Source organism: Miscanthus floridulus, chromosome 13 (assembly GCF_019320115.1).
Source record: "Miscanthus floridulus cultivar M001 chromosome 13, ASM1932011v1, whole genome shotgun sequence".
Lineage (NCBI taxonomy): Eukaryota > Viridiplantae > Streptophyta > Magnoliopsida > Poales > Poaceae > Miscanthus > Miscanthus floridulus.
This window is the reverse complement of record NC_089592.1, coordinates 35,184,660-35,318,009: the sequence shown is the minus strand read 5'-3', so window position 1 is coordinate 35,318,009 and position 133,350 is coordinate 35,184,660. Positions and strand designations below refer to the sequence as shown.

The 133,350-nt window shown below is 44.2% G+C and overlaps 3 protein-coding genes and 2 pseudogenes across 4 annotated transcripts; 3 read left to right on the top strand and 2 right to left on the bottom strand.

Annotated features, from left to right (window-relative positions):
* Positions 1-47,404: 47,404 nt before the first annotated feature.
* On the bottom strand, positions 47,405-48,160 carry LOC136499728 (B3 domain-containing transcription factor NGA1-like). Its single transcript, XM_066495278.1, has one exon. It carries the CDS (start codon positions 48,158-48,160, stop codon positions 47,405-47,407), a length of 756 nt encoding a protein of 251 aa, XP_066351375.1.
* Positions 48,161-51,208: 3,048 nt separating this feature from the next.
* LOC136499727 (bifunctional dethiobiotin synthetase/7,8-diamino-pelargonic acid aminotransferase, mitochondrial-like) lies at positions 51,209-84,354 on the top strand (annotated as a pseudogene).
* A 226-nt stretch (positions 84,355-84,580) lies between these two features.
* On the top strand, positions 84,581-85,114 carry LOC136499726 (uncharacterized). The gene has a single exon (XM_066495277.1). It carries the CDS (start codon positions 84,581-84,583, stop codon positions 85,112-85,114), a length of 534 nt encoding a protein of 177 aa, XP_066351374.1.
* A 19,360-nt stretch (positions 85,115-104,474) lies between these two features.
* LOC136500589 (4-coumarate--CoA ligase 1-like) lies at positions 104,475-109,986 on the bottom strand. Of its 2 annotated transcripts, none has more exons than XM_066495974.1 (5): positions 108,825-109,986; positions 106,903-107,101; positions 105,159-105,372; positions 104,926-105,031; positions 104,475-104,759 (listed from the first exon to the last, which is right to left on the bottom strand). In XM_066495974.1, exons 1-5 carry the CDS (start codon positions 109,884-109,886, stop codon positions 104,637-104,639), a joined length of 1,704 nt encoding a protein of 567 aa, XP_066352071.1. In that variant the 5' UTR covers positions 109,887-109,986; the 3' UTR covers positions 104,475-104,636. The 2 variants fall into 2 exon arrangements, with proteins under 2 accessions (XP_066352071.1, XP_066352072.1); XM_066495975.1 differs by having other exon boundaries at positions 106,966-107,101.
* A 1,644-nt stretch (positions 109,987-111,630) lies between these two features.
* LOC136499725 (bifunctional dethiobiotin synthetase/7,8-diamino-pelargonic acid aminotransferase, mitochondrial-like) lies at positions 111,631-127,569 on the top strand (annotated as a pseudogene).
* The last annotated feature ends 5,781 nt before the right edge of the window (positions 127,570-133,350 follow it).

Sequence of the window (133,350 nt, the reverse complement as noted above, 5' to 3'; positions counted from 1 at the left end):
TTCTCACATGGCACAAATTGGGTTGCATAGGAACACGCACCATGCAAAGGAGGGATAGCAGCAAAGGTGGTCACAAGGTTAGGAGTCAACAAGGGGTGGTCCAAAGTAAAGTCATGGCACATGAGAAACATAAATTAACTAATGAAGACAACTAAGTGTGAGACCCTGGCGTAAATTTTCCATGCATGCCTTGCGTTTACCAAGGAGATTACTAGATAAAAGATTACATGAGATTTGGTCTTGTTGAGCTGTGACATGAGATCAAGACTGGTAAAAATTTTGAGACTTGAGAGAGTTGGAGATTAAACAAGTGAGATTCGAGGGATAGAACCAATACACTACTCAGAGATTCAGTTGATAAAGCAATGAAATGATTTGTAAGGAAAAGGTTCTAAGGTTCAGGCAGTGAGAGGTTAGCATTGCACCAGATCATCTGTAAGATAAAGGGCAGCGATGTCCGACAGGGATTTTTGGGTAAGGTCTTAACACATAGGAGCAAGACATCCACGACATATGCAAGCATTTAAGGGAACCAAGCTTGGGCTTACCGGTCAAGAAAAGGCATGGATATAGGTCTTTGTAGCACAACATTCAAGGGCTAGCAACCACATATACAGGCTCAAGCTCTTAAGCAAAGGGAATCTACTTGGAGACAACCATGAGATTAACATAACTTGAGTGCCATTCTAGGATAAGGCTCTTCGGCACTCGTATGCTTACCGAGGACAAAAAGGGTGACAACTATGGTACCACCTAGATCACAACACATTCACACATACATCATGGTAATACCTAGAAAAGCAAGCAACCACATGTCTAAAGAACTAATGTGAACATAACTTGAAAGGAAGAACCTGACATTATATTTGAAAGAAAAGCATGTGCAGGCTTCTAACAAGGTATCACTACCAGTTTTAGTTTTTAAAAGGGTGAAGTTTTTGCTAACTACTAACTTGTCATCTATTTCCTTTGGAAACAAACATACAAGGCAAAGCTAATTACACACTATCTTCAAGCACATCTATTCAAGCGGCATGGAACAAGGCATTTTGCCTAGCTTCACATAGGGAAGATAGTAACATCGCATTGATCACAAGTTACTTATTATTAGAACAAAGGTGAGGGGAGCATATTTATGCACAAGCACAATCATAATGCATGACTGTCCTATTCGTCCTCACAAAATTGCCTGCCTAAGGTGGCAATCACGTTCTATTTTGGTGGCATAACACTTACTCGCTCGACATATAGCTAGTCGTCAGCAACATTCAATCTACGCATTCGTGGTTAGCGTACCTGCAGAAGAATTTTATTTCAGCCCAACCCCACAATTATATATATGCAGAAATGAAAATCTGGTCTCTAGGTTTCATTCTAAATACTTTCATATATATATATATAGAATATATATATACTTCTATATCAAAGCTATCCATATGTAAATACGTCTATACATACATATAAATATACATATACAGCCGCATCAAAACTAACCCACAATTAAATACTTCCATATATTTATGAGATATATATATACTTTAGTATCAAAACTACCTCTCCCCTTTGACCGTACGCTCACATCTTGCGATCATGCCACTCACCAACTTACCTGGGCGTAGAGGTATATTGATCCATACATTACCATTCAAGCGAATGACATCCATATAATAGCACGCCATATGGACAATGAAATAAAAATTACAATTAAGTAAATCCCCCATAGTTAGTATCAGTTTACTTAGCCACCTAGTAGTCCTTAATTGGGCTTAACAAGAGGTTGTCGCTAGCATAGTTTTGCAAATTAGTTTTGACAAAATTTGCCTGTAGCTAAGGTTTTAGTCCAAATAGGCTTTTAAAATCAAAACTTTGTTTTTAAAACTACGTACATGATAATATTATGCTTAATCTTGCTCTGATGGCAGTTGTGATAGAACCATCCAATTTATACAAGATCAAGTATGGCTGTCCCCGTTTAACATGTTGACGCGCACATACTTTCACTTATATAAACCCGGTAGTCCACCGAGTGTTAGGAAGAACCTCGGTAAATCCACATCACAACCAAGATCGCATGATTAAGCAAACACACATCATATACACAGAGTTGTAGCGGAAATAATGTTTACAATGAGTTCACAAATAATAATACAAGTTTGGGTTTTAAAACTGATTAGTAAAAACAAAATAGCTTTCAACTTATTACAATAATATAAGTTCCAAAAACATTGCTAGCATACGTGATATCCTCTAACAAAAGCATATAGATAAGAACACTATAGAGTCGCCGAGCACACCGGTGGTTAGCCACCATCTTCAGTAGGCCGAGAACTTCACCTACAACATGGTGGGATAAACCCTGAGTACAAAAAGGTACTCAGCTAGACTTACTCATCATAAACCAAAAATAAAGTGACACCAAGAATCATGCAAGGCTATATAAGTGGAGCTAGCTTGACACCATTTTGCATAGAAAGCCTAATTAAGCTATGCATTTTATAATTCGGTCATCAAGTTAATTATAGCTATTCATCTCTAGATTAGCAACTAACATGTGCCAAACATGTGGCATATCATTTAGTAGCATAACAATAGTAGCCATAGCCATTTATTATATCATCCTCAGAACCATTCCACTTGCATTTACTCACTACGATAGAAGGAAGCTCAGTCAAGTTTGTCACTATCCGGGAGAGACGATGATTCAAATCGATTTCAACCAGCTGGGAATTTATTCCTAACACAAACCTAGACATACCTGAGCTAAGGTAGTCTTAGGTCACCTTTGGTACAACTCAGGTCCAATTCACGGGTTCGATCAGCGCCGCACAATCAGGGACAACCAGCTGCTAGGACGTTCAGGCCTGGCCTACCCTTGGGCTCATGTCTGGCTCCCCACACATCCTTACTACCATCTAGAGTGTGCACTTTGATAGGATGAGGCTTGGCCTGAGTTGAGCTACTCAGCTTCACGGTCGGAACGAGTTATCCAGCCAGCTAAGTGAGAGGCATGCGTTCAAAATGATCGAGGACCAACAACGATGTGGTCCTTAATCAGCGCAGATGGAATCACATGAGTCAACCTACACATAGACTCCGTCCGTCCTCGATTTACAACATCCCATGGTTCTTTTACATGATAGCAAATATAGCCAATCGTGGTTCAGTGTCCACCTATCTCTCATAGGTGATAGGAAATCACCCGACTTCTACCGAGCTAAGCATATATTCGATCCTAGACCTATACAGAGTTCAAGGTATATGTCTAGACAAGGAAATTATCTATAACTTTGTTATTTACACCGAGAGTTGATTCAAAGGTTGACAAGGTTGAAAGACACTAACAAGCAGATCTGCACAAACTAGGATAGAAAACTGACATGAATTTCATAAATGCATAACTGGAGTTCTAATCATCCAACAAATACGATTCTTAACTTTATGGAAATCTTATTAAGTTACCTATAAGTTTCTTATTATTATCTTAAGATGATTCTATAGCTAACAAGGTTAAACAATACCAAGAAGGCATCTCTGTCCAGATTTGGATAGAAAACTGTCATTCCACTTTGAACAACTATAACTAGAGTTCTAGATCACCAAAAGGGGTGTTCTCTAACATTTTGGAAATCTTAGGAAAAGCACTACAGCTCTACTATTATCACTAAGACATAATTCCATGCTTAAATAAGTTAAACAATAAAATCATTCAGATCTATTCAGAGGACATGCAAAAGCTGACATCAAACTTGTAAAATCTATAACTCCTATACCAGTAGGCATAAAATGATGAAATTTTAGGACATGAAATATAAGGAAATTATCTACAACTTTGGTATTGACTGCATTTACATAAAACATCATTTCATCCACGAAGTTATCATCACAATAGAAAATGCACATGCAGCCATTTCTGAATATAACAATTTGATATTTCACTTGTTTTGCTAACAAAGAGCATACACACATGAGCCATTCAAGAACTTCAACCACCACTAACATACTTAGCAACACTTTATCGAACACCAAGCACTCAAAGCATCACCAAATACAATTACAAGATTTATCTACAATTATGCTTTTATTAATACTTTCTCCTAATAAACATATATATTATTTTAGTGATATATGAGAACAACTAGGTTGTGTCTAAGGCTTTTATGAGTGGTAGATGTTATCAAAACCTGGCTACTACACAAATTTCACATGCTCAAGTTTTATAATTTAATTATTACAAAAAAGAAATATTGCTAATGCAAGAAAACATGTGAGAGCAAGATAAATCTAAAGATCAACATTTTCCATAAACATAGAGCCATGTTAGGGTTTCTCAGGCCACAATATCACCATGCAAAGGCAAAGGAACCACATTTCACATTTTTTGCTTATAGAAATTATCTATAAACCATTTAAAACCATTTATCAAGCATTAATCAAGTTAAATCAATAACTCAACCATACTGCATCTAATGAACATGAAATTATTGAGCACAACACACATATATCATCACTAGCCTACCATTAAAATTTCACATCATTGGAGCACCATAACTTTAGATATGAATTTATTCCTAGAAAACCCTAATTTACAAAGATAAATATGTGCAGTAAAAGTTTTCTAGTAAAACATATGATATTATGACTCTAGTGCATAGATATACTCTCAAGGATTCCAAAAAGTCTTCATTTGATATTTTATGTTTTTTCTATGATTTATTATGATTTTCCAAAGTTTCAGCTAAAGTAAAAGTAATAAAGGAGAAACAAATTTGCATCGGAGAGCCTGAACTTTCCTCAAATACTGATTCTAGCAAAATGGTCCTAGCCACTATTCACATGAGTCATAGACTTTGCATATAGGCCCTTCCCTTTCTTCAAATTCTTGCGCGAGGTCCCCGACGCGAGTTGGAGCAGAGGAGGTCGACGACGGCTCAATTTTTTAGCGAGGTGGTCGACCTCCGGCCGAGAGCGGCGGTGGCGGAGTGCTAGGGGGTCCGCACGCACTAACAGGCGCTCACGGCTTGCCTCGTGGTGGATAGAGGTGGCTAGGCCACTGCAGTAGCGGCCCGATGGCCAGCGAGGATGGGCTCGGGGTAGGCCGGCCTTGGCTAGCAGGGGCTGGCAGTGGCGGGGAGCATCCAGGGGCCTGAGCACACCCACGAGGCTGCCTGGCTCAGCCTGAGGTGGGCCAGGTCAGCCTGGCCGAGTGGCACTAGGGGTATGGCTCCAGCGGTGGTGGCCACTCGGTGATGGAGCTTCTCAACGAGCGTGTGTGCGAGGTAGAGAATGATGAGGCAAAGGCGATGGTGGTGGTGTAGGGCTATGAGGTGCTCGAGGGTGGAGGAACGACGATGGCCATGGAGCTTAGCCTGGTCGCCCATGGTGAGCGTGAGAGGGAGCGCTGAGAGAGGCAAGGTAGAGTGAGAGTGAGTGAGAGAGAGTGCCTGGGAGTAGGGAGTGTCTTGGGGCAGATCGGCATCTCTCCATCGCGAGTAAAAGGTAGGGGCATGCGGCAGCCATGGTGGGGGCATGGCTGATGCATGGAGGACGCGTGGACATTACGTCTAACACCTGGTGGGCGTGGTTGTGGACAAGTTCAAGCTCTTATTTTGGCATATTCCATGTGGATTCGGACCTAGACGCCTATAGCAAAATTGTAGCCCACATGATGATCTACAAAACTCATTAAGGGTGCCTAGCAATTAGAGCTCTCCATTAGCGGTTAATTAAGCCCCAAGTTGATAGTGTTAATGATTTAATAATGGTTAAGCTTTCCTCTGTTTGAGCTCGAATTACTTGGTCAAAACTTGGTCAAATTTGATCCAACTTCTTCGTATACCTTCTTCATGGAATTATCTCTGACTCTTATTTTTGGCTCAACTCAAGTTGCTTAACATATTGTGGAGAACGTGGGTTGCCAATCATCATTGCCACTGAAATTCCAGACAGTCGATTCTTGGACCCTAAAAATAGCATTGGGTTTAGTTTTGAGGCCTCAGTTTGACTAATTTAGGGTCCAAACTAGCTCTTGACCTTTAAACAAAGTTTGTTCCCCAGAGGCCAAACTACAACTTTCATTTATGGTCAAACACCAAAATAAGTACAGAACTTATAGTTCTACTCTGGTCAAAATAGCATCTTAAATATGGTTAAATCATCCTTTTTGATCCATTGAAGCATTTTCTAGGCATTTGCTCAACATGAACCTGTCATAGCTTTTGTTGTAGAGTCCAATTAGAGTCATTTGGGCAAGGCAGCAAGGTTTGCTAGACATCCCATGTCCCCATTCACTGGATGAAGCAATTCAAGAAAGATTATAACTTATCATTTCATGTGACTTCTTGGCTCCAAACTTCATGAAACTTATCTAATAGTCAATGTAGATGGAAATAGATGTGAGGAACATGAAAAGGGGCACCTTACACATTATTCAAGCCTACATTTGAAAAGGTTCAACATGTAAGCAAGGTGTACTGTCCAAGTTCAAGTTGGGACTCAATTTCATAGATTTGACCTTAACACCTTCATCACCTTTTCAGAGATAAGGAACTAAAGCTCCTGATTACCTCTTGACCTATCTTGTTTGTGCTTGAACCCACTTCCTAGCAAGTGGCTAACACCTAGAGTGTTACATGGGGGTTCATTTACCCATAAAACCATGGTGGAAGGAGAAGCTCTCCTAGACCGCATTCTAAAGAACACTCCTCCATTAGAACCCCTTCATGTAGAACCCAAGTCAAGCTACGAGGAAGTCTCTTCGATGGAAACTGAACCCATAACATCCTTAGTGAGACCCGAATCCAAACTAGAAGATCTGAAGGAAGGTTTCCAACCTTCGGACCTTCTGTATTTCAAGCATGAGCTTTTTGAAGAATTCAAAAACACCTCGAACTACTCATGCCAAAAGAAGCCACCAGTTACAATCACTCCTCTTGAACCTTTAGACAAAGAATCCCTTAGAGAGTCTATCAAGGAGTTGACCGCTATCATGAGCTATGTATGGGTGGACGAGGGAGAGCGTTCTTCTAAAGAAATTCAGATACACACCCCCTCTTCAACCATTCATTATAAAATTCGAGGAACTTGGGTGGATGTGCTTTACAACCCATCTGTTGGAGCAAACCTAATGTCTACAACCTTCGCATCTGCTTATCTAGGTGAAAAATCCATGGCTCTAATAGTTAAGTCCCTTAGGACTAGTCTAAGAACTAGCCTAAAAGGGCTTGGGATTCTCCATGATACAACTTTACATCATAGGGATATAGAAGTGGCCCTTGATTTCCATGTCTTTGAAATCCAGGATTTCGACATCATGATAGGGCATCCCTTAGAAAAACTTATCGTGGAGCCTCCTTCATCAGGGGCATTGGAAGTCAAGTTGGGGAGATACACATTTACCATTCCTATCACTCAAGCTAAAAACTCAGTGGCAAAATCTCTCTCCCATCTTGACCTGCCCAAGGATGTCATGTCGGTTTTACCCTTTGATTCCCCCGAGTCGTCCTTAGAAAAAGATGCAAAACTTCATAGAAGAAGAGGACGACTTAGGAGAAACCATAGATCTTCCTCAAGAGGAAGCACTGGCACTACCTCCGGTTGACCTAAAACCCCTACCTACTAGTTTACGCTATGCTTTCCTAAATGGTGACAAAGAAACTCCTGTAATCATTAGTGATAAGCTTTCTGATGAGGAGACATCCAAACTCATCAGCATCTTAGAAAAACAAAGGTCGGTGTTGTCATTTCTTAGCGCAATCACCAAGTGTGGAGGTTTTAAGTCCATCCTCAGCAATGATGCTAGAAAAGTCTGTTGGTATTTCTTAACACCATCGCTAAGATTGACCTAAACTTAGTGATGCCGTTAAGAAACACCAACTACAATAGTTCTTAACGATTACAGAAATATTTGCAAGCGCACGGATCTATCATTGTAGCATTACACCCGGAAGTATTTAGGGTATCGTTATTTATATTTTCCCAAAGGAGGGAAAGGTACAAGAGTCTAGCATGAGCATGAACAAGATTACATACTTGCATAGTGGACCAATAGTTCATGATAGGGGTAAAAATGTTATTTTAAACATAGTGGACACACATCTGGGCCAACCTCAAGGGTAAAAGGAAAACAAATACTAAAAGAATGTTACTACATGGAGCCAACATGTTCTAGTATAGCCATGCAAAGAGCAATTAATGATTATACAAGTTATATGATTAGAGTTAGAACTAAGTTTAAGATAGACAGGGAGATCTCCGGGCACTAGTCTGCCGGCAAGCCATAAAGACTTTAAGACTCCTACATAGTACTCGGACGTCGAGGATTACAAAGGATGGATAGGGCTATCACCACCTACCGCCTACCCCTCAATTGTGGGGCACCATCATATCCGAAGGTTCCCGTGCACCCGCGCACCACGCCCGTGTACAAAGAAACTACCCATATCCCCCTAGGACTCCGACCCTACGGATGGACAAGCAAGAATATGGGCAAACCCAAAGGAACGATGAACCATCACCTCAACCCTAGCTCTACTTCTACTCATACAAACCATATGAATGATTGAGCATGAAGTTGCACATGTTAAGGTCATAACACACAAACTATATGCTAGTTCATATATCATGATTATAACAAGACAACTATACTCTAGTTCATATGCACTACTATATTGAAGATATGAGAGCATGACTATGGAAGAACTCTTCATAGTATTATTCATACCAAGATGTCACTCTTCTTCCAAGGAGCCAAGCCCTCCTTGATAGCTTTGCTAGCTCCAAATACTACTACTAAAACTAAGAGAGTACAAGTAGAGAGAGGTGAGGTGTGTAGCTCCAAATGGTGTGTCTTGAGAATGAGCTCCATGCCTTCTTATATAGTGAAGTGAAGATGGTTTGGTGTGGAAAAAAATAGGAAACACCCAGGAACCGCTTTAGCATGGTGGCATGCAACCGCCAAAGCGAGGTAGGGCCAAGGCATGCTAGGGGTGGTGTAGCCGTACCCTGGCCTAGCTCGCTCACCATCGCCTTGCTCTGGTGGGCTACTGGGTAGGCCTGGGTCACATCCTCGGTGGTGTTCTGCCCAAATAAGTTGTGTAGGTGGGCTTCTTTATTCATTTCTCTTGCGCATTTCTTCATTACGCTTCTTGAATTGCGCCTTTTGTTTGGTTTTCCACTTGTATTTGAATGTGTCCTGCAAAACATGTTTTCTCCAATACAAGTGGAACTACATCAATAGTATATGCATGTGTCAAAAGTATGTTTATTTCTCCTATTTTGAACTTTAATTGGTTGTCAGATTTGATCGATAGTGACCGCCAACAAATCCTCCAAGCTTAACCTTTGCTCGTCCTGACCAAATAGCTACGTACTTGGTTGTCGATCAGGAGTTGCTTCTATGCTGAATATATTTCATAAGTGTCATGCCTATAACAAAGTATTCTTCCATAATTCAAATAAGTTGGCATTTTTATCCACTCTTTTTCTTGATCCCTGTGGGACGTATAGCTTTTCCAAGTTTTCGGGCGGTTGCAAGATAGAACGGTTATAATAGAATCATCAATCATTTGTTCCTTGATTAACCATCTATCTAGAGGTTTTATGAGTTTTGTAAAACAAAAGTAAGTTCCTCAAATGATTCTCTTGACCGCTTAATGTGTATGAATCCTCACCAAAGGCATTGAAATTTTTGCCTTCTATTTCATATCCTACCACTAAGGCTTTTGAGTGGAGTTTTGGGTAGGTATGAAATTTTGTGGCATACTTGCATCACATATTTTGCTAAGTCAAAAACCAGACCTCAAGGATATGCAAGTCATACACTTAGATCAAGACATGCAAGTGTGTGGAATTTTCATAATGTTCCTAATTCTAAATATTTTTGGTACTCCTTGAATCGTGACTTTCTCTTTTTGGATGAATGCCTTTATTTGAAATTATGGGCTATCTTTATTTCTTTCTTTTCTTTTCTTCATGCTCTTTAGCATGAACATTTTTTTCTCTCATGCCTTTTGGCATGGACATTTTTTTTCTTTTTTTAGCATAGCCCATACTATTCTTTTTGGCATATGAAAATTTTTGAGAGAGAGACACATGATAAACGAATGGAGTAATTATTTGGTGGACAGAAAAAGCATGTTTTTGCGTAACTCTTAGTGTAAGAGTCAGCAGTTTATTTGTGGGTGTACGTGTGTCTTGATCATGGGTGCATGACGATAATCTCAACAAGGGTCACAAAAATTTGACAAAGCACAATGCAATAACAAGTAGCATATGACAAGGGTTTTGAATTTGAATCATGTCATATGGCTTTGGTAGGTATTCATAATCATTGAGGAACTTCTGATTTTAGCATTTTTGAAAGTAAAATCTCCGGATGTCAAATTTCTCTTAGAACAAAATCATAGTAAATTCTATTTGTACCATAACATAACTCGCAACAACCTAGAAAAGGAACATGCATTTGCAACCCACAAGTTTTCTAGTTTTTGGATGAGATATTTTTAGCCAACAAACTTAAATCTTGGGGAATACTAAGTTACAACCTAGGTAAAGATGAATTACAAATAGAGCAACTATTCATCATTTGAACTTAGGAGAAACAAAACATTCTTAGAACACATATGAGAGTGAAATAAATATTTTTGGTGTTTTTATCATGTTTTATTTTTTTGGTATTTTTGAATTTTTAGATTTTTTCCTAAATGCTAATAATTAAATAAATGCATAAACTAAAATGTGAAAATTAAAAAGATACAAGGGTACCTCTACGGGGGTCCTCCCCCAAGCTAGCTCTAGGCCTAGGGTCCAAGATGGCTTGGTTGGTGACGACTCCATGGTACATTATTTATTTTAAATTTTTATTTTGTTTAACTCAACCATGTCTATACTCAGTAGTTCTAGTTCAATGATTCAAATTAAGTATTTGATCAAGGTAGGTTAGTTAACCTAAGCATCATGCTTAAATTAAGAAGCTTATGAAGATACGATCGATCACTAACCATACTTCAAACCAAAACATAGTTTGTATAAAACATGGAAGAGAATTTTATTCTAGATATATGAAAGGTGAACTGATTGTTTTTATTGTCTATAGTTTTGTTATATAAGAATTCTAAGCAACTTTTTATTAAGCAAAGTATAAAGGATAACTATTGATTTACCTTCGGTAAGGACTTATTGTTTTTAAGTCCAATGAGCAAGACTCTTCGCCTTCATTTCTTGGTTGATTTGGAGAAGTAGGTTGTACCTTTTTTGGTCTCTACACCATTTTGTTTGATTTGGGTGGTGTGGAGGTGGACTTTGGAGCTTCTTCTTCTTGTTTCCACACCTTCTTATCCTTCTTGGGTGGTGTGGGAACAACCTTCGGAGTTTCTTTCTTTTTCATCGGGTTGTTCTTTTTCTGCTCTGGCCTCTTTTTATTTTATTTATTTTTCTTGACAAGGCTGTCCACCAGTTGAGGTTGTATCTCACTTCCTTTATGCCTTGTGAATTTGGCCCATACTTGATTCTAATCATGGAGCATTGCCCCTGCTGGTGCCGAATATCAAACTTCTCTTCCTTGCCATTGATGTTGAATTGAATTTCTCTAGCTCCAACATCAATTTGAGCTCTTGCAGTGCTAAGGAAAGGTCACCCAAGAATGAGGGGTGATTCTTTCATAGTTTCCATGTCTAACACCACAAAATCAACTGGGATGAAGTATCCCTAGATTTACACCGGGATATCTTTAGCAATCCTAGCTGGATAGCGGACCATGGAGTTAGCCAGCTAGAGCATTATCGGTGTAGGTGTGAGGTGGGTGAAGTTCAGCTTGTCAAACATGACCTTAGGCATCATGCTTACGCTTGCCCCAAGGTCACACAAGGCATGATCAAACTGCTGGGTGCCGTGTGATAGTGGGGCACCCAGGGTCTTTCTTCTTTTCTAGCAAACGATTGAGTATAGCTACACTACACTCTTCCATTAGCTTAACAACTTATGTGGATGACAATGGTCACTTATTGTTGATGATATCTTTGATGTACTTCGTGTAGGAAGGTACATGTAAGACATCCATTATGGGGACGCTCACATGTATCTTTTCTATCATCTCGATGAAATGAGCGAATTGCTCGTCCATGGCTTGCTTTCTTTTTCTTGTCAGAAATGGCAAACAACATGTATCAATGAAGTCTTGTGGTGCCATTTTCTCATCTTCTTCTTGGTCTTTTTGTGTTTTTGTTGATGGTGAAGGTCCTTCCTCCTATTGCCCTTGTGCTCTTCCTGCTTTACGGTTAGGGTTTGATGGATCACGAGTGGACTTACCACCCCTCGTGGTCACCACATTGACTTTTTCAAGAGAATTCTCGGGTTGCCCCTTGATCTTCCCTTCATTATTAATAGGAATAGCAGCAACAATTTGAGCTAATTTTATTTCTATCATTTTGTTAGAGCTCAATTGATTTTGAACGGAGAAAGATAAACCTTCTATTTTAAAGTTAATATTTTCTAGCATTTTGTCATTATATGTAAGCTTTCAAGAGATATTTTCGTTTTTTACCTGGCCTAATACCAGGTCTTTCAAGGTAGGTTGATTCGAATTGAAATTTGAATTGAAGTTTGAATTACCTCCTTGCGGGTGAGATTGATTGTTCCACCCGTTATTGTTACCTTGTCGGAACCCGTTGTTGATGTATGCTGCGTCTTCATGGGCCTTGGGGCAGTTGTTCCTCGAATGTCCGACCTCACCACAGACTTCACATGTCATTTGTGAGTCTATGGCTTGAACAATGGCATTCATGGCTTCCTTCTCGTGGGCTATTTCATTTAGTCTTGATAGTAACAAATCTATTTTTGCGACAAGCATATCCGTCTCCATCACGGTATGCATACCTTTTTATTGTTTGTGTTCCTCCCCCTAGCTCTGATTGGCCACCATTTTTTTGATGAGTGATGTGGAGTGATGGTCAGGGAGAGAAATGCTCCTCTAGCAGCGGCATCCACATGCCCCTTTGACATGGGCATGAGCCCTTCATAGAAATTCTGGAGCACGAGCCAATTTTCCATCCCATGGTGTGAGCATGCCTAGATTTAATCCTAGAGCCTTTCCCACACCTCAGGGATGGATTGCATTGAAGTCTGCTAGAAGTTTGAAATTTTCCCCCTCAAGGCATTGGTTTTGCCCATGGCGAAAATTTTCACGAGGAACATCGCAGAACATTTGTCCCACATGTTGACAGCTTCCTTTTCCTTGTAGAACCACTATTTTGCCTTCCCCAAGAGGGAGAAAGCAAGCAGACGGAGTCTTACGCTAGCTGGTGTGATGTCTTTGATGACGACGGTGTCGCATAGCTCCAAAAAGTGTTGTAGGTGTGCATTCGCATCCTCGCTAGGTGTTGACGGTCATTAACACCAATTATAAAACCATCAACATAACCTGTATTTATATTTAATTCCATCACCAAACATAGGTATAGGAGTTTAAACTAATGAATTCCATGAGCTTCAGTGATTTCATGACTGCAGGAGGATTTATCCAGAAAATAGCTCCTAGGACCACTATCATACACTCCAAACAAGCAAACCAACGACAACAAGTGATTCAACCCGCGAAAACTATGAAAGACAACTCTAGAAGGTTCCAAAAGACACCACACCGAAGCTTGGGCCAAACAGCCACAAAAGTGGGTTGGCTGGCCTGCCACGGAGCCTGCTCGCCCTCCGCTACCTTGTACTCGTTCCTAAGATCTACACCGTTGATTTTAAGGCGGTTTTAGGTCAGTTTATCCAACGATGATCTAGGGAGTTGACGCGGATCAATGACGTGGTGATTCCTTGCCCCCTACTCCACCTCAGCCTATATATAGCAGCCCTACCACCTCCCTAGATCCATCCTGAAACCCTATTTCATATCATGAGAATCAGAGCCAGCTATCAAGAGAAGATTAGTCATCTATAGGATTTAGTCTTGTAAATAATAGTGAGATAGAGAGTGAGGGAAGAGTTTGGAGGCGGTACCGGCCCATTGGTGCTCTCTCTACAGCTTGTACCTTGGCGGATCCAAGTTCTATTTGAGCTTGCTTTTGAGATTTATCTGGTAATCAACTTCTGATTCAAGTAAGTAATTGTTTATATTGTTCATTAGGATCATGACTCTCTTTTGAGTGTTTTATTCTATAGACACTTTAGGTTAAAGTATTAATCGTAAGTATAAGTGTGGTGCTTAGACTTAGATTAATCATGGATGCACCCTGCATTCCGGATGGTGGTAGATCATGTGTGTGACATCAGTTCTATATAGCCTATACTATATAGCTTCGTTGATCCTTTGTAGTCCACCTACCGTCTATAGGCGCAAGTAGGATGTGGTTACGAAGGAAAGCATCCTTTGCTGGTGTCTTTCCCTAGTAATATCCCTAGTTGAATAGTAGAATACATAGCTTACCCAAGTCAGAACTATAGAACCTTAGTTTTCCTCTCTACGCTCCTATTTATCTCAACCTTGTTACTACCCCTAGTTAAGTTAGATCGTAGTTAGTCTCACACGTTTCCCTATGGATATGATACTTGGAATACTTCTAGGTGAAAGCTACAGCGGTATCCATACGCTTTGTGGATTTATTTGTGTGTGTTAAATATACCTACACTAGGCAAACCATAGAATTGGTTCACCTGTACCATCATGATGAGGCTAGTGCACAGCTCAAAGTTTCTAGCTCTTGTGTTGACAGCGGGCCCAATGGGCACGTTGGCAATAGCAGGGGTGGAGTAGTCATGGAGTGACTTGGCCATTTTGGTAGTAGTGGATGGTACGGAGGTGACTAGTTCAACTACCAGTGGAGTAGCAAAAAAAGAAGTGGTACGAGACCAACTCTTCCTTAGGAGTCCCTCTGGATTATCGGTGTAGTTGTTCGGTAGATCAAAATCACTCATACACTATCCTGTTTTCATCCACAACAGGAAGAAAACAAGTAGAATTAGCCTGCATAAACTATGGCTACCATTACATGCATGTGCTCATGATCATGTCCTACTAGATTCTTTAACCTATGCCCTCCCCAGCAACGACGCTAGAAATGCTTGTTGGCATTTCTTAGTGCAATCACCAAGTGTGGAGCTTTTAAGTCCATCCTCGGCAATGGCGCTAGAAATGCCTATTGCTATTTCTTAACACCATCGCTAAGATTGAGTTAACCTTAGCAACATCATCAAGAAACACCAACTACGATAGTTCTTAATGATTACAGAAATATCTACAAGCGCATGTATTTATCATTGTAGTATTTCACCTAGAATTATTCAGGGTATTGTTATTTATATTTTCCCAAAGGAGGGCAAGGTATAAGAGTCTCGCGTGAGCATGAACAAGATTACATACTTGCATAGTAGACCAATAGTTCATGACAGGGGTAAAAATGCTATTTTAAGGATAGTGGACACACATCTGAGCCAACCTCAAGGATAAAACAAAAACAAAGAATAAAAGAATGTTACTACATGGAGCCAGCATGTTCTAATATAGTCATGCAAAGAACAGTTAATGATCATACAAGTTATATGATTAGAGTTAGAACTAAGTTTAAGATAGACGGATAGATCCTTGGGCACTGGTCTGCCAGCAAGCCATAGATATTTTAAGACTCCTACACAGTACCCGAACACGAGGGATTACAAAGGACGGATAGGGCTATCATCACCTGCCACCTACCCCTCAACCATGGGGCACCGTCATATCCGAAGGTTCCTATGCACTCGAGCACCACGTCCGTGTACAAAGAAACTACCCATATCCCCCTAGGACTCCGACCCTACCAATCGACAAGCAAGAATATGGGCAAACCCGAAGGAACGATGAACCATCACCTCAACCCTAGCTCTACTTCTACTCATACAAACCATATGAATGATTGAGCATGAAGTTGCACATGTTAAGGTCATAACACACAAACTATATGCTAGTTCATATATCATGATTATAACAAGACAACTATACACTAGTTCATATGCACTACTATATTGAAGATATGAGAGCATGACTGTGGAAGAACTCTTCATAGTATTATTCATACCAAGATGTCACTCTTCTTCCAAGGAGCCAAGCCCTCCTTGATAGCTTTGCTAGCTCCAAATACTACTACTAAAACTAAGAGTGTACAAGTAGAGAGAGGTGAGGTGTGTAGCTCCAAATGGTGTGTCTTGAGAATGAGCTCCACCACTTCTCATATAGTGAAGTGAAGACAGTTTGGCCTGGAAAAAATAGGAAACACCTAGGAATCGCTGTAGCATGGCAGCATGCAACCGCTAGAGCGAGGTAGGGCTGAGGCACGCTGGGGCGGTGTAGCCGCACCCTGGCCTAGCCCGCTCGCCATTGCCTTGCTCTAGTGGGCTGCTAGCTGGGCCTGAGTCACATCCTCGGTGGTGTTCTGCCCAGATAAGTTATGTAGGTGGGCTTCTTTATTCATTTCACTTGCGTATTTCTGCATTACGCTTCTTGAATTGCGCCTTTTGTTTGGTTTTCCACTTGTATTTGAATGTGTGTCCTACAAAACATGTTTTCTCCAATACAAGTGGAACTACATCAATAGTATATGCATATTTGTCAAAAGTATGTTTATTTCTCCTATTTTGGACTTTAATTGGCGATTGGATTTGATCGTTAGTGAGCACCAACAGTCGGTCTTTGGTTATTCTTTGCAATATCTTAAGGGGATTAATCCAACTCTCTGTACCCATCACATTCTGATTGACCCTTAGATTACACCTTCTTGAGAGCCTCAGCGTAAGCTCCATAATGCGATGCGAGAAGTCATGAAGAAGGAAGTCCTCAAACTTCTTCACGCCGGGATAATTTATCTCATACCACATAGCGACTAGGTTAGTCCTATCCAAGTGGTTCCAAAGAAAGGAGGCATGACGGTCATTGAAAACAATAAAAATGAGTTAATTCCCCAACGTACCATCATGGGGTGGAGAATGAGTATTGATTTCTAGAAACTCAACGCGGCAACAAAGAAAGACCACTTCCCACTACCTTTCGTTAATGAAATGTTAGAGAAGTTGGTGAAGCATTATTTCTTCTGTTTCCTCGATGGGTATTCGGGGTATCATTAGATTCCCATCCACCCCGATGATTAGAGCAAGATGACATTTACATGCCCGTATGGAACATACGCTTATCGTAGAATGTCGTTCAGGTTGTGTAACGCACCCGCGTCATTTCAATGGTGCATGATGTCTATTTTCTCAGACATGATAGAAGAAATCATGGAGGTTTTCATGGATGATTTTTCGGTCTATGGCAAAACCTTTGACCACTGTCTAGAAAATCTAGACAAAGTCTTGTAGAGATGCCAAGAAAAGGACCTGGTACTTAACTGGGAAAAGTGCCACTTCATGGTCCGTGAAGGCATCGTTCTTGGGCACCTCATGTCCAAGAGGGGGATTGAGGTAGATAAGGCCAAGATAGAGGTCATTGAGCATCTACCATCCCCTGTGAACGTAAAAGGAATCCATAGCTTCCTAGGTCATGTAGGGTTCTATAGGCGGTTTATCAAGGATTTTTCACAAATCGCTAGACCCCTCACGAACCTGTTAGCTAAGGATGCACCTTTTGAGTTCACATATGAGTGCTTAACTGCTTTCCACACTCTCAAGAAAGCACTCATCTTAGCGCCAATCATCCAGCCACCTGATTGGTTACTGGCGTTCGAGATCATGTGTGATGCTAGTGGCTATGCTGTTGGTGCGGTCCTTGGCCAAACCAAAGATAAGAAGCATCATGCGATCGCATACGCTAGCAAAACGCTACCAGGAGCACAACTTAATTACGCTACCACAGAAAAAGAGCTCTTAGCAGTCATTTTTGCTATCGACAAGTTTAGGTCTTACTTAGTGGGTGCAAAAGTTATCATTTATACTGATCATGGTGCACTTAAATATTTGCTCACTAAGAAAGATGCTAAACCTAGATTAATAAGATGGATTCTCTTACTCCAGGAATTTGACCTAGAAATAAAAGGTAAAAAGGGAGTAGAGAATATTGTTGTTGATCATTTGTCACGTATGCAAGTCACTAACATGCAGGAACTACCAATAAATGACTTCCTATGTGATGACATGCTACTCAAGGTGATGGACTCCAACCCATGGTATGCAAACATCGTAAACTACATGGTTGCAGGCTATGTACCACCGGGTGAAAACAAGTGAAAATTGCAAGTCGAAAGCTGGCGTCACCTTTGGGATGATTCATATCTATATCGTGTGTGTTCGGATGGCCTGCTGAGGAGGTGGGTGCCAACAGCGGAAGGGCTGCAAATCATTCAAAGATGCCATGCAGCACCGTATAGAGGCCATTATGGAGCATTCCGCACACAAGCCAAAATCTAGCAGTGCGGATTCTTCTGGCCAACGATGTATGAGGACACTAAGGAGTTCATCCGAAGGTGTCGGAAGTGCCAATTCCAAGGAAGCATCAACACTTGCAACACAATGCCCCTACACTACAATCTTCAAATAGAAATATTTGATGTGTGGGGCATTGACTTCATGGGACTATTTCAAAAGTTCCAAGGTTGCGAGTACATCCTTGTCGCTGTTGACTACGTATCAAAATGGGTTGAAGCACTACCTTGTCAAGCTGTTGATGCTAGGCATGCAAGGAAGATGTTCCATGAAGTAATCTTCCCTCGCTTTGGAACACCAAGGATGGTGATAAGCGATGGGGGCTCTCACTTCATAGGCAAGAGATTCAGAGCATTCTTGAAAGAGCTTGGAGCTAAGCACAACATTGCCACTTCATACCATCCTCAAACCAGTGGCCAAGCCAAGACCTCAAACAAACAGATCAAAAACATCTTATAGAAAACGGCCATTGAGATGGGGAAAGGTTGGAAGAACAAGCTTCCTGATGCACTCTGGGCATACAAGACAACATACAAAACCCCCATTGACATGTCACCATTCTAACTAGTTTATGGGAAGAGCTGCCACTTGCCTGTTGAGCTTGAGCATCGAGCTCACTAGGCAATCAAAAGCTAGAATATGGATTTCAAGCTAGCTGGTAGAAATAGACAGAAACAAATAGCCAAGCTAGAAGAATGGAGAGAGAAGGCATACCACAGTGCTAGGCTTTATAAAGAAAGAACCAAAAAATGGCATGATCACTGAATCAAGCTCAAGGAATTCAAGCAAGGAGATAGGTCCTGCTTTTCAATTCGAAGGTCAAGCTATTCGGTGAAAGAAAAAATTGAGGAGCAAATGGAAAGGACCATACACCATCATCAACACATCACCACATAGTGTGATTACCATCCAGGATGATGACGCTAACATTTTCAAAGTCAACGGTCAACGTTTGAAAATTTTCCTTGGGCCTTCTCACAATATTGACTTTAACCAAGAACTAGATAGAATAGATTTAATTGCTTTTGATAAATTCATTCACAACTTATGAAAATTTAAAAATAATCATGCTAACATATTCTTTCATTTACTTACATTTTAAAGAAAACATTGCTTTATCTTCCTAAGCAAGCAATCATGGCTAAATGACCTTCATGCCCTCACTAGACAAGCCATGATTCTTGCTCAATCTTGCTTGATACATGCTGATCACATGAATATTCATTCATAATTACAAGATCATGTGACTTTTATTGTGAATATCCTTTTTGATTCATCATGATCATGGGCATCTTTGGCTATCACTAGCTGATCCTACTAAACAAAAATCTAACACCAACATCTCTAGGATCACCATGCATGCACACGCACCTAGACAAAAACCCGAGCTAGGAGGAGGACCTATGGGTGCGGGCGCACCCATGGTGTGGCCGCACCATCCATGGCTCCTCTCGCCTCCAATCTTTGTCCACATCTCATTGATCCTCTGTAAATCATGTCTATGGTGGTGCTTGGTTAGTTTCCTTCACGGTAGAGGCCCAAGCTCCTATATAAACCACCCCAAGATTCTTCCTCTCTTCACACCAAGCTTCAAGCTTTCTTCTCTCCCTCCACATAACACTCAAGTTCTAAGCTCAGCATGGCCAGCCACGCTCTCGCCTTGTACATGGGGTCTTGCTCCACCTACAACCTAGATGGCATCCTGTCGTCCATCGACTTAGTGCCTGAGAGCTCCTATGTGAGGGAAGAAGCTAGGCTCATCACCGAAGCACCGCTCGCCATCATGGCACCACCTAGCTATGCCATGAGTGGTGGTTCAAGCCTCAAGACCACAACATGTTCCAAGGTGCCCTTTGGTGGCACCGAGGAGAAGAAGGCAACGCCAACACATCCAACCACTGGCGCCCTTGGCCTCAAGCAGAAGGCACCTGAAGATAGCGGACCTAGCAAGCGCTCTATTGTAACGCCTTTGAGCAAGTTGGTCTCTCGCGCTAGGTCATCCCTACCTTTCACTAGGCCTAGTCCTTCTTACACTGTGGTAGGTGTACGCAAACCCAAAGGAGGGTATGGAAAGGTGCTCATGCGCAAACCGGCTAAAAAGCCAGTGAACAAGCCGGCTCCGTTAGGGAAGGAGTCAGAATCCTCAGGTGTACCCCCTTAGGATCAAGAGGTTTAGAAAGCCTTCACTAATCAAAAGACCTATAGGGCAATATGAGAGTAGTGATGAGGAGGACACCTTCTAAGGGTCCTTCCATCGCCTCTCTTAGCTCCAAAAATGCTAGCCTGTGAGATCTCCTCTGGGGCCTTAATGATAGCTTAGCCATGAACCTCCTCAAGATTAGAGATCTGGTCGATGACATCAACAGCTTGCGCTTCAAGCTTGACTAGAAGTTAGCCAAGGTGGCTAAGGCAGCAGGAGTGGTTGATGCTCTAGATGAACCTCTCTAGGCCACTCCTACCAAAATAAATTAGGCGCATCTTTATCTTTCAAAGTTTTTCATTCCAATCATTTTGAATCTCAATCTTGTAATGCGACTATCATTTCATAATTGAAAAAGCTTTATTATCAGAAATATTTTTTTGCACTTGTTTTCTTTGTCTTTTGTGTCATAATAAAAATAGGAAAGAAAACAAGTGTGGGGGAGGAACCACACTCACCTCTGACTCAGTTGCACAAAAAGACGATCAAATTCAAATTCGGTTTGTGCAACTTTCTCTCTCACTCCATATTTAATAGAAGCTTTAAAAATAAATAAACTAAAAAGAAATGCTCCATCTCCATGTCTTCCTATGATTAAAAGTTTGCATACTTTTTATTCCTTGCTAATATTCCTAAGAAACTTGTGAACACTTATCAATAGGGAACCCATTTTATCTAAGTAATTGACGGATGAGATGTAGTAGGATGACATGACTCTTGCTTATTTCTTGTAAAGTACTTGGGATTTATTTATAAAACAAAATTCAAATAGTATGTTCCTTGAATGACATTCAAATACCTACCAAGGCCATATATGATCTTACATGACAAAATCTTCCATATATGCCACTTACATTGTGTTGAGTTGGGTCAAGTTTTGTGACCCTTGTTGACAGATGTTTCATGCTCTCAAGATCGAAACTCACGTACACACCACAAATAAATAGCTATTCCTACACTGGTAATACGCTAAAACATGTTTTCTATCACCATCAAAATAAATACTCCATGCTCTAAAATATGATCTCTATAAGCATATTTCTAGAAAGAGACAACAAGGCTATGCAAAAAAAGTATTGAAAAGAAAAAGTGTTGAAAAAGAATGGGGCACATGAAGGTCCCAAAAGTATTCAAAAAATGATGAGCACATGAAGGCTCATAGAAGAATAAAATAGCCATTTCTCAAAACAAAAGCTAGAGAAAGAAATCATATCAAATAGAGGAGTATAATTCCACAAAAAATTCCACACACTTGCACTATTTTGATCTAAGAGTATGACACTTCTCTCTAGTGCAGTCCGGGATTTGACTTTACAACAAATGCAAGGTAAGAGTGCCTCACAAATTTTCATCCCTATCTAAAGCTCCATATAAGCTTATTAGAAGTAGGATGATAAAAAGAGAAGGCAAAATGTCATAATATGCCTTGGTGAGGAACCACTTACAAATTTGAGTGACCCGAGAGAATCATTCAAGGAGCAAAAGCTATCTTTATGTTTTAAAACACATACAAAAACCCAAGTTTCTAAGCAAGGATAGAGTAAGAAGATTTGAATCCAAGCTATTCCATTTTTCAATTACCCAAGATATTTTGGTAGACACTAGAAGTTCATAGGTTCAGGTGAAGCTTGGAATAACCTGTATGTAGATTTTCAAATCAAGGAGATGAACCCACTTAGTCCATTGAACATTACTCGAGGACAAGCAAAGGATTAAGTGTGGGGGAGACACCATATGGCGGTGCTTAACTCATATTTCTACCACCAATATTTAAACAAAATAAAACAAATATGAATACAGAAACTTAGAATTAGGGTTGACAACTCATTTTTTCCACGAGTTTTGGTATATACATGTTTTGTAGGACAACACTTGAAAATACATCAAAATGTGCAACCAGGAAGGTGCATTCAAGCAAAACAACAAGCAAAGCCCACACAAACTTCAGACTTGGGCCAGAACACCAGTGTGAGAGACATCCAGGCCCAGCTAGCAACCCACCAGAGTAAGGCAGTGGCGAGTGGGCTAGCCTAGGGTGCGGTCACACCCATGGTGTGGGCGCACCGCCCCCAGCTCTGCTCGGCCCCACCTTGCTCAGGCGGTGCATTCAATGCTGGGAGAGGTGATTGCATGTGGTGCTTTCCTAAAATACACAAGCAAACTATCATACTCAAGCTATAAAAAGGGGCCCCCTCTTCACATATCAGAGGATCATACACATTAAAGAAGAAGAAGAAGGGTTACACATTCCATTAGCTTCTAGCTAGACTATAGTAGGGAATGAGAGAGGAAAGAGTTAGAGGAATAGAGGAGTAGTGGTGCCCTCTACTTCTTATATTCGGCAAGCCTTGTACATCGGGTGGACAGAGTGCCGGACTTGTTGGCCCCCTCTACACTTGTACCTCTATGTTCATCTTACTACTTGGAGTAAGAAGTTTGTGTTCATCTTTTGGTTTGATCCCTTAAGTAAAAGATATCATTGTTACTACTTACTTGTGGGTTTGTCGTCCGTCCTCATGACTGGTGCTCTAGTAGAGGACTCCTGATAAAGATAGAAGTTCCTAGCCAACGCTAGAGTAGTGACCAATAGCGTAGATGTAGTGTCTAAGCTAAAAGTCACCTTCATTTGCCTCGTATCCTTCGGTGAGGGGTAGGCGGCAGGTGGTGATAGCCCTGTCTATCCTTTGTAATCCCCCATATTTGGATATAGCATAGAGCTACAGACTAGCATCGACTGGCATACCAGTTGCAATCTGGTGCTTAAAGTGAGTCTATAGTAGCAAAGTTATCTTCACTTAAGGTTCCTACTCTTATAAGAACCTCACTACCCAAGTTATCCATCTTCTAATTCTTGTTATGTAAACTAGCCAAGAGACTACTTACACTACTGTTCCTCGTGGAAATACGATACCCTGAATACCACTGGGTGAAGTGCTACAATGGTACTTCTGTGAGCTTGCAGACTTTTCTGCTTATGCTAAGAAGCACCAACAGTACAATCCAATGATGAGTGTGATGATGAGGAACATGATAAAAATGAAAATGATAGTGATGATGATGATGAACCAACTAAGGATGAACTACTTAGCATGTTAGATGATGCTAAGGAACATTTTGACATTAAGAGAAGGGAATGCAAAAGCTTGCATAAGGAACTAAATGCCCTTAAGCTTGCTCTGAAAATTGATGTTCAAATACCTTTTGAAAATGATGAATAATTGCTCTATGATACTTTGCAAAAGCTTGCTATACAACCCTTTACTTCTCAAGTTTTGAGCATACAAAATTAGAATTCATCTTATGTTGACTGCTTTTGTGGGTTGCAAATGCTAGAACCAAGTATAGGCTTTTGTGAGATATGTGTGGCAAAGATTAGATTAATTATTTTTAACTTGTCTAAGGAATAGTTGAGACAACCTAGAGTTTTGTTCTTACAAAAAGATAAAAACCCTCGCTAGAAGTTCCTCAATGGTGAAAAAATTCCTACCAGAGCCAAATACATTTTTCCTGATATGATGAGCCTACACAAAAAGCTGCTTATTTCTTTTGAGCTTTGTCAAGACTTGTTGATCTAAGTAGAGAAACTTGTCATACCCTTTGATCAAGATCACGTATGCTCCAAATATATATATGCTACTTCTACACTGGAAGTATGCAACCACCATTCCATATTTATGCACCCCTTGCTCCATACGAGACATATGTTGATACACCCTCTAGCTATCTATTATTATAAAGAGAGGCATGGGATACTAAAAAAAGAGAGACAAAAGAGCAAAAGCTCTGTAGTTCAAAAAAACAGAGAAGAGAGAGAGAGAAAGGTAGCTATACCCTCTCAAAAAGGAAGCTAGAGGAAGGGAAGTTCTCAAAAGGAGTACCACTTCCACAAAATACCACACACTTGCACATCTTGATCATTTTGTATGACTTGTTGCTCCTTGTGATCCGAGTGTTTAACTTAGCAATAAATTCAATTCAAGTAAGCCTTGCTTTTCACCCCCTACTATGAACTCCACATAAGCCTTAGAGTAGGAAAAAGCCTAAGATCTTTTGGCCTTGGAGAGGATTTAAACACCATTGAGTGATTGAGTGTACCATTTAAGGAACTTAGGCAAGTTTTCCTTTCAAAAATCTTGAAAACCTCCAGGAAGTCTTAGCTAAACCAAAGCAGGGAAGAAAGTTTCTATCTATGCTATGCTAATCTTGCAACTATCTATGTCAAGGTGAAAGCTATAAGCCCCATATGGCTAAGATTGACGGTTAATTTCTAACACTAACGTGCTCAACTCAAGAGATAGTATTGGTTTGTATATGAGTTTTTGCAGGGCATTACATTGAAGCAATTCCTGATCCAACATGCTAAACCCGCATCTTTGCTCGGGATGAGCAAAGGGGTAGCTTGGGGGAGCTTGTTGATGGTCACTAAACAACCAATTGGACCATGAACATTCCACCCAAACCATGGCAAAACAACATCACATGTGCCATATTATGTTTATAATTCACCTAGTTCCACTTGTACTTAGAAAATATATTTGTATGCAGGAAAAATCACAAAATTAGACAAATAAGGAGCATAGGAGACAAGTGGACGTGGCAGGGGTCCAAGGGCCCATAGTGCCATGTTGGCCAATGCCATGGGCGTTGGGCGAGACCACCCTAGCCCCTACCACATCACTAATCCATTGGATGGCCTCCTCACTGCTTCTCCAGCATTGATCCATGGCGGTTTAATCCAAAGGTGCACGTTGAGCTGCCTTGGATCCATGGGCCCACTGTCATACACTTGGAGGACCAAAACCGACATCCAAACCACCTCACCAGCTAGGAAACTGACTTACCTGCCATGCAACTACCATCTAGGAGCCATCTAGCACCGTTGGATGGCAAGGCGGTGGGATGGATGGTTGGCCAACACCCCTTGGCGTCACCCAACGGCCAAGTCGCCCCAATCCACCTCATCTTCGCCTACAAGTACCCCCATGCCCTCTGCACACTATAAAAGGGGCTGTGTTACTCGGTGGAGCTCATCACTCAGCAGCTCTCAAGCATTCCAAGTGTTCCAAGCTCTTAGAAGCTCTCCAAGAGTAGTAGCTTAGAAGTAGTAGCTAGCTACTAGTGATAAGAGTAGAGCGGAGCTCGCCTTAGAGTCTGAAAGAGTCTTCTAGTCTGGTATAGCTCCTTTGCAATCTTTCTTTTAGTATTTACTTTATTTAGTACTTCATTTTGTCAAGTACTTTATTCAGTAATATAGCTTTGCTTGGTTCAAGTCCTGTCTTGCACTTGTTTATCATTAGTGAGCCTAGGTGCTTGTTCTCTGGCATTTGCATCATTACTATCTTAGTGTTTAGTTCGTTCATCGTTAGTACTTGTTCTACCATTTGGTTAGGGTGTTTCAATCTTATTTCATCGGAGCTCGGATCGAAACACCGAGTTTATAGATTAAGCGTATTGTGTTGGTGGTGCTTAAGTCACATTTGTAACCACCAACTATCATATAACAATTGCTAAAATAAGCACCAAGCTTAGACATAGGGTTTTAGAACTAATAGTTTCCACAAGTTTTGGTGTTTGGGCTTTTACAGGAGGGAATTCATGGAATAAATGGAAAATACATTCAAAATGTGCAAAGAAACAAAGCGTAACACCATACTGTGCAATGCAAAAGAGCCCAAGGGGAGAAGGCCCACTTACCAGCAGCATCAGGGCCTAAAAGAGAGGAGAACAAGGACAAACCCAAATCAAATCACTCCTTCTTAGCAAAATCACTACATAGGCCCACTCTAGATTGGCCAATTTGGCCCCAGTTGGTGACAGCCGACCCCAAGGGGTGGCTGATCCCCAACTGGCTTCGTTCGGCCCAAACTTTGGTCAATGGTCTACCACCACCTCTCCAACATTAGTGGAATAGGTATTCACAGAGAAATGGGTCTGGAGAATGCAGTTTGTGTAAGATAGGAAGGAATCAAGGGAATATGCCATGGGACATTCCCTCTCCTCCACCTATAAAAGGGAGGCCACCCCATCATCATTACAAACACCACAATAAGGAAGAAGAGCACTCCTCACTTTAGTAAGAACAACACTTCAAAGGGCTTAGGCCCAAGTAGCTTGCTAGAGTTACAAGGGAGAGATGTGAGGGAGAGTTCGGGGAAGAGCCCAGGCTTGTCAGTGTCTCCCTGCCTTGTACCTCAATGGATACTTATGCCTCAACAGGTTTTCCTACTAAGTGAGTATTCGTGATTCCTTTGGTATAAAGTCTTTAACTAGTTAAGCTATACTCTTACTTGTTTGCGGGTTCATCGTCTATCCCCATGGTGGATGCTCTAGTAGAAGGGATTTGATAGAGATGGATAACCCTTGCATGCACGCTAGAGTAATAGTTGATAGCATAAACATGGTGTCTAGGCTAGAAGCTATCTTCATTTACTTCGTTCCCCACGGTTGAGGGGTAGGCGGCAGGTGGTGATAGCCTTGTTCATCCCTCATACTCCCCCACATATGGGTTCAATGTAGAATGAAGGCCGGTATCGCTTGGTAGACTAGTGTAAGCCGGCGCCCAAAGTGAGCAAGTAGGAGTCATGTTTATTTATCCTTAGACTGTAAAACCATACGAATCCATTTCAACCTCAGCTAATTCTACCCTTGTGTTGTCCTTGGATGAACTAGATAGAAGAGTACCTCCATTCCCTATGGAAAATACGATACCCTGAATACTTCTGGGTGAAGTGCTACAACGGTAATTCTGTGTGCTTGCGGATTATTTCTATATGCGTTAAAAAATACCAACAACCATTTTTGGCGCCGTTGCCAGGGAATGGTTGCCGTATTTTCTTCGAACCTAGTTCATCCTAGTATCTGTATCTTATCTTTTTGTATAAAAAACACAAAAAATACTTTTACCATGAAGCCTAGACCAAATCCAACCCTTTTCGCTTCAAAGGGTGAGTTCCCTAAGCGACCTTCTAAACCAAAGATTTCATCTAGCTGTGAACTCTGCCCTGGCTTGATAGCCATGGTTCGAGCACAACCCTTCTCTGGGTTTGAAAACTACAAATATTCACTAGTTGGTCACTTTCTATACCGACACTAGCCAACACCACAAAATCCCACTTTGTGTAAAGAATGTGTTGGAATAGCTTTCATGTAAGCCATATATCTTAGAATGTTTTGTTCATGGTTACTTTTATCTCTAAACTTTGCTCGAGGACGAGCAAAAGGGGTAAGTGTGGGGGAATTTGTTGGAGGTGCTTAACTCACATTTCTAACCACCAACTATCATATAACAACTGCTAAAATAAACACCAAGCTTAGACATAGGGTTTTAGAACTAACAATTTCCATAAGTTTTGGTCTTTGGTCATTTGTAGGAGGGCATTCATGGAATAAATGAAAAATACATTCAAAATGTGCAAAGAAACATAGCGTAACACGGTATTGTGCAAAGCAAAAGAGCCCAAGGGGAGAAGGCCCAATTACCAATAGAATCAGGGCCTGAAAGAGAGGAGAACAAGGATAAACCCAAATCAAATCACTCCTTCTTAGCGAAAGCACTACATAGGCCCACTCTAGATGCCCAAAGGAAGTCACTCACCGAAGATGGGTCAATTTGGCCCTAGTCGGGGGGTGGCCGACCCTAGGGTGTGGCCGACCCCCCACTAGCTCCATTCGGCCCAAACTTTGGTCAGTGGTCTCCCACCACCTCTTAAATGTCGGTGGAATAGGTATTCATGGAGGAATTGGTCTAGAGAATGGCGGTTTGCCTAAGATAGGAAGGAATCAAGGGAATATGCCATGGGACATTCCCTCTCCTCCACCTATAAAAGGGAGGCCACCCCCTCCTCATTACAGACACCACATCAAGGAAGAAGAGCACTCCTCACTTGAGTTAGAACAACACTTCAAAGGGCTTAAGCCCTAGTAGCTAGCTAGAGTTACAAGGGAGAGATGTGAGGGAGAGTTCGGGGAAGAGCCAAGCTTATCGGTGTCTCCCCGCCTTGTACCTCAATGGATACTTGTGCCTCAACGGGTTTTCCTGCTAAGTGAGTATTCGTGATTCCTTTGGTATAAAGTCTTTGACTAGTTAAGCTATACTCTTACTTGTTTGTAGGTTCGTTGTCCATCCCCATGGTGGATGCTCTAGTAGAAGGGCCCTGATAGAGATGGATAACCCTTACATGCACGCTAGAGTAATAGTTGATAGCGTAGACGTGGTGTCTAGGCTTGAAGCTATCTTCATTTGATTCATTCCCCACTGTTGAGTGATAGGCAGCAGGTGGTGATAGCCTAGTCCATCCCTCAACTCCCCCATGTCTGGGTTTGGCATAGAGCGAAGGCCGGTATCGCTTGGTAGACCAAGTGTAAGCCAGGGCCCGAAGTGAGCAAGTAGGTGTCGTGTTTATCTATCCTTAGTCTGTAAAACCATAGGAATCCATTTCAACCTCTGCTAATTCTACACTTGTGTTGTCCTTGGACAAACTAGCTAGAAGAGTACCTTTGATCCATGTGGAAAATACAATACCCTAAATACTTCTAGGTGAAGTGCTACAACGGTAATTCCGTGCGCTTGTAGATTATTTCTGTATGCATTAAGAAATACCAACATGGTGCTTAGGCTATATCTTGCCTGTAGGTACAGCTAGATCTTCGGATAGATTATGGTAGCGACAGGTGGTGATAGCCCTATCTTTCCTCTATGTTCCACCATGTTGGGTCTAGTTATTAAGACGTAGGGCTCATAGTGCTTTGTGTTCGGTTAAATCCAATGCAAGTACTCCCCTCATACTAAGGATGATCTCGCTATCATTAAGTTACTCTTGTTGCTTTAAGATTACATACTCTACTTCTTACACTCAACTACAATACACTTCTAGTTACCTTTATCTGTGTGATCAAAACCGTTTTATCCTTTTCCGTCCATCATCCATACTACCATCATCACCCCCATGTTGCCAGACATACTTATTTAGTCTACCTAACCATAGTATCCAAACATGTCCTCCCGCCTTCCTTTGGGAAAATATAAATTCAACACTTGGTACTCACCCAGCAAAGTGCTACACGATAGTTCTGTGCACTGGCGGAATCCTCTTTCCTATATACACACGTATGAACCCTCGACTAACATTTCGAGCGCCATTGCTAGGAACATAAACCTAGTAGGACATTAAGAAGTGTCAACAAGCATTTCTGGCGCCGTTGCTGGGGAAAGAAACTGGTGCGTGTTATTAATCTATCATTAGGTTCTGCTATCAAGATCTCTATCTTAGCAACTTTTTTCCATTTTCATTTTCTCTTTTTAGTTACCTTCTTTTCTTCCTAGCACGGTCATGGCCAATAGGACCATCCATGAGTTTTTTGCCCCATTCGGCTGCTAATGTAGCCACTAGTCCTAATGTCATCAATGCAGACACTCACTTTGAGTTTAAGCCTGCATTGATCACGATGGTGCAAACTAGTCCTTTCTATGGAAAAGCCACAAAGATGCTAATGCGCATCTCCAACATTTCTTGGAGATCTGTAGTACTTTTACCATTATGGGAGTGACCCAAGAGGCCATACATCTTTGTCTTTTCCCCTTCTCTTTGTTGGGAAAGCGAAACAATGGTTCTACTCGAACCGCAATGCTGTAGATACAAGGGATAAGTGTTCCAACGCCTTCCTAGTTAAGTTCTTCCCGATGGGTAAGACCAATGCTTTTCGCAACAAAATCTCTAGCTTTCAACAGCAAGATGATGAGTCAATTCCTGAAGACTAGGAACGAATGTAAGAGTATGTCACCACATGGAGGAGCATTCTTTTTGCTTTTGATCTAGGACTTCTACCATGGTTTAGTTCCATTGGATAGAAGCCATTTAGATGCTGCCATTGGAGGAGCATTCTTTTCGCTTAATCTCACAGATGCCAGGGTTGATCGAGAAGATGGTTTCCAATCAAGGATTGAGTGATGAACGACTATAGCCCTGCAAATGAGGTATGCATTCTCTTAAAGAAGCTGACATGCTTGCAACCAAGGTAGATCTGCTCATAAAGATACTAGAAAATTTTGAGAAAATGAGCGCTCAAGAAACTGTACAAGCCATGGACACCCACATGACTTGTGAAGTTTGTGGAGAGGATGGACATTCAAGCAACTTCTTCCTCGAGACCCATGAAGACCTCAACTTTGTCAATAATGACAACAGTTTTTGTCCTCAAAATCAAGGATGTAATTAGCGCTCCAAGAACCAAGGAGGTAATAATTATAACAATTATTCACAATGTCCGAGTAATCAAGGTAATAATTATCCTTTCCTTAAGAATCTTGTCTATAGTCAAGGTAGAATGACTGATAGTATAAATAAGAAACTCCATGCTAATGACAAGATGTTGGAAAATATAAATGCTAAACTAGATTATTTCTCTTCCACTATAAAGAATCAACTTAGATTTAATAAGATGCTAGAAACCCAATTAGCACAACTAGCAGCTGCTATCCCATCTTTTGAGAAAGGAAGAATTCCTAGCAAGCCTAAAGAATTCATAGAGACCACCAACCTTGTCACATCAAGGTATGATTTTGGTTTAGTTGGTTGGGGTGTTCCTATTAAGAAAGGTGATCCTAGAAGTCCTATTATTACTTGCTCTATTGGTTCTCATACTTTTGAAAATGCAATTTGTGATCTTGTATCTAGTGTGAACATAATGTCTAAGGAAACTTATGAGAACTTGTTCTACACTTAATTAGCTCCAACTTCTGTCTATTTGTAACTAGCTGGTCAGTCAGTCTGCCATGTAGAAGGGATAGCCACTGACCTTTTGGTCTGAATTAGAGGTGCTTATGTTCCAGCTGATTTTGTGGTATTAGACATGCTTAATGATAGGGATGCACCCCTCATCCTTGGTTATCCTTTCCTCAATACTGCTAATTCTTGTATATATGTGGCATCTGGATGAATTCAATTCCACTTAGATGGAAGGAAAGAAACATTTGCTTTTGCCTCTAGAAAACCTATCTTTTATGAGAAACAGGAATGGAAGAAGCAACCAAAGAAGAGAAGAACCAGAAAGCCAAAGCCAATTGAGGAGAAGGAAGAGCCTGGCAAGAATAAGCCAAAGCCATGAGGGACATGGCGCGAGAAGAAAGAAGCATCATCTACATCATCATCGCTAGATCCTGTGAACATCCCTGAAGGAAACAAGAGGGAGAATTCTAGTACAAGGAAGAAGAACCCCCGCGCAAGGAAGAATAGCCATGAGCTGGTACTAGAAGGCACGCATTTACTGCATTTCCATTGCATTTAGTATAGGCTGCATTTTCATATTTCCCTTTTCAACTTTGCATTACATGTTAGGTTATCAGTTGCATTGCATGTTTATCTTTTCAATAAAGGTACATATGAAGTACTAGCATTTAGAATAATTTCATAATAATATATCAAAAAATCAATAAAATAAATCTCATAATAAATAGGCTTAGTAATAAATTGTCATAGTAGTAGTAATAAATAAGGAAAGATTCACAAAGAGCCACCCGAGAAGAAGATTCCAACCTCCACAAAAGGCAAGCTTGGGGGAGAACCTCTCCCGCTCAAGAATGAAGTTATTCATACCTTCTCTTTTATCTGCATTAATTCTTTATATTGGAAAAAATGCATGATATATACAATAATAATAGTAGCATAACAATGACAATAGAATATGAATACAACAATGCTATTATAACCACTATAGAGGAGAATCATTAAAGCTGCCTTTAATACTCTTGCTCTGAAAATTGATGTTCAAATACCTTTTGAAAATGATGAATAATTGCTCTGTGATACTTTGCAAAAGCTTGCGATACAACCCTTTACTTCTCAAGTTTTGAGCATACAAAATTAGAATTCATCTTATGTTGACTGCCTTTGTGGGTTGCAAATGCTAGAACCAAGTATAGGCTTTTGTGAGATATGTGTGGCAAAGATTAGATTAATTCTTTTTAACTTGTCTAAGGAATAGTTGAGACAACCTAGAGTTTTGCTCTTACAAAAAGATAAAAACCCTTTCTAGAAGTTCCTCAATGGTGAAAAAATTCCTACCAGAGCCAAATATATTTTTCCCGATATGATGAGCCTACACAAAAAGCTGCTTTTTTGTTTTGAGCTTTGTCAAGACTTGTTGATCTGAGTAGAGAAACTTGTCACACCCTTTGATCAAGATCACATACACTCCAAATATATATGCTACTTCTACACTAGAAGTATGCAACCACCATTCCATATTTATGCACCCCTTGCTCCATAACAGACATATGTTGAAACCCCCTCTAGCTATCTATTATTATAAAGAGAGGCATGGGCTACTGAAAAAAGAGAGATTGAGTGTACCATTTGAGGAACTTAGGCAAGTTTTCCTTTCAAAAATCTTGAAAACCTCCAGGAAGTCTTAGCTAAACCAAAGCAGGGAAGAAAGTTTCTATCTATGCTATGCTAATCTTGCAACTATCTATGTCAAGGTGAAAGCTATAAGCCCCATATGGCTAAGACTGACGGTGAATTTCTAACACTAACGTGCTCAACTCAAGAGATAGTATTGGTTTGTATATGAGTTTTTGCAGGGCGTTACATTGAAGCAATTCCTGATCCAACATGCTAAACCTGCATCTTTGCTCGGGACGAGCAAAGGGGTAGCTTGGGGGAGCTTGTTGATGGTCACTAAACAACCAATTTGACCATGAACATTCCACCCAAACTAAGGTAAAACAACATCATGTGTGCCATATTATGTTTATAATTCACCTAGTTCCACTTGTACATAGAAAAAATATTTGTATGCGGGAAAAATCACAAAATTAGACAAATAAGGAGCATAGGAGACAAGTGGATGTGGCAGGGGGCCAAGGGCCCACAGTGCCATGTCGGCCAATGCCATGGGCGTTGAGCGACACCACCTTAGCCCCTGCCACATCACTGATCCATGGGATGGCCTCCTCACTAGTTCTCCAGCATTGATCCATGGTGGTTTGATCCAAAGGTGCATGTTGAGCTGCCTTGGATCCATGGACCCACTATCATACACTTGGAGGACCAAAATAGACGTCCAAACCACCTCACCAGCTAGGAAACTGACTTACCTGCCATGCAACCGCCATCCAAGAGCCATCTAGCACCGTTGGATGGCAAGGCGGTGAGATGGATGGTCAGCCAACGCCCCTTGGCGTCGCCCAATAGCCAAGTCACCCCAATCTGCCTCATCTTTGCCTACAAGTACCCCCATGCCCTCTGCATGCTATAAAAGGGGCTGTGGTGCTCGGTGGAGATCATCAATCAGTAGCTCTCAAGCATTCCAAGTGTTCCAAGCTTTCAGAAGCTCTCCAAGAGTAGTAGCTTAGAAGTACTAGCTAGCTAGTAGTGATAAGAGTAGAGCGGAGCTCACCTCAGAGTCCGAAAGAGTCTTCTGGTCTGGTATAGCTCCTTTGTAATCTTTCTTTTAGTATTTACTTTATTTAGTACTTTATTTTGTCAAGTACTTTATTCAGTAATATAGCTTTGCTTTATTTAGTGTTTCGATCTTATTTCACCGAAACTCGGATCGAAATAATGAGTTTATGGATTAAGCATAGTGCTTAGGCAATATCTTGCTTGTAGGTACGGCTAGATCCCGGGAGAGATTATGGTAGTAGCTGGTGGTGACAGCCCTGTCTTTCCTCTATGTTCCACCATGTTTGGTCTAGTTATTAAAATGTAGGGCTCATAGTGCTTCTTGTTTAGTTAAATCCAACACAAGTACGACCCTTGTACTAAGGACGATCTCGCTATCACTAAGTTACTCTTGTTGCTTTAAGATTACATACTCAGCTACAATACACTTCTAGTTACCTTTGTCTGTGTGATCAAAACCCTTTTTATCTTTTTCCGTCCATCATCCATACTACCATCATCACCCCCGTGTTGCTAGACATACTTATTTAGTCTACCTAACTGTAGTATCCAAACATGTCCTCCCGTATTCCTTTGGGAAAATATAATTTTGACACTTGGTACTCACCAAGCGAAGCGCTACACGATAGTTCTATGCACTTGTGGAATCCCCTTTCCTATATACACACGTACGAACCGTCGACAAACATTTCTAGCGCCATTGATAGGAACCTAAACCTAGTAGTGACGTTAAGAAGTGTCAACATTTACCAAATTTTATTTGTTTAAGTAATTTCATATGTATAAAATCACAATTAACCTTAATCATTAATGTTGTTAACATTTCATGCAACATAAGAAACACTATAGATGCAACATATGAAACATCACCTATGCAACAATTAAAACTTAAAATGCACAAATGACATGACACTTTGTGATTATACTTGATGATGCTCATGATCAAGTTTTAGTTGCTTTTTAGCATCTGGGATGTTACAAAACTCCAAAAGCCATAGATTCGCCTCCGCGCCTTCGTGTCCCTCTTCACCGCCAAGGGTGAGAGGGAATGATTTTTTATATCTATGGCTGCCTTGCATTAATCCTTTGAATATGCAGGGCTACCTCTCATGTTGCGGTACATCAGCCAACTCCAGTGGAGGTTGGACAACAATCGATTGTGCGTGCTATCGAAGCACATCTCGCTGAGTCATCTTCATCCTTTGAGTCTTATGATAGTCAGGATGTCTAGAATCTTATCTATGAAAGGAGGGAGGCCAAAAACCTGTATTCTAAAGCGATGTGTGAGGTAGGTCGGCTCAAGCTATGTCTCAATGCTGTTAAAACAACCCTCTCTTCATCTGAAGAAGAGACCAATGTTGCTCAGATGAGGGCTGATGAAGCTTATGCTTGGACAACAGGTAAAATTTCTTTGAAGAGTCTTTGCTTTTACATTCGTGACTTTATTCGATAACTATTGATGGTCACTAACAACAATTATAAACCATCAACATAACCTGTATTTATACTTAATTCCATTACCAAAAATAGGTATAGGGGTTTAAACTAATAAATTCCATGAGTTTTGGTGAATCTATGTTTTCAGCAGGGTTTATCCAAAAACCCGTCGAGGGGGACCTATTTGTCAAAGGAAATTATGGAATTCCACCATGTAATAGACGTGGGAAGACTCTAGAAGGCCCCACCTAGAGGCTACCTGACTTGTGGGCCCCCCATGTCAGCCTCCCTTTGTTATGTTGGTTCTCCACCGCCACCTAGGTTGCATCTACGCCGTCCTTTAGGTCAGTTTGATCCAAGGGCTCATGTTAGACGCTCTAGCCTATGTATACCAGCCCCTACACCCCTCCCTGGGTAGATTTGAAAACCCTAATTCATATTCTCCTTGTTAGGATCAGAGCCAGCTATCAAGAGAAGATTAGTTCTCCATAGGATCTAGTCTTATAAATAATAGTGAGATAGAGAGTGAGGGAAGAGTTTAGAGGAGGTGTCGGCCTATCGGTGCTCACTCTATGGCTTGTACCTTGGTGGATTCAAGTTCTATCTGAGCTTGCGCTGAGATTTCTCTGGTAATCAACTTCTGATTCAAGTAAGCATCATGTTTATATTGTTCTTCAGGTTCATGATTCTCTTTTGAGTGCTTTATTCTCTTCCTAGGGGGAGTAGAGTATTAATCATAAGTGTAAGCATGGTGCTTAGACTTAGGTTAATTGTGGATACACCCTGCTTTGCAGAAGGTGGTAGATCACATGAGTGACATAAGTTCTATATAGCCTGTACTATATAGCTTCATTGATCCTTTGTAGCCCACCTCCCATCTACAGGCGCACGTAGGACACAGTTGCAAAGGAAAGCACCCTCTACTAGTGTCTTTTCCTAGTAATGTCCCCAGTTGAATAGTTGAAGACATAAGCTTTCCCAAGTTAGAACTAGAGAACTTTAGTTATCCCTTCTATGCTCCTATTTATCCTAACCTTGTTGCTACCCTTAGTTAAGTTAGACCATAGTTAGTCTCACACGTTTCCCTATGGATACGATACTTGGAATACCTCCAAGTGAAAGCTACAGTAGTATCCGTGCACTTGCAGATTTATCTATATGCGTTAAAATATACCAACAAACTTTCTGGCACCATTGCGGGGGAAATGATTGCTAAATTAACTTCGAGCCTGACTTAACATTTTATCTTTTATTCTTCCTTTTACTTTTTCTTAGCATGGATTCCACTCCTATCTATCAATGTGCTAAACCCATGAGCACAAGCCTAGAGCCACCAAAATCTTCAGAGCCCATCCTAACACCTGGCTATGAGCTACGCCCGTGTTTTATAAAATTGATATGGGATAAATCCTTCTCGGGAGAAGGCGATGAAAACCCATACTCACACCTACAAGAGTTTGAATAGACCTATGCATGCTTGCGTATCGCTGGCATGTCTAACAAAAACTTAAGATGGAAGTTGTTTCTGTTCTATTTGACGGGAAGAGCTAAACAATGGTATAGTCAAACTGTAGGAAGTATGCAAGGAGATTGGGAAATGTTATGTTCTAAATTTTGTTTACGTTTCTTTCCCATCTCTAAAGTGGTTAGCCTTTGGAAAGAGGTTCTAAATTTTAGACAACTAGAAGAAGAATCTCTTGGCACATCATGGGATTGTTTTAATAAACTCGTCATCACTGGCCCAGATCTTGCCATTCAAGACCCTATACTTCTTCAACATTTTTACATGGGTCTTAGCAAGGATTCCATGGAATCCCTTAATGCAGCCTCTAGAGGAGCTTTCCTTCATTTGTCTACTAGTGAAGCAAGATCTATGCTTGATAGAATTAGAGGAAAGACTCCCTGCACTAGCATTCATAATGAACTCCCTGAGAAAGAGAAGAAATCATCTCCCAATTAAGACGAGGAAGTTTTGACAGCCAAATCACAACCACTCCAATCCTAAGATTTAGCTGTCAATCCTAAACCATCAATACCCCAAAATCCTCTAAGGGAAGAAGAAATTCAACCATTTGAAATTTCTTGTGAGGATGACCTTTTTAATGTTGATTTTGGGAAAAGCTTAAACTTCCAATTCCACAAGAGACATTCAAGCGAATATAATTCAAATCCTCTTAAGAAGGGATCTCTTAAAAAGTGTCCTTATTCCCATATAGGACATTGGAAAGAACACAAGGGTGGAATGTCTAGTGAAACCATAGAAGGAGAGCCAAGCTATCTAAAAGCCATTCCTATTCTCTCCCTTTTTATGCCCATATTAGAGTCTCATCTGAACACATCTCTAAACCCATCCTTGACCCCGATGATCCCTCTTATGCTCTTTCTCCTAAAACTCATGATGATCCTAGAAATCCACCAAGACACTAAGCATGGGAGTCATGAAGGCCATAAGGATGACCAAAAAGAGCAACAACAATGGCTGGAATGTATTAAGAACTTGTATGCCGTTGCTAAAGAATGGATGGACAAGGATGAAGCCCTATGGGTATAATCCAAACTTGGCTTAGATCCAAACGGTGAGCTTAAATCAATCTCTTTAATAAATATGACTCATCCAAGTTTGGAGGAGGCCTTAGACAAGATCAACCCAAGAGCCACCAATCCATGGGAAATCTTGAACAATAAAATGTCCAATGAATGTTGTAGGCATGGAATGATGGAGATAATGCTTCTGCCTATAAACATTCATGAAGAAACACCCTTAGAACTTGAAAAGGAAGATTACATCAACGAGTATGGAAGTTATTTCATAAACACCTCATCAAATCCATGCTCGCATGAGAAATCTCCTGAATTAATTGGTATCTCCAACAATGCCACACACGAGATCTTCAACCCCCTCATTCTTCTTGTTCATAAAGACTTTGAAAGGGTGGTTGTAGATGCATATGTTTATCATAAACATTGCAGATCTCATTGTGTGAATCTTGAGATAGGTACACAAAGGTTGATGTTGGAGGGGAAACCACTTCACCAACTTGAGTGCAATTAGAAGGTTTCCCAAGGATGAGCTTTTGTCCTAAACAAGCACTTTCAGGAGATAACATGAGCTTTCACTTTATGCTATAATGCCCTTGTGAAGTGAGCATAGAAACATAATTGTGAAAATATTCCTTCGGGTATTTTTGTCACTAACCATTCCAGGTTTGAAGCTAAAAGAATTAAGGATGATGACTCAAGGTATGTCCAATCAATCATCATGCAACACTGAATCACATCCATCCAAACTTGACTTTACCTTGCAAAATTCAAGCCTGGGGGATGGGCTTCTTTGAAAAATCTTATGCCATGTTACTAATTCATCTTGGTTGTCTCTACCTTTAAATCATGCTTAACATGCTGAACAACAATCATGTTCATTCATCTCCATTTGAATAAATCTCTACAATACTTTCATGCTACCTTTGTTTACTATACTATACATAGGTTTTGAAGTATTTTCATACACCTTTTAAATTAGGCATGGTGCTTAGTTTAAACTATTTTCCTGAATTAAGTTAGACATGGTGTTTAGTTTGATTATTGAACCAAGAGGTGTGTTGATCTTACTTCCAAAGGCTTTTAAAATAAAGCATGGTGCTTAGATTAAAATGCCTTCCTAAATCAAATTAGACATGGTGTCTAAGTTGATTTTTGAGCTGATAGTATGCCTTAGTAGATACTAGATATTTTGTTGGTAAGTCATGAGATGAATTCAAATCAAAGATGAAGCAAGACACAACTCATTCATTATAGATGTAAGAACTACATACCTCATTCAACATGGATGAAAGAACTGTAAGTACCAAAGTTCATTCACTTTGTCTTTTGCTGCAAGTTACCTTTGCCTTGAGCCATGCTTGTATAAAACATGATCTCTATACTAAAGTAATCCCAAAACCATCTTTTCATTAGCATAGAGGGAAATCACAAAATTCTGGACAAACAACCCGTGTTTCAAAATTGTATATTTCTTCGGGTATGTGTTGTCCACTAATCCCATGCTGGCATAAAACAATTAGTGAGGCAAAAGGTCTAACAAGGTGTCAAAAGATCGAAGAGCAGAAAGATGGCATGACAAAAGGATGAGAAAGAAAGGGTGCAATTTAGAAAACAAGAAGATTATGTACAGCTCAAGCTGCAAGACTAGCCGAACAAGGAAAACTTCAAGCAAAAGGGAAGGACCATCACGAGTCATCTACCCTTCGTCATATGGTGACATTACGCTCCAATGACAAAGGTAACATCCTAAGTTAAATGGTCATTATTTAAAAAGTTTTTCCTGATTCTGGTAGGCACATAAATAAGAAATAAAATATGTTTGAGTTACAATTTACCTGATCAGACCTGATTAGCTCAACATGTCTTGTTCTTTAAGATTGTTCCTAGCACAACTTTCTTGATCTCATAGTTTTAACCAAATGAGCTAAAATATTGCACATCCTATCTCTGAAAAATGATAGTCATAATCATATAAAGTTCGATACATTATGTAAAGATAGACAATCCTTCCAAGGGTTAAGAAACTCAACCCTTTTGGACAAATGAACTTAAATGCTACTTGCATGCTCAATCTTCTGATCTTATCACCCATGACTTAATTGAACAAAGCACATAAACATCAACATCATCATATTCAATGTGCCTAAGGTTACAGAGGAATGAATAAAATATTGGTTATGTTGGTGTTTTCCCACCAACAGAGCCCATGCGCTTGATCTCTACCTTGTCTTTATGAGCAGGACACACTTCAAGCAAAGTGTGGGGGAAGACAATCGACTCCCCAATTTCTACAAGTGTTCTGAACCTATCAAACCAAAGTCCAAACTCAAAACCAAGATGGGTTTGGCAAAAAAGGTGACATCACCATTAGATGCACCACCACAAGAATCCTCCTCTTTAGAGCAAACCGAGGTATTTGATCAATGAACTTCACAAGGAGAAGTCCAATTCGAAGGACTTAAAACACCAAACCCTCACCGAAAGAGCTAGCTTGGGGGAGAAGCACTCCCGTGTATCCAGATAAGTATTCCTTTGTCTTTTGTTTTAGTTTTGGTTTCTTTTAATAGTTAAAAGAATGATGAATGAAAAACAAAATAAAAATTTATCTTTGTATTAGTCATTTATAGTAATAATGTGTGATCTAGTAAAATTAAAAACAAAATAAAAAGAGTGTATCTAGGTTGTTTTAATTTGAGAGCTGAATAAAATAAAGACGACTCAGAATAATCTCTTAAATTGAAATGATGAATAGTTGCTATGTTGTAATTCCTTTCAAGTACCTAGTTTTCAGCCTTGAATTCTCCCAAGTTTTGGATGCGACTGATTTGATATAAAGATTTACTCTGAACTTGAAACTCATGGGTAGCGAATGCTTGATCTAAGTCTAGGTAATTGAAGGATATGATATGAGAAGGTTTGAGCTACTGTTTATCTTGTTCCAAGTGACACTAAGTTCTAAAGATTTATCTTTTGAAAAACACAAAAAAGCTACATGATGAGTTCCTATATGACAAAGCTTGAATTCCCACCAGAGCTAGGAAAACTTCCACATATATGCTGCTTGTAATTGCATTGAGTTTCATCAAGCTTTGTTGACCCTTATGAGAGGTTTGTCATGCTCTTAAAATCAAGATCACATACACACCACCAAAATATGCACTACTCCTACACTGGGGGTAGGCGCAAGAACATGCTTTCTATTTAGATCCACCTAAAAATGTTCTACTCTTATATTGGGAGTGAACACCAAAAGCATGCTTGATAGGTTTCCCATCCACCAAATAAATGCTCTAAGTTCTTGTTACTATCTCTCAAAAATTTTGTTGCAGAAAAGAGACATGGGTCTATGCAAAAGTTATTCTAAAAAAAGAAGAAGAAAGAAAAAAAGAAGAGATGAGAAAAAATGGACAAGTGTCTGAGATATTTAAAACAATGGGTACTTAGATGTTCGCCTAAAAAAAGAGAAGAGAAAGATAGATGAATAAGATAGCCCCTGCTCTCTAGCAAATGTTTCCAAGTTTCAAAGGAGAGATATGTTTTCAAGGAGCGTAGTAGAATTAGGTTAGCCACCATATATATCCACTATATATCCACACACATGCACATCTTGATTTGATTGTATGACTCAACTCTCTTTGGATCTGTTGTTTGACTTTACAATATATGCATTGCAAGTATGCTCTAGCTTTCTCCCTACCTATGAACTCCACATAAGCCTTGGTAGTAGGAAGAGAAAAGGCATAACATTTTTATTGCCTTGGTGAGGATCCACAAATACCACATATATTGAGAGACTTGAGAGTGTCATACAATGGAATCTCTAAGTTTTATTTTGAAAACTTATAAAAACTCCAGAATAATGGTAGAACAAAGAACTTGAGACATAGTGCTTGACTTTATCGTTCTATCTTTCAATTGCTAAAGACATAAAAGAAGGTTAGGAAGCCCCATGGTTGAAGGTAATATGGGTAAGTTTGAAAGTCAGATCAGTTTATTCTAATCCGAAAGAGAATTTTTGATTGAACACCTGTGTACTTTTGAGGAGTGAAAACATTATAGCAACTCCTGATCCATTGTAGAGTTTAGCTTTGCTCAGGGACTGGCAAAGGTTAAGCTTGGGGGAACTTGTTGACGGTCACTAATAACAATTATAAACCATCAACATAACATGTATTTATACTTAATTCCATCACCAAACATAGGTATAGGGGTTTAAACTAATAAATTCCATAAGTTTTGGTGAATCTATGTTTTTAGCAGGATTTGTCTAGAAAACCATCAAGGAGGACCTATTCGTCAAAGGAAATTACGGAATTTTGTTGTGTAATCGACGTGGGAAGACTCTAGAAGACTCCAGAACATGAATCATCGAAGCGGAGCCCGTGTCTCTAACATGTGGGGCCAGCCAGCCTCACCTAGAGGCCGCTCGACCTATGGGGCCCCCATGTTAGCCTCTGGTTGTTATGTCGGTTCTCCACCGCCTTCTAGGTTGCATCTACGCTGTCCTTTAAGTCGGTTTGATCCAAGGGCTCATGTTGGACGCTCTGGCCTATATATACTAGCCCCTGCCCTCCTCCATGGGTAGATCCAAAAATCCTAATTCACATTCTCCTCATCAGGATCAGAGCCAACTATCAAGAGAAGATTAGTCCTCTATAGGATCTAGTCTTATAAATAATAGTGAGATAGAGAGCGAGGGAAGAGTTTGGAGGAGGTGTCGGCCTATCGGTGCTCTCTCTATGGCTTGTACCTTGGTGGATTCAAGTTCTATCTGAGCTTGGATTTGAGAATTCTCTGGTAATCAACTTTTGATTCAAGTAAGCATCTTGTTTATATTGTTCTTCAGGTTCATGACTCTCTTTTGAGTGCTTTATTCTCATCCTAGGGGAGTAGAGTATTAATCATAAGTGTAAGCATGATGCTTAGATTTAGGTTAATCGTGGATGCACCCTACATTCTAAAAGGTGGTAGATCGCATGAGTTACATAAGTTCTATATAGCCTATACTATATAGCTTCATTGATCCTTTGTAGTCCATCTCCCATTTGTAGGCACATGTAGGACGCGGTTGCGAAGGAAAGCATCCTTTGCTGGTGTCTTTCCCTAGCAATGTCCCCAGTTGAATAGTAGAAGACATAAGCTTACCCAAGTCAGAACTAGAGAATTTTACTTATCCTCTCTATGCTCCTATTTATCCTAACCTTGTTGCTACCTTTAGTTAAGTTAGAGTGTAGTTAGTCTCACATGTTTCCCTATGGATACGATACTTGGAATACCTTCGGGTGAAAGCTACAGCGGTATCCGTACGCTTGCGGATTTATCTGTGTGCGTTAAAATATACCACATTTTCATTGGATATTATGGAACAATTGTCTGCTTCTCGTCATGAGATCGAGGATGCTCGTCGTCAGGAGATTGACCTGGAGAGTCACCACGAGATCCCAAATGGGCAGCACAAGGCATAGCTGCAGCAGTCAATGACAAGGGAGTTTCTCATGAAGATCACCTATAGGATATCTCGATTCGTGGCAGAGAAGTGGCAACTCATGGGGTCTGCTATGGTGCCGGTGCCACTCTGGCCACAACGCAACAACGTTCAGGGCATGAGCTCCATCACCTAGAACCTAGTTTTCCAGATACTGATCAGCTAAAAGATCAAGAGGACCTAATTGGAGACTTCACTGATGCTGTCGAGGCTATCGCAGTGATCATCCATGCAGATGATGTTGTAAACAATGTTTTCTTAGGACCATAGATTATATCTAGGGTCTCATAAGTAAAGAATCTACTATTTGAATGTCACTTTTGATCCTATCTTTTATTGTTATTTTTTATTCTAAAGGCAAAACTCAAGGTGTCAGCTATATTTTGAGCGATGAGACTCGGCTATAAAGCATAGACCCAAATACTTGGGTATATATAGTACTTTATGTATTTTCCATTGAGGTCTGTGTGATAATAGATCCGTATCATATGGTGTTTGCACATACAAACCAATAGATCTACATCTCGATCCTCCAAGGTACTAAGATCATGGAATCTAAAGAACGACGCAGCACATCGCAAAACTTCACCCTTAGTAGGTGCTCTACCTTCCATCTTGCAACCCTCATAGTCAAGGGATGTGATCTGCTTCTTGACCATGAGAGCTGCAAGATGTACCTCATGGTCAAGGGATGTAATCTACTTCTTGACCGTGAGAGCTGCAAGATGGAATATAAACACCCAATCTTGAAGAATGAGCACCTCACAAACTTGAAGCACACCCAATAGAGTATGGAACCCCTGAACAGGAGAGAACTAGATGATTATAGATCTTCTTTAACACAAGATCTGCAAGAAGATCTACAATCATCAAGGTCAAGCTCCTATTCAATGGTAGCACATCGCCAAGGATGGAGAAGGAGCACCTCACAAAACTTGCACCTGCATCTCAATGAGGGTTCTTTATATTTCATAATCTTGCTACCTCTTAGTGTCGAGGGATGCAGATCTGCATCTCGATGCTAAGGGGCAGCAAGGTTATCGAATCTAATTCACCCAATCTTGAAGGCCTTCTCCAAACACCCTGTGAGGTGCTTTATCTCCATCTTGCTCCTCTCATGGCCTCGAGGCCATGAGAGGTGCAAGGATGAAGACAAAGCACTTCTTGGTGATGAGGAAAGATACAGTAGTTCACGAGCGTGTGGATTCAAGAGTATGTGGATTGAGCCTAAGAGGTGCATCTAGGCCCTGGTTAAATAGGCCAACCATGAAGATGGAGAAGTGCAAGTAATGGTGATGCAACTGTGTTGTTGGTAGTTGGGAAATAACTCACACTGACTTTACCGCCGGAAGACCAAACAGTCATGGAGGGCCAACGGCCATAACACGTATCCTAGTCGGCTCGACTTTTCATATGACAGAGAAAATACCACTGCAGCATCTATTGTTAACTCGTCAGTGGTAGAAGTTTCAACTGTCGGTTTCCTTCCTTAGAAGGCCTCGCTATCGGTCCAACCAGCGATGGAAGTATAACACCGTCGCTTCTATCGCTATGGTAGTGAAAATGGTGACAGTGATAAATCAATTTGTAGTAGTGACACGTGCACATGGGTTATACACATTATGGTTCACAACTTGGAAGCAAGGGTGAAGTGGTTAAAGTGTTAGAAAAAGAAAAGGAGAAGTTTGTTAGGACCAGACCCTAGCTTGGCCAGTGACCGAACCCTAACAGGTAGAGTCCGGTCAGTGCTATGACTGAGGTCGAGGGGCTAAGTTAGGACTAGACCCGATGCTAAGGGTTCAAATGTGCAGCTGAGGGCTCCGTGCTAACGTGTAGAGGACCAAACCCTAACGGTGAGTCCGATCATGTTTGACCAGACCCAGTCCGAGGGGTCTAGGAGCTCTCGGTGTGATTTTGATGCCGACCAGACTCTATGTACATGATGGGACCAGACCCGATGCTGCCTGAGTTCGGTCATGACTTAGTGGGGCGGGCTAGCAAGGCTTGTGAGGATCGAACCCTAAGGGGACCAGACTCAGTCCGGTTATGTTTTCATGCTCTGGATGCTCTCTAGAGTCAAGCGGACTTTGTGGTCGTGAAGCGACCAAACCCTAGGGTCTGGGTGTGATCCGGATCTATTCTCTACGCTAAGCTTGAGTGACCATTGGAGATCTAACATGCAAGATTCTAAGGATGCCACATGGATGGCTGAGGGTGACCGAACCCTGCCGACCGGACCGTGCTTAGAGTTTGGTCGATGAGTCTGGTCATGCCTTCGACAGCCCAACTGCTAGTAGAGCCTTAGGGACTCCATAAATAGAAGAGGCACATCTTGGGCTCACTCTCATGCACATTTTCATCAGTGATACATCCTTGTGAGACTAAGCAAACACCTCCCACTCATCTTCATCATTGATTCATCATCTTTGAGAGATTGGGAGTGATTCCTAGTGCATTTGCTCTAGTGATTGCATCTAGTGGCACTTGGGGATCGTTGTGGCTGTGGATTTCTTGTTACTCTTGGTGGTTGCCGCCATCTAGATGGCTTAGAGCAGTAGAGGAGCATTGGCATGAGTTGGTGATTGTTCGTGGCCATCTCCCGGTGATTTGTGAGGGGTCTTGTACCTTCACCTATGAAGAGACAAAAGGTAACTCTAGTAATATGCTCATGTCATTGAGTTACCTCACTTGTGGGTAGGTTCTTGCGGTGCCCAAGTGTTGGACTAGGTTCGTGAAACACCTATTAGCCGCTGATACACCAAGTGTTGGTTGACACAATGGGGACTAGCGTGCCGGCAAGCACATGAACCTCGGGAGGAAATTCATGTGCCTCATTGTTTCCATTGGTATTCTCCTAGAGTTCTTTGGTATTCATATTGATTGGTTGAGTGCTTGCCTTGAATAGTATATTCACCCTACTCATCTCCCTTGTATTACTTTGTTCCATACTTGTAGTTGAGTAGAGTAGCTCTCTTGCTAGTTTAGTTGAGTAGCTTGTTTTAGGTTCTTGTTAGTAAGTAGCTAGCTCAACTAGAGTAAGAGTAGTGACATAGCTTTTGTGTGCCTAGCGATTGTAAAGAACTAGAATTGTGGTATAGGTCACTTGCAACCCTTGTAGAGCTAGAGCAAAATTGTTTTTCGCCATTTAGGTTACTAACCCTTTGCTCTAGTGTATTTGTAGAGAATTTTTATAGGCTATTCACCCCTCTCTAGCCATTTAGGACCTAACACCCATGACAACTGGTATCCAAGTGCTCTTGTGGCCTTGTCACCACCCAAACCAGTTACCAAGCCATCCCTTGGTTACAATAGGTTTGGGATTTTCCATTAAAAATAGTGTTGGGCTCATATTTATGACCCTAGGATATAGAGTCCAACTCAAAAGCTATCCTAACCCCTAATTCAACTCAATCCAATTGTAGCCAAATCATAAACATATCTATCAATAAGGATCTTACACATACAAAAAACTATTTCTACCATTCCATTTAAAATATTATTTGTGATTCCCTTGGCAAAAAAGATAAAATCATGAAAATACATAACGATGTCCCAAATTTATCATGTAGGAAAAAATATATGGTATTTTACACAACAAGAAATTGAACACCTAATTTGTTACCACACATGTATATAAACAGATGAAGAGCTTCTCAAGTGAAAGTAAAATATCTAAATATCACCTTCACCTTTACAAGGCTCATTTAACTATTTAAAGTTTACCTAACATATTGATGGAAATAGCAATAGTTTTATTGGATTTGTGTATTTGAAGCTTTATTCATTAAATAAAGCTTAAATACAGATAGATAGACAAGGCAACAAATATACAAAGTTTATGATAGATTATAATCCTAGAAATATAATAGTAAGATGAAATCACCAACAACTTTGGTTTTACAATATACACTTCATGCAATAGAAACAACATAGTACCACCACCTATAACTATAGAGTGATTTATTCATCCAAATTGTTCAGGACCATTGAAGCAGCATTCTTGTCGAGACCACTACAAGACTCATCAACGTAGTCATGATTAGGGATGTTAATGTCAACCCCAAATAGTCGCAAATGCTTTTCTTCCCTTACAATTTCAGGTGATGCCAATTTAGGAAATGTTGTTTGTCGTGTCATCAGATTAGCTAGAGGCATCAACTCCCCAGATCCAAAGGACAAAGGCATTGATGCTGGAACAATTCCATGGCTTGTACGAAAGCCAAGGCTCTCATGGACCCGGTCATCAATCATCAAGCTAGATGGAGAGAAGATCAGACTTGGCACACGATGTGGCAGAGACATGGTACTAGTATGGGGCTTGATATGAATAAACATGTGGTTTGGGCTTGTAGTCTTACCAACATCATGGTAGAAGGATAAAATATCACCTTTCTTGAGATTCTTCTCCTTGATAAAGACTTGCCAGCCCTTGGTTAGGACATAGTTCTTTCTATTATTGCAGAGGCAAAAGCGGAAGAGCCATATTAACACTGTGGGGAAGTACTCAAAATTGAGGAAATCATCATCTCCACCACTCTTGGCCTCTGAAATCTTGGGGAAGCAGCCCTCCGCACATTGCCTTGGGATCAGTACATGATTCATCTTACCAACATTGCTTGGAGTCAGAATCTTGCTAAACATGTACTCCATATCAATGACCTTCTTACCCCCTTTTCTTTCCCCACATAGATCTAATGCTCCATGACCATTGCTCATGCTAGATTAGAAAACTAGTGCAGACTTGCATAACCAGGGAGAGACATACAGAGGAGGCGAAAGGAGGTTCACCATTGGGAAGGGATTCAAACATGGTGGGGCCTTCCCCATCTGCACCTCCATTTCCCTTGAAATTGTTCTTGCTGAGAAAGCCATAGATCTAGAATAGAGATGCTATGTAAGGATTGGCGAGGTAGGGGGAAGGACAAATGTGGAGGAGGATTGATGGAATTAAGTAGTAGCTAGATTATACTTCTTTATATGCCTATTTATTATGCTTACTAATTTTCCTTTTGGCTGCATATGAGAAAGTGGCTTTGGTGATTTGGTAGCATAGTGGAATCCTTGACCCTCCCATGAGAAGAGTAGGGTGGCATTTTGAGAGCTTGTCGTATTTGCATGCATTAATGAGTCCCTATCTTTTTATACTATTTTCACTCTATTTTTGTTATTTAAAACTCAGTGGTGAACATAGAATACACTGTTCAACAATTATCGTGGGTTCGTAACCATGGCAAGCATCATGTTGTTCACCGGGGTAGATGTGTGGACCTTCGGTGTCTTAAGCACTCAAAACACTTAGGGACACGGGGTGATTTATCCTGTTCCAGGCTTCTGAGCCCTACTTCTAGTAGTATGGTGTTCTTCATGTTAGGGATGCTCAAACAAGAATTCTTAGAGTGGAGGAAGAGAGAGAGAGAGAGTGGTCATGGATAGTGCGGTGGTGTTCTAGGGTTCTTGGTGAGATCATATGATCAACTGCTCTTAGTCCAATCATCCCCTTCTACAGGAGCCTATGCCTCCCCTTATATACTGGGAAGGCGATTGTTGACGGTGAAAATGTCACAATTTTACATGCTCAAACACCGTCAAACATCCTCGGAATAAATGGAAGAGTAACATAACATGGACATATTTTTATCAATAACAAGTTCCACTTGTACTTGAAGTATTTTTCTGCAAAGTATAACAAACTGGGGACAAATAAGCTTGTGGGACCCACCTAGGCGGGTCGGCTGACCTACCCTAGGGGCCCACCAGTCACCACAAGCCTCCATGATCCATGCTAAAGACCCCAAAGTACTTCTGCACCCTTGGATGCAACTTGTGTTTCTTCTCAAGGGTAGGAGATCAACTCACATGGATCCATGGGCCCACATTCAAGGAAAACTGATGTGACAACCAAAACCCAAGTGGTAAACACACACCATGACAAGTGGGCCTTGCTTCTAGAAGGAAGAGGGAGGTCCCACCTATGATTGGAGGGGTCAGCCGACCCCACCCCTAGGTCGATCGGCCTGTCAAGTGGGCCCTCTAGCTTCCACTACCTTGCAGCTGTTGGCACCTAAACTAGCAAACAGATAAGCCGTAAGCCTACGGTTATCAATGTAGACTTCACCGGGAGTATTCCATGTATCATGATTTCCAAGAGGAATAAGAAGTGAACTAACAAAGGATCAAGGTCGTCCTATGATGTTAGAAGGGGTTTATGATATTTAGATAGAGAGGATCTTTATAGCAATGATACCTGGTAAGGTAATATAGAAATAAAGGTGTATACACACCCTCGCTCATGGGGGTGGTAGGCGAGATAGTAAGAGGACAAAAATCTATCCCAAAGCGGCTACCTGTTGATGGTAATTTCACCATATTTTTACATATAAAAAACCATCAACAAAACACTCTTTTAGGAAGCTAACAATCAAGGACATGAAGGTTTTTAGTACAAATTCACTTGGTACCACATTTACATGTCGTTAGTTGTACAAATTCCCTTGCTTGTTAGCCCCTAGAAAGAGTGTTTTGTTGATGGTTTTGACTATGTAAATATATGGTGAAATAACCGTCAACACCATCATGTTGCTATACACCTCATATGATCTCCACCCTTGATCAAATGGCAGTTTAATGGCGGTTTGATCCAATGGATGACATGAAGAGGAACACAGATCGCTGACATGGCATTGGAGTAGCCCCTACTCCACCTCTCACTATAAATAGAGGCTCATACCCCCTCTACCATTCATGCCTTCAAGCTCCAAGTGAAGAGTAGTGTAGCTCCATTCTATCTTAGTAGTATAGGATACTCTAGTGTGGGAGTTAGACTTGAGTCGAGCTTACTCAGGGTTCCGAAGTTGTCTTCTGGAGAGTCTAGTATAGCTCTTGTGTCTTTTCCTTTTTAGTAAGACTTTTATCTTATTTAATATAGTTATATTCTTTCTCTACTTTACTTAGTCTATACTTTGTGCAATATTATACTTGTTCTAATATTGTTGTGACTTATCTTAGCACATAGTAGTTGTTGATGGCTCTTAACACCATCTTTTGCCATCAACATAAAGCCATAAAATACATAAAATCAATTAAAAAGCAACACTTTATGTTTATATTTCACTTATTTCCACTTGTTCTTGGAGAATTGTGCTTGCAAGGTCAAAATAGTAAAAATAAAGCAAAAAGAGGCCTTCTAGAAGAAGTCCATGTGGCCAGGAGAGCTACGGCCCACCAAGTTGGGTCGCCCGATGGAAGGTGGCGTCGCCCGATGCCACCCTAACCCCTGCCATGTCACTGATCCATGGGATGGTGGCCAAAACACCTTGGCACATTGATCCAAGGTTGGTTCCAACCAAGGGACGAGATTTACTTCACATGGATCAAGGGCCCACTTGTCATTCACTCCAAGGCACAAAACTGCCATACAACCAATGTACTCAACTGCCATTGTATGGGCGCCCTACCTCCCCCTAAAACCCCTTCTATGCCTGCTAGATTTGGAGAAGAAGAGGGGAGAGGCCGGAGAGAGCTCATGCTAAACTTACCTAACATTGGCGAGCTCGTCGTCTCTAACATTGGCGAGTTCCTTGCTAGAACCCTAGCCGTGGGCGCGGGCATGGTTAGGAGCGTGGGCACGGTTGCCAGAAAGTGCTGGGAGAGTGTTGTTTAGCCTTTCTCTTGAAAAACAGTGATAGAGTCCTCCAATTCCAATTTCATCTTATCTCCTAAACAAACACAGCCCCAATTTCAATCTCACTCCTCCTCCAACGGCCCATGCCCAAACCTCCTCCCCGTCCAAAACCCACCACCAATGTAGCCATGCTTCGCTGCCTCTTCCTCCACCACACCCACCTACGCCTCCAGTCCTCTAGCACCGACTCCTCCGTTCCCCTCTCCACCCCAACCTTCGCCATTTTTGGCGCCAACACTGGCGTCGGCAAGACCCTCATCTCTACGGGCCTCACTGCTGCGCTCCTCTCCTCCCTGTCCCCTTCCATCTCATCCGTCGCCTACCTCAAGCTGCTTCAGACTGGCTACCCCATTGACTTCGAGGCGCGCTTCATCTTCAGCAGGGCCTCCATGCTGCTCCGTGCCTCCCCTTCCCCCGAGCCACTCGCCTCGTCGCCTCATGCCGCACCCTCTTCCTATCGCCCGCCATGGAGGCCAAGGCGGAACCCCTCCATGAGAGCCAAGAGAAGGTGGTCAACCATAGAGCGGATGTGGTAGAGGAGACGAAGGTGCTATCGTGCTGCATGGTGTATGCGTGGTGGGAGCCGATGTTGCCTCACCTGGTAGCAGAGAGGGAAGGAATGGCGGCAGGGGATGATGAGGTCAAGGGGTGCATCGAACAGTGACTATTGGAGGAAGGCGTGGGGGAGGGTGGTGAGATGTGGAAGGTGCTAGAAACTGCTGGTGGCGTTGCCAGCCCTAGTGCCTCCGGTATGCTACAGTGCGACCTATCCCGGTGCATGCCCTTGACTCCTTGCAGCTTAGCTATTGATTTCATAAACATGCCTTATTTCTTTGCTTGATTTTATTGAATTTGGATATGATGTATCTAGGACAGAAAGGACACAAATGACATTTGGGTTTTGTTTGTTGCCTATGGGGGTTGTGCTTGTGCATTGCAATTCAGCATCATGATAATTGATTTGATGTCCATGCATATTGCATATACTATCTGAAATATAGTTTAATGGTAGCATAATTTAGTAGACTCTTGTATGGAAATCATAGTCTTAATGGTATTCCATACAGCCATATCATTTTTTAGAAAAAAGGAAGTTCATTCCTGTCTCTACAAGAGTTTTGCACACAACCAATTCTTATTACAGTTCTAGGCTCTTAGTGTTTTTTTAGCTCTCAAAAAGCGGAAACCAAACAAAGGGATGATTGACTCAATGCTATGCTATTTCAATGACAACCGTCCATGCTAGGTGAATATTTCCATAGGCAGAGTCTATCTTGCGACATTGTCGGTGTTTTCGGACCACCGATGAGTAAATTTGTATTTGTGTGTCTGGCTCGGATGGTGTGCTCGGAGGACACAAGGGTTTATACTGGTTTGGGCAAAACATCCCTACATCCAGTTCACTGCTACTTGTGTTACCGGCACTTGGTTTGCAGTAGGGGTTAGAAACAGGCGAGAGAGGGAGAGGATCCCAAGTCTCTGGTGGAAGGAGTGAACGGGTGCTGAGAGCTCGCTTGCCGCTCAGCTGTGTGCTCGTGTCGTGCTCTTGTGTCCAGATCTCCCCTTTCATGGGGCGCCCTACTTCCCCTTTTATAGGTGAAATGAAAGCACGGGTTATAGAGGAGGAAATGGAGAAGAACGAGAAAGAGAAGAAGGCTTCTAGGGTTGTCGGGTCCTTCTTCTCCTTCATGCGAGTCCCGCTGATCCTGTAGATGTCAATAGGAATGGCTCCATGTCGTGGCCCTGTTCATCACTAGCACCATGCGCAGGCGTCATCTACCAGTCATGGCATTCCACTCCATCTCGGCGGACGTCGTGATGAACTGACACGCCTGTCAGTGTCCATATGAGGATTAGGCAGAACAACACCGGCATGCCTAACACTCTTCTTGATGTGAATCCCCAAGTATGGCCCGTCATGGCCATGGCTTACATCAAGGCATGCCAGCCTCTTCCCCAGCGTCAGAGTTTTGACTCAGGCCCATACACTTGGACCTAGAGTGGTTGGCGGCAGTATGGGTCCCCGTTGGACAAGACGGAACCCGTGTCCTTGTGGTCAGGTGAGACGAAAACCGCATCCTTGGGGTCATGCAAGATAGAGCCCGAGGCCTCGAGGTCAGACAAGACGGAGCCCACGGCCTTGGGCGAGATAGAACCTGCATCCTTGGGGTCGGGCGAGACGGAGCCCGCACCCAAGGGGTCTGGCGAGACAAAGCCCACGGCCTCGAGATTGGGCGAGACGGAGCCTATGGTCTTGGGGTCGGGCGAGACCTTTTAATACCTCTTGAGCCATCCGGGGAAGTCAGTGTGGGCACTAACTTCCTTGCTTAGGGTATCCCTAATATTGATACCCGACAGTAGCCCCCGAGCCTACAGAGGAGTAGAATACTCCTTTGGAGGCTTTTTCGGACGGGAGGACTCTGAGAGCCTTGGCCTTCTTTCTATAGCCCGTGGCGTGTCCTGGTAGGACGGCGATTTTCTTTTGTCACGATTAGTCTTATTGGGCGCATGTAACCGTAGGATTCGGGAGGTTGGAAAGATTTTTCTTTTTCGGTCCCCTAGGATCCGATCGGTCCGCTGTCGTACTACGACCGCGCATTTGGTCTCCTTGTGAGTCCAACTTCCCTTGAGCCCCCGCACGTTGTAGGGGTCTGGTCCAGGGGTCAGCTCGTCTTTGTGATCGTCATCCCTTAAATGTTTTTTTCGATAAATCAGAGGGGCTGAGCCGTGCCACGTTTTTCCTCGATGGACGAAACATGGTGCTTGGTGAGCTATTAACGGGCTAGTCTGAGTGGGCCCTATATTCCTGTTCGTGTGGGTCCGGCATGGGTCAACTGGTGACCGACTCTAGATTCTGAGTGGCCAATCCATATAGTTCTCGAAACCATTCGACCGGTCCCAAGGGCTCGTTGCCTTTCTTAGAGGAAAAACCATGGGCTGGGAACCGACCAAGACTCGAACATGGGTCGGGATGCCCATGGTGCTCATGTGCCTGGGTACTGGACGCTAGTGGGCCCATCCCTTTCCACCTCTCACTCTAAGGGTGCCTCGGAGCGGCTGTGAACCTATCAGAGGGCCAGCCTTCGAACTCCTGGGCCTGAATGGGCCGTAGGAGCATTTTTAGCTCTGTATCCCTCCTTACCTGTGACGGTTCTCGTGCCTGTCTACACCGATGCCGAGCTGGACGACATCGAGAAGGAGGTGGCCCCTCTGGCACAGGACTTACCTACCGAAATATAGGATGAGATCATCCCCCAAGAAATTAGTTAGGTAGATAAGCCAGGCGGCAAACTTGTAATAAGTGGACAAGCTCTTAAAAATTTGTTATTGCCAAATAGATTTTTAGCTCTTCTCCCCTTTTTCTATAAAAAGGTTAATATGTTCTAACCCTTTCTGTCATTAAGGCTGTAAAGCTCGGGGTGCGGTTGAAAAACCTCTGATCATGCTGGTGAGCAAAAACGTCGTAGTAGCTAGGGCATAGGTTTCTTGCAGTCTGACAAGTTTTACTCAGCGTTTGTTTCCGCAACCCTTACTTCTAGATCTTAACGTGAGAAAAGATTGGGCATAGAGAATGTCTACTGGATAGATATACTCTTTAATGCGTTCCAACTTTTTCCGTAGTTAAGGCTAAAAAGCTCGGGGTGCGGGCAAAAAACTTTGTTCATGCTGGTGAGAAAAAATGCCATAGCCGCTGGGGCATAGGTTTCTTATGGTCCGACCAGTTTTACTCAGTGTTTATTTCCGCAACCCTTGCTTCTAGATCTTAACGTGAGAAAGGATCGGGCATAGAGAATGTCTACTAGATAGATAAGCTCTTATTAGCCCCTGAGTGAGGCCCGACCCCTTGCCATTGCTGGGGTTGGGTGTCACTAAAGATCGAGGAGTCGATAGTGAAACCGATAAGAGAAAGCGTGCATAGATTAAGGGTAAAAGTGATGTAGCTGTTCGATGTTCTAGGCGTTGATGAAGACTTCACCATCGATGGTCTTGAGCTTATAGGTGCCTAGTCAGAGCACATCCGTGATGACGTACGGCCCTTCCCACGGCGGAGAGAGCTTATGGCGGTTCTTGTTGCTCTAGACGAGGCGAAGCATAAGGTCCCTGACGTTGAAGGCCTGACCCTGCACTCGATGGCTGTGGTACCAGCACAACGCTTGTTAGTACTTGGCTGAGCAGAGGAAGGCGACATCACGCGCTTCATCTAGCTGGTCCATGGCATCCTCGAGGGATGCCTCGATTCCCTGTTTGTCGTACGCCCTAACCCTCGGTGCTCCATAATTGAGGTCGGTCGGGAGGATAGCCTTGGAACCATAGACCATGAAGAATGGCATGTAGCCGGTGGCTCGGCTGGGGGTTGTCCTCAGGCTCTAGAGCACCGTGGGAAACTCCGCGACCCATCATCTACCGAACTTATTCAACCAGTTGAAGATTCTAGGCTTGAGGCCTTGTAGGACCATGCCGTTCGCCCGCTCGACCTACCCATTCGTGCGGGGGTGCGCCATGGCAGCCTAATCGACGCGGATGTGGTATTCATTGCAGGTTCAGAGGAACTTTTTCCTATTGAACTATGTGTCGTTGTCCGTGATAATGGTGTTCGGGACTCCAAAGCGATGGACGATGTCAAGTAAGAACATCACGGCTTGCTCGAACTTGATTACGGAGATCGGTCGAGCCTCTATCCACTTTGTAAACTTGTCTATGGTGATAAGCAAGTGCGTATAGCCTCCGGGCGTTCTCTTGAGAGGTCCAACTAGATCGAGTCCCCAGACCATGAATAGCCATGTGATGGGGATCGTTTGGAGTGTTTGGGCCGGCAGGTGGGTCTACCGAGCATAGTATTGATAGCCTTCATAGGTGCGCACAATCTGTTCAACATCGGCTACTGCAGTCATCCAGTATAAGCCTTGTCGGAACGCATTTTCGACTAGGGTCCTAGGTGCGGCATGGTGCCCACAGACCCTACCGTGGATATCACTTAGCAACTATTTCCCTTAATCGATGGGGTTGCAGCGCAGTAGGATCCTGGTGTGGCTTCGTCTGTAGAGCTCACCCTCAATAATGATAAAGGACTTGGTGCGACACGCGAGCCACCGAGCCTCTGTTTTGTCCATCGGCAGCGCCTCATGGAGGAAGTAGTCAAGGTAAGGCATCCTCAAGTCGGCCAGAGGGTTGGGCTCTATCGTTGGATCCTCGTCAAGCTCCATGACTTCGGGGTCGGATGGAGCCACCAACTAGTAAGCCCCCAAGCCTAGGGCAGGCGGCCCATCATTGGTACGTTCTGGCTCCTCGTAGAGGACCGAGGGCCTATACTGATTGCTGGCGAAGACGCCCATCGGCACCGGCTCTTGGCTGGATGTTGTTTTTGCCAGCGTGTCAGCCACCTCGGGATGTGATTGAGCTCGAGACCCTCAAACTTGTCCTTCAGCTGGCGGACTTCTCGGCAATATACAGCCATCTTGGCGTTGTGGCAGCTTGATTCCTTCATGACTTGGTCGATGACTAGCTGGGAATCGCCTCAGACGTCAGGCCATTGGATACCCAACTTGATGGCGATGCACAAGCCATTGATGAGTGCCTCATACTCAGCCACATTGTTGGGGGAGGGGAAATGGATGCAAACCATGTACCTCATGCGTACCCCGAGGGGCAAAACAAAGACTGGCCCCGCGCTGGCACCTTTCTTTATTAGCGATCCATCGAAGTACATCATCTAGTACTCTTTGTCGATGACTACTGGTGGCATTTGGATCTCGGTCCACTCTGCATCGAAATCAGCTAGCACTTGGGACTTGATGGCCGTTCGAGGGGCATATGAAATGCCTTGACCAATCAGCTCAAGTGCCCACTTCACGATTCTTCCTGTGGCATCTTGGTTTTGGACGACCTCGCTAAGAGGGAAGGACATCACGACCGTCACCAGATGCGACTCAAAGTAGTGACAAAACTTCCTCTTGGCGATAAAGATGGCGTACAGGAGTTTTTGGATTTGGGGATAGCGAGTCTTGGAATCGGACAAGCCCTCGCTAATGAAGTACATGGGATGCTACACTTTGAGGGTGTGTTCCTCTTCTTCTCGCTCTACCACCAGGGCGGCGCTGACCACTTGCATGGTGGCCACATGTAGAGCAGAAGCGGTTACCCATCGGTTGGGGGACCAAGATCGGGGACTTCGTCAGGAGCTGCTTGACCTTATCAAGTGCCTGCTAGGCCTCGGGCGTCCATTCGAAGCAGTCGGCCTTCTTCAGAAGCTGATATAGGGGGAGACCTTGTTTGTTGAGGCATGAGATAAAGCGGCTGAGCGTGGTGAGGCACCCTATAACTCGCTATACCCCCTTTATGTTCTGGATTGGGCCCATACTCATGATGGCCGAGATCTTCTCTGGGTTGGTTTTGATGTCGTGCTTGGAGATGATAAAACCCAGCAGGATACCCCTTGGGATCCTGAAAACGCACTTCTCAGGGTTGAGTTCGATACCGTTTTGCTCGGGGTTTTGCGAAGGTCTGCTCTAGGTCAGCTATGACCTGGTCAGTCGGTTTGGATTTGACCATGATGTCATCGATGTAGGCCTCGACAGTCTGCCCGATGAGATCCCCAAAACACTTGAGCATGCAGCGTTGGTACATAGCCCCCGCATTCTTCAGACCAAATGGCATTGTGACATAGCAGAATGATCCAAATGGGGTGATGAGAGATGTCATGAGCTATCGGACTCTTTCATCATGATTTGATGGTGCCTGAAGTATGCATCAAGGAAGCAAAGGGTTTCACACCCAGAGGTCGAGTTGACTACTTGGTCTATGCGTGGCAAAGAAAATAGATCCTTTGGACACACTTTGTTGAGACTCGTGTAGTCAACACACATTCTCCATTTCCCACTCTTTTTTTGTACAAGAATGGGATTGGCTAACCACTCGGGGTGGTATACTTCCTTGATGAATCTGGCCACGAAAAGCTTCGCAATCTCCTCATCGATGGCCCTGTGTTTCTCCTCATCGAAGCGACGCAGGCACTGCTTCACTAGCTTGGAACTTGGCCTGATCTTCAAGGCCTGCTCGGTGACTTCTCTCGGAATGCCTGGCATGTCCGACAATCTCCACGCAAAGATCTCTGTTGACGCAGAGGAAGTCGGCGAGCATGCTTTCCTATTTAGAGGAAAGCGTGGTGCTGATAAGCACCACTTTGCCCTTGGAGCCACTCGGGTCTATGAGGACCTCCTTGGCACCCTCTACAGGCTCGAAAGACCTGGCCGATCGCTTGAGGTCAGGCGCTTCTTCAACAACCTCCTCCTTGATGGCTGTAAGCTCTTTAGAGGCGACAATTGTCGTGGCATATTCACAGCACTCGACCTCGTATTCATAGGCGCGCTAGAAGGAGGTGCCAATGGTGATGACCCCGCATGGACTTGGCATCTTGAACTTCAGATAGGTGTAGTTGGGGACGGCCATAAACTTTGCGTAGCATGGATGTCCTAGGATGATGTGGTAGCTCCCGTGGAACCCGACCACCTCAAAGGTAAGGGTCTCCGTCCTATAAATGGTTGGATTCCCGAAGGTGATGGGCAAATTGATCTGCCCAAGTGGCATAGCCTATTTCCCAGGCACGATGCCATGGAAAGGTGCCCTGATCGACTAGATGCATGATCGGTCGATGCCCATGGTGTCAAGCGTTTCAGTATACATGATGTTGAGGCTACTGCCTCCATCCATCAGCACCTTGGTAAGCCACTTCATGCCGATGATCGGGTCGACCACAAGCGGGTATCTTCCTGGCTACGGGACGCTTTCCGGGTGGTCGGTCCGATCAAAGGTTATGTCGGACTCTGACCATCGGAGGAAGGAAGGCGTGGCCAGCTCAGCTGTATAGACCTCGCGGCATGCAAGCTTCTGGCAGCACTTGGAGTCGTAGGCTGCCAACCCTCCAAAGATCATGAGGCAGCCATCCATTGTCGGAAATCCACCGTCCTTCCCCTCGGCGTCGTCTGTGGCCAGCTTAGACTCCTTCCTATACTTCCCCTTGTTGGAGTCTCCAGGCAAGAACCGCTTCATGAGGATGCAACCCTTGTATAGGTGCTTGACGGGGAAAGCATGGTTTGGGCATGGCCTTTTGAGCAGCTTCTCAAAGTGGTCTAAGGTACCCTCGGCGGGCTTTTGACCCCCATTGCGGTTGGCAGTGGCCACGAGCGAGCCCTCGCACCGCTGCTTGTTCTTTTTCTTGTTGGGGTGGTTGGAGGCGCCTTCACCGGTGTCCTCGTCCTGCTTTACCTTGCCCTTAGGGTGGTCGAAAATTGCCCCGACCGCTTCCTCATCCGAGGTGTGGCTGGTAGCGATGTCAAGTTGCTACTTGGTGGTTCATGGGCCCTTACATACTAGCTTGTGAACTAGGGACATGTAGGTGGTCCCAGATAGGAAAGCTCCTATGACATCGGTGTCAGCAACCTCGGGCAGCTCGTTGTACTATTGGGAGAAGCGCCGAATGTACCCACGAAGAGTTTCCCCGGACTTCTATCGATAGTTTTTGAGATCTCATGGGTTTCCAGGATGCGCGTATGTGCCCTGAAAATTTTCCATAGATATCTTTTTTAGTTCCGCCCAACTTTGGATTCAGTTGGGCGGAAGGTGTTCCAACCACATTCGCACCGAATCAGCCAGGAACAATGGAAGGTTGTAGATAATGAAATTTTCACTATCCGCTCCACTGGCTTGGCATGCAAACTGATAATCCTCGAGCCATGGTCTGGGGTTTGTTTCCCTAAAGTATTTTGGGATGTTGGTCGGTGGTCGGTACCGAGGTGGGAAGAGGACGTTGAGGATGTGTTGGCCAAAGGCCTAAGGTCCCGGCAAGTTGGGGCTCGGGCTTTGGTCCTCGCTGCTGTCATAGCATCCGCCATGACGAGGGTGGTAGCTGTGGCTAGCCTCCTCCCTCTCATCGCCATGGGCATGCCTACGGGCATCGAGGGTGTTGCACGCGTCACGGTGGAGGCCGAGACGCTCATGCACCGGGGCCACAACACGTGGCCTGCCACCTTGCTATGCCTAGTGGACTGACACGTCCTTGTCGGGTCGCTCTGAGGGTGTGCGCTGGCTGGCGTCGAGCTCACATCGTTGGGACAGCGAGCTCTCGACCTGCTACGCCGCCACACGCTCGAGTAGCATGCGAATCTGGTGATGGGCCCAATGATCCTCAGTTGTCACAGGCTTTGGAAACCCTCGGATCAAGGCCGCTATGGCAGCTATGTTCTGGCTTGCCCAGGTGAAGTGTGCGAGAGCTTCATCGTCCTCGATGATCCTCTGGTTCAAGTCACGGGCCATGGAGCGCGCACGCCCACTGTCTCCATGGTGCTCGATCTCTCGCTCGAGCTCCATGCATTCCTGCTCAAGCCGGAGTCATGCTTCTTTGAGCTCTTGGTGCCACTCCCTTAGTTGCTCTACCTATAGACAAGGTGGGGCCCCTGCATCCCCCTCGGCCTTGTCATTAAGGTCATTTGTTGGGGTAGCCACTCCCTCATGGATGCTTTCGATGTATCCCTCGAGGGTACCTACCATGAAACATTCTTGCAAGGGGGGATGGCTCCCCCTGCATCCCCCTCGGCCTCGTCATTGAGGTCATCTATTGGGGTAGCCACTCCCTCGTGGATGCTTTCGATGTATCCCTCGAGGGTACCTACCATGAAACGTCAGAGGGCGACTCTGATTCTCCTACAAGAAGGTCATGGAAAGATTCCATGATGTATTCGGTCATCCCCACGAACTCGTTGTTCATAGGGGATGGGGGAGTGCACTGTGCCACAAGGTGGCCAACGGTCTCTGCGGCGTTGCACAGACCAAACAGGAGCGCTATCGGGGCTCTCCAGATGAGTTATTTCAAGGAGAACGGCTCTCCTCTAGCAAGCTACGTCATGATGTTGGCGAACAAGAATGTGAGGTGGTGTAGGTCCTCCTAGAACAGTCGGTGTCCTAGGAAGGCGCCAAGCTAGCGCTCTAGCCTCCCATAATCGAAGTCGAGGAGCTGGTTGCTCCTGGGGGCGCAGGCCTCCGGTGCGTGCAACTATAGCTCCTCTAGCGCCTCGTCGATCGCGTCGAGGCCGGTGGAGTGGAGAGGCTGGATGGCGGTGGGAACATGCGCCAACTCTCCCTCTGTCATAATGATGAAGTCTAGGTTCCCGAAGCGCACGTGCGCGCCCGGGACCTTGTAACACCCTCGGTGTTACATTATATAGTTTTTGCTAAAATATTGCATGACCATCATGCTTATGTGTACATGTGTGTAATATAGGGTATAAATCAATATACGACACTTGAAACGTTCGTCAGCAACACAAAACAAATGCTACAATTCATGTCACTTTATATCGTTTAGGTTTCTAAGTGAATTTTTATCGGACAAAAATGCTATAGAACACTTATGCGAGACTTTGATAAAGTTTGTAGTATGAACTTCATAGGCGATGATAAAATACGTGCGGTCGAGGATGGGTTTGCTAGCTAGTGTATCAAGTAGCTTGGAAAAGGAATTCGACGCGAAACCGTTTGAAGTTTTGTCATTTCACGTAAGTCTAAAAATGGGTCGACGAAGCCATGTTCGACAATTTTCGTAGAACAATCGGGTTAAGAAGCGGCAAGATGTTTTGGCTTAGTTCGTTAGCCTTATGTACCCTCTCGAGGATAGAATGACTGGTTTGGCTTTTGGATCATCGAATTGGTTGTTGTTGCAGCTTTAAAAAGCGTGCAAGAGATGTTTTCCACCTCTGGGCATGGTCACCGCCTCTGTTCGGCCTGGCACCACTGCGTGGGCCTGCCCAGCGCGCGCTGTCGTGCCGGCCGCATCGCCACTACCGTGCCTATGCAGGCACGCCCGCGCACGTGGTCCCTGCGCTGCTGGCCATGGCCTCCTACCACCATGCTCTGGCGTAGCTCGTGCACGCCGCACGTGCCCAGTCACACTACTCGCCCGTCATCGCCGCGCGCTGGCCGTTCGGCCATCACTGCCGCCCAGACCACACGTTGTTGCCGCGCCTGGCTCACGACTCGCACACACATGCGTGCACTAGGGTCCAGCGGGCCTAGATGCTCTACTTCCTCCATCACATCTGCCTACGCCACTGCCCGCCATCACGTCTGCCGGCGTGTTCGGCTCGTCCAAACCGGTGTCGCCGCTTGCCCAAGCGCGCTCACGTGCATCGCCTGCACAGCTACTGCTCCCATTGACGTTGCGGCTGTGCGCGCATGGGTTGGCCCCACCGGCCCTCGTCTTCACGGTTGCGCGCGTGGACACTCCATGTTTTCCCGTCGCATCGTCTAGAGGGTCACTGGCCAGCCGCGCCATGCCAAGGCCTAACTCACTGAGTCGGTTCCCTCTTGCATTTGCCCATGTTTGGAGGATGAGTGGGGATATAGCATCGTGCCTAACTTGCCCTGGGCGGCAGTACAATGTCGGGCGCCAATTTAAGCTTTCGCCGTCGCTGTCAACACCATTAAGCTGAATGCCGCCGCCCCTCAAATTGGCCATGTGCAGTCCATCTCTTTCCAATTCACTGTGCGCCCAAATAGCTACAGTAGTTGGCTTCCGATTGGAGTCATCTCATTGGGCTTCTTTCCTACGGTGAGGTAATGGGGAGAATTTTTCCCCTCGGCGGTCCGCCATGCCCAGCGAGGCGAGCGCTCGGCTAGGGCGATGCTCCTTGCTCTTGTGTCTCATTCGAGCAGGGTTGTTGTGTCTCCTTGACCCATTTTCCTCGCCCGTGCAGTGGCTCCGCCGATGGAGCAGTAGGGCACCAGGAATGCCTTCACTGTGGCCAGCGTGAACCGGAGCAACCTCACGCACGTGGTCTACCCGTTGCCATTCCTCGTGACTTCGCCCGGTCCATCCGTCACATCTCCGGTGAGGCCCTCTTGCAACTAGGATAGGCAGTTGAGCCAATTAGTTGCTAGGTCACCCAGAGCGCATTGGCGGCCACCGACGAGCTGGCTTAGATGTCGTTCCTATGGCCAGCTCAGTTGGGCGCGGTAGTGATTCAATTAGGGCTTCAAGGTGGTTACTCTTAGCCTATAGATGGTTACCGGGTAGCAGTAGAGGCATGGTGTTACATGAGTTCGCCGGCATCGGGTTGCCATGGCCAGACCCCACCGCGGCCCGTGGCCACACCTACGTGATGCACCATTCTTGGTGTTTGTTACCTCGATCTGTTGCGCATGGCACGAGAGGCTCATGGGGGTGCTGGTGGGTGCCAGAGAGGTCTGTGCTCGCCGACATTTGGCCGGCGAGGCCGCGACCCCTATTCGTCCGGCAAGGGACTTTGTAAAGCGTGAATTCGAATAGAAGTAGGGTCCTAGATGCGAAGCCAGTAACTCATTCAAATAGTGCTCAGGTTAACTTCATGAATAGGAGAAAGAACATGGACTCATTTGCAAAGACGCCAGCCACGCGTGGGTCTTCCCGTGCTGGGCCGCTGTCGTGGGCATGGGCTGCCGCGTGGGCTACACTAGGCGTGCGCACGTGTCACTGTGGTGGGCTGAGCCACGTCGCGAACTTGGCCGCGCGGTAGAATTCATTTTTCAATTCTCTAGTGAATTACAAACGTTTATTCAATATAATTTCTAGCTGAACTTTGATAAATTGTAGTAAATTGTGTAGTTGTCTAAAAATAGTGAAACCAAGTTTGTTAGGTTCACAAAAATACCATCTACTTGTTAGTGTAGTTAAATTACAGTTAGCTATGACCATGGTAGGTTCATAAATTCAAACTAGAGAGCTTAGTATTAGGTAGATTAATATTTGTAGGAAATTTTTGTGATAAATTGGTGTTAGCTATAGCTATGAAAATTTTACAGTAGGCTTACTAGATTATTATGTACTTGCTGTAAATTTTGTAGCCCTAGAGTAAGTTGATAAATAGAGTAACTATTATCCTTACTTTATCATATATAGTGTAAATCAGCATTAGGAGTAAGAATACCTGTAGTTGCTATAATAGTGTATGCCATACTTCATACTTGTTATTGGTAACAATAGATAACTTAGTACTGTGGTTGGTAGCACTAGCTTAGTAGTTAGACAGATGTACTTTTATTTTAAGAGTTGCTGTTGTTATATTACTAAGTATTGCATCATCATTACATGCATGTAGATCATGAGTTGGTAGAGTTCATGCCTATCGACGAACAGGAGTACGAGTAAGTCAGTGAGGAGTACGAGTAGGAGATCCTCATGCAGGAGGGAGCCTCGGAGCCTTTTAGTGCTGACCTTGCTGACTTGTCACCTACCCAAGGTAAGACCAGTGCATCAATCCTATTTTATGATCACTGAATATATATATATAATGTGCATTTAAGTTACAGACATTTTATGAAAACTACATGCATAAATATATCTACCCATGAGTCCTAATAGTATAGGTCGAGTAGTTGCTATGCTCAGGATATTGGTAGCGTGAGTAACCTGTCGTTACTCGCAAATAGGTGATAAATATGATCACTCATGATAAAATGGTGGAAAGAAAAATGGTGACCAGGCAGGGATATGGTTTGGGTATTGGTGGGTGTAAGGGGTTGTGTCCTGCGGCCAACAGGGCATAGCTCGGTTACACTTTTTCCTTGTCTATGTCAATTAAGGACCGGTCATTGCATAAGCCTCGAGGCAAGTCACAAATCCATTATCTTGAGCACATACTTAGGTATGGGCATAGGGAAGACTCGTTGCTCTACTGTCGTGGATCCGACTTTTTCCGAACCGACTGATTGGAGGCGGAGATGGTGGAGGTCCTTGCACCGCACTGAGTCTGGGACTTAGGAGTGGGAGCTTAGAGTCCAAGTTTGGACGGGGACCTGGACACCTAGGACAGGAGGGTGATGGGTTAGTCCTGCTTATGCCTGTGGTACAAGCGGAGCGTGTGTTTTTGGGGTTCCCAGCTAGGGGCATTGATTCGCGAATCACCGGGCAATCTGGTACGGCTTGTTTTTGGGTCTAGCACTGTAGTAAGAACTGAAAGATGAAAGAGGATGAAATGGAACTGATTGCTCAACTCTTGCTTGAAAGTAGAACAAGTGCTTATATAGACTGGATAGATAATAACTTAATATGGCTGATAATAACAACATAAATAAGGACTCACTATTAGTATTGCTTTCTGCCAAAAGAAGACCAGCAAAACATAAAGCTTATCATATTCCTTGGAGTCGGGAAATTATTCCCACTAGTCGGATAAGTCTTGTGCGTACATTGTGTACTCAGGGTTTATTTACCCCTATTGTAGGTAATGCATGAGAAGTACCATTGTGTGGAGGATTCTTCTAGTGGGCATAGACGGATCCTCATTCTTATTGCTAGATGTTTATTTTAAATTTCGCTGTTTATTATTCTGCAATCTGACAATTGGTAATGTAATAATGTAATTTTTAAGAAACTTTGATGTATGAAATGGACTAGTATTGTAACTCATTCTCATTATTGGATCCTTGGGAAAAATGTGGATCTTTTGGGTTCTCCCTTGGGGTGTGCCCGACGGATACCGCCCGCTGTAACTTGTTTTTGGGGTGCTTAGAGTCTGGTGGAAGACAAGCACCTCTGTAAGTGTGTTATTTTAGGCGGTTCTACCACAGACCTAGCTGACACCATTACTAGCTATCCGAGGCCTGATGTGGACGTCGAGACGCGCAAAATGCCCCTACCTGACGTGCCAACTGTCGGCGTTTTCGGACCACCGACGAGTAAATTTATATTTGTGCGTCTGGCTCGACTGGTGTGCTCAGACGACGCACGGGTTTATACTGGTTCGGGTGGAACGTCCCTATGTCTAGTTCACTACTGCTCATGTTACCAGCACTTGGTTTGCAGTAGGGGTTACAAATAGGCAAGAGAGGAAGAGGATCCAAAGTCTCTGGTGGAAGGAGTGAATGGGTGCTGAGAGCTCGCTTGCTGCTCAGCCGTGTGCTCATGTTGTGCTCTTGTGTCCATATCTCCCCTTTCATGGGATGCCCTGCTTCCCCTTTTATAAGCGAAGGAAAAGCACATGTTATAGAGGAGGAAAAGGAGAAGAATGAGAGAGAGAAGAAGGCTTCAAGGGTTGTCGGGTCCTTCTTCTCCTTCATACGGGTCCCGCCGATCCTATAGATGTCAACAGGGACAGCTCCATGTCATGGCCCTGTTCATCACTAGCGCCATGCATAGGCGTCATCTGTTGGTCATGGCATTTCACTCCGTCTCGGTGGACGTCGTGGTGAACTGATGCGCCTATCAGCGTCCGTACGAGCATTAGGCAGAATAGCACTGGCATGCCCAACACTGTTCTTGATGTGAATCCCTAGGTATGGCCCATCATGGCCACAGGTTACATCAAGGCATGCCAGCCTCTTCCCTAGCGTCAGAGTTTTGACCTAGGCCCATACGCTTGGACCAGGAGTGGTTGGTGGCGGTATAGGTCCCCGTCGGATGAGACATAACTTGTGTCCTCGAGGTCGGACGAGACGGAGCCCGTGACCTTGGGTGAGACAGAAACCGCGTCCTTAGGGTCGGGCGAGACAGAGCCCACACCCAAGGAGTCAGGCGAGATGGAGCCCGCGGCCTTGGGCGAGACAGAACCGTGTGTAACACCTCTATGTTATGGTTGCACTAAAACACTTGCATCACATGAGCATGTGCATCATCATCTCATTAATAAGCATCATTCATTCATGCATAAGCATTTCCCTCAGAAACATTGCTATGAAACATGTGAAACATGCTATTATTCTTTTAAGTTTCATTGTATGTATGCTTTATGATCATGTGTAATTGAGTGCAAGTGATGAATGTGAGTAACTAAAATACCTTAGCTACACTTAGGATGTCATTAGGAACAATGTTCATGTTGACCATGTTGCCTAATTATGATTTCAAGTCATGGTTTGACAATTGTTGACCTTTGGAGCTCTGTTGTTTGACTATTTAAAAAGGATAGCTTAGAGTGTTTACATGTCTGAGCAACCAAAAGAAAAGTTGTAGCAAATTATATAAGGAACAAACTTTGTTTAGAAGCCAAGTCATGAAAATGTGCACAACAAGCTCAAAAAGGGCCCACAAGTCAGTGTTGAGGGCTGATTCAACACTTAGAAAATTTTCTAAGTCTAAAATGCAATGTCAGTTTGATTGACCTGACTTTGGCTTGATATAACTCGTGATCCATTGAGAATTAGGTCTTGGTCCTTTAATATGAATTGTAGCTGGTACTTAGGGCTACAACTTGTATCTTGATTGTTTTCATTGATGACCAACGAATTAGGAGAAGAAGGGCCATCAAGTAACATTGTGAGGCATCGTTGTCGGGACTAAATCAAAGCTACAGTAACTAATCAGTTTCAGAGAACAACCACCGCATGGAGGACACCCATCGCCGGATGCCTGACTGCGCAGGCCACGCGTCGCGGTCGTCCTGACACTGCTGGCCACTGCTTGATTAGCTCCGTGGTGACCTCACCGGAGCGGAGCTCACCACGGCCAACCACCACCAGGACCCTCTCGTCCTCCTTTCTTCGCTTGGTTAGCTCCGTGGTGACCCTGTGAAGCTCGTACCGAGCTCGAGTGGGGTATTGGGGGCTTGCCGTCGTCTGTACCTCGCGCCGGAGCTCCGCTGTGCTACCTTCACCGGTGATGAGCTACCTCTACTTAACTTTAGGTCTTGCCGGTAGCACCATTCGACGTGACTCGTCACGTAGATCGTGTAGGTGCCCTCGGTGTCACCGGAGAAGCCGCCGTCAGCGAGCTTCGCCGCTGCCGCACCGTCGCATGCTGTCTCCCCTGTTTCTGTCTCACTGACCAGCGGGCCTGGCTGACACGCGGGTCCCACGCGTCAGTGACTACATATTCAAAAGCCAGTTCAAATAATTCTAGTTTGTATGTTGTTTTGTGAATTTTGTATCTCCAAATTGGTAGATCCAAATGGAGTGATTCTAATTTTATTAGAATCACAGTGAAGTCTAGTATTTAGGAAAAATATGACATGAGCACTTGAAGTGGAAATTTTGGATGAATTAAATAGGAACTTGAAATGTGTTTTTAAAAGCATGCAAACTTGTTTAAATTATATCTTGAGTCTCTGTGCTCCAAAAATTATGAACTTTTGTGGGTGAGCTCTTCTTGATTAGTAGAAGCTCTAGTAAAAATTTTAGAGTCAGCGCATGTATGTTTATAGATTTTCCTTTTATCATTGGATGATCCTTGTGGGAATTTTAGTAATTTATTTATGAATCCAATGACCATGAAAATTGTTTGAGGATGTCCTAGTACCTTAAGGATGCTAGGAAAAATATAAAATCTGTTGCTTGACACTTTTCACTAGGGTTTCCTATTTATGCCATTTTAAGCCTTTATGCCTTGTCATTTTTGTGTAGGATGTTATACTTGTTCAAATGATGTGAAATTTATGTAGTAGCCTATTGGAGACATGTATAAGCTACTTTAATGTTTGTGGAATTTTCTGTATACTTTGGATATGTTTTTATTAATTAACCTCATTATCTAAATAAATTAATAAAGGAATGAAAATAATTTATTTAGGAAGGGCCACTATGTTTGCTTATGTTCATTTGATGTATGTTAACTATTGGTAACATTGGTAGTACTCATGGTGCTATTCGTGTATGTAATGAAATATTATTTTCACTATAATTCTATTATAGTGACTTTCTGGATAGATTTTAGAGTTAAGCAGATTAACTGGTGAATTTGATGTTTTCTGTGAAATTGGTCAGTAACAAAGTGGTAGGAAACTTGTTTATATAGCTTGTGTCAAAATTTCAAGACATTTGGCCTAGTAGTTTGAGAGTTATCCCAGTTGGAAGACAGCACTCCCAACTGCCTACTCTCTGGAATCCACGGACAGTTTTGCAAGATCAGTCTGGGTGACCTAGTTTGAGTTTGAATTAGATTTTGGTGATTAAATGAAAGTTGTAGAAACTTTTATAAGCTTTCCAGAAAGTCTTAAATCATGGTATTTGGATCTGTATAACTCCAGTTATGGATCAAACTTGTAGCTACTGTTTGCAGCCTAAAAACTGTTGAGTGCAGTGAATGACTTATTTGCTTTATATGAGTTGACACGATGATTTAGATGCTAGGCTAATTAAGATAAATTGTTAGTTGCAGGTGCTAGACCTCTTATTGAAGATGAACAACTTTATCTTAGGTTATTAGAACTTGGTGAGTGTGCCGTTCTTGTTTTCTAAAAGAGATATGCACCTACTCGGTAAAATCGATGTTAATCTTGTATCATTATGTCTTTCATGCGTCCATTCATACATGGCTGTACATTTCATCATCACCTTCCATCTCTTGTGCATGCATGATTCCTATACTATGCATATGCATGCAATAGGTGTTCCAGAGGGAGTCACGCTTCTGGAATTCGAGCAAGTACTTCCGAAGGAACAGCAGCAAGCTCAGGAGTAGGAGGTGCAGGCCCCCGAAGAAGGAGCTGACGAAGAAGTTCTTGAGTGTCCCGATCACCAACCTTCATTTTTTCTGAAAGGCAAGCCCCGGAGCATTCTAAGTCTCCTATGTTTTAAAAAAATGGTTACCTTGAGTATCTTTAATTGTGATGCATTAAGTGATAGGAACTGGATGCAAACTCTTGTTGCATATATATCTATTCCTTGTCTAGTAAACGTACCCTGAATCCTATTTAGGTCCAGGAGCAAATCAAAGCTTAGCCTTGCTTAGACTAGTAAAAGTCAAGAGATTTCCTATCACCTGCAAGTTAGGATGATGTCTGGTCATGGTTAGCTATATTTGCTATCGTGGAAAATAACCATGTGTTAATAATGAATTGTGACCGGGCGGGATGTCGATAGAGAAGCAACAAGGCAAGGAGGTCTTAGGTGTGGATCTATCCCCATCTGTGTTGGTTAAGGACCGATTCGCTGTACATCCTCATGTCATGTTGAATGCATGCCTATCACTTAGTTGGCTGGATAACTCGTTCCGACCACGAAGCCGAGTAGCTCAACTCAGGCCGGGAACCAAAAAGTGAAACTGCGCACCCTAGAGGTAGTAAGGATGTGCGGGGAGCCATTGGCGTAAGTCCTAGGTGAGATTGACCACCTGGCAGAGTGGACTCCCTAAGGGTGAGGGGCTGGGTGGACCCGTAATTCCTAAGTTGTACCAAAGGTGACCCGAGGAAACCACTGATCAGGTTGATTGGGTTTGTGTTAGGAATAGCCCTCCAGCTGGATAGGAATCGATTCGAATCGCCATCTCTCCCGAATAGTGAGAACTTGACTGAGCAGCAGCAACGTAGAAGCACTTAATGGAACTTGATGGTTAATTAATGATGATGATGATACAACATTATACCGGATATGGTTACTAATGTTTGGAGTTAATCAATTGCTTGCTCTAGTAAAGGTGCTAATCTAGTTGATAGGTTAATTTGGATAATTTGTGGCTTACTAATAATGTAAATTATGCTCTCATATCACTAAAGCTTTTATGCAAAATGGTTGTCAAGCAAGATCCATCGATAAAGCCTTGCATACTCCTTGGTGTCATTTATTTCTGATTTACGACGGGTAAGTCTAGCTGAGTACATTCTCATACTCAGGGTTTATTCCCCCTTGTTGCAGATGACGTGCTCTATAACGGCTACTGCAAGTATTGTCTCCACCCTGTGGGGGATGAAGACTAGATCATGGGCATGATCATCTATGTTATCTTATCTTACTACTTTTGCTGGATATGACTATGGAACTGGCTTGTATTTGAACTAAGTGTGTGTGATGGTCTCAAATTACTTTGCTTCTGCTATTTGTGAACTCGTTTGTAATAACTATGTGAACTCTGATGTATGAGGTACTTGTGAACTACTTGTGAAATGGATGTAACATGTGGCTTGTTATGTTGAATTACTGTGATCTTGGTTGTATGCAAGTTGGTTTGAAATCCTTCGTGGTTTCAGTTGACTACCGGGTTTATATGGGTTCAAGTATGCCGGTTTGATCAGTCCGGTGATTGCTTTCGTACTTGTGCTCTTATAAATTGGTCGGTTCTATTACACCGCATCCTTGGGGTTGGGCAAGGCGAAGCCCGCACCCAAGGGGTCAGACGAGACCTTTTAATACGTCTTGAGCCATCCGGGGAAGTCAGCGTGGGCGCTAACTTCCTTGCTTTGGGTATCCCTAATACCGATACCCGACAGACATGCTCACTTCAAAATTGGCCAGTCGCTCTTCTTCTGCAGGGCGTTCCAGTGGTAATTGGAAATAATAGTGAAGGTTTTTTCTAACATGGTAAAACCGAATTTCATTACAAAAGCAATGAAATTGCAAAGTTTGCAAGTTCACAAACATAACTTCCTACCAATAACTTCCCCATGCCCATGCCTTTGACCACTGAGGGATTAGATGGCACTGGCCCTACCGAACACATCAGGCAAGACAACAGAACAAACAAGGTTTGCCAGCAAACACCAACCCAAGTACGGCTACTTAAACTTTTTCCGATATAGGCCAGGGGCACTACCATCAGCACGCAGGCTGGAAAATAGGACAACTACAGAAGACAATCACCCAGCACCATGAATGATGAGTTGTCGGTCATCTTGGTTGTCTTCCTCAGTGACTTTCTTGTGGATGTAGAGCGACATTACCTTTAGTCTCTCCGCTCCTTGCTTCATTTGCCTTTCCTTGTCTGGCTTCTGCAAGCCTGCCCAATAATCAAAAAAGGAGCACATCATACAGATAATCTTAGTAGGAGATTTGATTCTTTTGTCCTCAAAACAAACAACATTTCTTGTGCACCATATTACCCAACAAAGAGCCGCCAACCCCACTGCATATACAGGTTTACCATTCGGTAAGCTAAGCTTAATCCGAACCCAAAACTGATCAATATTACAAGGTCTGCAACTGACTCCAAGGGAACATGCAATCAGACTCCAAATGTATTTCGCCGTCGTGCATCCAAAAAAGAGATGTTCCACTGATTCCTTTTCTGTACAAAAAGGCACAGATTTGACATCCTTTCCAATTTCTTTTTGTGAGGTTATCCTTAGTAAGGATATCGTTTTGAAGCAGAAGCCACATAAAGATTTTGGCTAGCCAAATATGTTTAAAACTTTGTCCCTGATTGTTTCGACATAAATGTTTATACAGTGATTTAACAGAGAAAGTTCCAGATTTTTCCCAATCTCATTCTGTCTTATCCTTCTCATTATTCACATTGCATCTACATAGGATGCCATGCAATCTCCTAAAATGGTTCTACGGATCCTCCGAAAGCCATCTCCTAAAAGTTAGCCGCCAATTTCTCATTTTTATAGTTGCAACTGAGCAAGATTGCTCTTCATTAATCTCATATAACCTTGGAAACTAGTCTTTAAGGGACACCTTCCCACACCACTTATCGTGCTAGAAGCTTGTGTTTTCCCTATTACCCACAAGCATGATTCTCCCTCTTAAGTAGATATGTCTTACTTTAAGCAAATCATTCCACACAGGAGAATTGTTATTGCTTTTTCTCAGCTGGGAAATACCACCAGATTTCATGTATTTCCTTTGAACAATATCATGCCAAATACCGCTACCATTTTCCACCTTCTGTCACCATTTACAAAGCAAACTAATGTTCATTTTTCTTAGATCTTTGGTGCCCAATCCTCCCTTTTCTTTGGGATTCATTACCTTTACCCATTTGACTAGGTAGAAGGGCAGGCCTGGTGCAGTGGTGAGAGCTGTCTCACTGAGTCACCAGGTCATGGGTTTGAAGCAGCGTCTCCATAGATTTTGCGGGGGAAAGGCTTGCCTCATTTTTCCCTTCCCCAGACCCCACTCATGTGGGAGCCTCCGGCACTGGGTCTGCCCTTTACCCATTTGACTAGGTGATATTCTTTTTTAGCCTTCCCCCTTGCCAAAAAAACTTTTTATAGCAGTGTAGTAGTGTCCATCTTTTTTATGGTAGAGATGGGTAGGAGATACATAGACATGGCATACAAAGTCATGCTGCTTAGGCTGGAGCTAATAAGAATCTCCCCCCCCCCTTCCCCCAAAAAAACACTAGAGAGATCCCCTGCCGTCCATCTAGCCTCTTTACCATCTTTTCCTCAATTGGAAGGCAGTCAAGAATTTGTAGCCTGGTTCCAGAGACAAGGACACCAAGGTACTTGATAGCCTATTTACTAATTGCACAGTTAAACATATTAGAGAAGTCAACCATTTTGTTCATGTCTTGGCTAACCAGAATCACATCACTATTTGAAAAGTTAATATTCAACCTAGACACGGCTTCATTACATGTATAAGAGCAGCTTTTTCTTTGTCATCTTGAATGCAAAGAATGGTGTCATCAGCATATTGCAAAATAGGCACCCCATTATTAATATATTCAGGGATTAACCCTTTGATCAGCTTTTTGCTTTGTGCGAGGTTTGGCATCTTGGCTAAAGTGTCTCCAGCTATATTATATAAAAGGGGGATAAGGGACCCCCTTGTCTAACTCCTTCTCAGTTTTAAAATAAGCCCCCTGGATGTTGTTGATTTTGAGGCTAAGGGTCCGAGAGGTCATGATCAGCTGTATGCCTGTATCCATTCACACCATTTTTTATTAAGACCTCTTTGTCTGATACATTCAAGCAAATGTTCTGAAGTTTACTAGGCTATAAAGAGAGAGCTCCCGCTCTGTACAAGATTCTACAATTGTATACAAATAAGCCTAAAATTTAGCTAAATTCAAACATCTTGTATCGTATGATGCAACTTGATTCCCTAAAAATCATTGCCAGGAATCCCTATATCTCATTCTTTGTTTCCCTCCCCATGTAGTCACTGAGATCGCCTGGAGGACATAAAAATTATTTGTGTCTATGCTCTGGCCTTCTCTTGCTTCCACATATTCTAATTTGTCTTTAGGTGAGGATAAGCAAATGACTATTCAATTGTTCTTGCACTGGAGCAATTCCATGTTATCGCAGCTCAGTAAACAATTACATACTCCAGACGTCTCTAGTTTCTGGTTCTGGATATTATCTGGCTAGTTTACTATTGGCAATTAATGATCCCTAAATTGTAGTTTTTGAGCTTGTGAATTCGTCGAATAAAGCTTGTGATGTTCTGCTTATAATTCTCTTTATTTCTTTCTCTTCTTTTATAGTTTAAGTTTTGCATGGCTACGTAAAACAATGGATTAAAATTCAAAATGCTTTAACCTCGTAAATCACCTTCTGATATTAACTGTTAGCCTAGAGCCTTGAACATTTTAAATGTCTCTTTGTTGAGATGATCTTTTGGCTGGCCATTATTGATTTGTTTCAACTCTTGACAGCCCTTTTAGGTTACCTGCTATTCTTGTTGGAGATGGCCGTCTTGGTGGTATTTCATCCATTTTGTCTGCGTATGAAACTTTGTTGCTAAGAGGTCTCTATTCATGACCATCCGTTTAATTCTATTATTTTATTAAATGAGTAGTTCTGCTGCTCTACTTTTGTTTATGATAGATTTAAACTCTATTTATTTTGTTGTTTAGGGTACATGTCCTTACCTTGCCACAAATTCCTGAAGATCCTTCAGATGACCTAACTGATTGGTTTTCTGAGTCATCCTCAGCTTTTAGTTTTCTTAAAGATGCCCTGCAATCATTTCATTGCAGAAGAATAGAGAGGTTAAACAGCATGCAAAGAAAATCAAAGGATTTATTGTGGTGACCTTTTACTCAGCACAATCTGGTTCCTCAAGATTTGGTTACAGTGATTGATTCACGTTGTGGTGAGAATTTTTCTATGTACAAGGTTTGTCCACTTTCTAGTTCTACTCTTCTCTCTTCACTATTTCTTCAAAAGAAATTTGTAATGAAGTTGTGGTTAAATCTTTGATGTAGATTAAAGACAAAATGCTTGTCCCTCAATTTGATGCATGCGCAAGTTGGTGGACTCAAGGGCCTGATTCTAACTTGCAGGTTTTGTCCTCACATCTCTGGCATATGTGATTTATTTTGCTACAAGAACTCCCTTTTACACTTTTGATTGGTAAAGTTGTGTATTTTAACTTTTGACAAGCAATTTTTGTAATCTAAACTTGTATACTGGAACTTTTGACAGGCAATTTTTGTAGCCTAAAGCCCTAAACTTCTCTTTACTCATTAGATTGAACTTGCAAGAGATATGGGTTATGCTACTGCAAGATATGGTCATGTGATGTTTCTAGAGAATGTTCATGAGCCTGCTCTTCATTCTGTAGAAATTTTACTTGGGGGAGTTGGTAAAGGTTTGTCAATTTAGCTTTTGTTCCACTAATTGTATCCTTGGCTCAATTCAAACTCTATGGTACTCTATAATGAATTTGATACCATATTAATATGAAAATTGGCTTGGAGCTTGAAATATGTCTCACCTTCCAAATTCTCTTCCTTTTCGTGGATATATCTAGAGCTTATGTGCCTGATGATTTGTTATGTTTACCTCAAGAAATGAGGAGATTATAAGGATGTGTATGTGAAATGAGACATGCTTTCATGGGTCATATCAATAGTTTAACCTTGTACAATATGCTTATTTCTTCCTTTATTTCAATATTGTGTTATGGTTTTGTTTTCTTATTTATTTCTTGCAACTCTATCCACGTGGGTGATAGCATTATTTCTTTACGTGTGCCTGTCATATTTGTGCTGGCTTATTTGTGTCACAACTTCCCCTTTTTTCTCAGGTTGGGCTTCTCGTGTCTATTATTCAGACAACGGATCCACTGCGATTGAAATTGCTCTGAAGATGGCATTTCATAAATTTTCTCTTGATCATGGAATTATGGATGGCAGTGAAAATAGTGCAAGAAATGAAAGAAGCATTCAGTTGAAGGTATGTGACGGCCATACTAAACATCCTTGTCATACTTAATTATTGACTGAACTACTAAACAGTTCACAGTCAGAGAATGATGTTTTTTGTTATTCTTCACGACCGTCAACCTCAGTTGATCACCATAACCCTGTGTTTATCTCATTAATTATATTTCATATTTGTTGGGACAAATTAATATAAGTGTTGTATAAATAATTGTAAATGCCCATTTTGTGCATCCTAATATATTTCTTAACTACTAATTCCTCTCTAGGTACTTGCTCTAAATGGTTCCTATCATGATGATACTCTGGGTGCTATGGAAGCTCAAGCTCCATCAACTTATACATCTTTTCTTCAGCAACCATGGCAATGAATTTGAGCACTGTAGTTACTATACTGAATGTTTTTAGACTTCTCTACTCTTCTTCAGTTCTCTTTTGGAATTGTGCCCTTTTCTGTCACTTCACTATGCTGATTGTCTTGGTGTTTATACTCTTCTTCAGTGTTTTTCTGTGCCAACTGTGGTCTTTTCTGTACCAGCCTTCTCTTTGATAGCCTAATAGGATTTTCTTTTCTAGTTTTTCTTGAGAATTTAGTAAGACTCGGCCACACTCCTTTTTTTACAACCTCCTACCTTGCTGTTGGTTATCATATCAGTAAGTAAAGCTGAGATCAATTACATGAGGTTTCTTTTGTACGTATTGAGGTCAGGGACTTTTTCTAGATCCTCCAACTGTGTAAGTTTTTTCTCTTGAAAACGCAGCGCTTCATTAAATTAAGAAGAGAATAAAGGGCAAGAGCCCAAACAACACCTCACACACCACACACACATGCTCACGCCCCAACAGTTTCAAGGATTACACTCGCACCGATGACATAAACACACAAGATGACCACTACTGAGTTAGACACTCTAACCACCGGGGAGGAGGGCAGTCAAGAAAGATAATCCTCGAGCCCCTGCCATAGACCACAAGCGGCGGTCCTCGCTAGCTAAAATCAGAGCACCAGCTAAGCTTGGAGCTGCTCCATCAAAAACACACCCATTGCGATGGTTCCAAATAGTCTAGGCTCCAAGTATAATAAGTGAATTAACTCCTTGCCTTATCAACCCATCGGCGGTGCTGCTGCTAGCTTTCTCCCACCAAGCATGGAAGGACAACTCTGTACGCTGAGGGGACAGGATCTGAAGACCGGCCTGTCTGAGCAGATTGAACCAAAATTCTCTTGTGAACACACAATGGACAAGGAGATGGTCAATAGTCTCTTCTTCTTGGTCACAGAGAGGACAATATTTAGGATGAGGCAACCTGCGAGGTGCCAGGCGATCAGCCATCCAGCACTTGTTGTGCGCGACTAGCCACATAAAGAAGCGACACTTAGGCAGTGCCCAAGATTTCCAGATTCTTTCCCATGGTCCAAAAAGAGTAGAACCCATCATATGCCGACTTAGCCAAGTATTGTCCATTGGAGGAGAGCCTCCATATGTGTTTATCCTCAACCTCCGGCTGCAGCTGAAAATCCATCAATAAATCCCATAATTGGAGAATTCCACCAACACACCAACTGTACAAGCTCCCTGAATGTCCGAAATCCAAGCCTAGTTAGTGAGGGCGTCCTGGACAGTGCGCTGCTTGACCCTCCTCTTGGGAATAGCCACGAAAAGGCGAGGGACAAGGTCTATAATGCATTGCCCATGGAGCCACATATCTGACCAGAAAAGAGTATTTGCACCATCTCCAACTATAGAATTCACAGCTACAGAGAAGAAGGCTCTTACTTGCTCAGGCACATGTAATGGGAGAGCAGCCCAAGGACGATGAGGTTCTATTTTCTACAGCCAAACCCATCTCATGCGCATGGACTAGCCAAGAGACTTGAGATCTGAAATTCCTAGACCTCCTAGCTCCGGTGGTCGACATACTTTGACCCAGGCCACAAGACAATGTCCACCTTTTGCATCTTTATGGCCCCTCCAAAGAAAACCACGCTAAATTTTATCCACCGCTTTGAAAGCCCATGGAGGAAAATCAAAGGCCATAGCCAAGTAAATGAGCATCCCAGTAAGAACAGATTGTACTAGTACCCTTCTTCCAGCCCTTGTCACTAGATCTACCTTCTAACTAGGTAGTTGATCTGCAATGCGGTCAATAATGGGCTGCACTTGTTCTTTAGTTAGTTTTCTTAAAGATAGGGGCACACCTAAGTATCTGCATGGGAATTCTGAAAGAGGGTAGGGCAACAGGTTTTGTATGGTAGCAATCTCCAAATCAGCACACTGATAGGGAGCATAGTACTTTTCTATAGATTAGTCTTGAGCCCAGAAGCTTCACCGAATAGATTAAGAATATCCATAGTTGTAGTGATATCCCTAGACTCCGGGCGAAGAAAGAGGGCCACATCATCAGCATAAATAGAGATGCGGTGCTATAAACCATGAGATGATAGGGGAAGCAGCAAACCTTCACTGGTGGCCTTAGTAATCATATGCCCCAACACATCCATTATCAAGATAAAGAGCATGGGAGAGAGGGGGTCACCTTGCCATAATCCTCAACGATGATGAATAAGATCCCCAGGCACCCCATTTAAAAGAACTTGGGTTGAAGACGAGGAGAGCAGCCCACTGATGATATATCTCCATAATTGCCTGAAACCAAGCTGCCATAGTACCTCCAGGAGGAAAGGCCATGCCATAGAATCAAAGGCCTTGGAAATATCTATCTTGAGAAGAATTCGAGGCTGCTTTTGTTGATGAAGAAACCTCGCCATTTGCTGAACCAACATGAAGTTATCTTGTATGAATCGCCCTTTTATGAAGGCACTTTGAATCTGAGAGACCATTTGCTGTAGATGACCAGCAAGGCGATTAGCCATCATTTTTGTGATTAATTTGGCGAAGCTATGAACCAGACTTATGGGTCAAAAATCTTTAGGCTGATTAGCACCATCTTTTTTAGGGAGGAGAGTAATGTAGGCTGAGTTGAGGACGCCCAAGTTCACAAACTTCCTATTCCAAACTGCTAAAACCACCGACATAATATCTTCCTTTATGATGGGCCAGCAAGCCTTATAGAAGCGTCCTGTGAAGCCATCTGGCCTGGGAGCTTTGTCTAAAGGTAAGATTTTAATAGTATTCCACACTTCTTCCTCACTAAAAGGGAGCTCCAGATCAACAAGGTCATGTGCAATGATTTCTAACTCATTTAAATTGATAGTGTACTCCCTGTCTGGACAGTTACCCAACAAATTTTCATAGAAATCATCAATAGCTGCAGCTTTATCCTCATGACTAGTGCAAATTTGCTCACCAGCGACAATTTTTCCAATAAAGTTCTTCCTTTTCCAGTGACAAGCATGAAGATGGAAGAGCTTTGTATTTGCGTCTCTGTCACGGAGCCAACTAATCCTTGAGCGCAGCCGAGCAATTGTGCGTTGAAGGGAAGCTAGAACTAAGTTGTGCTTTTTGAGACTGTTTTTGAGCCACAATTCCCCTGAGGATAACTGATGACTATCTTGGGCAATCTCAAATTGATGAAGAATTTCCCTAGACAAAGCGAGCTAGAAATTCACCTGACCGACCATCTGGTCGCTCCAACTCTGCAAACCTCTGGTGGTAGCCTTGAATTTTCTTGCCAAAGTTATGAAAGGACAAGGACCAGCAGGAACCGATGTCCAGGCTACGGAGACGGCTTCCTGAAAGCCATCTAGTTTGGGCCACAAGGACTCAAAATGAAACCTGCTATGACCCTGAGTGTTATCCCTTAGGCCAAGCAAAAGGGGGCAGTGATCCGAATCATCCAAAGCCAAACTCTATAGCAAACAATTAGGAAATCTGTCCTCCCAGTCCACAGTGCATAGAACTCTGTCCAACTTCACCAGAGTAGGGAAAACCTGCTGATTTGACCATGTAAATTTGTGGCCACGCAACGGAATCTCTATGAGAACAAGATCATTGATAAACCTTCTAAAACAACCCATCATGGCCCTATTAAAATTAGCATTATTCTTGTCCTCATCCTTATAAATTAGATTGAAATCCTCGGCAATCATCCACGGCCCTGGGCAAGCTGCTCGGATATCACGTAGTTCGTGTAGAAAATGGATTTTATCTTCATTACCTTGTGGGCCATAGACACAAGTTAACCACCACGCTTGCCCATCCTCAGCAGCAAACTGAATTGTTACACTATGATTATCAGCCCTCTAGACTCCAGAAACACCGATATGATGTCTCCAAGCAATCAGAATGCCTCCACTAGCACCAGTGGAGGGGACAACAGCATAATCAGAGAAATCAGCCCCAAGAGCTGAGAGAATAATCTTGCGAGATAAGCCTGCAATTTTTGTTTCCTAAACACACACAATATCCGACCGCGAAGAGTCCACAATAGACCGCAGAGAGTCTTGTCTGGATGAAGAATTCAAACCCCTAACATTCCAAATCAGAATTTTGGAAGGATCCATAAATTACAATCATGTCAAATGACCAAGAAAGACATCAGGTGGCTTAAAACAGCAGCACAGCACCCTCTCCCTCATCTAGATTTTCAGGAAGAGACCAATGGAAAAGAGCTTCTAGAGCCTAGAGATGAGAATCAGGTAGGGGCTGCTCAAACAATTTCGCATATTCATCTAGGTCCTATTGATCTATACCTTCATGCTCCTCAATGAGTTCTAGAGTCATCATTGCCTTCTTCTTCGATCTCCTTTCTAGGTCATTGAGTCCAAATTCAGTCTTCGCACCAGCAAGGCGACGGCTGCCTCGGGGGGTGTCACCTATTGGTACAGTCTTGCCTCACTGCTTATTGATGGCCGGGATAGGGAGACAGCCTCCAGCGCGCCGAGCAAGTTTGTTGATGAAGGTAGCCCATGAAACCGTTGGGACTACCATAGAGGAGGCTGGAGGCAGAGCAGGGGCCTCTTGAATGACACCCACACCCGCCGCCAAAGGGGAGGGCTCGCCAGCGGCTGCCGAAGACAGAACCATTGTGGCCACATGGAGAGGTCCCGCCCCTAAGACAACTAGGTCAACCAAAGAGGAGGCCAGTAGTGGAGCAGTTGCAGTAGCTGCCGCGGGCATTGGTGAGGAGGCTGAAGGTGGGGCAGCAAGCTCCATAGCCTCAACCCCGACTGTGGGTAACCAGGAAGGACAGAAGCGACACCTAGAATAAACCAAGATTGGCTTCACTGGAGCTTGAGACTACTGTGGTGGGGTGACTAGGGGGTCAAAAATAGGGATGGGAGGGGAAGGTGGAGGAGTCCGTGGTGAGGTTGGCATTACCATCGCCTTGTCGGAGGAGAGATAGGGGCAAATGTGGTGAGGCCGGCAGGCACTCCGTTGCCTCACCATGGTCCCTAGCCTCACAGCCGAAGTCCTAAAGCCGCTCATCAGAAGCCTAGTGGAAAGTTCGGCCACCTATGGGTCTAGAGCTGGGGAGTCCACAGGCCCATGAGAGGCCGGCCTAGGGGCAACGCAGCCAATAGAGGGGAGCTTTAGATCCTCTAGCACTTTGAATCGCACAAGTGTATGATAGACCATTGATGGGCTGCCATCAATAGGGCCCTCCAAGCCATTGGGAGGCACCGCTAAAGTAATGGCCACAAGACCGAGGGGTTCAGCGTCTAGGGAGCCCCAAGTGACATCGCACGTCCCCTGGGAACCCACAACCAGTTCCAGAAGAGCCACGGGCGAAGAGGCCACCATGATGATGCCGCTTGAAGGGTCTACCATGTGGATGGTGCTTGACAAGGAAGGACCCACCCGCTTGAGGATAGGCCGACATCGAGAACCACCTCCATCATCATCTAGGCCCACCGAGGAGGAATCAGACAACGATGGGGAAGATGGACGACGGTGCCTCCATCGATTAGAGGGACCCGCACCGCCTCTGCTCCTAGCATGAGATGGTGGAGGGGGAGGGGGAGGAGCACTAGGCCCGAGCAGCACAAAGAACTGAGTCTCAATAGGGTAGGACAGAAGCCTCTTCACCGGGGGATCATCCATGGCAGCGACCGAAGGTTCAGTGACCCACAGCTCCTTGGTGGGTGGGAGAGCAGTAGGGTCTAGGCACCATGTTGAACATCTAAAAGAGACCAGCTCCCTCAACCCAATGGTATCCGGGTGAACTTGTTGAATATAGGCTAGGGGGCTCAAGAACTGCTCCATATTTGAGGTTTCCCACACATGTGTAGGAATTCCCTGAAGCTCAACGTCGATCAACCATGGCAGCACCCACCCCGAAGCTCTGGCCAACCGACTCCACCGCTGACACAGGAGGGTGAACATAGGCGGGCATAGGGGAGGCTGTCGTTGATCCATCAAGCGCTGAACGAAGCCAAAATCAGGAAGGATGAGGAGATAACTCAAGCTGGAGCCCTGACGAAGCACCAGGGAACCCGCCTCGATGCCTAGATGAGCAGTGAGCACCTCCGCCACCTCACTTGTAGGGGCCAAGGGCTCCACGCCACATACAGTCATGATCACAACATTCATGAGGTCTTCTTGTGCCCTAGCCATACGATCATCCTAGTTGATAATGCATTGGAGAGACTGCGTAGGCGCGACAAGGGCTGCCGGAGGAGCCACCATCGTAGAAATTGAGGGTCCAGGATCAGCAGCTGTGGAAGAAGCAGCCGACTGTTGGAAACGAGGCCGACGTCGACGATGCAGCTGCCTCTCCCTATCGCCCATGGCTGCCCTAGTCCTCGTGTCATAGCTTCACAGGCAGTCCTTACCACCGTCACCAGGGACCTCACCCACCGAATGCCGTTGCAGGGATTGGGTCCGACCGGCAACTAGGCTAGAGATTGGCAGTCCTCGCCACCATCACCAGGGACCTCACCCGCCAGAATGCCATTGCGGGGATTGGGTCTGGCCGGCAATTGGGCTAGAGATTTGCATCTCCAAACACACATGGCAGCTCTCGGGCCACGCACAGCACATGCACCGCCGACTAGTCTAGCCGCCGCAACCCTAGACTCCTCACCCACCGGAGAACCGTTGCGGGGAGAAGCGCCAGGCAGTTACATGACTGGCCCAAGCCGCCTCTAGACAGAGATGCACTCTGGTAGCAAGGCACCGCCACCAACTGACTACATGGGACACACATAGGAATGGTGCCCCAGCGAACGACAACGGAAGCACCTAGTTCTCTGACGGCACAAGGCAACAGTATCACCGGTAGACAAGCAGTTGAAACATTTGCCCACTAAATCAGCAGGGACTTGACAATGAGGGGGGCATGCTTCGCGCCGACGTCGCCGCCACTCACCACGCGACACAAACTTCACCCAACCACCTGGATCAGGCCTCTCGATCCTAGGAGGCGGAGGCGCTGGGATAACTTCAACTATGGTAGAAACATCCATCGCCATGGCTGCCGAAGGGGCCAAGGAGCTCGGGCCAGTAGATGAGATGACGACATCATGAAAGGACAGAACAGAACTGTCGGAGCACTCCAAGCCCGAACTATCACAGTCCCACCACTCGTGCTTGGAACGACCATGAGAGAAGGAAACGGTCACTGATGGGGAGGGATTGGCCACCTATGCGGTTGAGGTGGAGGTGGCCGCCGAGCTCAGGATGAGCGTCGGCGGGGGGCAGGGGTAGGCGAGGCGATGGGAGAGGGAGAGACGCTTGGCATGGTTTGGTAACTATGTATGTTAAAAGTGAGGTCTACAATATTTCTTTGCCTCAATCAATGTAGCATGATCCTCAGACATATGGTGATACATGTTAGTTTCTTGTGTTTGACACATCGGATCTAATTCCTTATGGGTGTTTATTTAATTTGCTCTTCGATTCAAAAAGCAGGCTTTTCTTCACAAGCTGATGTCTTTTGCAAGATCAGGGACAAAACATTTGCTACTAATTTGTATTCGTCCTATATAAAACAAAAACTATAAGAATTTTCTCTATCAAGTAGTTCTGAACATCTTGCAGCACTAATTATAGAACCAGGTAAATAAAGTTTCACTCTTTGAGCATCTTTGGAATATTTCCATTCTTTTGCTCTTTAGCCTTTAGTATGCCTACTATCATTTCATACTAACAGCTAACAAAATCTCAGTACTTTTCCATGCCATTTACTGCTTCAACCTCATTAGCCCATATTTGTGTAGTAATACAAGGTGCAGGTGGAATGCTCATGATAGATCCTCTTTTCCAGCGAATACTTGTCTGTGAGTGTAGAAGTCAAAAAATACCTGTCATATTTGATGAGGTATTTACAGGATTCTGGCGTTGTTGTTGTTGTTGTTGTTGTGTTTGGGACTAAAAGGCTATGTTGTTGTTGTTGTTATGTTCATAACCTTAGTAACTTCTCTTTCAGTCTGCTTTAGAATTACTTGGTTGCTTACCTGATATCGCCTGTTGTGCGAAATTGATGACTGGGGGAATTGTACCATTAGCTGCAACCTTAGTATTAGAGATATAAATAGATATGTATAGCCTGACTTGTATTGTACTTCATATACTTGTACTCCAAGCCTTCTCGCCTATATATGAAAGGCCACCCCCCTTATTGGGTGTGCGGTGCATTATCTCTCTACATGGTATCATAGCCCGGGCCAATTAGGGTTCCTCTCTTCCGCTGCCCTAGCCTTACCTCTCTCGGCGCCCCCCCCCCCCGCTACCACCCCTCTCGGCGCCACCCCCCTGCTATGGCCACCAATGGATCCTCCTCGATCGCGACCTCTAGGATCTCGGGATCCCCATCCATGCCAGCCATGATAGACACCCCTGCTCCTGTGATCTTCTCCTACGCGACCATCAACATGCGCCAGCATGTGCCAATCACCCTTGATCTCAAGCTGCCGAACTACACCAAGTGGTCTGCCTTCTTCACCGCTATGTGCGGCAAGTTTGGTCTACTTGGCCACATCGATGGCTCCATCCCAGCATGTCCTACTGATCGCACATGGTCACAGCCAGATGCTTGCGTCCGAAGTTGGATGTATGGCTGCATCGATGACAGCGTCCTCGACCTCGCCATGGAACCTGAGCAGACTGCACATGATCTCTTTGTTGCCATTACCAATCTGTTTCAAGAAAACCAGGAGACACGCACCATTGTCCTAGGTCAAGAGTTCCACTCTATGACCCAAGGTGATTTGTCCATTGACACCTACGCCCAGCGCATGAAGCACACGGCCGACGCTCTCTGCGACATTGGCCACACCGTCTCCAAGCCCTAGCTGGTCCTCAACCTTCTTTGTGGCCTCAATCCGCGCTTCGCCAACATGACGGACATCATCGCTAATGCGTCAGTCCTTTCGTCATTCATCTCCGCACACAACACTCGTTGGCTCAAGGAGATCCGCCTCACCAACGATGCTAAGGTCTCCTCCGACACCGCCCTTACTGCCGTCGCCTAGTCCATGACTTCAGCGACCACAGCCTACACTTCCCCTTCCTGCTGCTTCTCATCCTCCGGCACCAACCCCAACGGCGGTTATGGTGCATGTGGAGGTGGCAGCAAGGGCAAGGGCAAGGGCGGCTATGGTGCGCATGGAGGCAACAACGGCAGTGGTAGTCGCCACAAACAGCCCCCAGCGGCGTCCCCGGGCCTCCTGGGCGGGTGTCCCGGCCCCAACATTCAGCCGACTGGTCCTTGGGTCTGTATGAACCCATGGGGTCCTTCTCCGTGGACTCCTTAGCCACAGTGGCGTCCTCCAATGGCACCTCTCCCGCAGGCCCACATGTCCTTCGCACCACCTTCTATGTCCGGTGGCAGGGATCAAGGCGCTCTCATTGCCTCCCTCAACCTGATGGCACTGTAGGGAGGCGCCAGCCCTGGGTCCTCGACACAGGAGCTTCATCTCATATATCCCCCCATGACAGTATACTTCTTTCCCATCTACCTCATTCATCGTCCTTCATCACAGTCAGCAATGGGTCCTCCATTCCAATTTCTAGTCATGGCACTTCCATTCTTCCTATAGCTGATCATATTTTTCAACTCAATAATATTCTTATCGCTCCACATCTTGTTCGAAATTTGTTATCTGTTTGTCAGTTTACTCGCGACAATAACTGCTCCATTGAGTTTGACGCTTTTGGCTTCTCTGTTAAGGATCTACAGACCAAGACCGAGATTCTATGTTGCAATAGTGGTGGGAAGCTCTACACCCTTCCACATTCCAGTCAGCCTGCTGTAGCCTGTCATGTCATCGCCATCTCCTCCTCATTGTGGCATTCACGTCTTGGTCATCCAGCACTTGCAGCCATAGCTACACTTAATAAACTTTCATCTATCTCTTGTAATAATGTAGCCCATGGTATTTGTCATGCCTGTCAACTTGGCAAACACACACGGCTGCCCTTTACTAGTTCATCGTCTCGCTGCTCAGCACCTTTTCAACTTGTTCATTGTGATGTCTGGACGTCTCCAGTTCTTAGCGTGTTTGGATTTAAATATTATCTTGTGCTTGTTAATGATTATAGTCATTATTGCTGGACGTTTCCTCTTCGGCATAAATCAGAGGTTCATGCACATATTGTTGATTTTACTAATTATGCTTACACCCAATTCAGCCTGCCTATCTAGTGTTTTTAGGAGGATAACGGCACTGAGTTCATCAACAATGCCACGTCTACCTTCCTTGCTAGCCACGGCATTCTTCTTCGCACTTCTTGCCCTTACACATCTGCTCAAAATGGGAAAGCTAAATGGATATTGTGCATGCTAAACAATATCGTTCGCACCCTCTTGATTCATTCCACCATGCCTTCAGCTTACTGGGCCGAAGCCTTAGCCACCATCGTTCTTCTACTCAATCGGTGACCGTCTTCCTCCATCAATAATGGTATTCCCTATCACCTCCTTTATCACAAGATGCCGGACTACTCCTTGCTTTGAGTCTTTGGTTGCTTATGCTACCCAAATCTTAGTGCCACGACACCTCATAAATTGGCTCCTCGCTCATCAGCTTGCGTGTTCATCGTTTATCCCTCTTCACAAAAGGGTTATCGTTGTCTCTATCTCTCCACTCGCAAAGTCATCACCTCCCATCATGTGATTTTTGATGAGACTCACTTTCCGTTTGCGGTTGCCAAACCACCTACGGAGTCACTTGATTTTTTATTACAGGATTGTCTTCCTGCACCTGTGCTAGCTCCTCCTGCTGGCGCTCTAGGCTGGCTCTCTACTCGGCCGACCTTCGACAATGATGACACCCTGGCATTGGACCTGGCCATCCTCTAGCATGGTCCAGTCCTTCAGGGTCCTGCTGCCCCTACACCGGCAGCCCCTGGCACATCCTTAGCTCCTGGTGCATCCTCTGCTGCTGACGTCCTACCTACAGCTCAGGGAGCAGCACGTCTGTCGGCCCCTGCTGCATCACGCCCGCTGGTGCTCTTCCAGTACAGCCGGCGCCCTCGACCATCATCTATGCCCTAGGCACAGGTCATGCCTCCTCCACCGGTGCCTCAGCCGGCTCATGCACCTGAGTCGGTCCTTGCTGCTCCATTGCGCCGTGTGACACGACAACAGACTGGAATGCTCCCGCCTCTACCGGAACGCCTGACTTACTCCGCCATGCATGCCTCACCGCTTCCTGCCAATTATCGCAGCGCCCTTGCTGATCCAAATTAGCAGGCCGCAATGGTGGACGAATACAAGGCACTTGTTGACAATGACACTTGGCGACTCATACCACGGCCTCCTCATGCCAACATTGTCTCCGGCAAGTGGATTTTCAAGCATAAGTATCACTCTGATGGCTCTCTTGCTCATCACAAAGTTGGGTGGGTTGTTCAAGGATTTTCTTAGTAGTATGGCATCGACTACGAAGAGACTTTCAGTCCAGTTGTTAAGCCAACAATGATTCGAGTTGTTCTCAGCATTGCTGCGTCTCATGCCTGTCCAATTCATCAGTTGGATGTCAAGAATGCCTTTCTTCATGGTCACCTGAATGAGACTGTTTACTACCAGCAGCCACTTGGATTTATTGACCCAGCTACACCTGACCATGTCTGCTTGTTACAGAAATCTTTGTATGGGCTCAAGCAGGCACCCCGGGCATGGCACCAGCGATTCGCTACCTTCATTCAGACCTTGGGCTTCATCGCTTCAGTGTCATATACTTCTCTTTTTGTGTTCAAGGAGGGCACCAGTGTTGCATACCTATTGCTTTACGTCGTCGACATTGTCCTCACAGCATCCTCGCCTGCTCTTCTTTGACATATTACTGAGCGCCTTAACTCAGAGTTCGCCATGACTGATCTCGGGGACCTTCATCACTTCCTCGGGATTTCTGTCACTCGTTCTGCTGATGGCCTTTTCCTGTCATAGTGGTAGTATGCAGTTGATCTTCTCCAGCGGGCTGGTATGATTGAGTGTCACACTATAGCCACCACAGTTGATGCACGCGCCAAACTGTCTACCACCGATGGCTCACCAGTTGTCGATCCAACACAATACCAGAGTCTCGCCGGTGGTTTACAGTACCTCACATTGACTCGTCTCGACATTGCCTATGAAGTTCAATAGGTCTATCTCTTTATGTATTCTCCACGTGAACCTCATCTGGCGCTGCTCAAGTGGATTTTGCGATACGTCAAGGGCACACCATCTATAGGTCTTCACCTTGGTACCGGGTCTCTTGACACTCTCACAACATACTCAGATGCTGATTGGGCTGGCTGTCCTGATTCTCGGTGGTCTACGTCTGGATACTGTGTCTTTCTTAGTGACAATCTGGTGTCTTGGTCCTCCAAATGGCAGACTATAGTTTCTCGTTCTAGCGCGGAAGCTGAATACCGTGCTGTCGCCCATGCTGTTGCTAAGACTTGTTGGCTTCATTAGCTACTTAAGGAGCTTCACACTCCTCTTACTTCGGTGACGATTGTATACTGTGACAATGTCAGTGCATTCTACATGATGGGTAACCCTATTCATCATCGAAGTACGAAGCATATAGAGATTGACATTCATTTTGTTCGCGACAAGGTTGCTCTAGGACAGGTTCGAGTCCTCCATGTCCCTTCATCCCACTAGTTCACAGACATTATGACCAAAGGCTTGCCTGTATAGTTGTTTACTGATTTTAGGTCTAGTCTTTGCGTCCGAGATCATCCTGCTGCGACTGTGGATGGGTATTAGAGATATAAATAGATATGTATAGCCTGACTTGTATTGTACTTCATATACTTGTACTCCAAGCCTTCTCAGCTATATGTATGAAAGGCCACCCCCTTATTGGGTGTGTGGTGCATTATCTCTCTACACTTAGTAACGGAGGAAGTTTTTGAATCCTTCGAAAGTGACTCTAAGGTAATCATCTTGAATGTGTTTGCATAAATGCATAATTTGTCTCAACCATCTTGGAGCATGAATGCATGATCTTAGATGTTATGTCAAAAGTATCACAATGAATGCGTCATTACAGTTTAGCACTGATTCTATTTTTTACTTGGTCCAGCTTACGGCGCTCTTACATGGTCATTCCTACACTGCTCATGCCATGGGCTGTACTGCAGCACTAAAAGCTATGCAGTGGTACCAGGATCCATCCACCAATTCGAACCTTGATACTGACCACATGAAGCTCATGGAGGTAATGAAATATGTTGTTTGACTAGGTAGAACTGGTTATTTAAAGTACTCCATAATCTTTTCTTAGGCGTAAGTAGATTTTACGTTTTTGAGGTTATGTAAGTCATGGAGCACACACGGAGGCATCCTCCAATAGATTCAAAGCGGCATTCAACCAAGAACCATCTCCAACAGCAGATAGCTCCCTTCTGTTTAGGAATACAAACTGATGAGACCAGATGTCTAGGTCATTGCAAGGCAATGAGATTATTCACCTGACACACAAACGTTGCATACCAGAAGACCTATTACGCACCTCCCATATGTACTAGAGGAGGGTCAGTAGGATGGAGTAAATAGGTCAGGTGGAGATGCAATAGTCCAGAGCGCCTTCAGCGTCCATTTGAATTTAAATTTTGCAGTCCTGTACTACTTTCGCACACCACAATGTTGTGGTCCCAATATGAAAAGTATAGCTGATTAGTTGAACCTATAGTAATTTGAAATTGCTTTTTTCTCGAATACGTAGGAGGGTTGTGTATCATTATAATATTGATTGACCTAGATTCTGTCTCCCTAATGGTCCATCTCATATACGAAACAGGACAAGTAACAGAAGTACAGAACAGATAGGGAAGTCAAACCTGATCTTCTGTATAGGCCGACCCTACTGGTTTCTGAGCCGCAGCCTCCATCTTAGCAGCTTGCTTCTTCCTAATTTGGTACTCGATGCCACATATAATAGATTCATATTTTTTTAGATAAAGCATAGTTAATATCGAGCTTCATCTACATAATGTAGAATCAGGCCATTATTATAGTGTTGCAGCACCCAAACACACCGACTGAGTTCTTACAAGCAAACACAAAGCTTAAAATGACACACGAAAGTTTAGACTTATGAAGACCAATTGTTCTAGAACCACGGCAAATAATGATAGATCTGGTCATTCCTTTGTTTGTGTACTGATGGAGACCTCAGTATTTTCTGCTGTATTCATGGAGTTCATTTGACTCTTGCTTCTTCTCCTCATGGTGCATTCTGTGGCTTAATTTGGTGAAATACAAGTTCTTAACTTTCCAGTTTGGGCCAAGTTTTGTGCTTAATTGTGATAATTTATTTAAGTAATGCTGGATTGTTATTTACCGCTATGCTATGAGTTTCATGCTGCCTGTGCAGGTACGCTTCACTCTACGCAAGTTCCTTGGTGCAACAGCTCCGCAAACATGATGATATTTACATTAGGCCCCTGGGTAACGTGATATACCTCATGTGTGGTCCATGCACACCCCAAGATAGCTGCACTCGACAACTCAAAGTACATCGCAGGCCTTGTGAGCTCAATTGAGCCAGCTGGGAATATAGTTGATGAGAGCAGATTTTCGGAGTGGAACAGCCTTGTGCCAACTTAAGTTTTAGGCCATCAGTTAACCTTTTAAATGCTATACAGTGTTCATTATCATCAAATCTGAAACATCAGAGTTGTTCTAGTGCAGAGGGTGCCGTTCCTAAGCTCGATGGTAGGATGATAAACTAGTTACTGAATGCTTTGCTGTGTTTCCAATTGTATGTACCAGTGAATTAATATATGGTTTGGACCCATTACATTGTTGGTACTCAGTTTTTTGATAGCTTGTTGGTATTCAGTTTTGGTTCCGTATGTAAGTTTTATAGGTGTATTGCCAAAGGTTTTGCGACGTTTTTTTCACAACAAAAGTTCAGAGTTGATGTACGTTTTAAAAATAGAAAATAAAAAAATTATTTTTTTATTCACGACCAGTGGGACTCAAGAACCCACAATCGCCTAATTAGAAGTCAGACGCCTTATCCATTAGGCCATGGGCGCCTATCGAATTTCTGATACATTTGTCGGTTATTTATTGACAACTCGAACAAATGCAGACTTTGCCCTCACCCCTATCCTATGAATAATAACACCATTAAGGTAGTGTTTGGTTTGGCATTTTATGATTATGGAGGGTAAGCAATCCAGCTACACACTTTTGGTTCGGTGTTGTCGGCAACTAGTTACAGTGCAATAGATATGGTCCTTTACAGCGCAATCGGTAATCCGGCAAATGGAAAGACTCTCCGGAGCATAGTTAGATCATTGTAATTATGTACAAATTTTGTATCTTGAAAGGATCAAGATGCCCAAGAGGGGGGTGAATTGGGCTCATTCTAAAATTCTTTGCAATAATTAAACCCTACACTTAGCCCACTTCACCCCTTGTGCCTAGAATGTGTTCCTATTGTTCTACCACACAAAACTTTTGCTCCCTAGGTTCCAATCCTACTCTAGCATGGCAATTCTAAGAATGTAAAGACAAGAAATAATTTGCTCAAATGTAAATGCTTAAAGTAAAGAGAGGAGAAGGAACACGGTGATGTTTTGCCGATGTATCGGAAAGTCGCCACTCCCCACTAGTCCTCGTTGGAGCACCCGCGTAAGGGTGTAGCTCCCCCTTGATCCGCACAATGATCAAGTGCTCTCTACGGGCTGATTCTTCGACACTCCATCATAGTGAATCGCCCACAACTGCTCATAACTTGAGTTGGGTCATCCACAAGCTTCGTCGGATGATCACCAAACTCCCAATCAACACCAAGCCGTCTAGGTGATGGTGATCACCAAGAGTAACAAGCACAAACTCTCACTTGACCATGACAAGCCTAATGAGAAGGGTGGATGCACACATGCTACTCTCCTTGCACTAATGAGGCCTTAATCTTGGATTCTCAAATCTCAATCACCTCACTAGGCTCTTGCTCTCCTTTACACTCTCAAGGGTGTTTCTCAGCTGAACAAATGGGCAAGAGACCTCCTTTGGACGAGTGGAGTAAGTATTTATACCCCCTCATTCAAAACATAACATTTGGAGGCTGAGTCATCACTCTGCGGGGTGACCGGATGCTCCGATCAGGGTGACCGAACGCTCCAGTCAGTTATCCCCGCCACTGTGTTAGAAAGAGCCGTTAAGTTCTGACCAGACTCTGACCTATGTCTGGTCAGCACTGACCGGACATGTTCGGTCACGAAAACTACTCTCTGGAACCTTACTGATGTTGACCGGACGCTGATGCCCAGAGTCTAGTAACTTTGTTGTTCAACATCCGATCAGTTACCAGATCCTGGTCAGCGTCCGGTCAACACTGACCTGATGCGCCTGATCAAGAATCTCCCTCTCTAGAACCTCTCTGGAGTTGACCTGACGCTAGCACCTAGCGTTCGGTCACTTTTCACGCAGCGTCCGATCGCAACCAGATGGCTCCAATTGATCAAATGAACTGACCGGACTCACCCTTCAGTGTCCGGTCATAACCAGACCAGCATCCAGTCAGTCATTTGACCCTCCATTGACTTCCAACTCGAAATCATATGTGAATGAAGTTTGCTCCAATTGATCTTAGGGCTACTCCAAAGCTACCTAGTGCTAGATTAGACAAGTGTGCACCACACCTAAGTCACTAGACTCATCTAGGTCAAGGTACTAGTCCATACCCTCCTTAATAGTATGGCCAAATGAAAAACAAAGTCCTAAACTACTCTAAGTGTCTCTTCAACACCAAACGACACTTAGAACCAGTCCATCCTTAACCTTGTCGTCCATCCTTTGAAAACCGAAGTGATTTCCATCGTAGGGGCATGACAACCATGATTGCCCAATCAATTGCCATTACCATGACCTAACTTAAATTGCCTCTTCAAAACACACATTAGTCATAGTAGTCTCGTATTGTCATTAATCACCGAAACTCAACTAGGGGCCTAGATGCTTTCAATCTCTCCCTTTTTGGTGATTGATGACAATACAACCTTGAGTATGTAAAAGAGATGAGGTTTTCAACATGCTTGGTTCATATAAGCTTTTGACAATAAGAGCAAAGGAGTTAGGCATGCTTATATGACCCAAGCCAACATAGTGTACTTAATAGATATGAAATAAGCATGAGTACAAGAAATAAAGCTCATTTGAATCAGAGTAGAACGCGGAAGCAAGGAAAATGAGCATAACAAAGTGACATGACATATATATAAATCAAAGTAGAGAGCACACATGTCACATAAGTATCACAATCACACGTATGTAGTTCAATGTATGAAAGTAAACGTGAATGCATAATGTATCACACATAAAGAGCCAAAAGAAATAAATCATATGCTCCCCCTAGATATAACGCTCCCCCTAGATCTAACATACTCGATCCCTATCCCCCTTTGACGTCAAGCACCAAAACCTAAGGGTCAGACGGCAGGGTAGGAGCAGATGAGTCGGGCGCTGAGGTGCGGTGAGAAATCTAGAACTGTGTATCATCATCCTCTGACCCTAAGCTCTGAGCGGTCTGACCCTCTATCGCTGGAAGTGAAGCTGAAGCGGTCTAGGTCTACTCTGGGACTGGCATGGCCTATGACTCTAGAGGTATCACTATAGTCGGTGGCTCTGATGATGCAACAGATGACGGGAGCATCTTAGTAGTCCCAGTAACTGGAGCAACAGTGGTAGAAGTAGGGACTCATAGCTCTGGTGGTGTAGGCTACCCTGTAAGCTCGCTAAAAGTCGCATCGAGGCTCCTAGAAACTGGGGTATCAGTCACAAGCACTGAGGAATAATGAGGCAGAGTGAAGCCCATAACAATAGGTGTGAAGTGAGGACCCTGGGCTATCACTAACGAAGCAAACCACTAGGACACCTGCTCTGTAGGTGAAGCAAACTGAGTAGCTAGCTGTCCCTAACTCTGAAGCCCACTAGGTTGTACAGCTAGAGTCACTGAAGTGGTGGAAGGCTAGCCGATCTAAGGTGTAGACTGTGGCAGAGCAACCCTAATAGCAGTGACATCATGCTGCATAAAACCAAGTAACTGCTGCTGGATGAGGAGTTGCTGTTGCTGCATGGCCTGCTCCTGCTACTGTATGGCCCGTTGCCATCTCTAGAACTTGTCCTGTCTAGCCTGAACTTGTGCTAGTGCAGCTGTAGTCTCCTGGGCCTAGCATGCCTGATCCTGCCTCATTCGCTCAAGAATAGTTAGAAGAGCGAGGTCTGTCTACGGTGGTTGTGGAGCTAAGTTAGAGCGACTAGCCTCTTTGACATGTGGTCGAGGAGGCATCTGAGGAATAGCCTGATAATCTTCATTAGAACGGTCACTAGGGTCACTCTCGACCACACCCTCCTACTGAGCATCTAGTTGCTCCTCCTCTATCGCTGCAATGCCCCTGATGATATCATCCTACTAGGCCACTATCTCCAGGACCTCTAAGCGATGACTCGGCTGGTGAGGTGTCCTCACACTACTATGGTAGAGCATCTGAGTCATGTTATAAGGAGGGAACTCTATAGTAGCACCTATGTACTTAGCCATCGTCTCTGGGGACTTCTGTGTTACTGCCTTTCTAATCAAGAAGGTAATCCAGTGAGCGTAAGGAAGTTGTCTATGACCTCTAAACCCCTCTACAAGAGTGTCCTCCATATCTAAAAGAATGACATCCCAAATATCAAATATTGTCTGCTTAGTCTGCTTAGCCTGCTGAGTATCCTCTGACTACACTAGTGGTTGTGTCTACTGCTATGTCTCCCCCTGAGGCTAACTCTCCTCTATAGCGACATGCCGTCCTCCAAGCATGACAGTCTCAGCTGAACTACCATGAAGACTCTCAACCCTCTCAATGGCGGCCCTCTGAGCTAGTGATAGCTGGTCTATAATATGGACACCACTCCAAGCTCCATCTCTCTCTGCTCACTCCACTGCTATTGCCACTACTGCTGCTCTCTCAGCCTCTACATCGATGAGCTTCCACTTCTCATCATAGTCTTCTTGGCCTTGCCTTTGTCCTGAGCAGTCAAGCGAGGCTGAGGTCTTGGATCCACATCACCTAGACCACCTCTAGCATTCTTGACACGTGCCATTGCTAGAGCTAAAAAAAATTGTTGTCATGGACAAGAATCAACTACCTACTAACACTCATGAGGCTTGGCCTCGATCCGTACTCGTGGGCTTGGCCCTGAGTAAACTGACCACTGCAAAATCAACCTCAAGAACACCGACTCGCTGCACGATGGAATAGATATGATATATAAATAATCACAATATACATCTAGAGGTATGAAAACCCTAAGAAGCAAGCAATGGATATGAAATTAGAGGCGATGGCTTGCTACCTGACGATCGACGACCGAAGAGCAAAGAAACGAATCATGGGGCACCACTGAGAAACACCTAGGGTTAGGGTTTGCGATGCCATGCGGACACGAGCGCAACGGTGGAGGTAGTGAATGGCGGCGTAGGCGTAAGCTAGGGCACGGGTATGGTGGCGCTGTTGTAGGCGACAGATGCATGGCTAGGGCACGAGCGTGTGGGCATAGTGGCACAGAGCGAGCATGGCTGCTATGAAGGTACTACATGGGCATGGCACGGGTGTGAATGTGATGGTGTGGCGGCGGGGGCTCGGGCACGACGGCGTGAGGAAGCGTGGCTGCGGAGGTAGGGATAGAGCGGGCGTGGCTAGGGCAGGCTTCGGGCACGGTGGCGTAGGCGAAGTCAGCGTGGGATAAGGGCAAGCATAGAGCAGCGCGGTGTATGGGTTTATATGGTGCCCCCCTATGATGGATAAGGAAAGGAGTATTAGATCCAACCGATTTCTACTGACCAGACGCTCCGGTGGCAATGACCGGACGCTGCCACCTAGAGTCCGATCGACAACAGAGAGGTCCAAAACCTCTGAAGTAACGACCAGATGCGTCTGGTTACCCTTGACCAGACGCAGATAGAGTTCGGTCAATCCTGACAATGCCTTCTTTGCTTGACCGGACGCAGGGGCACCATTTGACCGGTTGTAGGAAGATCACTGTTTCAGCGTCCGGTTACCCTTGTGCAGCAATGGTTCACCTCCTGTGAGCTGACCGGACGCTAGAACCAGAGTCTAGTCCAGCGTCCGGTCGCCCTTTTTCAGCAAATCTTCAATGTTCCTTCACGGTGCCTGTTCCTAATCAAGTCCCAACTTCAATAAGACCCAAATAAACACCAATTGGGACTGATGTGAGTGACCTCTCTCAAACCCTCAAAAAAAATTTAAAATATTTTGCCTTAGGCTATACTTCTTTTTAAGAAAATAGGCAATAAAGGGGTAATTGAAAGGAAATGACAAAACAACACACATGAATATGCAATGCAATACTTGAAATTAATTCTAGTTGTTTGTCAAGTTTGATCCAAGGTTAAGCTTCTTCACATGCTTTTCGGCGGTTATCTTAACCATGTTAGACAAGCCCTAAATGCATTACCAAAAATTAAACATGTTGTATATTACAATGCAATGCAAGGGACAACACAAGCTCATTTTCTAGTGAAGTTACTAAAATCAAGTACATTGAGCTCATTCCTCAACCGACAAAATGTCACCTCATCTAGCGGTTTAGTGAAGATATCTGCCAATTGATCCTCGGTCCTTACATCTTCTAGTGAAATATCATTTTTAGCAACATGATATCTAAGAAAGTGATGGTGGATATCTATGTGCTTGGTGCGAGAGTGCTGAACTAGATTATTAGCAAGCTTTACCGCACTCTCATTGTCACACAAAAAAGGTACCTTTTCTAGAACTACGCCATAGTCTAGCAAAGTTTGCTTCATGTAAAGTATTTGTGCACAACAAGCACCCGCGGCAATGTATTCCGCTTCGACGGTGGACAAAGCCACACTATTTTGCTTCTTGGAGGACCAAGACACTAGTGATCTACCAAGCAAATGGCATCCTCCGGATGTGCTTTTTCTATCAATTTTGCAACCGTCATAATCCGAATCGGAATAGCCAACTAGTTAAAATCTAGCTCCTTTGGGATACCAAAGACCAATGCTTGGTGTGTGCTTAAGGTACCTAAGGATTCTTTTAACAGCAACTAAATGAGCTTCCTTAGGATTAGCTTGAAATCTAGCACACATACACACACTAAACATGATGTCGGGCCTAGATGCGGTCAAATATAACAAGCTACCAATCATAGAGCGGTAGAGAGTATGATCAACCATTTTACCTCCCTCATCTAGGTCGAGATATCCATTAGATGGCATTGGTGTCTTGATTGGCTTATATTCATCCATATTGAACCTCTTGAGAAGATCATTGGTATATTTCTCTTGATAGATGAAAATCCCTTCTCATTTGCTTGACTTGAAAACCAAGAAAGAATGTAAGCTCTCCAATCATTGACATCTCGAACTCCTTTGACATCAATTCACCAAACTCTTTGCAATAATCTTCATTTGATGATCTAAAGATGATATCATCAACATATACTTGACAAATGAAGATTTCTCCATCAAGCTTCTTGGTGAATAGTGTGGTATTGACCTTCCTAATGGTGAAGCCCTTCTCAATGAGGAAATCCCGAAGGTGTTCATACCAAGCTCTTGGGGCTTGCTTAAGTCCATATAGCGCCTTGGACAACCTATAAACATGATTAGGATATCTAGGGTCCTCAAACCTGGGAGGTTGATAAACATAGACTAGTTTATTTATGAAGCCATTTAAAAATGCACTTTTAACATCCATTTGATATAATTTCATTTCATGATGCGATGCATATGCAAGGAGGATATGAATGGCTTCAAGTCTTGCAACCAGTGCAAAGGTCTCTCCAACATCCAACCCTTCAACTTGAGAGAACCCCTTTGCAACTAGTCTTGCCTTGTTCCTCTCTACAATGCCTTGATCATCTTGCTTGTTGCAGAACACCCACTTTGTTCCAATGACTCTTGCACCTTGCGGTCGCTCTTCAAGAGTCCAAACTTCATTGCGAGTGAGGTTGTTCAACTCTTCATGCATGGCATTTATCCAATCCGAATCTAGAAGAGCTTCTTCTACTTCTTAGGTTCAACACAAGAGACAAAAGAGTGATGTTCAATAAATGAAGCAAGTTTTTGAGAGAGAGTCATTACACCCTTTGAAGGACTCCCTATGATAAAATCTTGTGGATGAGTTTGTAGTAGAGGTGAATTTCTTCTATAAACCACTTGAGGGGGAGGTTGTGGAGCATCAACATCTTGAGCTTGTGCCACCATTTGATCATGAGAGACATGAGTATCTTCATTTTCTACTCTCCCATATTTATCACCATCTTGTGGCACATTTGATGAAGAAGGTGGATCAATCACTTGTACATCATCATCATCATCTTTGGGCTTGATGTCTCCAACTAGAATATTCTTCATGGCCTCCCTCAATGGTTCATCACCTACATCACCAAGATTCTCATGTGCTCCTTGGGAGCCGTTAGATTCATCAAATTCCACATCATATGTTTCTTCAACCAAGCCGGTGGCATGATTAAATACTTGATATGCTTTGGACTTTGATGAGTAGCCAACAAGAAAGCTAATATCACAACGTCTTTGAAACTTCCCTAGGTGTTGCCACTTCTTATAGATGTAGCATTTGCAACCAAACACCCAGAAGAAAGAGACGTCTGGCTTCTTCCCATTGAGCAACTCATAAGGTGTGTTGCTAAGAAACTTTTGAAGGAATAGGTGGTTGGATGCATAACATGCGGTGTTGATAGCTTCTGCCCATATAGCTTTGGGTGTATTATACTCATCAAGCATTGTTCTTACAAGTGTGATAAGTGTCCGGTTCTTTCTGTCAACTACACCATTTTGTTGAGAAGTATATGTTGCGGAGACCTCATGCTTGATCCCAACTTCATCACAATAGGCTTCAATGTTAGTGTTGTCAAACTCTTTTCTATTATCACTTCTTATCTTCTTGAGCTTCACTTCAAACTCATTTTGTGCTCTCTTGGCAAATTTCTTAAAACATGATGCAACCTCGGTCTTGTCATGAAGGAAGAACACCCATGTATATCTAGAGTAGTCATCAACAATCACAAGACAATAAAGATTTCCTCCCAAACTCTTGTAAGTTGTTGGTCCAAATAAGTCCATGTGAAGGAGCTCTAGCACTCTTGTTGTTGACATGAAAGCTTTTGTAGGATGAGTGTTTGCAACTTGCTTGCCGGCTTGACATGCACTACAAAGCTTATCCTTCTCAAATTTCATATCCTTCAATCCTCTCACCAATTCATTCTTCATAAGCTTCTTGAGTGAGCTCATCCCAACATGAGCAAGTCTTCTATGCCATAGCCACCCAAGTGATATTTTGGTGAATAGGCATGTCTTCAAGTTGGCATCTTCAGAGGTGAAATCAACTAGATATAGGTTGTTGTATCTAAATCCCTTGAATATAACTTGATCATCATCTTTCTTAGATACAACCACTTCCTTCTCGGTAAACAAGCATTGGACGCCAAGATCACATAATAGATAGCAAGTTGAAGCTCAATGAAGCAACATATAGCATATTTGAGATTGAATGATCATTTGATATTGCCACTTTGCCCAATTCTTTGACTTTGCCCTTTGAATTATCACCAAATGTAATTCTTTCTTGACCATCAACTTCTTCATCTAGTGAGGTAAACATACGAGGATCACCAGTCATATGTTGAGTGCAACCACTATTAATTACCCAATGACTTCCACCGGTCTTGTAGTTCACCTACACACAAGAGATCAAGCTTGTTTAAGAACCCAAACTTGTTGAGGGCCCTTGACTTTCTCAACAAGTGACTTTGCAACCCAAATTTTCTTAGGCCTATTCTTGTTGGGAGGTCCTAAGAACCTGACTTTCATTTTTCCACTAGAGTCCTTTCTAAGCATGTAAAGAGCATTGAAAGCAAAAGGTCTAGCATGCTTGGGAAAGGGTTATGGTGGTGGAGTTTGACACTCATGGGCAAAGTGACCTTGTCCACACTCAAAACACCTCTTTGGCTGTGGCTTTGGCTTTGACTTGTGTTGTTGTTGGTGTTGAGCTTGAGCCTTCTTCTCTTGATGTGCCAAATATCCAATTCCACTTCTATCCATCTTCATGATGGTGTTCATGAGTAGCTCACTTTGAAGATGTTGACCTCTTGTAAACTTGCTCAAGCCGATCTTGAGATGTTCTTTTTCTAACTTGAGCTTATTATTCTCTTCTTTGAGTTCATCATGATTTTTCTCCTTCTTTAGTCTCTTGTTCTCTTCTTTGAGCATCTCATTCTCAAGAGCTATATCACTATCATGGTCAATGTTCTCTATCACAATAGTGTTGGCGGTTGATAGCTTTTCAAGATCTTTCTTGAGCTTCTCATTAATATCTTTACATACTCATCATAGTTGTCGGACTCAACCACTTGCTTGCCTTTGCTACTAGAACCTTGCTCAATGCTCTCAATAATCAAATCATCATATGATGTACCTATATCAATCTTAACAACATCATTAGTAGCATCATGTGGCTCATTGGATAAAAACTCATGAGAGACAAGAAGATTATTATGATTAACTTTGAGGTTGGTACACTCTTCTTTTAGCATATTGTAGCTAGTGGTGAGCTCGTGATGTATCCCCTCAAGTTTATCATATTTTTCTTTAAGCTCCTTTTTAGATGATTTTAGCTCCTTGAGTTTGGATGACATAGTTTTATGTTCTTCTCTAAGCTCAACAGTAGCTTTTTCCACTAAATCATATTTAGCTAAGAGTGAGTCATTATCATGTTCTAGATTTTCATTTTTAGCTCTTGTCTTCCTAATAATTTTAGTATATTGGTTAAGCAACTTGACAAGATCATCATACGAAGGTGATTCAAATTCATCATCACTATCACTATCATCATTGCTAGCATGATCATCACCACTACTATCATCATCATTTGATACCTTTCGTTCACCCTTGCCCATAAGGCATAGGTGTGTAGAGGCTGATGGCGGTGGTGTCGGTGAAGATAGTGAAGAGTCAATCACAATGGCGGCCACCTTCTCATTCTTACTATCATCATCGGATGAGCAACTTGATGAATCAATATCCGTGAGCCAATCACCGACGATGTATGCCTTGCCATTTTTCTTCTTCTTGTATGGCTTGTTTTTTTTTCTTCTCATCATTATCTTCATCACTTGAGTCATATTTCTTGCCCTTGTACTTCTTCTTATACTTGTCTTTCTTGGGCTTGGGGCATTGATGAGCTAGATGACCAAGTTCTCCACAATTATAGCAATCCATCTTGGAGATTGGCTTCCTTCTATTGCTAGTGAAGAACTTCTTTTTGCCGTCAAAATTGACACCGTTCTTGTTGAGCTTCTTAAGCATCTTGGTGGTTCTTCTCACTATGAGAGCAAGACTTGCATCATCAATTTCATCATCACTTGAGCTCTCATATTCAATTCTTACTTTGCCCTTGTTCTCTTGGCTAGCCTTGAATGCCAAGTCTTTCTTTTTGGTGGAGGAAGAGCCATCTTGTGGTGTGATGTGCATATACATTTCATGTGCATTGATCTTTCCCAATATTTGTGTTGGTGTAGCGGTGGAAATATCACCTTGATGGAGCACGGTCACAATATGCCCATATTTGTCAATGGGGAGGACACTCAAGATCTTTCTTACAACATCGGATGGTTGCATTTGTGTGAGTCCAAGGCCATTGACTTTCTCTATAAGGACAATCAAGCGTGAGTACATTTCATTAGCACTTTCTTTTGGAAGCATCTCAAATGAATTAAGCTTTTTCATAACTAGATGATAGCGTTCCTCATGCTCACTCTTTATTCCCTCATGGAGAGCACAAATGTCCGACCATAGTGCATGGGCATCCTTATGGTTCTGCACATGGTTAAACACATCTTTACAAAGGCCTCTAAAGATGGTGTTTCTAGCATTTGCATTCCATTTCTCAAAATTGACCTCATCACCTTGAAGGTGTGTGGGATCCTTAGGTTTTGGGAAACCTTGAGAGGCGGCTCTAAGAATTCCAACATCTAGAGCTTCTAAGTAAACCTCCATGTGGATTTTCCAATAAGGAAAATCATCTCCCTCAAAGATAGGAGGAGGTTCATCCCTGTGGGACATCTTTCTCTAGGCGGTTAAGCCTAATTTAGTGAGCATGAGGCTCTAATACCAATTGAAAGGATCAAGATGCCCAAGAGGGGGGTGAATTGGGCTAATTCTAAAATTCTTTGCAATAATTAAACCCTACACTTAGCCCACTTCACCCCTTGTAACTAGAATGTGTTCCCATTGTTCTATCGCACAAAAGTTTTGCTCCCTAGGTTCCAATCCTATTCTAGCATGAAAATTCTAAGATTGTAAAGACAAGAAATGAATTGCTCAAATGTAAATGCTTAAAGTAAACAGATGAGAAGGAATGCGGCGATGTTTTACCGAGGTATTAGAGAGTCGCCACTCCCCACTAGTCCTCGTTAGAGCAACTATGTAAGGGTATAGCTCCCCCTTGATCCGCTCAAGGATCAAGTGCTCTCTACGGGCTAATTCTTCGACACTTCGTCGCGGTGAATCACCCACAACCACTCACAACTTGAGTTGGGTCATCCACAAGCACCGCCAGATGATCACCAAACTCCCAATCAACACCAAGCCGTCTAGGTGATGGCGATCACCAAGAGTAACAAGCACGAACTCTCACTTGACCACGTCAAGCCTAATGAGAAGGGTGGATGCAAACTTGCTACTCTCCTTGCACTAATGAGTCCTTAATCTTGGATTCTCAAATCTCAATCACCTCACTAGGCTCTTGCTCTCCTTTGCACTCTCAAGGGTGTTTCTCAGCTGAACAAATGGGCAAGAGACTTCCTTTGGATGAGTGGAGTAAGTATTTATACCCCCTCATTCAAAACATAACGTTTGGAGGCTGAGTCATCACTCTGCGGGGTGACCGGATGCTTCGGTCAGGGTGACCAGACGCTCCGGTCAGTTATCCCGCCACTGTGTCAGAAAGAGCCGTTAAGTTCTGACCAGACTCTAACCTGTGTCCGGTCAGCACTGACCAGACGTGTTCGATCATGAAAACTGCTCTCTAGAACCTTACCGATGTTGACCGGACGCTGGCGCCCAGAGTCCAGTCACTTCGCTGTTCAACATCCGATTAGTTACCGGATCCTGACCAGCATCTGGTCAGCACTGACCCGACGCATCCGATCAGGAATCTCCCTCTCTGGAACCTCTCTGGAGTTGACCAGACACAGGCACCCAGCATCTGGTCACTTTTCACGCAGCGTCCAGTCACAACCAGACAGCTCTAGTTGATCAAATGAACTGACCGGACTCACCCTTCAGCGTCCGGTCACAACCAGACCAGCGTCCAGTCAGTCATTTGACCCTCCATTCACTTCCAACTCGAAATCATATGTGAATGAAGTTTGCTCCAATTGATCTTAGGGCTACTCCAGAGCTACCTAGTGCTAGATTAGACATGTGTGCACCACACCTAACTCACTAGACTCACCTAGGTCAAGCTACTAGTCCATACCCCCCTTTAATAGTATGGCCAAAGGAAAAACAAAGTCCTAAACTACTCTAAGTGTCTCTTCAACACCAAATGACACTTAGAACTAGTGCATCCTTAACCTTGTCGTCCATCCTTTGAAAACCGAAATGATTTCCATCATAGGGGCATGACAACCATGATTGCCGAATCAATTGTCATTACCATGACCTAACTTAAATTGCCTCTGCAAAACACATGTTAGTCATAGTAATCTCGTATTGTCATTAATCACCGAAACCCAACTAGGGGCCTAGATGCTTTCATATCTGATGTCGTTACATTCCAAAACCAAACAAAGACCATAATGATTGACCCCACTTTCAATTACATTTGTAACCTGGCTTAGTTACCATTTGCATTACTACTGGTGGAAGCAAACACTATGTAAATCCTAGAATAAATCTAAAAAAAAGACAAACACCCATGCTAAGATAAGTAAGGATTTGAACTTGGATGAGTAGGTTTCACCATAAGAAATCTAAACAACTGAGCTACACTCAATTCACCACTATATGCTATTGTGAATAACAGAATGAAAAATATAACAAAATGTATTAGATTTTAATCTACAATGATGAAAATTATGTCTGAGAGGAAAAATAATGAACATTATGAGGTAGGAACCACCACCACCACCAACTAGACCAGAAACACTAAACATGTCAGCTCAATATGATGTACCTTCGCAAATCCAATATCCATATACATTACACAAGAGATAAAACTCTCTGTGCCTCTGATAAAACTCTTCCTCCCTTTGCCAACATCCGAACAAATCATAAAAGGTAGAATGATGCACGGGCTGTTTTTTTTTAATCAGACCACTTGTTGCTGCTGCTGAAGCTGCTTCCTTAGCTCCTTGCGCAATATCTTGCCCGATGGAGCCTTGGGGATCTTGTCCACGAAGATCACTTCACGGACCTTCTTGTAGTAGATCACCTGGAGCAGTAGAAGGTCCGTCAGTCAAAAGGGGGGGGGGGAAGAGAGGACAAACACATGTATTCATTTTCTTTATCTTGAGTTCTATTATTCCATTCCTAATGTTCACATTTATCATCAGAACATGCATGGACACAAACAGAGGCATCAAGAAAATAAATATCACCTCCTTGGCCACAAATTGTTTCACGTCATCTTCGCTGAGCTCGGTCCCTTTGGCCTTGGCCACAAAGGCGACTGGGATTTCCCCGATTTCTGGCTCGACTTGTTTCCTGCAATGATCGTAGGCACCATGCCTCTCAATGACTGAAATACGTACCGAGCATCCATTGTTGCACAAACCACCTAGCTAGTAGCTAGGGTTGAGAGCAGATCATGATGAGGTCAAGTGATTAATACCCGACGACAGCGGCATCGGCGATGCTTGGGTGGGTGATGAGCAGGGCCTCTAGCTCTGCGGGGGCCACCTGGAGGCCCTTGTACTTGATGATCTCCTTAAGCCTGTCCACGATGAAGATCTCGTCGTCGTCGTCCACAAAGCCGACGTCGCCAGTGTGCAGCCACCCGTCGGCGTCGATGCTATTCTTCGTCGCCTCCGGGTTGTTCAGGTAACCTGACCAAAAGCACATTGGCACATCAAGTCTTGTAATAATTAATATAAGTTCTAACCATCAAAGTTGCATTGCTCATATAATACTGTAGTTTATTGAAGAACAGGGAGTAACTTAACCAAAATCCAAAAAAAAGATAGACTATAATAATACTGGATGGCAACCAAACTAAAAGCTTGACAAATTCATCTGCACAGTATACATCACTTCGTTAGGTGAATGATGGTAGCACCCAGTGTCTGTGATAACTCCGACCAATTAGCAATTATCATAAAAAATAATGAAAAAAAAGATCATAGATGTGACTACATTTCATTTCTTTCCATCAATTATATATTCCATTTTATGTCCGTGTCATCAGTTGGTAGTTGATCCATACTCTCTCGGTCCCAAAAAGGATGAGTCATTCATAGCTAAAACGTCATCTTCTTTTTGGGACAGGAGGTGTATATGTCAACAGCTCAACACGTGCTTGTCACGAATAGTTGTACATAACAATTTACAGTGGCCTAACTGAAAATCGACAGCTGCTGTCGCCATTGACATGCAAGCAGCTACCAAAAACAAAACATTGCTGCAGGCCCCACTTCACTTCGGTGGGATCAGATCTTGGAGTATTCAGTACAGTCCATTCCTGATGAATTCAGCTATCACACCAAGGGAAAGGAAGGAGACTTCCATAGCCAGACTGAATCGAAGCTGTCAGTTCTCAGCTAAGACCATTTAATTTAATGTTAATTTATTTCTGTTGCCAATCTGGACAGGAAGGTACACATGACATGGGAATGGAACGGTTCATCTAACTCGGCTTTGCTTTGAAGATTAGGATCACAGCACAAAGCCCTCCTACTAGAGCTCTCAAGTCTCAACCGCTGCACCAACAGCAAATCACCAAGGGTGGGTGGACAATGTCATCGGTCGCAAGGGACTAACTGACAAATAAACTCCTCGCAATGCCGTCTGTCTGAACCATTTGTGCAGTGCAGAAGAGTATCACCGCTTGTTGACCGCGCTAGATTAGTTTGCTGCACATTATTTATATATCATGTTGTGATACTTTATTCATGAATCAAAGTTGAGGAGTGATTAAGGATATGTGAAGCACTAACAACATGATGTGCAGTCGGCGAACCACTTGCGCATATATATATATATACACACATGGCAGTGCTAATCTACACCATAGGATATTCTACATCACAGGCCAAAACTGACTTAAAAAAATACTGAATAGTACTAGACCATGTTCAGTATCAGGTAGTACTATACCCAGTACCTCGAAAATACTAAACGATACTAAAACGCGACTACTGAATAGTACTAAATTCTATTCAGTATAACTGCCTGGTGTAGAATAGTAAGTCAGATTAGATCTAGGGATGGATGGGATGTGTGGGCCAGCCAGCCAGCAGTCCATCCATCCATTCTCCAATGCAAGCATGGAGATGGAGCTGCCGGAAGTCAACATTTGGAGGTTGGAACGAACGAACGATGGACGACGACGTGCAATGCAAGAGAGAAGAGACTAGTACCTTTCATGATCTGCTGGCCCCTGATGCAGATCTCTCCGGGGAGGTTCCGGCCGAGAGACTTACCGGTGTCCGGGTCGACGATCTTGAGCTCGGCGTTGCGCACCACCGTGCCGCACGCGCCGGACTTCACCTTGAAAGGCTCCTTGGCGAACGCCAGGCACATGGACAGCACCGGCCCGGCCTCCGTCATGCCGTACCCCTGCGTTGCGTTGACACACACAGACAGATGAGGCAACACAGATATATATGAATGCAGCTGATTGTACTAGAGAGTGCTTTCATATACGGAGTAGAATTGAATTGAAGTTTCAGAGCATGCCAAAAAGTTTGGTTTGGGACAGAATAAAATTCAGACGGGCGATACGAACGGATTAGTACGAGTATAGTATATTCTTAGTTCTGTTGTCCAATGGACTGACTGACTTAGCATTGTGTGTGTTGTGGACGTGGTCGTCGAATAACAGAACAGATCCATCACCAACTTGCTTCTACTCTACTGGACACACTGAAATCCCTATGTCCAGTTTTTTTTACGCTTTTGCAAAAATCTGGTTGAAGAATATTCTAGTTATTATTAGAGAAAGTCATTGACGAGCTATTTAATTTATTGTAAAATCCTTGGGATCCACAAACCCACCCCTCTTGCCCGAAAAAATTACAGCAACCCCCTAACAAAAAAAAGCTCAATCTATGAGGTAGGATAGTCACCGGATATTACACACTTGGGTCGAGAAAACCATCGTGTAAGAAAGAGAGCTGATTTTTTTATCCTTATCTTGAGTGAATAGGAGTGCTACTAGAGGCAGCTAACCAACCCGGCTAGGTGTCCATTCGCAATCCTCTAACTAAAACCCATCTAAGCTTACCCATTGCTCGTCTCGAGCAAAAGCCGAAACATTGGCTGTTGATCAAGAGTTGCTGCAATGCCGATTACATTTCAAAAGTACGATATCTACAACAAAAGTATTCTTCCTTTATTTGATTAAGTTGGCATTTTATCCACCGTTTTATCATAATTTTTACATGAAATGCAAGGTTGATGTTGCACATCGAAGCCAGTAAACAAACAACCTCCTACCAATATAACCTTCAACATCATCAGCACCCAACCATGGAACTTCCGTGTACCAAGTCCAAAGTCCGCAGCACTCAGAAGTTCAGAAGTCCGCAACACTCAGAAAGTCAGAAGTCAGAACTACATTCTCTTGTGAACAGAGCCAGTACTAACAAACTATCTGGCTAAGCTGTTAACTCGCTATCCTAAGTCCATAATGAAATACCGCTAATAACCATTAGTTAAAACATCCAAACAGGGCCGTTAATAGTAACCAAGTTAACAAAAGGCTATTGTATTAGCTATATAAGCTTTTCGTAGCTAACAGCTAGTATTAGAATCCTATTAGCTGGCACCACCATATTCATATCATAGTGTAGCACCTGCCCGAATTAATCAATTGAGTTGTCAAGGTATCCTATGCTTGTGAAGGAATTTCTCCATGGGCGTCGTTGGATTGGATCAGTCAAACGTGCCAATGAATGATGTGAGGGTTGACCTACGCGAATATCAAAAAGTCAATCTAAGCCACTCAAGGAACATCCAACGGCCATGGAAAGCTTATCAAGACCATGCGTCCAATCCCGTCATGGTTCACCGTCAGATTATCAATCCGTAGGCCCCAACGCTAACGTACCACATTCACATAGTAACATAATCAGGAGAAATGGGCACTCAGAATTCAGAAAAAGAAAAGGGAGTCTCAAAAAATCAAGAAACTGCACATAAAACACGACGCAAAATCCAAAAGTGCAAGCATAAAAGAAAAAAAATACAACCCAAATGAGACAAGCAAACATGAAAACGGAGAAAAACGGCCGGTGGCGTTTGGTGCGCTCGGTCTGGAATGGCATGGCACGGCACGTACCTGTCCGAGCACGGCGCCGGGGAGCTTGGCCATGAAGGCGTCCTCGATGTCCTTCCCCATGGGCGCGGCGCCGGAGAGCACCATCCTGACGGACGACAGGTCGTGGGACGCTGCCTCGTCGCTCTTGGCCACGGCGACCACGATGGGCGGCACCAGCGGGGCGATGGTGATCCGGTGGCGCTCCACGAGCTGCATCATCCTGGCGAGGTCGAAGCGGCGCATGACCACGATGGCGGCGCCGACGCGGAGGCCGCACATCATGATGGTGTTGAGCGAGTAGATGTGGAACATGGGCAGCGAGCACAGGATTACGTCGTCCGCGGTGAAGCCTATGTTGGGGTTGTCGCCGTCCACCTGCTGCGCCACGCTGGTGCTCAGGCTCCGGTGCGTCAGCATCACGCCCTTGGGGAGCCCCGTCGTGCCGGACGAGTAGGGCAGCGCCACCACGTCGTCGGGGTCGAAGCCCGCCGCCGCTTCTGCTTCTTCTTGGTCCTCGTCGTCGACCTCTTCGTCGGGGACGCTGGCCATGACGTCGTCCCAGAAGTGGAGGCACCCGTCGCGGCGCGCGTCGATGAGGACGACCGTGAGTCCGCCGTCGGCCTTGACGGGGAGCTTGTCCACGGCCATGTACTCCGTGAACACGACGGTGGCGCCGGAGGCCGCGATCTGGTTGGCGATCTCGTGCGGCGTGGACATGGGGTTGGCGGTGGTGACCGCGGCGCCCACGCGGGACGCGGCGAAGAAGGAGAGCACGAACTCGGCCGAGTTGAGCATGAGGTTCATCACCACCGCGCCGCGGCCCAGCCCCAGCGGCGCGCGCCGGAGCGCCGCGGCCAGGCGCCGGGTCAGGCGGTCCACCTCGGCGTAGGTGAGCACGGCGCCCGTCGCGCCGTCGATGAGGCAGGGGCGGTCGGCCACCTCGGGGTGGCGCTCGAAGCAGTAGCGATGCAGCGGGAGGGTGTTGTTGATGGTGATGTCAGGGAGTTTGGACCGGAAGATGATCTCCGGCGAGGCCTCCTCCACGACGGCCACCGGCTGCTGCTGCTCCTCGGTGGACTCCATCGAGATCAGTGCCACACCAGGGACGGGACAGGGAGGGCTTGCTTGGCTGAGGTTTGCGTGTGCAAGATTTGCAGTGTCCGCTACTTGCTACTTATTGTCGTCTTTGCTACATACAAAGGCCAAAAGGGTGATGCATGATGCAGCATTTGGTGGGAAATCGCAAATTAATTGCTGAATAAAAGTGCCAAATGTGATGAAGGACTGGGTTGGACTATGGATGGGAGTGGTTTGTAAAATGTATATTCGTGGAGGGTTGCTACTTGCAGTGTTGGATTATTATTAGGAGATGGTCACTGAGCTGTCTTGTCAGAAGGTCAAACAATAGGAATTTCGTGTAAGCATAAAATTTCAACTATTATACTGTACTAGGTAGCGTGCCCACGCGTTGCTACAGAATAACTAACAATTTATAGTAAAAGACACACGGATGGCATGATAAGATAACAATATCGTAAAAATTAAATACCAACGTTAAAGTGACAGTTAATAAAAAAGCATAGTTTATGAAATTAATAGTCACGGAGAGCGCGGCGTCACAGGCTCTCAACTCAACTTATAGACTTTTCCGTGATGCGGCTAGAATCATGCCCGTGCGTTGCAACGGGAACAAGATAATGCCACTATAATTTAAATTCGATCATGCGTTGTATTGTTAAAAAATGATTTTGACCGTGACGTTCGCAACAATCCGTTTGTAGCTCATAGTTGTAATTTTGGATGGAGACATTTATTTAAATACCCATGCATCTCCTACTCACCACAATCACAAACCGTATTTGTAGTTACATATATAGTTTTTTAGTTTAGTGCCCATACTTTGCCTAAATACCGGCCGCTTCAACAAATCACCCGACCTCTCACAACCCGGAGGTGAAAGCCTGCAATGCGATGAAAGCTGCAGTGCCATGAAAATTAATCACTCAATTTATGCTCATTGATGCCTCCTTATGTATTGTTGTCATTCTACAAAACCATGGAAAGCCTCATGAAGGAAGCCTCATGTTAACGACGAGAATAAGCCTTTTGCAGATGATGGTATTCCGAAGGAAAAAAAAAGATTGTATCAAACAATCCCTACTAAACCTCGAACCCAACACAAGGCCTTAACCTAAGCCTAAAAACATTGATTACTTAACTATCAGTCAACAAGCTCGTAGTATATACTTGATAGGACAATTACTTAACATGTTCTTCTGAGGACACTTGCATAAACATTGCAGTTACAAAAACTAATAAGAAAAATACAGTTTAAAAATTTAGACTTTAAAAACTCTAAGGGGAACAAAGAAGGCAATGGTCAACCTGTTAGACACCCGTCGCCGATGATTGCCTGGTCAGCGAACTTCATGTCCTAAGTAGTTGTGGTGAGTTACGCAACTTGTATACTGGAACTTTTGACAAGCAATTTTTGTAGCTTAGAGTCGGGGCTCGGGCTTTGGTCCTCGCCGCTGTCGTAGTGTCCGCCACGACGAGGGTGGTAGCCGTGGCTAGCCTCCTCCCTCTCATCACCGCGGGCACGCTTGTGGGCATCGAGGGTGTTGCGCGCGTCACGGTGGAGGCCAAGACACTCATGCACTGGGGCCGCAGCGCACGACCTGCCGCCTCGCTGTACCTGGTGGACTGACACGTCCCTATTGGGTCTCTCTGAGGGCGCGCGTTGGCTGGCGTCGAGCTCACGTCGTCCGGGCAGCGAGCTCTCGGCCTACTGCATCGCCGCGTGCTCGAGTAGCATGCGAATCTCACGATGGGCCCAACGATCCTCGGGTGTCGCAGGCTCCAGAATCCCCCGGAGCAAGACCGCCGCGGCAACGATGTTCTGGCTTGCCCGGGTGAAGTGTGGGAGGGCTTCGTCGTCCTCGATGATCCTCCGGTTCAAGTCGTGGGCCACAGTGCGCGCACGCCCACCGTCTCTGTGGCGCTCGATCTCTCGCTCGAGCCCCGCGCGTTCCTCCTCGAGCTAGAGTCGTGCTTTTTCGAGCTCTTGGTGTCGCGCCCTCAGTTGCTCTACCCGCAGGCGAGATGGGGCCCCTACATCCCCCTCGACCTCGTCGTCAAGGTCGTCTGTTGGGGTAACCCCTCCCTCGTGGATGCTTTCGATGTATCCCTCGGGGGTACCTGCCATGAAACATTCTCACGAGGGGGATGGCTCCCCCTGCTGGAGTTAGAGTCGAGGACAACTCTGATTCTCCCACGAGAAGGTCGTGGAAAGATTCCACAATGTATTCGGTCATCCCCACAAACTCATCGTTCGTAGGGGATGGGGGCGTGCGCTGCGCCACAAGGTCGCCAATGGCCTCTACGGTGTTGCGCAGTCCGAACGGGAGCGCTGTCGGGGCGCACCAGATGAGGTATTCCGAGGACCTCCGGCAAGCTGCGTCATGATGTTGGCAAACGAGAAGGTGAGGCAGCACAGGTCCTCCCAGGACGGTTGGGGTCCTAGGAAGGCACCGAGCTGGCGCTCTAGCCTCCCATAATCGAAGCCGAGGAGCTGGTCGCTCCCGGGGGCGCGGGCCTCCGGTGCGTGCTGCTGTAGCTCCTCAAGCGCCTCGGTGATCGCGTCATGGCCGGCGGAGTGGAGAGGCTGGACGGCGGCGGGAACCTGCACCAACTATCCCTCCATCGTAACAATGAAGTCTAGGGTCCCAAAGCGCACGTGCGCGTCTAGGACCCAGCTGACGCCATGACAAGCCATCCGAGGCCTAATGTGGGCGTTGAGACACGCAAAAAGCCCCTACCTGGTGCGCCAACTGTCGGTGTTTTTGGACCACCGACGAGGAAATTTGTATTTGCGCGTCTGGCTCGGCTGGTGTACTGGAGGACACAAGGGTTTATACTGGTTCGGGTGGAACATCCCTACGTCCAGTTCGCTGCTGCTCGTGTTACCGACACTTGATTTGCAGTAGGGGTTACAAACAGGCGAGAGAGGGAGAGGATCCCAAGTCAGCCATGTGCTCGTGTCATGCTCTTGTGTCCATATCTCCCCTTTCAAGGGGCGCCCTGCTTCCTCTTTTATAGGCGAAGGGAAAGCGCGGGTTATAGAGGAGAAAAAGGAGAAGAATGAGAGAGAGAAGGGGTCGGGCGAGACGGAGCTCGTGGCCTCGAAGTCGGGCAAGACGGAGCCCGCGGCCTCGAGGTCGGGCGAGACGGAGCCCGTGGCCTTGGGGTCGGGCGAGACCTTTTAATACATCTCGAACCATCTGGGGAAGTCACCGTGGGCGCTAATTTCTTTGCTTTGGGTATCCCTAATATCGATACCCGATAGACATGCTCACTTCAAAATAGGCCTGTCGCTCTTCTTCTGCAGGGCGTTCAAGTGGTAATTGGAAATAATAGTGAAGATTTTTTTTCCAACATGGTAAAACCGAATTTCATTACAAAAGCAACGAAATTACAAAGTTTGCAAGTTCACAGACATAACTTCCTGCCAATAACTTCCCCATGCCCATGCCTTTGACCATCGAGGGATCATATGGCACTGGCCCTACCGAACACATCAAGCAAGACAACAGAACAAACAAGGTTCACCAGCAAACACCAACCCAAGTACGGCTACTTAAACATTTTCCGATATGGGCCAGGGGCACTGCCATCAGCACGCAGGCTGGAAAATAGGACAACTACAGAAGACAATCACCCAGCGCCATGAATGATGAGTTGCCGGTCATCTTGGTCGTCTTCCTCTGTGACTTTCTTGTGGATGTAGAGCGACATTACCTTCAGTCTCTCCGCTTGTTGCTTCATTTGCCTTTCCTTGTCTGGCTTCTGCAAGCCTGCCCAATAATAAAAAAAGGAGCACATCATACAGATAATCTCAGTAGGAGATTTGATTCTTTTGTCCTCAAAACAAACAACATTTCTTGTGCACCATATTGCCCAACAAAGAGCCGCCAGCCCCACTGCATATACAGGTTTACCATTCGGTAAGCTAAGCTTAATCCGAACCCAAAACTGATCAATATTACAAGGTCTGCAACTGACTCCAAGGGCACATGCAATCAGACTCCAAATGTATTTCGTCATCGTGCATCCAAAAAAGAGATGTTCCACTGATTCCTTTTCTGTACAAAAAGGCACAGATTTGACGTCCTTTCCAATTTATTTTTGTGAGGTTATCCTTAGTAAGGATAGTGTTTTGAAGCAGAAGCCACATAAAGATTTTGGCTTGCCAAATATGTTTAAAGTTTTGTCCCCGATTGTTTCGACATAAATGTTTATACAGTGATTTAACAGAGAAAGTTCCAGATTTTTCCCAATCTCATTCTGTCTTATCATTCTCATTATTCACATTGCATCTACATAGGATGCCATGCAATCTCCTAAAATGGTTCTGCGGATCCTCCGAAAGCCATCTCCTAAAAGTTAGCCGCCAATTTCTCATTTTTATAGTTGCAACTGAGCAAGATTGTTCTTCATTGATCTCATATAACCTTGGAAACTAGTCTTTAAGGGACACCTTCCCACACCACTTATCATGCTAGAAGCTTGTGTTTTCCCTATTACCCACAAGCATGATTCTCCCTCTTAAGTAGATATGTCTTACTTTAAGCAAATCATTCCACACAGGAGAATTGTTATTGCTTTTTTTCAGCTGGGAAATACCACCAGATTTCATGTATTTCCTTTGAACAATATCATGCCAAATACCGCTACCATTTTCCACCTTCTGCCACCATTTACAAAGCAAACTAATGTTCATTTTTCTCAGATTTTGCGGGGAGGGGGGGGGGGAAGGCTTGCCTCGGTTTTTCCCTTCCCCAGACCCCACTCATGTGGGAGCCTCCGGCACTAGGTCTGCCCTTTACCCATTTGACTAGGTGATATTCTTTTTCAGCCTTCCCCCTTTCCAAAAAATCTTTTTATAGTAGTGTCCATCTTTTTTATGGTAGAGATGATTAGGAGATACATAGACATGGCATAAAAAGTCATGCTGCTTAGGCTGGAGCTAATAAGAATCACACCCCCCCACCCCAATAAAAAAACACACTAGAGAGATCCCCTGCCGTCCATCTAGCCTCTTTACCATCTTTTCCTCAATTGGAAGGCAGTCAACAATTTGTAACCTGGTTCCAGAGACAGGGACACCAAGGTACTTGATAGCCCATTTACTAATTGCACAGTTAAACATATTAGAGAAGTCAACCATTTTGTTCATGTCTTGGCTAACCAGAATCACATCACTATTTGAAAAGTTAATATTCAACCCAGACACGGCTTCATTACATGTATAAGAGCAGCTTTTTCTTTGTCATCTTGAATGCAAAGAATGGTGTCATCAGCATATTGCAAAATAGGCACCCCATTATTAATATATTCAGGGATTAACCCTTTGATCAGCTTTTTGCTTTGTGCGAGGTTTGGCATCTTAGCTAAAGTGTCTCCAGCTATATTATATAAAAGGGGGGATAAGGGATCCCCATGTCTAACTCCTTCCCAGTTTTAAAATAAGCCCCCTGGATGTTGTTGATTTTGAGGCTAAGGGTCCCAGAGGTCATGATCAGCTGTATGCCTATATCCATTCACACCATTTTTTTTATTAAGACCTCTCTGTCTGATACATTCAAGCAACTGTTCTGAAGTTTACTAGGCTGTAAAGAGAGAGCTCCCGCTCTGTACAAGATTCTACAGTTGTATGCAAATAAGCCTAAACTTTAGCTAAATTCAAACATCTTGAATCGTATGATGCAACTTGATTCCCTAAAAATCGCTGTCAGGAATCCTTATATCTCATTCTTTGTTTCCCTCCCCATGTAGTCACTGGGATCGCCTGAAGGACATAAAAATTATTTGTGTCTATGCTCTGGCCTAATCTTGCTTCCACATATTCTGATTTGTCTTTAGGTGAGGATAAGCAAATGACTGTTCAATTGTTCTTGCACTGGAGCAATTCCATGTTATCGTAGCTCAGTAAACAATTACATACTCCAGACGTCTCCAGTTTCTGGTTCTGGATATTATCTGGCTAGTTTACTATTGGCAATTAATGATCCCTGAATTGTAGTTTTTGAGCTTGTGATGTTCTGCTTATAATTCTCTTTATTTCTTTCTCTTCTTTTATAGTTTAAGTTTTGCATGGCTAGGTAAAACGATGGATTAAAATTCAAAATGCTTTAACCTCGTAAATCACCTTCTGATATTAACTGTTAGCCTGGAGCCTTGAACATTTTAAACGTCTCTTTGTTGAGATGATCTTTTACCTGGCCATTATTGATTTGTTTCAACTCTTGACAGCCCTTTTAGGTTACCTGCTATTCTTGTTGGAGATGGCCGTCTTGGTGGTATTTCATCCATTTTGTCTGCGTATGAAACTTTATTGCTAAGAGGTGTCTATTCATGACCATCCATTTAATTCTATCATTTTATTAAATGAGTAGTTCTGCTGTTCTACTTTTGTTTATGATAGATTTAAACTCTATTTATTTTGTTGTTTAGGGTACATGTGCTTACCTTGACACAAATTCCTAAAGATCCTTTAGATGACCTAACTGATTGGTTTTCTGAGTCATCCTCAGCTTTTAGTTTTCTTAAAGATGCTCTGCAATCATTTCATTGCAGAAGAGTAGAGAGGTTAAACAACATGCAAAGAAAATCGAAGGATTTATTGTGGTGACCTTTTACTCAGCACAATCTGGTTCCTCAAGATTTAGTTACAGTGATTGATTCACGTTGTGGTGAGATTTTTTCTGTGTACAAGGTTTGTCCACTTTCTAGTTCTACTCTTCTCTCTTCACTGTTTCTTCAAAAGAAATTTGTAATGAAGTTGTGGTTCAAAAGACAAAATGCTCATCCCTCAATTTGATGCATGCGCAAGTTGGTGGACTCAAGGGCCTGATTCTAACTTGCAAGTTTTGTCCTCACATCTCTAGCATATGTGATTTATTTTGCTACAAGAACTCCCTTTTACACTTTTTATTGGCAAAGTTGTGTATTTTAACTTTTGACAAGCAATTTTTGTAGTCTAAACTTGTATACTGGAACTTTTGACAGGCAATTTTTGTAGCCTAAAGCCCTAAACTTCTCTTTACTCATTAGATTGAACTTGCAAGAGATATGGGTTATGCTGGTGCAAGATATGGTCATGTGATGTTTCCAGAAAATGTTCATGAGCCTGCTCTTCGTTCTGCAGAAATTTTACTTGGAGGAGTTGGTAAAGGTTTGTCAATTTAGCTTTTCCTCCACTGACTATAGCATTGGCTCAATTCAAACTCTATGGTACTCTATAATGAATTTGATGCCATATTAATATGAAAATTGACTTGGAGCTTGAAATATGTCTCACCTTCCAAATTCTCTTCCTTTTCGTGGATATATCTAGAGCTTATGTGCCTGATGATTTGTTATGTTTACCTCAAGAAATGAGGAGATTATAAGGATGTGTATGTGAAATGAGACATGTTTTCATGGGTCATATCAATAGTTTAACCTTGTACAATATGATTATTTCTTCCTTTATTTCAATATTGTGTTATGGTTTTGTTTTCTTATTTATTTCTTGCAACTCTATCCACGTGGGTGATAGCATTATTTCTTTACGTGTGCCTGTCATATTTGTGCTGGCTTATTTGTGTCACAACTTCCCCTTTTTTTCTCAGGTTGGGCTTCTCGAGTCTATTATTCAGACAGCGGATCCACTACGATTGAAATTGCTCTAAAGATGGCATTTCGTAAATTTTCTCTTGAACATGGAATTATGGATGGCAGTGAAAATAGTACAAGAAATGATAGAAATGAAGGTATGTGACGGCCATACTAAACATCCTTGTCTTACTTAATTATTGACTGAACTACTAAACAGTTCACAGTCAGAGAATGATGTTTTTTGTTTATTCTTCACGACCATCAACCTCAGTTGATCACCATAACCCTGTGTTTATCTCATTAATTATATTTCATATTTGTTGGGACACATTAATATAAGTATTGTATAAATAATTGTAAATGCCCATTTTGTGCATCCTAATATATTTCTTAACTATTGATTCCTCTCTAGGTACTTGCTCTAAATGGTTCCTATCATGATGATACTCTGGGTGCTATGGAAGCTCAAGCTCCATCAACTTATACATCTTTTCTTCAGCAACCATGGCAATGAATTTGAGCACTGTAGTTAATATACTGAATGTTTTTAGACTTCTCTACTCTTCTTCAGTTCTCTTTTGGAATTGTGCCCTTTTCTATCACTTCACTATGCTGATTGTCTTGGTGTTTATACTCTTCTTTAGTGTTTCTCTGTGCCAACTGTGGTCTTTTTTGTACCAGCCTTCTCTTTGATAGCCTAATAGGATTTTCTTTTCTAGTTTTTCTTGAGAATTTAGTAAGACTCGGCCACACTCCTTTTTTTTACAACCTCCTACCTTGTTGTTGGTTATCATATCAGTAAGTAAAGCTGAGATCAATTACATGAGGTTTCTTTTGTACGTATTGAGGTCAAGGACTTTTTCTAGATCCTCCATCTGTGTATGTTTTTTTCTCGAAAACGTAGGAGAGCTGCGCTTCATTAAATTAAGAAGAGAATAAAGGGCTAGAGCCCAAACAACACCTCACACACCACACACACACATGCTCACGCGCCAATAGTTTCAAGGATTACACTCGCGTCGGTGGCATAAACACACAAGATGACCACTACTGAGTTAGACACTCTAACTACCGGGGAGGAGGGTAGTCAGGAAAGATAATCCTCAAGCCCCTACCATAGACCACAAGCGGCGGTCCTCGCCAGCTAAAATCAGAGCAATAGCTAAGCTTGGAGCTACTCCATCAAAAACACACCCATTGCGATGGTTCCAAATAGTCCAGGCTCCAAGTATAATAAGCGAATTAACTCCTTACCTTATTAGCCCATCAGCGGTGCTGCTGCTAGCTTTCTCCCACCAAGCATGGAAGGACAACTCAGTAGGCTAAGGGGACAGGATCTAAAGACCGACCTGTCTGAGCAGATTGAACCAAAATTCTCTTGCGAACACAGAATGGACAAGGAGATGGTCAATAGTCTCATCTTCTTGGTCACAAAGAGGACAATATTCAGGATGAGGCAACCCACGATGTGCCATGCAATCAGCCGTCTAGCACTTGTTGTGCGTGACCAGCCACATAAAGAAGCGACACTTAGGCGGTGCCCAAGATTTCTAGATTCTTTCCCATGGTCCAAAAAAAGTAGAACCCAAAAAGAACCCATCATATGCCGACTTAGCCGAGTATTGTCCATTGGAGGAGAGCCTCCATATGTGTCTATCCTCAACCTCCGGCTGCAGCTGAAAATCCATCAATAAATCTCATAATTGGAGAAATTCCACCAACACACCAACTGTACGAGCTCCCTGAATGTCCAAAATCCAAGCCTAGTTAGTGAGGGAGTCCTAGACAGTGCGCTGCTTGACCCTCCTCTTGGGAATAGTCATGAAAAGGCGAGGGGCAAGGTCTGCAATGCATTGCCCATGGAGCCACATATCTAACCAGAAAAGAGTATTTGCACCATCTCCAACTATAGAATTCACAGCTACAGAGAAGAAGGCTCTCACTTGCTCAGGCACATGTAATGGGAGAGCAGCCCAAGGACGATGAGGTTCTGTTTTCTACAGCCAAACCCATCTCATGCGCAGGGACCAGCCAAGAGACTTGAGATCTGAAATTCCTAGACCTCCCAACTCCGGTGGTCAACATACTTTGACCCAAGCCACAAGACAATGTCCACCTTTTGCATCTTTACGGCCCCTCCAAAGAAAACCGCGCTGAATTTTATCCACCGCTTTGAAAGCCCATGGAGGAAAAATCAAAGGCCATAGCCAAGTAAATGAGCATCCCAGTAAGAATAGATTGTACTAGTACCCTTCTTCCAGCCCTTGTCACTAGATCTCCCTTCCAACTAGGTAGTTGATCTGCAATGCGGTCAATAATGGGCTGCACTTGTTCTCTAGTTAGTTTTCTTAAAGATAGGGGCACACCTAAGTATCTGCATGGGAATTCTGAAAGAGGGCAAGGCAACAGGTTTTGTATGGTAGCAATCTCCAAATCAGCACACCTGATAGGGAGAATAGTACTTTTCTGTAGATTAGTCTTGAGCCCAGAAGCTTCACCGAACAGATTAAGAATATCCATGGTTGTAGTGATATCCCCAGACTCCGGGCAAAGAAAGAGGGCCACATCATCAGCATAAATAGAGATACGGTGCTGTAAACCATGAGATGACAGGGGTAGCAGTAAACCTTCACTGGTGGCCTTAGTAATCATATGCCCCAACACATCCATTATCAAGATAAAGAGCATGGGAGACAGGGGGTCACCTTGCCGCAATCCTTGGCGATGATGAATAAGATCCCTAGGCACCCCATTTAAAAGAACTTGGGTTGAAGATGAGGAGAGCAACCCACTGATGATATATCTCCATAATTGCCCAAAACCAAGCTGTTGCAGTACCTCCAGGAGGAAAGACCACGACATAGAATCAAAGGCCTTGGAAATATCTATCTCGAGAAGAATCCGAGGCTGCTTTTGTTAATGAAGAAACCTCGCCGTTTGCTGAACCAACATGAAGTTATCCTATATGAATTGCCCTTTTATGAAGGCACTTTGAATCGGAGAGACCATTTGTTGTAGATGACCAGCAAGGCGATTAGCCATCATTTTTGTGATTAATTTGGCGAAGCTATGAACCAGACTTATGGGTCGAAAATCTTTAGGCTGATCAGCGCCATCTTTTTTAGGGAGGAGAGTAATGTAGGCTGAGTTGAGGACGCCCAAGTTCACAAACTTCCTGTTCCAAACTGCTAAAACCGCCGACATAATATCTTCCTTTATGATGGGCCAGCAAGCCTTATAGAAGCGTCCCGTGAAGCCATCTGGCCCGGGAGCTTTGTCTGAAGGTAAGATTTTAATAGTATTCCACACTTCTTCCTCACTAAAAGGGAGCTCAAGATCAGCAAGGTCATGTGCAATGATTTCTAACTCATTTAAACTAATTGTGTACTCCCTGTCTGGATAGTTACCCAAGAAATTTTCATAGAAATCATCAATAGCTGCAGCTTTATCCTCATGACTAGTGCAAATTTGCTCACCAGTGACAATTTTTCCAATAAAGTTCTTCCTTTTCCGGTGATGAGCATGAAGATGGAAGAGCTTTGTATTTGCATCTCCATCATGGAGCCAACTAATCCTTGAGCGCAGTCGAGCAATTGTGTGTTGAAGGGAAGCTAGAACTAAGCTATGCTTTTTGAGACAGTTTTTGAGCCACAGTTCCCCCGAGGATAACTGACGACTATCTTGGGCGATCTCAAATTGATGAAGAATTTCCCTAGACAAAGCGAGCTAGAAACTCACCTGACCGACCATCTGGTCGCTCCAACTTTGCAAACCTCTGGTGGTAGCCTTGAATTTTCTTGCCAAAGTTATGAAAGGACAGGGACTAGTAGGAACTGAGGTCTAGGCTGCGGAGACGGCTTCCTGAAAGCCATCTAGTTTGGGCCAGAAGGACTAAAAATGAAACCTGCTATGACCCTGAGTGTTATCCCTTAGGCCAAGCAAAAGGGGGCAGTGATCCGAATCATCCGAAGCCAAACTCTATAGCAAACAATTAGGAAATCTGTCCTCCCAGTCCATAGTGCATAGAACATTGTCCAACTTCACCAAAGTAGGGAAAACCTACTGATTTGACCATGTAAATTTGCGGCCATGCAATAGAATCTCTTTGAGAACAAGATCATTGATAAACCTTCTAAAACGACCCATCACGACCCTATTAAAATTAGCATTATTCTTGTCCTCATCCTTATAAATTACATTGAAATCCCCGGCAATCATCCACGGCCCTGGGCAAGCTGCTCGGATATCATGTAGTTCCTGTAGAAAATGGATTTTATCTTCATTACCTTGCGGCCCATAGACACAAGTTAACCACCATGCTTGCCCATTCTTAGCAGCAAACTGAATTGTTACACTGTGATTATCAACCCTCTAGACTCCAGAAACACCGATATGATGTCTCCAGGCAATCAGAATGCCTTCACTAGCACCAGTGGAGGGGACAATAGCATAATCAGAGAAATCAGCCCCAAGAGCTGAGAGAATAATCCTATGAGATAAGCCTGCAATTTTTGTTTCCTAAACACACACAATATCCGACCGCGTAGACTCCACAAGAGACCGCAGGGAGTCTTGTTTGGATGAAGAATTCAAACCCCTAACATTCCAAATTAGAATTTTGGAAGGATCCATAAATTACAATCATGTCAAACGACCAAGAAAGACATCAGGTGGCTTAAAACAGCAGCACACCACCCTCTCCCTCATCTAGATTTTTAGGAAGAGACCAATGGAAAAGAGCTGCCAGAGCCTAGAGATGAGAATCGGGTAGGGGCTGCTCAAACAATTTCACATATTCATCTAAGGCCTATTGATCTATACCTTCATGCTCCTCAATGAGTTCTAGAGTCCTCATTGCCTTCTTCGATCTCCTTTCTAGGTTGTTGAGTCCAAATTCAGTCTTCACACCAGCAAGGCGACGGCTGCGTCGGGGGGTGTCACCTATTGGTACGGTCTTGCCTCGCCGCTTATTGATGGTCGGGACAAGGAGATGGAATCCAGCGCGCCGAGCAAGTTTGTTGATGAAGGCAGACTGCAAAGCCACCGGGACTACTATAGAGGAGGTCGAAGGCGGAGCAGGGGCCTCCTGAATGACACCCACACCCGCCGCCAAATGGGAGGGCTTGCCAGCGGCAGCCGGAGGTAGAACCATTGTGCCCACCTAGAGAGGTCCCACCCCTAAGACAACCAGGTCAACCAGAGAGGAGGCCAGTGGCAGAGCGGTTGCAGTACCTACCGCGGGCATTGGTGAGGAGGCCGGAGGTGGGGCAGCAAGCTCCGCAGCCTCAACCCTGACCACGGGTAACCAGGAAGGATGGAAGCGACGCCTAGAATAAACTAATATTGGCTTCACCGGAGCTTGAGAATGCAGTGGCGGGGTGACCAGGAGGTCAAAAATAGGGATGGGAGGGGAAGGTGGAGGAGTCCGTGGGGAGGCCGGCATTACCATCGCCTCATCAGAGGAGAGACAGGGGTGAACGCGGTGAGGCCGGCAGGCACTCCATCGCCTCACCACGGTCCCTAGTCTCATAGCTGAAGTCCTGAAGTCGCTCATCAGAAGCCTAGTGGAAAGTTTAGCCACCAACGGGTCTAGAGCTAGGGAGTCCACAGGCCCATGAGAGGCCGGCCTAGGGGCAACACAGCCAGTAGAGGGGAGCTTCAGATCCTCTAGCACTTCTAATCGCACAAGTGTAGGATAGACCATTGATGGGCTACCATCGATAGGGCCCTCCAAGCCGTTGGCAGGCGCCGCTAAAGTAATGGTCGCAAGACCGAGGGGTTCAGCGTCTAGGGAGCCCCGAGCGACATCGCGTGTCCCCTAGGAACCCACGACTAGTTCTGGAAGAACCACAGGCGAAGAGGCCGCCATGATGACACCGCTTGAAGGGTCCGCCACGTGGACAACGCTTGATGAGGAAGGACCCACCCGCTTGAGGATAGGCTGACGTCGAGAACCACCTCCATCATCGTCTAGGCACACCGAGGAGGAATCAAACGACGATGGGGAAGATGGATGGCAGCGCCTCCATCGATCAGAGGGGCCCACACTGCCTCCTCTCCTAGCATGAGATGGTGGAGGGGGAGGGGGAGGAGCGCCAGGCCCGAGCAGCACAAAGAACCAAGTCTCAACAGGGTAGGACAGAAGCCTCTTCACCGGGGGACCATCCATGGCAGCGACCGAAGGTTCAGTGACCCACAGCTCCTTGGTGGATGGGAGAGCAGAAGGGTCCAGGCACCATGCTGAACATCTGAAAGAGACTAGGTCCCTCAACCTAGTGGTGTTCGGGTGAACTTGTTGAATACAGGCCAAGGGGCTCAAGAACTGCTCCACAGTTGAGGTTTCCCACACATGTGCAGGAATTCCCTAAAGCTCAACGTCGATCAACCATGGCAGCACCCGCCCCGAGGCACCGGCCAACCGACTCCACCACTGACACAGGAGGGTGAACGTAGGCGAGCATAGGGGAGGTTGTCGTTGATCCATCAAGCGCTGAACAAAGCCAAAATTGGGAAGGGCGAGGAGATAACTAGAGCTAGAGGCCTGACGAAGCACCAGGGAACCTGCCTCGACGCCCAGACGAGCAGCGAGCACCTCCACCACCTCACTTGTAGGGGCCAAGGGCTCCATCCCACATATAGTCACAATCACGGCATTCGTGAGGTCTTCTTGTGCCCTAACCATACGATCATCCCAGCTGATAATGCATTGGAGAGACTACGTAGGCGCAACAACGGCTGTAGGAGGAGCCACTATCATAGAAATTGAGGGTCCAAGATCAGCAGCTGTGGAAGAAGCGGTCGGCTGTCGGAAACAAGGCCGATGTCGACAACATAGCCACCTCTCCCTGTCGCCCATGGCTACCCCAGTCCCAGTGTCATAGTTCCGCAGGCAGTCCTTGCCACCGTCACTAGGGACCTCTCCCACCAAATGCCGTTGTGGGGATTAGGTCCGACCGGCAACTGGGCTGGAGGTTGGCAGTCCTCGCCACCGTCACTAGGGACCTCACCCATCGGAATGTCGTTGCAGGGATTGGGTCCGGCCAGCAACTGGGCTGGAGATTTGTGTCTCCAAACACGCTTGGCAGCTCCCAGGCCACGCATAGCACATGCACCGCCGACTGGTCTAGCCACCATGACCCTAGACTCCTTACCCGCTGGAGAACCATTGTGGGGAGAAGCACCAGGCAGCAACATGACTATCCCAAGCCGCCTCCAGATAGAGATGCGCTCCGACAGCAAGGCACCGCCACCAGCTGACTGCATGGGACACACATAGGAACGGTGCCCCAGTGAACAGCAACAAAAGCACCTAGTTCTCTGATGGCACAAGGCAGCAGTATGACCGGCAGACAAGCAATTGAAATATTTGCCCACTAAATCAATAGGGACTTGATGACGAGGGGGGCATGCTTCGCACCGGCATCGCCGCCGCTCGCCACACGACATGAACTTCACCCAACCGCCTGGATCAGGCCTCTCAATCCTGGTAGGCGGAGGCGCTGGGATAACTTCAACTACGGCAGAAACATCTGTCGCCACGGCTGTCGAAGGGGCCAAGGAGCTTGGGCCAGCAGACGAGATGATGACGTCGTGAAAGGATGGAACAGAACTATCGGAGCACTCCGAGCCCGGACTATCGCAGTCCCACCGCTCGTGCTTGGAACCGCCATGAGAGAACAAGGGAGGGGAGGAAACCGTCGCCGATGGGGAGGGATTGGCCGCCTGCACGGTCAAGGTGGAGGTGGCTGCCAGGCTCGGGATGAGCATCGATGGGGGGCAGGGGTAGGCGAGGCGACGGGAAAGGGAGAGACGCTTGGCATGGTTCGATAACTATGTATGTTAAAAGTGAGGTCTACAATATTTCTTTGCCTCAATCAATGTAGCATGATCCTCAGACATATGGGGATACATGTCAGTTTCTTATGTTTGACACATCGGACCTAATTCATTATGGGTGTTTATTTAATTTGTTCTTCGATTCAAAAAGTAGGCTTTTCTTCACAAGCTGATGTCTTTTGCAAGATCAGGGACAAAATATTTGCTGCTGATTTGTATTCGTCCTATATAAAATAGAAACTATAAGAATTTTCTCTATCAAGTAGTTCTAAACATCATGCAGCACTAATTATAGAACCAGGTAAATAAAGTTTCACTCTTTGAGCATCTTTGGAATATTTCCATTCTTTTGCTCTTTAGCCTTTAGTATGCCTACTATCATTTCATAATAACAGCTGACAAAATCTTAGTACTTTTCCATGCCATTTACTGCTTCAACCTGATTAGCCCATATTTGTGTAGTAATACAAGGTGCTGGTGGAATGCTCATGATAGATCCTCTTTTCCAGCGAGTACTTGTCTATGAGTGTAGAAGTCAAAAAATACATGTCATAGTTGATGAGGTATTTATAGGATTCTGGCGTTGTTGTTGTTGTTGTTGTTGTTGTTGTTGTTGTGTTTAGGACTGAAAGGCTATGTTGTTGTTATTATTGTTGTTGTTGTGTTCATAACCTTGGTAACTTCTCTTTCAGTCTGCTTCAGAATTACTTGGTTGCTTACCTAATATCGCCTGCTGTGCGAAATTGATGACTGGGGAATTGTACCATTAGCTGCAACCTTAGTAACGGAGGAAGTTTTTGAATCCTTCGAAAGTCACTCTAAGGTAATCATCTTGAATGTGTTTGCATAAATGCATAATTGGTCTCAACGATCTTGAAGCATGAATGCATGATCTTAGATGTTATGTCAAAAGTATCACAATGAATGCGTCATTACAGTTTAGCACAAATTCTATTTTGGTCCAGCTTACGGCACTCTTACATGGCCATTCCTACACTGCTCATGCCATGGGCTGTACTGCAGCACTAAAGGCTATGCAGTGGTACCGGGATCCATCCACCAATTCGAACCTTGATACTGACCACATGAAGCTCACGGAGGTAATAAAATATGTTGTTTGAGTAGGTAGAACTGGTTGTTTAAAGTACTCCATAATGTTTTCTTAGGCGTAAGCAGATTTTATGTTTTTGAGGTTATGTAAGTCGTGGAGCACACACCGAGGCATCCTCTGATAGATTCAAAGCAGCATTCAACCAAGAACCATCTCCAACAGCAGATAGCTCCGTTCTGTTTAGGAATACAAACTGATGAGACCAGATGTCTAGGTCATTGCAAGGCAATGAGATTATTCACCTAACACACAAACATTGCATACCAGAAGACCTGTTACGCACCTCCCATATGTACCAGAGGAGGGTCGGTAGGATGGAGTAAACAGGTCATGCAGTAGTCCAGAGCCTCTTCAGCGTCCATTTGAATTTAAATTTTGTAGTCCTGTACTCCTACTATCGCACACCACAATGTTGTGACCCCAATATGAAAAGTATAGCTGATTAGCTGAACCTATAGTAATTTGAAATTGCTTATTTTTTCTCGAATACATAGGAGGGCTGTGTATCATTATAATATTTATTGACCTGGATTCTGTCTCCCTAATGGTCCATCTCATATACGAAACAAGACAAGTAACAGAAGTACAGAACAGATACGGAAGTCAAACCTGATCTTCTGTATAGGCCAACCCTACTGGTTTCTGAGCCGCAGCCTCCATCTTAGCAGCCTCCACATATAACAGATTCAATTTTTTTTAGATAAAGCATAGTTAATATCCGGCTTCATCTACATAATGTAGAATCAGGCCATTATTACAGTGTTGCAGCACCCAAACACACCGACTGAGTTCTTACAAGCAAACACGAAGCTTAAAACGACACACGAAAGTTTAGACTTATGAAGACCAATTGTTCTAGAACCACGGCAAATAATGATGGATCTGGTCATTCCTTTGTTTGTGTACTGATGGAGACCTCAGTATTTTTTGCTGTACCCATGGAGTTCATTTGACTCTTGCTACTTCTCATGGTGCATTCTGTGGCTTAATTTGGTGAAATACAAGTTCTTACAGTTCCAGTTTGGGCCAAGTTTTGTGCTTAATTGTGATAATTTATTTAAGTAATGCTGGATTGTTATTTACTGCTATGCTATGAGTTTCATGCTGCCTGTGCAGGAACGCTTCACTCTACGCAAGGTCCTTGGTGCAACAGCTCTGTAAAGAGGATGATATTTACATTAGGCCCCTGGGTAATGTGATATGCCTCATGTGTGGTCCATGCACACCCCAAGATAGCTGCACTCGACAACTCCTCAAAGTACACCGCAGGATTTGTGAGCTCAATTGAGCCGACTGAGAATATAGTTGATGAGAGCAGATTTTCGAAGTGGAACAGCCTTGTGCCAACTTAAGTTTCAGGCCATCAGTTAACCTTTTAAATGCTATACAGTGTTCATTATCATCGAATCTGAAACGTTAGAGTTGTTCTAGTGCAGAGGGTGCCGTTCCAAAGCTCGATGGTAGGATGATAAACTAGTTACTGACTGCTTTGCTGCGTTTCCAGTCATCTGATTGTATGTACCAGTGAATTAATATATGGTTTGGACCCATTACATTGTTGGTACTCAGTTTTTTCATAGCTTGTTGGTATTCAGTTTTGGTTCCGTATGTAAGTTTTATAGGTGCATTGCCAAAGGTTTTGCGATGTTTTTTTCGCAACAAAAGTTCAGAGTTGATGTACGTTTTAAAAATAGAAAATAAAAAAAATATTTTTTTATTCACGACCAGTGGGACTCAAGAACCCACAATCGCCTAATTAGAAGTCAGATGCCTTATCCATTAGGCCATGGGCACCTATCGAGTTTCTGATACATTTGTCGGTTATTTATCGACAACTCGAACAAACGCAGACTTTGCCCTCACCCCTATCCTATGTATAATAACACCATTAAGGTAGTGTTTGGTTTGGCATTTTATGATTATGGAGGGTAAGCAATTTGGTTACACACTTTTGGTTCGGTGTTGTCGGCAACTAGTTACGGTGCAATAGATATGGTCCTTTATAGCGCAATCGGTAATCCGGCAGATTGAAAGACTCTCCAGAGCATAGTCAGATCATTGTAATTCTGTACAAATTTTGTATCTTGAAAGGATCAAGATGTCCAAGAGGGGGGTGAATTGGGCTCATTCTAAAATTCTTTGCAATAATTAAACCCTACACTTAGCCCACTTCACCCCTTGTGCCTAGAATGTGTTCCTATTGTTCTACCACACAAAACTTTTGCTCCCTAGGTTCCAATCCTACTCTAGCATGGCAATTCTAAGAATGTAAAGACAAGAAATAATTTGCTCAAATGTAAATGCTTAAAGTAAAGAGAGGAGAAGGAACGCGGTGATGTTTTGCCGATGTATCGGAAAGTCGCCACTCCCCACTAGTCCTCGTTGGAGCACCCGCGTAAGGGTGTAGCTCCCCCTTGATCCGCGCAATGATCAAGTGCTCTCTACGGGCTGATTCTTCGACACTCCATCGTGGTGAATCGCCCACAACCGCTCACAACTTGAGTTGGGTCATCCACAAGCTTCGTCGGATGATCACCAAACTCCCAATCAACACCAAGCCATCTAGGTGATGGTGATCACCAAGAGTAACAAGCACAAACTCTCACTTGACCATGACAAGCCTAATGAGAAGGGTGGATGCACACATGCTACTCTCCTTGCACTAATGAGGCCTTAATCTTGGATTCTCAAATCTCAATCACTTCACTAGGCTCTTGCTCTCCTTTGCACTCTCAAGGGTGTTTCTCAGTTGAACAAATAGGCAAGAGACCTCCTTTGGACGAGTAGAGTAAGTATTTATACCCCCTCATTCAAAACATAACGTTTGGAGGCTGAGTCATCACTCTGTGGGGTGGCCGGATGCTCCGGTCAGGGTGACCGGACGCTTCGATCAGTTATCCCCGCCACTGTGTTAGAAAGAGCCATTAAGTTCTGACCAGACTCTGACCTATGTCCGGTCAACACTGACCGAACTTGTCCGGTCATGAAAACTGCTCTCTGGAACCTTACTGATATTGACCGGACGCTGGCGCCCAGAGTCCAGTCACTTCGCTGTTCAACATCCGGTCAGTTACCGAATCCTGACCAGCGTCTGGTTAGCACTGACCTGACACGTCCGATCAGGAATCTCCCTCTCTAGAACCTCTCTAGAGTTGACTAGACGTAGGCACGTAGCGTCCGGTCGCAACCAGATGGCTCCAATTGATCAAATGAACTGATCGGACTCACCCTTCAACGTCCGGTCACAACCAGACCAGCGTCCGGTTAGTCATTTGACCCTCCATTCACTTTCAACTCGAAATCATATGTGAATGAAGTTTGCTCCAACTGATCTTAGGGCTACTCTGGAGCTACCTAGTGCTAGATTAGATAAGTGTGCACCACACCTAACTCACTAGACTCACCTAGGTCAAGCTACTAGTCCATATCCCCCTTAATAGTATTGCCAAATGAAAAACAAAGTCCTAAGCTACTATAAGTGTCTCTTCAACACCAAACGACACTTAGAACCAGTCCATCCTTAACCTTGTCGTCCATCCTTTAAAAACCAAAATGATTTCCATCATAGGGGCATGACAACCATGATTGCCTAATCAATTGCCATTACCATGACCAAACTTAAATTGCCTCTGCAAAACACACATTAGTCATAGTAATCTCGTATTGTCATTAATCACCAAAACCCAACTAGGGGCCTAGATGCTTTCAATCTCTCCCTTTTTGGTGATTAATGACAATACAACCTCGAGTATGTAAAAGAGATGAGGTTTTCAACCTGCTTGGTTCATATAAGCTTTTGACAATAAGAGCAAAGGAGTTAGGCATGCTTATATGACCCAAGCCAACATGGTGTACTCAATAGATATGAAATAAGCATGAGTACAAGAAATAAAGCTCATTTGAATTGGAGTAGAACGCGGGAGCAAGGCAAATGAGCATAACCAAGTGACATGACACGTATATAAATCAAAGTAGAGAGCACACATGTCATATAAGTATCACAATCACACGTATGTAGTTCAATGCATGAAAGTAAACATGAATACATAATGTATCACACATAAAGAGCCAAAAGAAATAAATCATATGCTCCCCCTTGATATAATGCTCCCCCTAGATCTAACATACTCGATCCCTCTCCCCCTTTGATGTTAAGCACCAAAACCTAAGGGTCGGACGGTGGGGTAGGAGCAGACGAGTCGGGCTCTAAGGTGCGGTGAGAAATCTCTGAGCGGTCTGACCCTCTATCACTGGAAGTGAAGCTAAAGCGGTCTAGGTCTGCTCTAGGACTGGCATGGCCTATGACTCTAGAGGTTTCACTATAGTCGGTGGCTCTGATGATGCAACAGATGACAGGAGCATCTCAGTAGTCCTAGTAACTAGAGCAACAGTGGTAGAAGTAGGGACTCATAGCTCTGGTGGTGTAGCTGCCCTGTAAGCTCGCTAAAAGTCACACCGAGGCTCCTGGAAACTGGGGTGTCAGTCACAAGCACCGAGGAACAATGAGGTGGAGTGAAGCTCGTAATAATAGGTGTGAAGTGAGGACCCTGGGCTATCACTGATGAAGCAAACCACTAGGACACCTGCTCTATAGGTGAAGCAAACTGAGTAGCTAGCTGTCCCTAACTCTGAAGCCCATTGGGCTATATAGCTGGAGTCACTGAAGTGGTGGCAGGCTAGCTGATCTGAAGTGTAGACTATGGCAGAGCAACGCCAATAGCAGTGATGACATGCTGCATAAAATCAAGTAACTACTGCTAGATCGGGAGTTGCTATTGCTGCATGGCCTGTTGTTGCTGTATGGCCTGCTACTATCTCTGGAACTTGTCCTGTCTAGCCTGAAATTGTGCTAGTGCAGTTGTAGTCTCCTAGGCCTAGCGTGCCTGATCCTACCTCATTCGCTCAAGAATAGTTAGAAGAGCGATGTCTGTCTACGATGGCTGTGGAGCTAAGTTGGAGCCACTAGCCTCTCTGTCATGTGGTCGAGGAGGCATCTAAGGAATAGCCTGATAATCAACATTAGAACTGTCACTAGGGTCGCTCTTGACCACACCCTCCTACTGAGCATCTAGCTGCTCCTCCTCTATTGCTACAATGTCCCTGATGATCTCATCCTACTAGGCTGCTGTCTCTAGGACCTCTAGGTGATGACTCAGCTGGCGAGGTGTCCTCGCACTACTTTGGTAGAGCATCTGGGTCATGTTATAAGGAGGGAACTCTGTAGTAGCACCTATGTACTTAGCCATCGTCCCTAGGGACTTCTATGTTACTGCCTTTCTAATCAAGAAGGTAATCCAATGAGCGTAAGGAAGTGGTCTGTGACCTCTGAACCCCTCTGCAAGAGTGTCCTCCATATCTAAAAGAATGACATCCCAAATATCAAATACTATCTGCTGCACTAGAGAGTTCACCAACCATAACTGAAAGCGAGTCAATCCCTCATGGTAGCCCATCCTTGAGAGCAGAGTCCTCCTCATGATAGAATCAAGAAGCCAAGCGGTGGGAGTAAGGTCTCGTGGTGTCCTGCTTGATCGCTCGCCGAATGGCTCTGTGAAGCATGGTCGGATCAGATCTCTAGGTGGCACAAGCCCATCGTGAGGGTGTCTAGGAGGCTCTATCTGACCATAGCAAACCTCATGAAGGCGAATGGGTGACTCTGGAATCCTGAGAATCTCCCTAACCCTCAAGCTCTATAGCCTGTAGTCACGGCCCCTGAATGCAAAGTGTATGAATCTGTGCCTCAAGTCAATCCAAAGTGAAGCGTAGAACTCACAGACCCTTGATGGAACATAGCGGCCAGTCCATCGAAGAAGGTCTATCAACCCTGATAGATATGAGAGGTGAGGGCGAATCTGCTCACCTACTGCTGCTACAAGTGACTCAATAGAGCAGACTCTCTATGATCTGAAAGCAACTCCACTGTTTAGATAAGCATTGTAGAAGTCCTCCTACAGTAGTGTATAGAAGTGTTCTGAAGCACACTCATCCTACCTCAGCGGAAACTAGTCCTCGAACTACACGAAATGGAGCTGCTGCACTTGCTTGGCTGTGGCTGCCCTCAAGTCAAGGTGAGTCACCGAAGGTGGACCCTGTGGTCTGGGAGGTGGATGAGAACCCCCTCCTCTGTGTCTTAGGCCTTGGCATCACCTGAGCACAAGTACAACCAGAGTGTCATAGCTGTGGCTGAGGTTCCTGCTCTGTCTCCTCGATCTGCTCTACCTGCTCAGTCTACTCAGCCTACTGAGTATCCTTTGACTACACTAGTGGCATGTCTACTGCTGTGTCTCCCCCTGAGGCTGACTCTCCTCTATAGCGACACACCGTCCTCCAAGCATGATAGTCCCAGCTAGACTACTATGAAGACTCTCAACCCTCTCGATGGCGGCCCTCTGAGCTAGTGATAACTGGTCTGTAATATGGACACCACTCCAAGCTCCACCTCTCTCTGCTCGCTCAACTGCTGCTGCCACTACTACTGCTCTCAGCCTCTACATCGATGAGCTTCTGCTTCTTCGTCGTAGTCTTCTTGGCCTTGCCTTTCTCCTGAGCAGTCAAGCGAGGCGGAGGCCTTGGATCCGCATCACCTAGACCACCTTTGGCATTCTTGACACATGTCATTACCGAAGCTAAAAAGAATTGCTGTCATGGACAAGAATCAACTGCCTACTGACACTCACAAGGCTTGGCCTCGATCCATACTCGCAGGCTCGGCTCCAAGTAAACTGACCACTACAAAATCAACCTCAAGAACACCGACTCACTACACAATGGAATAGATATGATATATAAATAATCACAATATACATCTAGAGGTACAAAAACCCTAAGAAGCAAGCAATGGATATGAAATTAGAGGCAATGGCTTGCCACCTGACGAATCAGCAACCGAAGAGCAAAGGAACGAATCACGAGGCACCACCGAGAAACACCTAGGGTTAGGGT

What these genes read in the sequence shown, in the direction of transcription:
- LOC136499728 (XM_066495278.1), bottom strand. Translation starts at nt 48,160, where the DNA reads ATGAGCAATGGTCATGGAGCATTAGATCTATGTGGGGAAAGAAAAGGG.
- LOC136500589 (XM_066495974.1), bottom strand. Translation starts at nt 109,886, where the DNA reads ATGGAGTCCACCGAGGAGCAGCAGCAGCCGGTGGCCGTCGTGGAGGAG. An exon ending in CCGGCGCCGTGCTCGGACAG is followed by an intron (nt 107,102 to 108,824) that starts GTACGTGCCGTG and finishes AACGCAACGCAG; the next exon opens with GGGTACGGCATGACGGAGGC. An exon ending in GCCGATGCCGCTGTCGTCGG is followed by an intron (nt 105,032 to 105,158) that starts GTATTAATCACT and finishes CGATCATTGCAG; the next exon opens with GAAACAAGTCGAGCCAGAAA.
- LOC136499726 (XM_066495277.1), top strand. Translation starts at nt 84,581, where the DNA reads ATGGCCACCAATGGATCCTCCTCGATCGCGACCTCTAGGATCTCGGGA.